Source organism: Vigna umbellata, chromosome 1 (assembly GCF_029865625.1).
Source record: "Vigna umbellata cultivar VRB3 chromosome 1, Vumbellata_1.0, whole genome shotgun sequence".
Classification (NCBI taxonomy): domain Eukaryota; kingdom Viridiplantae; phylum Streptophyta; class Magnoliopsida; order Fabales; family Fabaceae; genus Vigna; species Vigna umbellata.
In genome coordinates, this window is record NC_142165.1 from 101703700 (window position 1) to 101828512 (window position 124813).

A 124813-nucleotide genomic window follows, 5' to 3' on the forward strand; every position below is an offset into this window, starting at 1 on the left:
AAAATTTGTTCAAATTGAACTAATACAGTATAATCGAAACTCAATTAAATTTGACAACTCAACTTAAAAAAAATGAAAAAAAAATGAATTGGTACAAATTGGTACTAATTAATTAGTCTAATTTATATATGTGAGACCCTAGATAATTAAACTCTGAAATACATGTCAAATCAGAATTTAATTTCTTTTATCCACTCTGCCGTGCCTTGAGAGACACGCCCATCATTCATCTGAAACATTAAAAACGCACCAAACTTTGCATGCACGCATGCCACTTGTCACGTTGGAAGTTTCTGAAATCAGAGTGAGGGTGCAGGTGTCTGGAAATGAGACGCTCGTTCGTCTGGAAATGGAAGGAACAAAAGAGATTTTTTTCGAAAACCCTCCCACTCACCTGCACCATTCATCTTCTACCTCTGAATCCAAACCTCCATTTTCTCCATCTTCTCTCTAAAGCTTCCAACTTCTCTCTACGGTAAATCTCACGTTTCTTCTCCAATCACATTTTCAGAACCATAGGAGCGCTCCTGAGACGTGGGTGTTATTTTGGACCGAATAGAAGTAGGATCTAAGCTGGTAAGTCCTCTCCTCCCGTCATTCGTCCCTTAGGTTCATGCGAACCAGTTTCTGGGTTCATGCATGAGTAAGATCTGAGTTATTTTGATTTTTGGTGTATAGATTAAGTGGAGTTAGTAAGTGAACTTGGAGTAGAAAGCTATTAGAGGAAGCAACCTAACCTTGCATTAGGGCGAACACTGCTATCCAGGTAAGGGAAGCTTAGTAATTTAATTTATACTTGTATGTTGTATGTAAACATAATATGAACTGAATGTATGAGATGTATGCTGGTTGAGTATGCATGATCGAACGTTGCTGTACTGAATGAATATGATATATGTTGGTTGAAATGTATGATATGGGTGATACGTGTGAATATGAAATATACATGCTTAGAAGCGAGTGAATGTAAGCGAAACTTGAATATCAACTTCCCTATGATAACGTATGTCCGACATTAAACGGTTCTCGACCGTTTGGTGTTCTAGTAAACTTCTTTGAATTGGAATACTTTCATTTGGGAAGGATTCTGGTCGAGCATGAGCTATGTAGGTCTTTTACTTAGAGCTCATAATGAGCAGTGTCGATCTTACACATAGTAATCGTATTGGGTAGTGCTCGGTCTTACACCAAGCGCTCTTACTCTTTTCTTGAAAAATCTTTGAAATACAGATCTTTGAAAAATGAGTTCAAATAAACTACACTGAATTGCAATGAACCAAAAACTAGTTTGTCTGAAATGAGTTGAAAATTAGTTTAGATGAATTGAACTATTTTTTGTTTTATCAAACTGCATTAAATTGCAATTTGAATTGACTTGATATGTATCTTAACCTGTTTCTAAAGTGTGTTAATTTTTAACTAAACTACATTAATTTTTAATTGAACTACACAAAATTTGAACCAAATTACACTAATTTTGAATTGAATTGCAATATTTTTTGAATTAGTAATTTATAAAAAATAGTATTTACCCACTTCATTCATGATCTATGTTATGCCATAGATAACAAAATTAAAAATTTTATACGAATTAGGTTTAGTAGGATAAACCAAGTCGAATAAAATGTTAAAATAAGTCAAAATCAAAATTTGTTCAAATTGAACTAATACAGTATAATCGAAACTCAATTAAATTTGACAACTCAACTTAAAAAAAAATGAAAAAAAAATGAATTGGTACTAATTAATTAGTCTAATTTATATATTAAAACTAAACTGTAATTTTAAAAACTTTCAAACAAGTAAAAAATTTCAAATGAATTAGTTTTAAATTAATGAATAATAAACTCTTTTTGATATTCAGCTTTTCAAAATTAAATTATAAAATAACATAATTCAGTGTGAAAAATTCAAATTTGTTAGTTCAGTTAATTAATAATCAGTATAGTCAATTAATTTTTTCCAAACTAATTATGATAAACTTTAAATGAAAAAACTATACGTTAACTTCGTAACTGCTAAAACTCGACAAGACATAACATAATCTTGAAACGCAGATTTACATCTACTAAATTTGAAACATAATATCATTTCTTCAAAAGAAAGAAAAGTAAAATAAAATAAAACGGCGGCGACCGACTCATTTACCTTAGGACAAGTCGATACCAAAAGGTTGGTCACAATCCAGTGCTTCGGGTTGCAGAATACAACTCCATGCACTCTACATTGATTCATGTGAAAGATCCTTTGTGGAGTGCGAAACAGAGCGGTGAAAGCGCCAAGGCTGCAACACCCACTCCCTCCCTTCAATCCCTAATTTCCCAACTCCATCACTCACTCCTCAACCTTCTGCTCTCAGGTAGATTCATTCTTTATTCACTCTCCTTTCTTCGCTCATCAACTCTCTCTTTCGTTTCCTTTTCTTCTCCGATTTCGGGTTTCGATGACAGTCACCGTTTTCTGTTTCTTCCGTTTCCGATTCCCTCAGTGACCATCTCATCCTAGGGTTACAGCTTTTTCTTGTCCAATTCTTGGTAACTGTTTATGTCCAATTATTTGCGATTCGCAACTAGGTTTTCAGTTACACCCCGAACGCCTCCTCACACAACGTTATATCTGTCTAAGAGAGTGAAATTAGGTTCATGCATTTGTTTTGTTCGTGATAGGATTGTTTGGGCGATCCGCGTTTTGTTACAGTGTCTCTGTTTGCTTAATTATTTTGATATCGTCGTGTGTGAAGTTTTGATATACTCTAGAACCAATCAATATCTATGAAGTAGTTCCTGTTTTGCCCTATCTTAAGGCAATCTGCAAACTGAATACCTGATATGAAATCGGTGTTTTCTTACTTTTTCAATTTTTGGATATACATTTTTATTTGCGAGATGGGAATGTGCCTGGTGTCTTTCGTTTGGCGTGTGTGACATTGTGGCTCGTAAGTTTACTGATGTGTGCTGATAAGAAACGAGTTGAACTGTCTGACCTAGGAAGGTATTGTTACGTAAAGGGGATTTTTTTGGTTTGCATTTCTTTTTTGTGGCTGGTTTCATTGCTGTGGTTCTGCTTGTTGTTTTATCGATTATTTTTTATTGCTTCAAAACATTTAGATGGGTTGCATGCCGTGTTTTTATTAATCCTGTGAATATAGGTAATGGTAAAGGTGTAACTAAGCCAGAATTACATATCTCTTAGAGAGTGCCGAATCATACAAAGTGAAATTTGAGCTGCTTGGTTCTGTATAACAATAGGCTTCCTGCACAGGTTTTATTTATCCATGTCATCTATATTTTCTGAAATCAATATATTCTGAAAATAGGCTATACATTCTTCTGGGTCAAGAGCTCTTCTATCATTGTGACAACCATTCTGTTCTTTATTACAAATAGGCTTCTTTTATGATTGCTCTGCTGCACTGCAGTCAATACCTTCCATTTCTTCATGCAATCTTACATGTTTGAAGCTAGCTGTTCAAACATATTTAGTGTATTAATATACATCATAACTACATAAAATGATCTTTTAATGTTGTCAAATAACCGTTATAATGAGGCTATTTTTACCCTCCGCCATCATTATTTTGTCAATGGAGGCCCGCTTGCAATGCCGTGTTTATATGCTAGAAGTTTTGACCTCCAGCTATATTCCACCATCTGCAATTGATAACCTTTCGTTGTTACATAATGCCAATGGCATTTGTCTGTTTGATACAAGAGAACAACGAGGAAATGATTTATGAAAATAATTCAAATTTCTTTGTTTTAACTAACAATGTAGTTTTTGCTTTGGATGTATTTACTTTAGCAAAGTTAAGAAAGCTCATCTCTGAATGAGTTGTTTTTTAGATCTGTATTTTTGAATTACACTGCCCATGCTCTAGAGTGAAGATAAAGTGTTCCTACTTAACTCTTCTTCAGCTTGAGTTTGAAGTTGTGCTTTAAGCTCAGTTTACTGGGATTTTCCATCTTTCATCTGCTATGCTGTTGTGTTGATGCAAGGACTGGACCATATGGGCTGGGTTGTAGATGCAGAATAGTGTTGGCTCTTATTCACTCCTATCAGCATGGATTTTAGGCATAGTAGTCAGTCACACACAGTAGTTGGCAGAATTGTGCTGGTGTTGCACCCTGCCGCTCCTCTAAGGGCCATCACATTTTTCCTGGTCAAGGGAGTGTGTTTCTTAGCCAAAATCACAGTTGGAGCAGGTGTTACATTGCAATGATGTTTGTTACACGGCTGCTATGATATGGCAGATTTTTGCGAACTGCCATAGGCAATTCGTGAAGAGAGGCATGCTATTGTGTGGCCATAGGCTTCAATGGAGTGTTTATCTACTTCAATTTTGGCCTTCTGTTATTGATAACATTGTTACACAGAAGATGTGTAGAAGCTCAACTTTGCCCCTGAAACCAGTATTGTTTTGTGGCTGCAGCCCCTTGCACCTTCTTCTCTGTCTGTGATCTTTGTCTTCTGTCTCCTTAGAAGGCAATTGAATCTTTTACGGGGGGAGATGCATACATGCCAGGGTCTTCGGGTTACACTGGTACAGTAAACAGAAGGGTTAGTGCTAAGGCAATTGGGTCAATGGGCCCACATGTATTGTTCTTTTTTAATTTTTTGGTTTTGGTTTGCTGTTATTAGATGAGTTCCATTTGACTTCTCTTATTTATTTATTATTTAAAGGATAAAAGTATTATGATAAGCTGAATAGTAGTATTGATAAACTAATAATAGTAATGAGTACATACGACAACAACAATAATAGCCCTCATATCCATGACTTTTGTTGGTATTTACTTGTATTCGTGTCTCTTACTAGTTCTTCGTCTTAAATTGACACTGATTATTCAAATAGGTGGGGGTAAATTGATGAGCTCAGATATTAATGAATTAACCATACATGCTTTGTTCAAGACACTTTGAAATTATTTTTTGTTAATTATGAATGTGGTGAATTTAGAGTAATTTTTATCATTATTGAGAATGTATATGTATGTTGATATACAAAAGTCAGTAGTGGTCAGCTGTTATACCATGTTATTCAGGATTAATAGTTATACTTATAAAAGTGCTTCTGTTATAAGTTTGCTTCAATTGGTTAGGGCCTTAAGGGCACTTTCCAGTAGTTCTGATATGAATTTCTTATAGTTCTCAAGATTCTTTGTTATCGATTATCTAATAAATTACTTAATGAATATAGACTCTCTTTCTATATATTTCAAAATGTTTATGATTTCTCATTGAACAAACACAATCCAATCTTATTTGTCAATGTATCGTATCTTGGTTTGTCTAACCTTTCTTCTGGATGGTCTTCTCTTCCCAACCTAATGGGGTTGATGGAGTAGTCTCAGCTCCGCATTTACTGGGTTGCAATACAACTCGCATTTATTTATAAATAGTCTTCCCCCTCTTATCTGATTACCTTTTGGACTGGTTCTCCATATCATTGGTGTCTTGTGATAAGATTTTTACCCAGGCAGTTAGCAAGCCAGCTTTAGTGTTAATGGTGTTTTTTCTTTTCCAAATACGGCAGTGTACACATCTTTCCACTTTGTATTTTTTATTGGTTTGTCTAATTTTTCTTATGCGTCAATGTATCATAGTCTGGTTTGTCTATTCTTTCCTCTGGGTGGTCTTCTCTTTCCAACCTAGTGGGGTTGATGTAGTCCCATTTTTTCTGGGTTACAACACAACTCCCATTTATAGTTGTGGGAGCCAGCTGGAGTATTGAATGTGTTTTTGTTTTTCCCACTATGACAGTGTACATTTCTTTCTATTTTGTATTGTTTTATAGGTTTCACATGATTTTCTCGATAATCATATATCTTGGACGAAGAAAGAAATATTGGCAGACCTTTTTATGGCTTTTATTATATTTTCATTTTATAGAGTATTACGTGGTACGCAGAGAATGGGAAGTAATAGCACTGAAAAGATTCCAATCAATACCAGTACTGAAAGTTCAGAAACCACTATCGAAATAAAGATTAAAACATTGGATTCTCAAACGTACACCCTCAGAGTGGATAAACAGGTGTTTCTTTGACTGTATAATCTTTCTTGACTTGTTTTTTGAATTTCTTGTGAAGACATTCTGTTTCTGTTTGTAAATCTTGCTTTGTGCACTGCCTTGCTGTAGAAACATGATAATTGATAAAAAGAATCAAGGCTGTTTGTTTTATTACAAGAAAAAAATCTTTTATGAAAAAATTTAATAAATTATAATAGTTTAATAGGCTTTTCAAAACAGGAAAAAAAAACTATAAATATTCTCCAAAGCGGAAGGAGTAGCTTCTGAAAAAGTTCCTGAATGAATTGTCAATAAAACCACTTTTTTTCTAATATGTTTGGTTTTTAACGCAACACTGTTTAAGATATATAATCATAAGGCTGCCTCTTTGAATTACCTGACAACTTGCTTGAAGATCTGTTTCTAATTGTCCTTTTCCTACAACAATATTCCCTGTCCTGCAGATGCCAGTCCCTGCCCTGAAAGAACAGATTGCTTCTGTAACTGGAGTATTATCTGAAAGGCAACGCCTAATTTGCCAAGGAAAAGTTCTGAAGGATGATCAGCTCCTGTCTGCGTATCGTATCCTGTTTCTTTGTCTTTCCACTGTGTTGAAAGACTCACAAAGGAAGCCAATGTAGCATTTAAAGAGATGCTATCTTGCCCTTAAGTAGTTGTTAGTTATGGAGAGAAGACTTGGATTTCAGAAATACAAAATGATATAATATAATATGGTGTTTCCTTTATTTTTGTGTTAAGCTTGTGTTCCTTTTACTTGTCCAGAAAAGGGGCTGTGTCCTTAGCTTCTGTAGTAATTTTTTAATCCTCAGTGATAAAATTTTTTGTGTGTTTGTAAAACATATGATCCGTACTGTTTAAGTGTAGTAGTCAGTATTGTGATCAATAATTTCGTCAAGAGTTTAGATTTTGAGGCAAAAAGGCTGCAGCACATAAAAGTCAGATTGCTAAGAGGAGACACTGCCATCACAATAAAATTTTCCATTGAGTGGTGACTTTTGGCTTTTGTGCCAAATTACTCGAACCTTTACAGAAAAGTCTGAAGTTGAAATATAGGCCCATCCACCCATGTTATAATTTGTTTGTTGTCCAAATATATTAATATTATCTCAGTAATTAATGTTATGAACAAAAACAAAGAAGCACTCTTGTGGATGATTTTTTTAGACACAAAAGCCATGCTGTCGTGTCAAAGAAGTTTTGGTGCTGTAACTGCATCACTATTTTTTCATTCAAAATGGGTTTCCTCCTTAACACAAGTAGATGTTGAAGATGGTCACACCTTGCATCTGGTTGCGAGGCAACCTGACCTACCACCACCAGGAAGTCTGCCCAATCATTCAGGTTTGACGTGATTATGTACAGTATTATCATTTGCTGTTGTAATTGATGTGAAAGTTATGTGCTCTAGTTTAGTAGGATTTATAGTGAAGGTTTCGTATTTCTTGTTGTAGCAAATCTTCTCTTTAAGTAGAAAATTGGTGAAATAAAATATACTCGGTCTTTCTTGCAAAGAAGATATTGTTATAGCTTGAAACTTGTTTGTTTGTTTCCATTTTACACCTAATTAAAAGCTTGTCTGGGAGAAACATGAATTGTAATTAATTCAACCAGTAGACAAAGTAGGTTTTCGACTTTTTAATTTCTTTTTGCCCGGAGAATCAGGTAAGATGATCAAAACACACCATAATAGTGCCATTTATCTGGTGCACCTGCAAGAATTAAACTAGGTAATTAGTTTAGTTTTACAAAATTTTTACCTAATTGCGTTGGAAAATATTTTCCAAGAGCATGCCTCATTTGTGTAAGAAGAAATTCAAGAAGTGGTCATCTTGTTTGATAATTTTCCATTTGGGCACTGGCAAATTGTCACTATTATTTTTTTTTCTTGAAAGGTTGTTTCTTAAAGGGGTGGGGAACTGGGTGAGGAGTTTTCTAGTTGATCTTGTCTTCTGGGTTACCTTCATTCTCACCTTTAATAAAAGGAGATAAGGTATACTGACTTCCATACTTACCTCCATTTTGTAGTGACTGAACCGAATTCAAGCTCAAGCCTGACAGGCCTCAGTCACAGTAGTCAAGTAGCCCCTGGTGTTTTTATTGAGACTTTCAATGTGCCTTTTCAGGGAGACGGAGTTCCACCTGAAATCAATAGGGTATAATTAAAATTTGAACAATAGGGGACACATTTAGGGTTTTCTCTTTTGGTTGAAAATTTAATTTTGATCTCATTCCTGTGCAGATCGTTTCTGCAGTTCTAGGATCCATTGGACTTCAAAATTTTGCGAATGGTGAAGGGATTGACGTCAGGGTAAATTCAACTTTCCGTATATTAATTCTCTTTCCATTGGGTATTGGAGTGGTATAATGAACTTATGACGTGTGACCAATAAAAAATGGTATTTGCTTGTCTTTTTATGTGAATATTCATCTGAAACACTTTCCTTGACAACTGGACATATTGGATTGAATGAAGGAGCATGATTCCCAAGGCTCTGGGAGAATTTCAGGCTCTAGTGGGATATTTGATTCATCTCATCCTCAACCCGAACAATCGGGTTTTCGGGTTTTGTCTGATAGATCACGTAATGCCTTTGGAGCTCCAGCTACAGTATCTCTAGGGTCTTTGCAGCCTCCTGTATGTGCTAAATATTTATTTAATTTCTTTCAGGTGTACATATTCTTTTATATTTGACATTTTGAGTATTTTCCTCTCTCGTTGACAAGATATCAAACAATTTATTTCTTAAATGACTTTGTAGGTCATTCCTGATTCTTTAACAACTTTGTCCCAATATTTAAGTCACATAAGCAATGAATTTGATGCAATTGGTAAGCATGCCATGTTGAATCTAATAGTTATCCTTCACTGGCTTCTGCTGCATAATTGTTCTTTGAGAATGACACATTTTACTTGCAGTGAGAGAAGGGGGGAATATTGCCCAAGCAGACGAGGCTCAAAGGAATATAGAAACTAGACCTGTTTCTTCACGTTCGGGTTCAGTTCTAGAAGGGTTTTCATCTCCGACATTGTTGGCAGAGGTTCTGCTTTCTACCAGACGAATGATTGTTGAACAAGCAGGCGAATGCCTACTTGTGAGTTTTAAAACATCCTATTAGATTTTTCTTCTATGTTTGCGATGACTTTCTTCCTGCACTGTTAACAAATAGGCATGTGGTGTTATATAACTATTTTCTTTATTCTGCTAAAGATAAAATTGCCATGTTCATTATATACTTCCACAGCAAATATCAAGGCAGATGGAGAATCAAGCGGATGTAACTGATCCATTGTTGCGGTCAAGCATTCAGTCTAGGGCTTTGAGGACTGGAGTTTTGTTTTATAACCTTGGTGCATTTTTACTCGAGCTTGGTCGCACAACCATGACACTGCGTTTGGGTCAAACATCGGTAGGCATGGTTTCCCACCGTTGGTATCTTGTTAGTCAATTGTTAGGTTTGTGGTTCTAAGTACTAATTAACTTTGTCTGCAGTCTGAAGCTGTAGTTAATGGAGGGCCTGCAGTCTTTATATCCCCAAATGGTCCTAACCATATCATGGTTCAGGTACTTTTGTCTTTCTATCTATCGTTCTTGTCATGACAACTGTACTGCTTTTGCTTATTGACTTGCATGGTTCCAGCCCCTTCCTTTTCAACCTGGAACAAGCTTTGGCGCTGTTCCTGTTGGAGCTGCACAGTCTAGCTCAAGTTTAGGTAGTGGACTTGGTTCAAGCTTTTTCCCTAGGCGTATAGATATACAGATACGACGAGGTACAGTATATATATATATATTTTTTAGTTTACTACGTTCTGTTGCTTTGCATTATGTTTTTAACTTACATGTAGCATCATTTCTATTATTAGGTACCTCATCAACATCATCCAATACCACCAATCAAGAAGAACGCAATGATACACAACCTGCCTCAGTACAAAGAAATCCAGGTGAAAATCCTGTTAATCAGGCAACCTCCAGGCGTCCAGATGCTTCTTTTTCTGGGGAACCAGGAGTAAGGTTAGTGCCTATTAGAACCATGGTTGCAGCAGCAGTACCGGGTCCCGTGGTCCGTCCGCCTTCAGAATCATCTGGTAATTCTCTAGGTCTTTACTATCCAATTCTTGGGAGATTTCAACATGTGTCGTCTTCTGGACATGTAAATAGTGAACAGAGATCTCAACATTCAAGTCAGCATCATGCTGCAGTGCCATCAACTACTGATTCCATGTTGGAAAGGCAAAGCACAGATGATTCTACAAGGAATGGTAATTTAACAATTATCTTTCAATATCTGAAACCGCTGATTGCTTCATGTTACAAGATGATTTCAGATTATATTTGATTGCAGAGTACGTGATCCAAAACTACTTTTTTATAGTTTGTTAAAATAATCAATGCTTACTTATTTTGATTGAAGACGTAGTGCTCGATAGAGGTACTACCCAACCCTCCCATCCCTTATTGTTGACTTTGGATTGTCATTTCATAAGAGAAAACTGGAGTTTGCAGACATCACTGCAATATTGTTACCTCTAATGAATAGTTGACTAACATTTTCATCAAGACTCTGGGAAGACCAAAGATTGATGACTTTTGTAGCAAGCTGGGCACATACTACCTATATGCTCAGCTTGAGGGAAAGTGTTATAATTATAAAAATAAGAAATTGATACTATATAATGAGAAATATCGTTGTAATTATAGAAATAGGGGTTCATTCTAAATAAGTGTATCTAGATTATTTATGTATTATTAGGAACCTTTTTATTTATTTATTCCCATTATTAGAGGATATCAAATCTTTTCTATTCATTATATTGATTCGTTTTTGTCAATATTTATAAAGCATCCCTGCTGAAACATACAATTTCAGCTCAATATTTCTCTCTTACCTAGAGTTTCTATAATTGTTAACAAAATAAGTTGGAAAGAAATAATATAAGTAAAATAGTAATAAGCAAAACCAGACTACTTTATATTTCCTATAAAGTTTAAAGACTTTAATATCCTCATCGGCACTATGATATCTAGGAATATCATGAGATAGAAAGCATTTCAAGTGCTAATTTATTCTTTCCTAAACACTTGATGACAATGTTCCTTTCGTTTCCCCTAAGAGAGATGACTGATATTTTCAGTAATTTAGTGGGTTTAACTAATTAATTGTCTAAATTTACCGTATCCCGGATATGACATTCTTCCTAATAGCTATGAACTAAAGATATCTTCCATATTATTCTTACGATTGAATGATTGATTAAACTTGCTTTCTAAGCATTTTATTGAATTCAATAGGCTTGATTCATTTTGGCGAGGAAGATGTATTGCTACTTCCTTCTTTTACTTCTACAAACCTTCTAAAGTCACTACCTTTGTTTATATAACTCATGGTTTACCTATTTTGCCGGTTATAAAATTATCTGATATATACTTTAAGGATCTGAGGGATAAATTTGATTTTAGTTAATTTGCCATTGAACTTTGTTGTAGTAGGATCCTTATCAACTCAAAGCACAAGACCGGAGCCATCTAATTCTCGTGTTGTAAATATCAATATTCTGGCTGCCAGTGGACCCCAAAACAACCAAGAACCTGAGCGACAAATACCAAGCAGTGTACTTCAGTTATTAAGGTCACTCTTTCCTGGTGGAGAAATTCATGTGGAAGATTCAAGTGTACAAGGAATAACTCCAGGTTCTGACTCAGATCATGCTGCAACATCAAGGGGGGCTGCCCAAGTCCCCGAAGCACAACCTAATGCCAGTGAAGAAGGAATATTTTTGTCAAATATGCTCCGTGAAATCATGCCAGTCATATCTCAACAAGTAGGGTCAGAGGGAAATCCTTCAGAAGATCATATGGCTCAAGCTTCTTCAACCCAGGTGTGCAGACTTAATTGTTTGCTTTCCTTATTCTATTTTTTATTTGCTTGATTACATTTGTTATTTGGTCAACATCAACTACCAAAACCTCTCTCGCACATTGTGAGTGCTTCTTGACTTTTGACACACGTAGGGAATATCATATTTGAAAGATTCCAACTTTTTTATCCTTTACTCAAACCCCTCTGGGTGTCACTTTCTCCAAGGTTGCTGAACAGATGTAATATAGCAAAAAATTCAGGAGACTTTTCTTAATATTTTTTCTTGCCTTGTTCAACCAGATTATGTCAAGTGAAAATTGAGTATTGTAACTGCGTCTTCTATGAAAAAAGAGAAAATAAACTGATCAGCCTATGTGCATGCAGGTTGAAACTGATGTCGGGACATCACGCAGACCGAGTGATTCTGACTCAAGCCCCCCAAATCCAAAACGTCAAAAGGTCTCTGTTTTACTTTTGAGTTTTTAAAGTGTTCCTGTGCACTATTTATTTAAAACCTCAGTTTGGATTAGCATCCCAGTTCTAGGATGGACTGCATGTGCGTAGAATTAGATCTGTTAATAAATGACAATAATACTACCAAAAGCCTATTCATTGGGTCAGGTACATGAGTCTAAGGATACCCGTTTGTTTTTGTTGTAAAGAATTCTTTAAAGAGGCCATTTAATTATATATACTTTCTAATGGTTTCAATTGAAGAGTCATTACTGATCTACCCCTGCCTCTAATTATTTGGCTATCATGTCATTTGATGAGCTCTTCTAATGAAGATTTCTATTGGTTTTGTTTTCACATGCCTATATCATCCTAGGTGTGATTCTACTGCCACCTTTTTGTTAGTAAATATCACTCTTACTTCCTCTCCTACGTATTCCTTTTAGGTATGTTAACTTATAATTATGCCTATGAAATTTTCTAGTTATCAGAACATTCTATGTATTTGTATTGCGTTATGAAATTGATAGGTTTAGTGATAGAGTTTATACTAGGAGAAACAAATAAGGAGGTAGTTATAACCTCCTTTTGTTGTAACAGGCCTAACAGACTATTATATATGTAGTCTGTGATTAGGTTGTTTAGTTTTTTGGAGAGTTTTGATTGTTAGGAGGGAATGAGTTAGGAGAGAAAGGTCCTCTTGAAAGACTTTGGTTCTTTGTACATTGTTGTTACCTGTTTCTACTACACTGGTAGGGAAAATTGATTCATAATAAACATACAAGAACTGTTTTGTACTTCTGTAATTCTGAGGGGTTTATCAACGGGTATTCAGAGCTACTTTCTTGGTCCTTAGGGTAGTGGTGTACGAGGCTTATGGTTAGCACCAAAATGGAAGCAAGACCAGAGGCGTTGGAACACATGTTTCAAGAATCCATGTGCGACAGAGATAGAGAGGAGAATGAACATGAGCGTATGCAACAAGTTTGGTCTGACATCTCGATGATTTCATAGGCAGACTCCCCAAAGCAAAAGGAAAAGACACCACTTTTGTAGAAGTAGACAGATTTACCAAGTATGCTCACTTTTTTGCTTTATCACATCCCTACTCAGCACAAGAGGTGGCTCAGCTTTTATTGAATGAGGTGGTAAGATTACATGGGTTTCCCTCTTCAATAGTTTCAGATAGAGACCAGTTATTTCTCAGCCAATTTTGGAAAGAACTTTTTAAACAAGAAGGGACTAAGTTGAAGTATAGCAGTGCATATCACCCACAATCAGATGGTCTGACCGAAGTTGGGAATTGCTATCTTGAAACATATTTAAGATGCATGACAGGAACTCAACCTAAACAATGGCCCACTTGGCTACCTTGGGCTGAGTTTTGGTTCAACACCAACTATAGTGCCTCTTCTAAGATGACACCATTCAAGGCTCTATATGGATGTGATCCACCGCTCATTTTGAAAGGCACAACCATTCCAGCTAAGGTGGAAAGTGTAAATCAGGTGCACGAAGCAAGGGATGCAATTTCAAAATCGTTGAAAGATAATTTGTGCAAGGCACAAGAGCAGAATAGGCTTCAAGCTAATAAACACAGGAGAAATGTGGTTTATCAAGAAGGAGATTGGGTGTTTCTCAAGATTCAACAATATCGGTTCAAATCTTTAGCGAGAAATTTAATGAAAAATTAAGTCCTTGCTATTATGAACCTTATCAGGTTGTAGAACGTATTGGCCAAGTTGCTTATAAGTTGCTTCTACCAGAACTCAGCCGCATTCATCTAGTTTTTCATGTTTCCTTGCTTAAATCAGCAGTGAAAGCAGTGCTTGACACTCGTGTGAATGCATAAGGTGAATTGGAAGTTTTGCTCAAATGGAAACAACTTCCTGAGATGGAGAATAGTGGGGAGTCTGCTGCGGCTATCAACTAAGACTTCCAAGACTTTCACCTTGAGGACAAGGTGAAACTCCTAGGGTGGGGTATTGATAGGTTCAGTGGTAGAATTTATACTAGGAGAAATAAATAAGGAGGTAGTTATAATCTCCTGTTGTTGTAACAGGCCTAACAGAGACTATTATATATGTAGTCTGTGATTAGGTTGTTTTTAGTTTTCTGGAGAGTTTTGATTGTTAGGAGGGAAGGGAGTTAGGAGAGAAAGGTCCTCTCGAAAGACCTTGGTGCTTTGTACATTGTTATTACCTGTTTCTACTACATTGGTAGGGCAGATTGATTCATAATAAACATACAAGAACTGTCTTGTACTTCTTAATTCTGGGGGTCTATCAGAAATGAACATGTTTAAATGCATACAGAGTGGATTTGTACAAGAGATTTTCTAAACCACAATGATTAAGCTTATTGGGTTTGATAATCTTTCATAGCGTTACAAAATTCAAAGGCATTCCAACCCTTAAGTGGGTGAAAGCTTCAGTATTAGAGGTTGTATAATAGGGAGTGTGAGTGCAAACCTGATATCTGAATCTCTTTCTTTCTAAGGATGTCCCAGGGAGTCTGCCATTCTCAGTCCATGTGGGATCCTGTTGGATCATCCCCAGTATGGTTTTCAGGGGAGGAAAAAGTTTTTGATTGTCTTGTCAGGCCCAACCTGATATGATCTAGAATAAGTGTTACTGAGCCCAATAAATGTAAGGCCCAAGTACCTAAATTATTCAAAGACTGTTTTTAATTAATTAGATACTGGCCTAGAGAGGCTCATTATGCCATATGTACGATAGTTCCTACAGTTTGAAGGAAATGAAATATCTACCCTTTACATTTTTTGTCTTCTTTACTTTTCTTATGCGTATTCCTTTCATAGGTTAATTTGTAGTGCTGCTTAACATTTTTGTTGCTTCCGTCCCATCCACCAAGGAGATCAATCCCTAAAAAGCATCCATGACCTTTTGTAAGCCATGCAGTCCCCCACATGGAAGCTCAAGGCAGCTGTCATCAACTACTCCAACTATCTTTCCACACCATTGCCAACTCTCATGAAACTTTTCTATCAACTTAAGAATCTCCTACACTAGGTTTTACTGCTTGTATCCATACTTTAACCAGCCAATCACCTCCAAACATGACACCCTCACCTCAACCACAACAACTTTACCTCCCTCTCTATATGTTCTTACGGTCACCACTAATCCACCTTTGTCATGCATTACTTCTTCAGGCTTTCCAAAACTTTGCTCCCTTCCATCCCCCAAACAACACACACACACACACACACATCTCCACTTGACCACAACAGCTATTCCCCTTACACACTCCCCTACTTCATCTATATCCTCAACACCCTCAACAACCACCGATTGTTGTTCCTACAACCCTTCCCTTTTCTTCCTTTCCTCAACCTCCATGTTTCTTCTACCGTCCCAAATTTCAACTAGCCTACTCTGATGGTCTAGAACCCCTTGATCAACTTGTTCAAACATAATAGTTTTTTTTTTCCTTCTATCTGATCTCCCTAGACCAGAGCCTTAACATGGCCTATTCATATGGAAAGGTGATGTCTTTAGTTGGTATAAATGGATGCACCATAACTCTCAATTCACTACTTGGTCATCCTTCACTCAACCATACACTGTGACTTCACTTTGTCCCCTCCTCTTTGAAAAGATATGCAATAGAGTACTAGGTCTACCCATAGAGGTCATTCTAAATTGTTTCATTTCTGGTTTAATCCCCGAAATGCGCCATGAACTTGCTATCCAAAAGCCATTAGATTAGCAAAACTAATTGAGGCCAAAATTAAAGATTCTAAGCCTGCCCACAACACTAACTCCCACACCCCTACCATTAGCATTCTAATAGCAAGAATGTTGAGCACTACTTATGCTACAATTGTCATGAAAAATTTACCCAACTCACAAGTGCACCCACTCCCGATTTTTTATTTTAATTGACGATGAATCTTTTGACATCGATGACATTGATGATGTGTCTTCCCCTTTGGTCCCTAAACCCCAAACTCCCCCAACCTCTATTACACTTACAACACTCCTCGGGAGAACTTGCTGGCCAACATTCTCTACAAATACTACCCAGATAGGGCCCATTGACAACCTTCTTGTCACTTGCAAATGCCATTTTACTTAATACCCATTGAGGGTGTTGATGTCGTATTGCTTATTGATTGGCTACACAATCACTCCACTTTACTGCCAGTTTTGCTATACCCAACATCTCCCTCACCCATTCCAATACTATTTTTACCCTCCAAGATGACTCACCTTCCAAACATCCACCAATCTCTTTCCGTCGGTTGTGCCACCTCCTTCGTAACAAATTTATTTCCTCACTTCACGTCCTCACGATTCAATCTCTACACATTACTCCCATAACACCCTCACCCTCCAATATTCCACTCCCTCCCATACATCACGAACCAAACTTCATATAATTCCCATCTCAAGTTCAATCTCTCATAACCACTCACGATTTAGTTTTTTTCCTGCTACAAGGCCTTACACCAAAGCATCCCCATTATCACCCACACTTCCAGAGAGATATCATCTCCTACATCATCCGCGATATGTTAATGAAGACATTGTTACAGGTAGCACCAACTCTTTCTCTTATACTATTGATGAACTCCTGGTTGAGTTATATGCTGTTACAATTTTTTCTGAGTTTGATTTACACTCGGGACTTCACCAAATCCAAGTATTTCCTGAAGACAGACATAACAACCTTTCACACATCGGGTGACCATTACAAATTTTTGGTAATGCCATTTGGCCTCAGAAATAGCCTTTCTCTTTTCAATCAGCCATGAGTGATTTACTCAGGCCACATTTATACCAATTACTCCTGTTTTTATACACACACACACTACATTACAGTCCTGATTATCTCTTTCATGTCATACACTTACACTTAGTTTTAAAGTTATTATCCTGTAATCAATTTTTTTGTGAGGTTCTTCAAGTACAATTTTGCATCAATTCAGTGCACTAAGCACACATCATTGCATCTGCAAGTGTATCCTCGGATCAAGACAAAGTTCAAGCTATATACTCCAATGGTTGGAGCCACACACTTATGGCATTCAGAGACTTCCCTTGCCTCACTGATTTATACTGTCTTTTTGTTTCCCATTACGCCTCTCCCTTCACCAATCGCCTTTGTTCAAGCTAAATTATATGGACCATCCACAAGCATTTGAAGAGTTATAGAATCAAATGGCCAAATTACCTTCACTAACACTACCTAATTTTTCTAAACCATTGTGTTTGAAACTGATGCCTTGAGTTTTGCCATCAGTTCAGTTCTAGATCAACATGGACTTCCCTTGGCCTTCTTTCGTCAAAAAATGTGTCCACGTATTCGATTAGCCTTTGTATATTCTAGGGAGGTTGATGCCGTAACCAAATTTGTCAAAAAAATGGAGACTATTTTTTAAGGCACCCTTTCCAAGTACAAATCCGAAAGAGTCGTAATTCTCTTTTAACTAAAGCAGTTCAAACTCAATATAAAAATTGAACTTCTTAAGTATGGGGATTTCAGTTTTAGATTTTCTATGAACTTGGAAAAACAAATCTTGTGCTGGATGCACTCTCCAGAAAATTTTCTAGACCCATCTTCACCTCCATCTCCTCATCGGTTCCCCAACACTTTACCAAGCTCCATCAATTTTACACTACCACTATACAAGGCAAAATGTTAATGGGCAAATACACCTCCACTATCCTCAAGTACTTCAACTGTGCCAACTCATACTGTTACCAACTTTTACGACAAATACTCCCCAATGGCAGAAGATATTGTTACCGAACCCAGTAAACACAAGATCCAAACACCTAAATGGTTCAAAGATATGTTTTGATTAATGAAATGTCTTCCTTTTTGAAGCATATAGAGACCCATTAAATGCAATCCTGTCCCCAATGTTATACGAAATAGTATTCCTAGTATTGGAGGGAAATGAAAAATTTACTCTTTTCTATTTTGTCTAATTAGTTTCTTTTACATATTCTTTTCCTGGGTTAATTTGTAGCGCAGCCTGACAATAAGCTATCAAAGATGCTTTATCTGAACATCAGAATAGATTGTGTTTATCTTTTAATGAAGACCCCATTGCAAATTGTTAAAGGTTCCACATTGACTAAAAATATAGTCAAATTATATATAAAAGAGAGAGTAAACATCATTTTATAAACTAATTCTGTGAAGTTTCATAAAACATGAAGTCGACATTGTAAGACATTATTGTCATGGTGAGTCTCTACAAGTTTTGAAGTGTGATATTGAAGTATAAGCTGCAGTGAATTTTATCTACTGGTAATTATGATCTCTGGATTAATTTCTGAACAAAATCTTGTCGACAGTTTTTCTCTTGTTTTATACAGATTAATGATTGATGAAGGTTGATGTTTTTATTTGCCCACACTGTAAGTTGTATGGACGTTAAATGAAAACATGGGCGTTAAGTATCTAATAACATTTCTGCAAAATGATCCTAATGCAAGTTTTGAATTAATTTTCGTTACAATTTCAACTACAACTGCAATTTTTAATAATGTCATGGTTTCTTAATGCAGATGGAGTGAAATAGAGGGTAATGTTCAGTGTGCGGTCGTGGAAGATTTCCATCACGAGAAACAGAATCTGGGGTGAAACTCAAGATGTCAATATGGTATTAAGTTCATTCCTAGTTTTTTATATGAAGCGTGATTTCATTTTCTCATGCTGTAGACAAATTTTAAGAAGACTGCTCTCCGAATTATGTGACAACTTGTACGTTACTGGCATTGGAATTGAACTTCCCCTAAGTTCGGTTTATTATGCTTGGAATTGGTAATAGAATTCAACATTAGAATTGAGATTAGTCATCTTATAAATTAAATTTGGCGTCCTAGAGGTCTTTATTGAAGAACTGAATCAAACATTTCTCCATTTTTAGGAATAATTTTCATTTCAAGAAAGCAATAATTGAGATGCAGGTATACTATCGCCGTTCTAGTTACCTTTTTCCAATTGTTGCTATTGGTCTGTATGTCTTAATATGTCTTAATATTGCAGTATTCCTTTTATTTAATTTAGTAGTTGCCTGAAGTAGGACATTTCTTTTATTAAACCATCAATTTATAGTTATAATGTTATTCTTTCTTTAATCTGGTTGTTAAAGTAAAAAAATAATAATAGAAGAATTAGAAATAATGTGAAGTTATTTTCTAATTATTAATAGTTCTTTAAATTAGGATTTACATTTGTTTGACACAAGTCAATAGGGATTAAGTTTATGGATATTCATTATTTGTAAAATTACTTGTATAATTTTTTTACTTTAAGAATTTTAGAGAAAATTTGTATGTTTTGTTATTTTAATTTAATTATTTTTCCTTTTGCAATACTGCGATGAATGTTAGCGATTTGGGGTCATCTTCCAAACTCAAATTTGTCAAATCTGGATTTATTGTAACGAAACGCCCTTCATAATAACACGATTTTGCATAATAATTCTGAATATATGTTTCGTACATGTAATAAACGTTTTGATTTTAAAAATGCAAATATCGTAAATCTTTAATGTCACGTCATATAAAAGAACATAATTCAAAATTTTTATAATTTTAAAAACACAATACACCACAATTTTTATAATGATTCAATAAAATTCTTAAATTTATCAAAAACTCAAAGCATAATTAAACCTAAAAATAAAAAGAAAAAAAAGCATAATTTAAGAATTATTTGTTATTTATATTTTTTTTAAGATTTAACAAGTTTTTAAGAATTATGACATTATATTTAAGAAAAAAAATATAAAATGATTATGCTCGTAACGTAATATGATTGTGGCTGGATGGCTTAATAATTGATTTTCAATTAAGTGATTTTTTTAAATAATATTTTTATTATTTATACACTATAAACATCTTACTCATTACAATTTGTATACCACCGTCATGATATAACATTCATTTTCAAAATTATTACTAGTGGAAACATTTATATGTATGTATATTTATTTATTTTTATCATAAACAAAGTTAAATTATTATTATAATTATAAAAGTACATATAAATAATTTTTATGATAAATAGTTTTTATTTATTTTGTAGATACTTTTGTTTACAAATAAGTATTTTAATTTCAAAAATATTAAAATTTTAAAAAAAAGTGAAATAAAAATAAATAATTAAATTTAAAAATCACTTGAAAGGTAAATTTGATAAAGTAGTTATTTTAGTTTAAAATTAATTTATTTTACAGAGTAAAATTAAAAAAATATATATGTATATAAAAAATGACAACCTTTTTATATAATAATATAGATAATTATTTAAACAAAATTAATAAATTCTAGTTTCAAATAATAGTTACCAGCCGTGAAAAAATATGTAGTGATATGAATAAAAGCCATTTTCATGAAACCAAACTCACTTATTTTATGTTCTTGTTCTTGTTAGGGTTTAGAGTTTATTTTTATGTGATTATATTATCGTCCTAACTAGCAAAACCTAACTAATTAAGTTATGTGTATACAGAAATACAAAAATACTAGTAGTAACTCATAATTTACGGATTTGAATTTTTATACCTAAGTTTACACATATAAAAACTAATTTCACCATTGATTTAAAATTTAGAACGCAGTAAGTTTAATTTATTAACTTTTTAATTAGTGTTTAAAATGAAACTAAATATTATTATTTTTTTCAATCTCAAGCAAATTCACAGCCCACTTTAAAAAGCCCAGAGATCCCAACAAACAAAAGCAGCCTTTTCTATCTTACACCAGTGAGAGAAGTGATTAGGGTTTTTGCGTGGGCTACTCCAACCCTTTCGCCTGCCGCATTCTCCGTGCAATCCCTCTACCATGGCTGAACAAGTACGATTGTCATTCATTTTTCAATTTTTTGCTTTGTCAATTGTTCTTAGTCCTTCTGTGGATCTTCCGTTGATTTTTGTTTTTTATTTTGTATTGCAGACCGAGAAAGCGTTTTTGAAGCAACCAAAAGTGTTCCTCTGGTAAGCCATATATACTTGGAAGAACGATTAACTTTGTTTTCCACATTGTGGTTTTTGATGCTGAATAGTTTTCTTATTTTCCTCGCTTTCCCAGCTCGAAGAAAACTGGGAAGGGGAAGAGACCCGGGAAAGGTGGAAATCGCTTTTGGAAATCCATTGGACTTGGATTTAAGACTCCCAGAGATGCCATCGAAGGTATCTTTCCTCCTCTCTCTTTCACGCTTCTCTATTGTATAATGTTTGTTCTTTAAGATGTAAATCTATGCGTTATTGTTTTATTTGTTATTTTTCTTATTATTGTAGAAGGGAAATTTTCGGATGCGAAATATTTTTGAATTAGGTTAAAATTCCCCATCCTTTACGAAGCCCTCTAGTCGATGATATGCTTTATATTATAGAAGTTCATTCCTAAGTAGGCTGTTGGTTCCACTGTGATGATTCTTGAACAAGCATTTCATGTCCAAGTCGTCGGAATAATATGCATTTGCCTGGAATTGATAATTGAAATTTTTGATGAGAATGATAAATAAAACTCTTGACTTTTGGCATGTCATATCATTGTCTAGATGTGCTTCTGTTAGTTATGGTTAATTCTATTGTCTAAATCGGTCATTTACACATCTCCGACTCCTTTGATTTATTACAGGGGCCTACATCGACAAGAAGTGCCCCTTCACAGGCAATGTCTCTATTCGTGGCCGTATCCTTGCCGGAACATGTCATAGTGCTAAGATGAATAGGACTATTATTGTTAGGAGAAATTATCTCCATTTTATTAAGAAATATCAGAGGTATTATCGTGCCATGTTTTTTAATTTGTTTGTTTATGATTGGAGAAATTTAATTATAATTTTCTTTTATTTAAAGGTATGAGAAGAGGCACTCCAATATTCCTGCTCATATATCACCTTGCTTCCGTGTGAAGGAAGGTGATCATGTCATTATTGGTCAATGCAGGTGAGATTTTATGAAAGTAATTATTTTCTGGTATTGTATTGGGATTTTGTATCTGTCTGGTGATTATTTTTACCACTTACGCAGGCCACTCTCCAAGACCGTGAGGTTCAATGTGTTGAAGGTGATTCCTGCAGGGTCTTCTAGCGGTGCAAAGAAGGCATTTACTGGAATGTGAGCTTTGATTTCCAGTCTAGGATTTTGTTATACGCTGTAGTCTTTGAATACTATCATTGTATTTTTTGAACAATGTCTCTTTCCTGTTTTCGGTATATTTATTTTAGTGTTATTTTGTGTTTAAAGTTGGAGAATTGTTTAGACTGAGATTGAAAGTTTTGCCCAAATTAATTTGAAACAAATATTTTCGCCAGAATGCGTTTGTCATGGAAGTGAGATTATTAGTTTAGACAAGATATTTATATTAGAATTCAGTAGTACTTTAGTGTGTATATTAGTTTTGAAGTTTTGAATCTCAAACAATATTTGTTGTTTTATTAGCCAAAATTTTTTCATCCACTTATGTGAACGGTGGCCACCAAAACTAGTAAATATTTCTTTGGATGGTGATATAAGGGAAACATATGCTAAATATTTAGTTACCTTAATTCGCCCAATGATTTTTGAAAGAAAAAAGATATTTTTGCCCAGATTTTTTAACAATATTTTGATTTAGCATGTGTTATTTTCTTATTAGTTTATTATTTATTTGTTATTTTGTTGATATACTTAAACCCGATGAAACAATAATGTGATTGTGTTAAAATATAGTAAAATATTGTGAACATATCATTGTTGCAGCTTCGTTTTGCATTTCATCACATTTCAATGGAGTTGGAAAATGATTTATTTGTCCTTGGTTTTTTCTTTCTATTTTAAAGTTATTGAGACGAAGAGACACTATCAGTTTTTTTTATTTTAAAGTTATTGAGATTATATGTAGAGAATTTACTTCAACTGATATGAAAATTTTAATATCACGTAACTTAAATAATAGTTTTTCATCTGAAGTTTTTTCTGAAAATTTTAATATGAAAAGCGTATTTCATTATACATTTAATATGATTCAAAAGAAATATTTCAAAATTATGGAAAGCATGTTTTAAAATTGTCATTTTCAAAATTAAAGTGTACAGTTAAAAATTATGTTGAGTGTAAGAAGAAAAAAGGACTGGACTAGTTAGTGAATTTTTAGGGATAATTAATTGCTGAAAGGACCAAAGTCTAAGATGACAAGAACTACTATTTTTATTGTTTTTGTTTTTTTATTATTATAAAATGCAATTTTTATTATTATTAAAAGAAAAAACACAATCAACATGTCACGTATGACAATGAGAAAATAAATAAGAATTCTATTTGAGATTCTGATAAAAATAAAATTTATAGAATCATTAAACTTTTATACTATTTAACAAAAGAAACTCAGACAAAAAAAATTCTAATGTGAGTGAAAGATAAAACGCAGCTCTACTTAAATCAGTTATATACATAATCAAATTCAATTTTATTTCGTTATTCACTGTTTGATTGGATGAGCTCTTTGATTTTAATATATTTGTATAAACAAATAGAAATAAATAAGCACAGAAAAAAAGAACATGAAGAGTTATAAAGGAACTGTAAACTGTAGATTATAAAAGAAGTTAATAAATACTCGTCAACATTAACTAAACTTTGTTATTTCTCTATGATAATACATGGATATACTTATATTAACTAAAAACCATACTCACGTAACATGGAATATATATATATATATATATATATATATATATATATATATATATATATATATATCAATGGTACGTAGACCGATTAAACTTCATAAACCATGTAAGTGTGAAGAAAATCGATTGTTAATAATTAAAATTAATTAATTATTGAGTTGAGTTAAAAAAATTAATAATCAAATTTAATAAAATTGGGTTGTAATTAGATTGAATCTATAGATAAATATATAAATACATATTAAAGATATAATAGTTATGACTTTTTGTCACATATTTATTACAACATTAATTTTTAAATTGATTGAACATTAAATTGACTTAAGCGTTAATATATCAAAAATAAAATATATTATAAATAATGGAGATAAAAAAAAGTTGTAAAAACATATAATATTCCATGAATTATAAAAGAGGTTAGTGGTTTAGTTTGAGATATGCAAATAAAATAAAAATAGATGAAAAGATGTGAGTTAATAAATTTCTTTTGAAAGTGATTTGGATATATTAAGTAGAAATGTTTGACTTGAGCCTGAATGGTTGCATGCGTGATACATTGGAAACAGAGGCAATAACATTATTGATATAGCAGAAAGAAACAGAAGCTAATGAAGTTGTGGGAGCTGTCTGTCACAACAACAAATCACTATGTGTGTCGGTGCAAGGTTGGATCCGATTATGTTATCTTCACATAGCTTTTTCTAGTTTTTTACATCATATTCTAAATTATTCAAGTGCTTAACAGTGTAGTTGGTCATTACCTTTTCTATGTGATGATATATGACTATTTAACCATTGAAATTTTTAATATTCAAAGGCTAATTAAGTAACTATAATTAATTTAACATTCACAGGCTAAATTTGTATAAATGTTTAAATAAAATATCAACATATAATTTAACATAATAATTACAATAGTTATTATTTTTTTTTTAATTTTATAATATCTCATTTGAATAGTATATTATTACTAGAAAAAACCTCAAACATCCTATAAGAATAAATAATTTACATATATATATATATATATATATATATATATATATAATGTTATTATCCTAATATAACTATAATACCATAAATATATATATATAAGAGTCTTATACAACTAAAAGATAGTACTACACTTATTTAAACATAATAAGATTTTTCAAAAGTGAAGGACTATATCATCCAAAACCTATACTACATCAATGCAATCTTCTTTATTTGGATCAACTGTTACATCATCATATTTAAAAGAAGAGAAAATTATAAAATAATTTAGACTCGACAATTTAGATATGTGTATTGATATTAAACTCTAATAAATTATACACTTGTGATGGTGAAACAATTTGTCCATCCCAGCTACAATACATAAGGTTAGCCCATTAACCATCTTGACCAAGGTAAAGCTCCTAGACTAAAATCTCATGCACCTCTCATTACATATTTCACCATTCTCTACTTAAATTGGATGATTATTAGAGTGACAAGATAATTTTCAATATTGAATCATTATATTAATCACCACAAATCCTCCTTGGATTAATGTCAACCATTCTCAGATTACATTGTAAACCAACCATTATTTTTAATATTCACAAAACCACACATATTAAACATACCATAAAAGACATATAAAAGCTTAGATAACTTACCCAACGAGAGTTCCACTGAAATTTACAAAATTAATTTCCCACAAAAGTTGTCTAGATAGACTTATCTCTCCTAATAATTATCAAGTTAGTGAATTCTCTGACTTTGGTCTCGTCCAACAAGGGTAATCTCACCCAGTGAATATATTCTCGCTCAGCGATTGTCTAGTTAGTGAGTTCTCTGACTATGGTCTCGCCCAACGAGTTTTTCTCGCCTAGCAACTACCAAGTTAGTAGCTCGCTCATTTTAACTTTGCACAATGAGTTTATGTTCACCCAACTAGTCTGTATAATTCTGCAAAACAAAATTATGCAAATTTGTGTCATTCCAACTTTGCAAACTCAGTCAAACAAAAAACATAAATACCACAACATTCCAACCATCAAATTATACACCACTTAAATGAATCAATTCAACTCAAAGGCAATATCAACCATACATTATACCAAATTTCAACATAAATCGCTAAGGACAATCAAAATCCTAAAATTAATTCCACAGATCATATTTCATCAAATAATTACTCAAACCAACTATCATACAAACATACCATTAGCAATCACAAGTTATCTATAAATTATAAACACCTCTTGATGTACATAATACTCAATTTTCTCCTTTGAACAACAGAAATACGATTAGGACACATCATTAGGACCAATGGTAATTAAAGACTCTTATAGAAGACTCAAACACCACATGCAAACCGAGATGGTTTACATGCATAAGAGAAACACCGACTCAGAAAAATGATAAAAAAAATAACTTACTCTATTAGAAAAACTGATCAGATAAGAGTGGAGAGTTCACATCAAGAATCACCTTAACGGTACAGATATTCAAACGGACAAATATACGATTAGAAAACATAGAGAAAAAAAACAAGAATTATAGAAAAAATGTATTTAAAGATATGATGTGACTTTAACATAATAAAAGTCGTTTATAAAAAATATATTTATATTTTAAACTTTTATTATCAAAATAATCAAGTTTTAGTATTTTAAATATACTATCCATTTTAAAACACGATTTATGAGTTGTTATCACTTGTCAAATAATTGAAAGATAATGAAAAGTTAAGTAAAAAAATAAAATAAAATAAAATTAAGAATAATAAAAAGAAAAAAGGCTTTTGGATTTATGTAATGTAATACTTAATGTTCAAAGTCAGACATTTTCATTTACAAAAAAAAAATAGAAATAAATAAAAAAATAAAGTGAAAATGATGTAATTTGATCGAGTAAATGCTTATAATAAATTATTTGAACGAAATTGAAAAAGAAAAAGAGTATAATAGTAAAAGATTGTATGATAAATAAAATTCTTCAAACAAAAAATAATCAAGTAAAATAATAACAATAAAAACTAAATTTTTGGATTATAATTTAAAACAACATCAAAAATAAGAAAATGAATATCTAACGCATGTCCTTAAATTTAAATATTTATACTTATATATCTATATCCTATCAATACAACTGAAAATATATTTAGAGAATACTAATATATATGCAAATTTATTCATCACACTACTGATAATTCTTTTTTATATCTCTTGGTCCAATTAAAATACTTTAACGCTTTAGTTTTTTCTTTTTTTCTTTTGATGTTGGCCATTAGAAATGAAAATATCTCATATCAAAATAAACCCTAAGAAAGGAAAAAAAAAAAAAAAAAAACTATTTATGGTATTCCAAAGAAGTTGAGTGAACAGCATTTTGTCAAAAACATCTTTGTTTTCCATCAAAAAACATGAGAAAGATTCTTATGCATAGTTAGTGCCATCACAACTTTTTCCTTCCTTTTCCTATAATTGACTTCACCATAAGATAGCCACTAAATTTTAAAACCTCATTCTCATATTAAAAAAAGTGATTCCTCTCTCTCTCTCTCTCTCTTTTATTAACTTATCATAAAACTTTCTGCTAACTTTTTCCCCACAATTAGGACATTTTCCTACAAACTTCATTGATAACCATAATGTCATTAATTATTACCTATCATTTTTCCATTCAATAACTTCTTTATTGGTGCTAACCAATAAATTTTTTATAGCTTTGCTTTTCGATTATTATTATTTTTTTTTTAATTATAATTCCGTGCCATGGTCAACTTTTGTTTTAACGTATGTTAGGTATTTCAATAATTTTTCATTTCTTCAAAACTAGTCATATTTTTCTATCATATCAAAAAATTTATATTACTATATATATTTGTAATATTAATTTGTTTTTTTATATTTTGTACCTAACATAATTTTTCTTCTATGAGGTGAATATCCATCACTTTCAAAAGTATGTTGTTTTAAAAGTCTAAGGGGCATGTTGTATTTGATAACAAAATTATAAAAAAAATATATATTTTATCTTATGTAATAAACAATTTGTGGAATAACACTGCGTGGACTTCGTCTCTATCCATATAAAAGGAAAAGTTTCTAAAGTTGGTTCTGACTAATCCCTCTCCCAAAAAGTATAGTCACACTAGTGCAATAGTTTTCTTCAAAAAAAAAATGTCACCCATAATGAAACTAATACAGAATAATACAATTTTTAGAATAATTTATTTAATGTTTCAATAAATTTTGTCCCAATTTTTTTTTAATACCTGGTAATGTTTTTTAAATAAATATTTAATAAATGAAATATCTTTATTTATTTTTTTCTAAAAATACATGTCATATGAAATAAAAGTATGCATTAACATCTCTGTCTTTAACTGCGGTCAGAACTAGAGAATCTACATAATTAATATACTTGGTGTGTTTTGAGTTTTCATTTCCATCCTCCTATCTCATTTTTTTAAATTAATTATAAAAATGTTATAATAACTTAAATTTACATGGTTAACGTGACAAAGTATATCACCATATAATATAAAATTTATCTATTATTATGATAAAAAAAAGAAGTTTAAAAATATTTCTAAAGATAATTCATTTAAGCTATGTTAATTTGCTTTTATTAATATGAAAATTAATGGATCAAATTTATTTGTTTTCACTTATTTGTGCATAAATACGAGGATAAAAATATGAGAAAAATGGTTTCGGAACATTTTTACCTGTTCCTGAACCATAAATGAATTATATATGTGAATGTTTTATAGTGTCAAATCGATCACCATTATAAACTTTTTTTTTAACTATGACTTTTTAGTCAAATATGGATAAGAAAATAATATTAATTAAGAGTATAATTTTAAATAATTTATCATTCACTTTAAATTAATTTTAAACATAAGGACAAAATATTAATATTATAAATTTATTAATTAAATATTTATCATAATAATTAAATTATTCGTGAACTTTTACTCTCTTTTTCACTATTAAAAATAGCTTTACTTTTTATTGTTCATTTTCTCATTTTTACTATTTTTTATTTTTTCAAATTTACTCTTTAATATAAACAAAGTTGAGAACAATAACAAAATGCAACTTTGTTATAATTCATTGATTAGTTTATTATAAAAAAAATCGTATTAAAAATAGGTAAAATATCAGAATTTAAAATTTATGTAAGTTATTTATTTTTTAAAGCTGCATTTTGGTGAAAGCCTGTTTTGAAGATTTAAGCCTAGTACACACGTGAACATCCGTGCGATATAACAATGTTTCCCTTTTTTTTAGAAATTCAACTTTAATATATCTTTGGGATGTAATATACATTATAGGGAAAAAAATTATTAGACCGTCCGTGAAGTTTAATATGATATTAAATTGTTTGACTTCTCTAATATTTGAGATATATTTATATGGTTTTAATTAAAAATAATTACGACTGATTATTTTAATTAAATGCATAGGGAAATTATTCATGGCATTGACTTTGTAAAATAAAATAAACTAAAAAAGTTTACGTCTAAAACTAAAACATAACCTGTTTATGATTTATATGTAAATTACGTACATAATAAATTCTTAAACAGTAAAAAGTAAAACGTAAAGTGATATCATAAATTAATAAATAACTAATTACAATTTAGGTGTTGTTCCTTCCACCACCACATCTTTCTCCTTTCACCTCCTATTTATTATTTTGCCGTAAAATTTTATTTGTAGAGTTATTATTTTTTAATTTGACCCATTCACAACCTATTCCACTAATAACCTATTTTAGTCCCCCGTACATGAGTAAAATACTTTTCTTTTTTAACATTGTATTTCTTCCTCTTTTTCTTTCGTCGTTGTGAGATACTACAAGTTACAAAGATTGATGGTGGTGGAAAGAATTATCAAGTCTCCCTCTCGTGGTGCAGTGTCGCTCTCGTGCAGTGCGTGTATTGCTTCCTCTAGGTGCGTATTCGAATAAACCTTCAAATAAAACCCTGAAATAAAAAACGTAACCTTTAAACGGAGGTGACATCCTTCAACGGATGTCAACATCCGTTTAAGGTAAAACGGATGTCGACATCCGTTTTTCCTTAAACGGATGTTGACATCTGTTTTTTCCTTAAACGGATGTTGACATCGGTTGAAGGATGTGACCTCCGTTTTAAAGGTTACGTTTTTTATTTTAGAGTTTGTTTTATTAGTTTATTTTTATTTTGGAAATACTTTAATAATTTAATTTAAATGTTTTGATTTATTATTTTTGAATATATTTTTAATGTATTTTAATAATGTAAGGAAAATGAAGAAGAAAGAAACAGAGGAGGAGAAGTGAAACAGAGAAGACAAATGAGATTGCAGAGTAAAACGGAAGACAAATTGTTAAACAGAAATGAGAGATGGAAAGATTGGGTGCACGGAGTAAAGTAGGAGAACAAACTAGGTTTGAAATATTTCATCTGAGAATATAATTGGAATTAAAAAAAATTGGGGAGGTGGAGGGAGAAAAATGTAGTGGTGAAAGTAACAACACCCTTACATTTTTTTAAAATAATCACTCCAGGTAAAATATTGCAACAGATACGACAAAAAAAAAGCCTTGTTTTAATCCATCTTCACAAGTACCTCATGCATAAACGTTTCCAAAATAAATATTTAAGTATTCAATAATAAAATTCAAAAAATAAAATGTAAAATATTTATATGATTTTTCGTGCGAATGAAATCTTTAACCATACTTGAAGAATTTGTATTATTCTGAATTTCAATTGATAAATTTAAATTTAAAGTTATTAAAATCTTAATTCATATGTTTTATTTTAATAATTCATTTTTAATTCTAAAAGTCTTATCTCTTCAAATTGATCCCATAAATAATCTCGTTAATATATATTTTTTTAACTTTACTTGTTAAAAATTACCCGTACAACTCAGAAAAAACTTGATAATTAATTATGAGATGTTGATGAATTTCCTTGACATTTTCCAAAATATAAGTTTGTAATAATAAGAGGGAGAAAAAACAAAATGAAAATAGCCTTTTCCTAACACAGTACTTTAACTATTCCCAATAATAGGGTTGGCGGAAGGTGAATATTATCAAAAGATTCTACTCATCATAATTAATAATTGTCAAAGGATAAAAAAAGTATTTAATTTCATCTTTTTATATAATAAATAATTAAATATGTTTGACATGTTTATTTCTTGAGAAACCATGACCATGTCATAAAATTGTTCTTTAAGACATTAATGTTACATATTAAAGATTTGGCTTAAAGAAGTTATAAGTCAAAAATATGTATGGTACTTGATTCATGCATCCAGTGGTATGTTTTTGCGTAATTATTTGTTTACACTTAAGTTTCAGTTTTATTATTTGACCAATAAACCTTTTTTCCCATAATATCAGTTACTTTATATCAAATTTCTCCCGTATCTGTTTACATGGTCTATATGTTATTACATAAAAAAATATTGATTATTGTTTAGAATGAAATAGTAAATGTGACATTAATAAAAGAAATAGCTAAATAAAAGAATTATCAATTTATTAAGTATGAAATTTGGAGAAACACTTAATTATTCAAAATAGAAAAAATCCATCCTTGAGGCTAATTAACTTAATAGAACTCAACCATAATATTAAAAAGTTGGAAACTTTTGTAAAAATATCTACGGTCAATTTGATTGAATAATGTAGTCATACTTTCCAACCCAGTTCCCTTATCTTCATGGAAATTATCCCTACCAAGTTTGAACCCTAACAAGGTCCTGCACTACAACTTCTGATGATTAAATAAAAGCCACAAAATGAATAGAATGAGTTAGAAGAAGAGAAAAACAAGAAAATGGGGTATAAATATCGCAGAAGATTTTTGACATGGGATATTATTACGGGAGTGTTGCAATAAAGAGAGAAAAGATAGGAAAATGAATATAAAAAAGAAAACTAGGTGGGATGACAATATGATAGGTAAGCATAGAAAAGGACATCATCGAAGCTTATTATTTTCGTGCAAAACATTATAATATAAACAATCAACCTAATAAACTCAACCAACAATTTTGGACCACGCTTTCTTAGAAAAATCTGGTGCTTAACTGCTACCCTTTCTCTCCTTTCACACTGCTTTCCACTGACACTAATATATATAAACACAAAACGCCATCATTGTCCCAACATATTCCAAGAATCTTCTCTCTCTTTCTTTCTCTTTGTGGTGTAAGCAACAAAATTCCATAATCAAGGGTTCTCTTCTAAATGTGTGGAGTTGTGTATGCGTGAGTGTTACTGAGTTTCTATGCCTGCAAGTGCAAGTTCCAGTTGCTGAGTTGAACGTGCAACTTGGCCACCAGTGCTGTGTTGGCACCATGTGTGTGCAAGAGGGTGAACAAGTTGGTGAGGATATAGAGAAAAACGTTGATAACAGAAGGGTGTCATGGCCTTTGCATTGTGATCTCTTGCATGCCCAGATGGACAACAGGGAAAAAGACTCTTCCTTTAGAACCCCCACTGACCAGATCAGTGTTGCAAATTCATTTCCTGTGAGCATTGACTTCCTTTATCTTCTCTTTCTTCTGTTTCTTTATGGGAGGTCTCATTTTTATGTTTTTTTTTTCTCTGTACTATAAGGTAGTTTTAATTTAATTTGTTGCCACTGTTTCGGTTCTGCTTCGGAGATTTCAATAGTATTTACTTGTTATTATTCTTGAATCTTGTTCACTGTTTTTTTCCCCTTTTGTGAAGTGGTGGATTCTTCTGTAGTTGTCCTTTTCTGAATTAGATTTTGGTTTTTGTCTGCCAATATTGCTGTTAATCGTTTGTTTGAATTCTTCTTGTGCATCGGTGAATGAAAAAACCTGCTGCTGAAATATGACCACCAAAGTTTACATGATCTTGAAATTCTCTCAGATGTGATTATCGGAGAGTGGCTGTTGTCAGAATTTGTTATTGCAGAAATTAGTTAGTCTCAGGGAATAGAGATTAACTTCGGTACTTGGTCACATCAATGTGGAGATTGATTGTGCTGTCAATTGTATTGAATTGCATCCTTGCGTGTAAATCGCGATTAGATTTTCCACATGATTCTATTTGTTAGCACAAACTGTAGGTTCATGATTGTCTGTGACTTTCAAGATATGACAGTTAAAAACAACTGAAATTGACACTGAACAGAGTTCCTATCATCTTAGCCTATTTTAGGAATACTCATCTGTTTCTTACCTTTCATGTCTTTATTGAGTTTGCATAACATCTGCTATTTGTGAACTTTATTTCACTGAACAGAGTTCCCATCCTCTTAGCCTATTTTCATTTCTTTGCTATGGTGCTTTTTAGCTGGAAAGCATATGTGAGGATACAGAAACTGTGGACAAAAAGCAGAACCTGATGAACTTTGTTCCTACTCTTCGGTCTGGTGAATGGAGTGATATTGGAGAACGCCCTTCCATGGAGGATACACACATATGCATTGGAGATTTGGCCAAAAAATTTGGCAATAACGAACTTTCTGAGGAAGCTATTTCCTTTTATGGTGTAAGCTATCTGACCAATTATACTATTTCCTTGTCATAAATTTCATTATATACCATCTTCAGTCAAATTGTATGTGTCACAATAAACATAAAAAAAAAATAGCATGCACAGTTCAGTCCTGAATAGGCCCCAGCATGAAGGAAGAAAGTAGTCCATGATAGTGATAGACAACTTGAAAAAAAGGACAAGTATATTGTTGTGTTCAAGTTGTCCAACGATAAAGTGTCTTATAGTTAGATATGTTTTTTCTTCTGAAGAAGTGATCTCATTTCACAATGTTAACTCAAGCCCCAAAGTTTCATCTCCCAAAACTTTAGGAAGCAAATCAACTTACAAATGGATCTTTTTTGAAGTAGACAATGGCCGTATAATTTTAGATGATGTTATTAGCCAAAATTAGGGATTTACCATTAAATACTTCAATCTGATTCACAAGGAAGTGTTGAGAAGGCTTCCTTGCTTGAACTTTCTTAAAGGTGAGATCATGGATGGATTCTTTCATCATTTTCACCCTCTTCCTCCCCTTTAGAAATTGTAATTATGTAACCATTCTGAAGTCTGACTTAAGACTTTTGATTAGAGCAAATCATAGGGATTTGACATGTAGAGAAAATTATATCTGTGCAGGTATTTGATGGACACGGAGGGAAGAGTGCTGCACAGTTTGTTCGTGATCATCTACCACAGGTGATTGTTGAGGATGCTGACTTTCCTTTGGAACTTGAGAAGGTTGTCACAAGGTCATTTTTGGAGACTGATGCAGAGTTTGCAAGATCATGTTCTATTGAGTCTTCCCTATCTTCTGGCACAACTGCACTGACTGCAATTATATTTGGAAGGTGAGCAAACATTCGATTAGGCTGTTCTTTGGTGTTCTTTGGCTTCAAACCAAAGTATAATTTTCTCAACTCAGTGGCAAAGTTGCACACTGAATTTGAAGGCAAATTGAATGATAACAATTAGCTGATATGTGTTGAATGGATATTCAATGAAGCTATTTCTATGTTCTAAACAAAAGCCGATGTATTGTATAGGTCTTTACTTGTAGCCAATGCCGGAGACTGTCGTGCCGTGTTATCCCGTGGTGGCCGAGCTGTAGAAATGTCCAAAGATCACAGACCATTGTGCATGAAAGAAAGGATGAGGATTGAGTCTGTAGGTGGATACATAGATGATGGTTACCTGAATGGCCAGTTAGGTGTGACTCGTGCTCTAGGGGACTGGCATCTTGAAGGAATGAAGGAGATGAATGGAAAACATGGACCATTGAGTGCTGAGCCTGAACTTAGATTGATGACATTGACCAAAGAAGATGAGTTTTTGATAATTGGGAGTGATGGAATATGGGATGTTTTTCGCAGCCAGAATGCAGTGGACTTTGCTCGAAGGAGGCTTCAAGAACACAATGATGTCAAGCAGTGTTGCAGGGAGATAATAGGAGAAGCAATAAAGAGAGAAGCAACAGACAATTTGACAGTGGTGATGGTGTGTTTTCACTCAGAACCACCACCTTCTGTGGTAGTAGAAAGGCCTAGAGTCAGAAGAAGCATATCTGCTGAGGGACTTCAAAACCTTAAATGCTTGCTAGAAGGATAAAACACTCTTGTCTGCAAGGAAAATGATTTTTTTGAGCTGAGATTATGTGTACATAAATTCATCCACAACATTGAAAATGCCCTCTGGAGATAGAGTAAGGAACACTCCAAGATGCAAATTCTAATAAAATCAATACCATCGTCTATTTGTTTTTCCCATTATTAATGGGAAAGTGAGAAACTTGAATATCTATATCTTGCAAAATGTAATTTATACGCATAACATTGTAGAATTGTGCACATCACACTTTTTTCTTAATTTGTTCTAGGGTGAAGCACCTCAATGATTTATTGATGGAGTATCAGAGGTACTCGATGAGAAATAAACATTTAAACTGTATAAACTTAAACGAAAAACACACACGTCTAAATACATTAACAGCAGCCTAAATTAAATTTTAATCACAAACTTACCATGAATATGGCTTGCAGAAATCTTACCATAATTATTAGCTGCTGCTACTTACTCGTATACATTATGCCGCAAAGGAAAGAAATGAAAGCCAAACTCTGAATTTATGAAAAGTATACGCCCCTGTTGTGTAACTATCAGTTCACCATTTAGGCCACTTACATTAAAACCAGTTTGAATTGCAGTAGGAAAAGATTAGGAAAAGGTCCTCGGTTTTAAACCCTATACTCTACAAATAATCTTGTTATGAGAGATACTATCCAAATTATTGACTAAATTAAATATATGTAATATCTATTTTTAAAAAAAATTATTATGAAAATTGAATAAGTTATATTTTAAATTATTAAAATATCTTTAATATTTAGGTAATTTAAAAATCTTATATTGATCTTTTCTATTTTTTATTTTACAAATTTTTAAAAAAGACACATAATTATTTTTTATAATTATTTAATTATATTTGACATAAGAGCAAAAAATGTGTACATGAAACATCATACTTTTTTATCTTTTTTTTATATAAATCATTTCATATTTTAAATTGTAAGAAATTATATCACTAAGCATTAGTAGCATATATTACCAACAAAAAACAGCAAAAAAAGCATTAAAAATACTACTGAAATTGTTTTACTCTAATCATGGAAAGTTTCCAAAATGCTTACGCATGACAGGCCTAACAAGATGCGAAGATACACTGAAATCAATAATGTCATGTGAGAAAACTGTATTTTATTTGATGAGAAAGCAATAACGAACAGTATAACATAAAAAAGCGGTTCCCCGTCAGCTAATAGTGAGAAAATAATATAAACATCAATTGAACACCTGTCAACCATGTATAAATCGATCCCTGAAAAAATTATAGTTTTTCCTCTGCATTATCTGTCTATGTGCTTTGACTAAAGTCCATAACTACTACAGCAGCTAAGTTGCAAATAGGATTTTGTTGAACCTATACTACGAAGATGTTAGAAATACAACCACTCGGATAATTACGATCTATGGAGGAAACAAGAGAATATTACATAAAAAAAGCTGCAGCTTTTTCACACTAAAGAGAGAAGGTAGTAGACTGATATTTCATCTGCATCCGAGCTTGTATCAGTACGTTAAAATAGCTGAACCATATTCTGATAACTCGCAATGCCACCCACTTGAAATTTTGCTTGCATCACATATAACAGGAACTGCTTAAGGCTCAAAGTTCTGAAGAAAACCCCTGAATAATAGGCAGAAGCATCATTTATACAGAATCACATCATTTGTTGATGAAGGTCTGCTGCCTGCTGAGCCAGTTCCACCATCATAGCCTCATCAAAGAACTTATTTATGCTTACGTCCTCACTCATCCCCTGCGAGATTTAATGTAAGAGCAACATGTATTAAATGCTTTGCTAGCTAGTTATTTCACAAAAAAGGATAAAAGCAAATCATGAACTACAAAGTCAATAAATGCTTTGTTTTGTTATCACCAAGAGCTCTAAAGAAAAAACATTAAAATAAAAGGGCCAAAATTCTATAATCCTTAATAAGTGCCTAGAATGAGGCATAGACTTTACCTTTCTCCGCCTGGTCTTCACCATAAACTCCCGAGCAAGATGCTGGATAGGTGCCGGTTCAAGTGGGCGCAAAACAATGTTTTTGTCCAGAGGATCTCCAGGAACAATAGCCCAATGATCAAAGACTGACAGACAAAACGCTTGACCCTGAGTATGGTATCTCAAGTCTGTCTCAAATCCAAAAGATTCTATCACGGGTAAAAATGCCTGAGATAAAATTGAGAATAAAGTCAGCAAAACAATTTTTTTATCTACTCAAACTAACATCAAGACCATAGTAGTCTAAAAAAACTACATCCATTATAACTGTTTATACGTAAGAATAGTTAACCACCAACCTTAACGATATAGGCCGGGGTGCCTGGCTGAGGAACATCAGCAGTAACATGTCCACGCCTTCTAGATAATACAGTGTAGATTGCAGATACACAATCAATTGGTGTTTGAATCTGATGCAAAGGCCAAAAGAATAATATTATTAGTGCAAATAAAAAATATATTCGCTTCAGTGAAATCACACTATTCCAGAGATATTTTATTTGTCCATTATTAGCTGGTACGAGGGTCCTTACATGTTCATCAATAGATCAAAATATAAAAAACAAAAAATAATTACAATCAAACTTGACATGCAACCATCATTGAAGCATGATAAGAGTATATACCTCCACATAATACACAGGTTCCATAAGCCTAGGAGTAGCCATGAGGAAGGCTGAATAGGCCACTCGTCTGGCTGTGGGAATGATCTGGCCAGATCCCCGATGAAGTGGTTCAGGGGCAATCCTTGCGTCAACAATCTTGAACTTAACGTTTCTGATGGGTTCATCACACAGAGGTCCTTCTCGTGCACCCCACTGAAATCTGTCAAATGACATAACAGCTCACAAATCATAATTATTGTATGATCAATTAAACAAATGAAAATAGCTGAATGTAAGGAATGGTTACCCCTGAACAATGGAATCCTTCACAGCATTCAGCAGATTCTTGTCAACTTCAGTTGGTAGAGTATCGTCTAACAGAATATTGGGTCCCTGCATTGCATTTGCACGTGTTACAGAGTTTAAAGGACAATGACAGACTGATAAATAGATCCATAGAGAAAATCTACCTGCTTATCAGGGCCAAATGCCCATATTGACCGTGCAGCAAGAAGATCCCAGTCATATTTTGTCTGGAAAAATTCACCTAGTTTTTTTCTATTCCAGTCAGTGCTAACAACACCATTCTCTATGTCCTCTGCAAGGCCTCTTTCTAATGGCTCGGTAATCTAAAGAATAATCAAGGTCACTGTGAGGGTGATGACACAAGCAATAAACCAGCCTGAGATAAAACGGTTCAATTCAAGAACTAAGCCATATACCTACCATAGTTATTTTATTCTTCTTGTTTGGTGTTTCAGCAAAGCATTTCATTGATGAAGATTCAACAACAGTTTCACAAAATGAGACAACAGGATCTGCTACCTACAACAGCAAATGAACAGTTTAACAAATTACAAAAGAACAGTTTCACATAAAAGCCCATGTCTAATAAAATAGAGAACAAATACTTAATGACAGAATAATTGAGTAGGGAAAATTAATAGATCACCTTGACTTCTACTTCAGAATAGAGCTCTCTCAGGTCCTTCATAATTGAATCCAAGTACAGCTCACCAGTCCCTAATATAGTGTGCTCACCAGATTCCTCTACTTTAGTAACTGCAAGAGGATAACTTTTGCTTATTTTTCGCAGGCCCTCCACCATTTTTGGCAATTCACTTGGATTTAATGGTTCAGTAGCTGTTTTTACCACTGACAGTGTATTGAACTGAAGAGGCCGGAATATATACACATCTTCGTCATAATCCACATTACAAAGAGTGGCAGTTTTCATGATTGAAGCATCCACACCTTCAATTAGGACCCAAGAACCAGGAGGAGCCTCAGCTACTGGCATCCTGTCTCGAGCTTGATACACCCACAACTTAGTTACTTCTTTAACAGTCATATCCTCCTCATCATCCGGTGAGTATCCTTCTCCTAGAACACGTACAGCCTGTCCTGTCTGTATCTTGCCACTATAAACTCTACCAAAGGCATCAAACACACTGCAATCAGATTTTGGATACAGTTTGGTTACATTAACCATTAGGGGGCCATAAGCATCACACTGAGCCATAGCTTTGTAAATGGACGAGTCTTTAGGACCAGTATATATGTGGTCAACTTTCTTAGTTGCAGCATCCCTCGGGGAAGGTATATGCTGAACAAGCATATCAGTGAAGCCTGAAGCTGGACCAAAAACTGAGCTACATGCCAACCTTAGCAAGGGTCTGACATTTAGTCTGTAGGCCGCATTACTTAGTGTGACTCCTAGTTCAGCAAGTGTAGTCTCTACACTCTTTTTATGCTCCCCGATCACTTGGCTGTATATCTTGTAAAGAGGCTCCAGCACAAACTCTACAAAAGATCGCTCGCCTCCACTGGCAGGGGGCTTCTTTTTGAAGGCTCTCGTATCTGGATGAAAATAATAGTCTCCCCACAGTCGAGAAGCAAATTTATTAGCTTCCAAAGGAATTCCATGCAGCTTCCCATACAACTTAGCAAACGACTGCAACGTAAAGGACCATCCAGCAGTACCACTAGCAAAACAAACATTTCCAGCAACTGGATCCACAACTTGAACATCACCCGCAATCGAGGAGGCAGCAGATATGTGAGTATTAATAACCTCCAATGTATGCCTTATTTTATGATAAGCATCCTTAGGCGGCAACTTAAGTTCAGTTATAAGCCTGTCAACCTAGAGTCAAAACATGAAAAATAAGACCAGAACTTAAACTCTCCCTTAACATCAATCAAGAAATAGTTTACCTTATTGATTACAACCACAATCGGCAACCGGTCCTGAATAGCATGACGTATGGCCCTTTCCGTGTTTACCTACAGACCACAAGACACTAAAAAGCTCAGTGTTTAGCAATTTGCAACCATACCACAATAACTAACTACAAAACAACAACATTCTTTTTTGGTTTTTCATATAAATACCCCTTTTTTGATTGGACACTAAATGAAAACACCCCTTTTAACAGAGTTTCAAATCGTGGTTATGGGAGGACAAATCACAAGAAAATAACAACTCAATGTTCTTTAGCTTCTCCTATATAGGCAACCCCTTTCGGAGCGTTGAAATGAAACACTAAACCAAAGCACCTCTCCTGTGAGATTCCAACCTCAGTTCATCACTCCAACTCCAATGCCTAAATGTCTAAACACAAAAAAGTATAATAAGTCATACCATGACTCCTTCAGCAGCATCTACAATCAAGACAGCGCCATCAGCAAGCCTCAAAGCCGCGGTCATTTCATCGGAGAAATTAACATGGCCAGGGGTGTCCATGATGTTACACAGATACGACTTGGAGTTGCTATCCTCCAGCACAAGCGACATGGGAATAGCCTTGATCGAAATTTTCCTCTCCTGCTCATCAATCCGAGTGTCCGTATACCGCGTGTGCTTCTCGCTCTGAGGATCGAAAGTGGACATGTGATGCGTCTGTTCCACGAGCATGTCCATGAACACGGTCTTCCCGTGCTGCAAGTGCCCCACCAGCGCCACGTTGCGCACAAGCGTAGGGTTCGACATGAGGCCCAGGAGGAACTGAGAGGAGACATAGGTGGAGGAGTCCTTCACTCCAACCTCGAACTTGATGTTCCTCACGGGCTTGATGATAGGTTGCTCCAGGGGCTGCTCATCCTCGTCCATGACTAGGGTTTCAACGTCATCGCCGTACACCTCTTCCGCGGTGGGGTAGTACTTCTTGTCCTCCGCCAGAACCACCTGGTTCTCCACGTCCTCCGAGATCGTCGTCATCCATCCGTTGTTCGGATCCTCGCCGTCGGAAGGGGCTCCACCGTCGGACTGACCATCGGCTTTGTCGTCGGCTTCGGCGTCGGAGTCGCGGTCAGAGTCCTGGTCGGACTCCATTTCCGGGCCGATGTAGTTGCCGAACTCGTCGTACAAGCTATCGTCCATGGCGGAATGTGAAGCGTGGATAGTACAAGAGTGAGTGTTCGCGGGCAATGCTCTCACCGTCGTTTCAAACAGACGTAGACGAGGTTTTCGGGCTTTAGGGTAATAACCACTCGATAGGACGGTAGGGGAGATAGAATTTCAACTGGACCAGGCCCGGTAGAAATAAATACGTACGGCCCACTATAATTTTGACTAGTATAAGAGGGTTACTCCCTACACCACCCCACGTTACTTTCTATACTATTACATTTTTTGAAATTTTCAGAACTATCATTTATATTTTAAAATATTTTACACCTCCACATCTTTTCTTCAACGGATATTGACATCCGTTAAAGAAAAAATACTTCAACAGATATGTCACATCCCTTAAAGGATATGCTACATCTGTGTTTTTTTTAGTTTTTTGTTTATTAATTTAATATTTTTTATATTACTAAGTAAACAGATGTGCCACCTCTGTAAGTTTTTTTTATATTTTTTTAGTTTATTAATTTATTATATTTTAAATTAATATATAAATATTATTTAATTTAATTCATATATAAATATTATTTAATTTTAAATTAATATATAAATATTATTTAATTTTAAATTAATATATGCATTTTTATGTTATTAAGTAAAATTTTTTATGTTATAAATTAATTAAAATATCATATTTAAAAAACTAAAAAAAATACTTAAACAGATGTGGTCACATTTTGAATATAATTAATTAAAAAATTGAGTATGGGATGGTGAAACGGATGTTAACATCTGTTTTATATCAAGGGTAAATTAAGTATGAGATGGTGCATGAAACAATTGATGGTGGAGGGAGCAACAATCTTAGTATAATAATGGTTATTGCGTTCTGCACCTCATAATTACTAAATGCACGTCTACACTAAAAAAGAAGGGGGAAATACTTTAGAAGAAAAAAAGAAGTTCGTTCTATCAAACCATTTCATGTGAAGTGTTTCGGAACAAAAGCTCCAAAAAAATTGTTATGAAAATTTTCAAAACATATAATTGGGAAGTCACTGTTATCAAAGTAAATTTGTCATTTTGAAAATTTTGAAGGTGAGCGAAAATATTTTGAGAGTGGAGGAAGTGAAAACCTACGATTATATATATATATATATATATATATATATATATATATATATATATATATATATATATATATACACTACTCGTATTTTATGATTAAAAATTTAACAAACCAAATACAAAGATGTCTGAAAAATTAAATTTGAATGTAAAGTATTATGTGGTTGTTAAGTATGATTTACCAAAAGATAAGATATAAATTTTAAAAATGTTGTGGTCTTCTAGTAAAAAATATTTCCTACAATATCTTAAGATTTAATTGTCCGTCCATTGTATTTTAAAGTTCTTTGTGAGAAAATGGAATATAAAATAATACATATCATGTTATTATTTTGTTGGTGTTATCTTTTTTTTTATACATATTATTCATTTTTAAGTGTTATTTCTTTTTCATGTATAAAAATAGGTCTTTCAATTTATTTAACAAGAAGAAGAACAACACGTGAGTCACTGTAATTTAAGTATATTGAAGTCTAAGTTTTATGAACAATTCTACTAATTTTTGTCTTCCATTTTTTAAAATAAAATTACAAATTGTATATTTACTTGTCTCATTATATTTTTTCTTTAGTTAATAGGTTATGGGAGACAGTCTCTCGTTTTATCTTTATCTCTAAACTAATGTTGTGTTTTTCAAACATGCTTGGCTGTTCATTCTCCCAAGGGAAACTATTTACAAAAGCTTTTGTATCTCTTTTGCGTGCCTCCTTTCTCCTACACTCTAACTTTCTCTCGAGCTTTTTCTGGAGTCTAATTTTTTTTTTCTTAATTTTTGGTTGTTTTATATAATATATTTGAAAATATTAAAATTAGTGTTTTTGAAGATAATAGATAAATAATATTAAAAAAATAACAAAAAAAAAATCCATTATGCCTTGGGCATCCTTCACTCCATCTCATGTTTATCTTCTTGCTTAAAAAATATCTACAAAATTACATTTTTGTTTGAAGTTTGACGTTGTTGATCTATCTTTCTAATGTAAAAAAAAATAGAAATAAATTATTCATAAATAATTTAAGTTTGCTTCTAAATTCTAGATCCGTATTTCACCTTATCAGATACGATGGAAAATACCAAAACAGCAAAAATACGATGGATCCAAATAGCTAAAAAAACGTAGACACTGATGTGTAAATACGATGGAAAATACCAACAAGCACTTTCAATAATACATCATACATATGTAGGATAAGCATATTTATTCATAAGCTCCATATCCATATGCATTACATCAGAAGCGATGGTCGTGGCGTGGAGGGGCCGGAGGGTGGTGGCCATGTGGTCCAGGAGCAGCTTGTGGCGGCGGAGCAGGTCCATGATTGGGTGGCCCGGGCTGGTGGTGAGGACCTGGACCGAACGGGCCACGGTGAGGTGATGGGCCGGGAGGGCCATGGTGAGGTGGTGGGCCGGGTGGGCCTGGAGGGCCTGGCGGGGGAGGGTTTTGCATGTTTCTTCTCTTTGTTGGTGAATTGATTAAGCACACACTGAAGCTGAACAAAACCTTATATATTGAAAGCAGTGATTTTTATTTCTACAAACTACAATTTTGGAGCAAAGTAAATAATTTGCTCCTTATCTTCTAAGAATCTACTAGTCAATGTGTCGGTTTTGTTGTTAGTAGTTGAATAACTAACATTCACCTTATAGCACGCGAAGAATTTAAGCTCCACTTGCAGGTTTATATAGCTATAATAACAATTCTTACAAGTTTAAAATATAAAAGAATTTATTCAGATAAAAATTAATAAATAGGAATTTGATAATATTTTACCTAAATTTACATTTCAATAATAATTTCTTGTCACCTACACGCTGCCGTAGTTTAGGACAAAAAAAGGAGTACATTTTTTTTAAATTTAAATATATTGAATTTGAATTGGGTGTATTTTAAAATATCTCTAATTAGAAAAATAATTTAAATTTATTGAATTATTTAATTTTATTGTTTGAGTATAGTATTTCAATTTCCGTCAAATGCTAAAATTCTAAACACGACATAGCAGTGGAGTAGTTTAACCATTGTATATTTCAATAAGAAAAAATATAGCTTGCATCCACTAAAATGTAATCTCATCGTATTGAGAAAACTTTGTAAATTAGCAAATAACCTTGACCTTCATCCATACATAAATAATACCAATCGAAAAATATTTTTTATAAGTGTCAGTTAAAATAAATTAACATACGTGATGGAAATAATTTCATTGACATTGATAAAAAAAATAATTCAAGAAATTGTTTAATAGTGAACAACGATATTATAATTGAAATAATAATATATTTATTGTTTTATAATGTGTCATTTTCTTTCTAGAATAAATAACTAGATGCAAAGAAAAGATTAAGTGAATTTACAGACCAATAGAGTTGAGATCCTAGGTTGTCTTAGTTTTGCCTAATTTAAATTTTTAGGAGACGAACAAAATTGAAAAAATAAACGTAAAAGAAAAAACATTAAACCCGTTAGCCTTATTTGAATATTTAGCACATACTTCCATTATTTCAAGTGCTCCAACTTTTTTTATTACTTTGACAATTATTTTCAAACCATGTGTTGGATAGTAAACAGTTGACACAAAAGCAAAGGTAGATCAATTTCGTTTCAAAAACATCACATGTACGGATTTTAACGGCAAAAAGAATTAAAGTAAAAAAAATTAAACATTTATCGGTTTTTTTTTCTGTCTTTTAAAAGATTTACCCAAACCCACAACCAAATAACAACTATTTATTTATTAATTAATTAACAAGTTTTAAACACAATTTTTTTATGACATAACTTGACCCTCCACGTACGAATTGAGTCAAGAAAGAACCGTAGAAAAGAAAAAGAATCTGAAAAAAGAAAAAGAAAAAAAAAGATAGTTTAGACGACACGGTTGTAGAGTGAAAGAACATGTGACGTTGTACCCAATTTAAATTCAAACAGAGTAAGGAACAAACGGTTGGTTTGTTTATTCATCATTTATGGTAGAGAGAAGAAACGGGCAACTATGTTTTGCAGACAAAGTCAATAGTGTACCGTATACAACATTGTTACAAAGCATTGTTTTTTTTGTTGTTTTTCTCTAAATTACTTAGATTTGATTGAAGTAACAATTTTTGTTTTGTTGACTTGGCAAATTATTATGCTCTATTATCACGCATCTCTCTTTATTGCAACCACATCTATGACCAATTACACAACAAAACAAAAAACAGACCACATTTTTACTTGCTATGAGCTGTTTTGGCTTTTTGTTCTCCAATCTGTCTTCTGCTATTATCATTTGCCTCTTTTCCTTTTCATTTTATTTTCAAACTTAACATAATTTTAACACCATCTCATTCATTACTTTTACTACTGTTGCGTACATAATAATGATAATATGTAATTCAACAATTCACATCTCTATTAACCTTTCAGAGCCTCTAAATGAATCATCTTCTTAAAATTTTATGTATTATTTGTTTGGATGCTTTTCTTGTACTGTTAATAATAAACATCGTTAACCATTATTTTATATATAGTTATTTTGAAAATATAAGTTATATTTTGAATATGAAAATTTGTAGCTTGTGGATGTTTTTCAACATCTTCAAGGGCACCTTTTTTTCGTGTAAGGATTGATTTTTTTTTTTTACATTTGATGAAACTGATTATTGGTTCGAGGGTCGGTCGTCCTTCTTTGTTATGCTTTCTTTTGATCTTCAATCCTCTCCAAGAACGCGATCCACTCCAATGGGTTGTTGACCTGCAGAAAACACTCCGACGCTCAAGTCAGTCCGACGCTCAAGTCAGATATGTTTCATAAAGAGGTCTATATTTTATCAGGATAGAAAAGCATGATTGTACCTGGACATCAATTGTATATTTATAGGACTTTTTAGGCAATCAAACCCAATAATAGGGTATATTTGTAAAGCGTAAGGCAATCTAACCTATTAATACATGTTAATTGTCCATAAATGACAATTAATTTTGATCGATATATTTCATATAGTACAAAGAGATGGCAACGGGACGGGTAGTGTCTACCCGCTACCCGACCCGCCGAATAAAATTGTACCCGCTACCCGACCCGTTACCCACACGGGTACCCATTTAAAAAATATCTGCTGGTATTTTAAAATTCGCGGATACCTAAAATAATAAAAAAAATATTTAATACATTTTTAAAATAAAATTATAAAAAAATATAGAATATAATATAAATTAAATTTTAATTTTAATTAAATTTAACCTAATAAATTATTATTTTATTTTATTTTTAATTAAATTTAATTAAAAGATATATAAATTATTAAACTTTTTAAATTTTTTGTGGGTAACGGGTGCCCGCGGGACGGGTAGTATACTATCCGTACCCAACCCGTTTAGAAGCGGGTATTAAAATACCCGCTACCCGTTATCCGCGGGTAGTAAATACTCGCGGATAGTAACTACTCGCCGTGGATTTTACTCGCAGATACCCGTGCCCGCGGGTAAAATTGTCATCCTAAATACAACCATCATAAAATATATTATCTGCAAACTGATTTAAGACACAAAATTATTTTGAATATAACCAATAATTGATATAATGGATTATACCTATAATTGATTATTAAACAAGTCTAAATTTTGCAGTTATTAAAAAAACATCATAATAAACATTAGATTATTTCAGTTTATCCAATGTTTTTTAATTCAAGTTTTGATACCCAACTATGTTAAATAACACCCAAAAAGGCAAGAGAAACTTCTCATTTCTAAATAATTTCATTCTACTTAAACAATATTTTATGTAAGGGTGTTTTCTGGTTGAAAGTTTAATAGTGCAAACTCCAATGTATTTTAAAGAAGCGACAAAGAAGTTATACTTATAGTCTTCTTTGAGTCAAACTTGAGTTTTTTTTTTCTCACTTAAAAATACTAATAAATATTATTTATCATATTTCAAAACAAATTTAGAAAAAAAAAGTGATAAAATAAAGTGATAATATTAAAAAGACAAGAAGGAAAACACTCTATGAGTGTTTGAATTGAGAGCCCCCAAAGTAGGGAAATAATTGAAAATGAAGAAAAGCTCCAAGTTGGTATGCTTTCCATTGTGATGAAGCAATAAGCATCCACATCTTACATCTAGCTAGCAAGCAAGCTACTTGGTTGTGGTGTGTTCTATCTGTGTCTCTAATCTTCTCTCCTCTTCTCCTCTTTTCTCTCTCTTCAAGATCATGGGTTCCTCCTCTAGTAGACCCGCCACTCGCCCTTCTGCTTCTTCTACTCACAGGGTCAACCGCTTCAGATTATCGTCTCTTCTATGTGGCACCTCCACCTCTCGCTCCATTCATCAGGTACCCTTCTCCATCTTCCCCCAAAATCCCTTCTTCCACCCTCGTTCCTTAATACCCGTTTCCTTTTTCACGTTCTCCAACGCTTTTAAAATTCAAAAATTTGATTTTTCACATCTGGGATTCATCCGTCTGATCCCCTTCCTTGATCACAGGGCTAAATAAAAGTAAAGCATATGTGATGTGTGTCTGTTTTTTTTAAAATCCGTGGCCTTCTCTTTTTTCTGTGTAGTTGTAGAATGCAAATTTAGTTTTTCAAAGGGCAAAGCCAATCGATTGAGCTTGACTTAGGGATAGAATTTTTGTAAAAGTATTGATTTTTTTTTAGGTAGTTGTTTTCCTTTTCCGGAATTGCTTGTGTGAGATCATCTTTCATACATGAACTTGTTCTCTATCTGGTAATTTATCAATTGAATTATACTGGTTGCTGGTTGACGTATTTGAGCTTAATCAATGGGACTATCGGCTGTTGACGCCTAATTGCCCGTTGTATCATTCTTTGTCAGATTATCGGGTTTGGCTTAATGTTATTGTTTTCGCCGGGTGGTTTTAATGATTCAGTAAATGGTGCAAATCTCTAGCATCTCTAAGATTTTGAATTCGCCATTCACTGGCTAGCAGTGACGCTCATTTACTTTGTGTGATTCGTCTGAATTTTGGAAACGAGTTGGTCAATATTATTTTTTGCGCGTTTGAATCTATACAAGGATGCATTCCAAAGATCATTTATGTTCTTGACTCATTGAATACTTTCGAGAGGAAAACATAACTTGTTAGTATTGTTTGAAATTCAGTGCACTAGCTATGTGAAATAGATGGTACAATTGGCGAAGACTGTTTAAATAGTTGAATTGATGCAGGAAGTGATATTCTTATATTGTGTTTTTAGATGGAAGAACATTCATCTGAACTTCAGGTTCATTTAGCAAGAAATTTTGATGGTGAAATTCATAAAGTCACTGAGGAATCATCTTTATCATGTACAGAAGCTAGAATTAGCTGCAGTCCCCCTGCTGAAACTTCAACTTCATCTGATATGAGAACGGAATTCCATGGGAATACTAGTGCTGGAAGTTCTTATCGAAACGTTGCAACACAGAGTCAGAGGAACTGCTTGTCTGAACACGAGGAGCAAGCCCCTCCTTGTCAGGTAAGTGCTGGTCATAGTGGTCGTGAATCATATAGTGATAGTAGCAACACAGCTAGTACTTCATTTGTAGCACAGCAGTCTTCAGATCCAGTCTCTGTAACTGTTTCTGCTAACAAGGATGTAGTTAATGACGTTAATAATCCAGTTGTTAGAGGTGGTGTCTCTCAAGTCTCTCAGGAGACAGTGCATCAAAGAAGTTCATCCCCTCAGGAGCGTGTGAATTTCAGTTCTGGGGAAATTTCTGTTGAGAATCACACTAGTGCATTCATATCTATCCAAAATTCTTCCAACTTTGTTTCTCAAGGTTCCAACTCAGCAGCAACTTCTCAAGGACCAGAAGAAGAACCATGCCGTGAGACAATACCTTCAGGTTTAGGTATTCTTGTATCCAATCGGGAAAGAGGAACAGGAAATGATAGTGTGCTTCAAGTTGACGTGGTTACAATATCTTCCAACATTTTGTCTGGAAGCAATGCCGATGCCAATGATCATGACGCCAGAAGGAACGGTAGAAGATTATTTTGGGATGCTTTTTCACGGCGTAGTTCTAGAAGGCTTGGTGATTCTCCAACCATTGTCTTCTCTACCGGAGGTGCCGATGATCCTGGATCTCAAGATCGATGGCTAGTTGATTTCGGTGGTGATTTGTCAAATGATGGAGTTGGAGGAGCTTCTGCATATATGGGCAGCAGAATTCACAGATTGAATGAACGAAGAATGCGGCACTCAAGATCTGAGGTGATTTTAAAAATTTGGAGCACAGAATGCCTCAAACTGCTTATATCACCTACTTGGATTTGTTATCTGGGTTCATGACCCCTTTCATGTTGCTTAAGCTGTTTGATTACTTTTATAGATCTGGGATAGGCTTCGTGGCGGCTTTGACGAGATTGGGCGATGGAATTCATGTCCACTAGGACTCCATGCAGATGGCATGTGCTCATGTGAGTCTTCCCCAATGGCTGAGGAATCAAGCACTCGAGCAAGTATTTCAAGAATAGTCATGCTGGCTGAGGCTTTGTTTGAGGTTTCAATCTTCTCTCGTATTTACTGTTTGCTGCTAGTTTTTCTTGCACTGTTTAAACTCTACACATCTTAAATTTTAGTTTTGGTAGTGCTGAGATGTCATCTGGTGTTTTGAATTGCAGGTTTTAGATGAAATCCATCGGCAACCGGGATCACTGTCTCTATCCATGGTCTCACTCCCTGCCCCTGAATCAATTGTTGATTCCTTTCCCCTGAAATCTCACAAAAAGGTTGAAATGGCTGAAGGAGGCAATGATGTTGAACAGTAAGCGTCATCATAACATAATCCTAGTTGTGTCAATCAAATATATGTTTTTTTTTTTTTTTAATTTCTTAAACATTAATTTGGAATATGATAGATGTTACATATGTCTGGCGGAGTACGAAGAAGGGGACCAAATACGAGTTCTTCCTTGTCTCCACGAGTATCACATGTCATGTGTGGATAAGTGGCTTACAGAAATACACGGGTACTGTCATTATAACCAAAACTAGTATTCTTTTATCATTCTTTTTTAGATAATAACTTCTCTAGCATTCCTCTTATGCAGTGTATGTCCTCTGTGCCGTGGGAATGTCTGTGGAGGGTTCACAGAGTCTTCTGCCAACTCAGAAGTGCAATCTCACTGAAATTGTACATAAAATGTAAATATTTAAATTTAGACCAAGCTTCCATTTGGGTCCTCTTAAAGATACACACTTCACATCAACATTGTTCAAGCTATTGTCATACATAAACTTCACCAAGAGACTGTTTTGGTGTCACCGAAAATCTTCAAAGGACTAACTTGGCATCACAGATCTTTAAGAGACTAAATTGATACGAAGAATAGCTAAAAATAATGGCTTAAAGCATATTCGGCCACTGCCAATGATATGCATAAAACATTTTTAGAGTCTGGAGTACAAAGTAAGATTTTGTATCAGAATTTTATGATCATTCCGTAGTCTTATTTTTCTAGCGCATATCCTTATGACACAGCTGATTTATACTGTGTGTGGAACTTTATTTTTTTTTCTTCCGTTCATGGAACCTAAGGAACAAAAGGGAACGGAGTTTGTCACTACAATAGAAAACTAAAGAATGGAAAAATAATGAGAGAAATGATTTCAGTTTTGTTCTTCATTTATGAGAAAACATCAACACAGTTCTGGTCCAAATTTTAATTAATCAAAAAATATTTTCTGATAATAAAAAAATAGTCTTATTTTAATTATGAATTGTTCACCCGAAAAGGAAAATATGACTTAAATATTCAAAGATATTCATTTATTTAAAATATCAATTATATATAATACATCATCTGTCTTGTACAGTACATGTATTAGAATATGTTACAAAACCTTAAACTTTAAACTGTTTATTGCAAATAAAAATTATATAATTTTTACGTTCGAAGATATTTGTTATAAAAAATATATATATAATGCATAAATTTTAATATGCTGCATTTTTGTATGTGTATTAGAAGTTTGAATGGTACAAGTTTTACAATGATGAAATAATTTTATCCTAAATTAACATAGTAATCTTTGGGTTTTCGGCCAGGATTTAGAGTAAAAGATTTTGACTTTTTGTGTCCACATTATTCGTGAACCTTTCTTTTTAATACGGGAAACATCAAATAATAACTGTATGTTCGAGCGAACACCATTACAAAGTACGAATTTGAAGGCAAAACATAACTTTCAGAACAAATTTTGACTTGTCACCAGAAATGCAGGATTATAGAGAGTAGAAACATTGATAGCCTTGGCTGAAAGTAGGTTATCGATAATAGAGACAGTAGTTACAAATTATAGGTTTTTTTGTCTGAAATACAACGGATACTGTACGGACGAGCTTCGTAGAAAGGAAGCATGATCCAGACCCTAAACTAAGCAAAACCATGAGAAAATGGATTGATGTTACTGCTGCGAACTGAGTTTTCACGGTTCCCAAAAGGGTTTGGGTGAATGTTTTCGTCATTGTCAAATGTTGTTGTTGTCCAGCGCCTAGAGTTGCTATGTCGTTCTCTAGCAACGTTCCGCATGTTCTCCATTTCCGCAACATGGTCTTTGAATTCTTTCTTAACAACGTCCAGCACAACATCACCATATCGGTCACACCAAGATCTTCAATTTCAAAATTACATAAAAACAAGTTATCCAGTGCTGAAAATTCAACGTTTTCAACGTATACGAAGAGGGGTTTGTGTTGTTGACTCACTTGGGAAAGTAGTTTTTCAACTCAGCCTTGTCCACTGGAATTCTGGTGGAAATTGCTTCAATCTGATCATTCCTGTTTGTACAAGTAACTTGTCAAGTTTCATATTAACAAAAAGCTAAGAAAAATGAAATACATATGAGATTGTACTAACGAAAATTTAAGATGTGGGTTTGTGCTGCTGAGTTCTGTTTGAATTCTAGACAACTCCTTTTTTATCTTGTCTCCCAAAACCTGTTTATGGTGTACAAAAGATTTTGCATTACATGCGTCAAATCAACTGAGTAAGGAAATGAGATTCATGGATTGAAAGGATGGGAGGAGGATTGTGAAACCTTATCTATGAAAAAATCAGATGGAGAACCATCAGAATGCAACTTCTTCTTCATTAACTTGGTGTCAGGTCCCTCCCCAAATCCCTTTGCAAAGGGACCTGAAAAGGCCTCATTATCTGACCTTTCATTATGTGACAAAGAACATGTCTCATCTTCTGACTCATTTCTCTTCCATTTCTTGAATCCTTCAAACCCCCATTGCTTTTTGACTGATTTCCCTGATCTTTGATCTTGCTCAGCAGCACCACCACCATGTGTCTCTTTTTGCTCCTTATGAAACAAAGACCTAAACGGTTTCCTCTTTAACTTCTCCAAACCACTACTCTCCTTAACTGCTTCTGGAGGCTCACTTTCCTCCATAAGAATTGAACCTCCTTCACTCTGTGCTCCCTTTGTTTGACCATCCCAGAAAGGGTTTTCATTTTTTGCAGACAAAGAAGGTGAATCAAATATGCTCTTTTCTGTCCCATTTTTCCCAGCTCTGCCAAAGCCAAAAACCGAGGCAGCTCCTTTAATCTGCTTCATCGATGATCCCTGATTAGATCTGCTCTTACAACCCAAATTCTCTTTGTTCACAGAGCATTTCTCATCCTTCAAGTCAATCACCGACCACTCTTCTTCCAAATTCTCTTTTGACTCCTTAGTCTTTGTCACTATCACGTCCCTGGCTTCAATCTGAGCTCCTTGAGCCGCCAGCCTCTGAAGCAATGGCCTCTTAGAAGAATGGTATTCCTCTTCAGAAATGCACTTCGCATACAGAAGTTCCTTGTGACAAAGAAAAATCCAAGTTTCAACAAACATTTTGCAATATTGATAGTGAATTTTAACTTTGTAAAAATGCATGTTTTAGTGTTTCATATGAACCAAATAATTACCTAAACTATTTCATTCAAAATCAATTCTAGATCTATATAATCAACGGTTCAACACAAAATCAAATATGCGAACATTTACTTAAAACCACACTAAACCTGATACTAAATCATCTATCATGAATCCAAGCTAAAAAAGATCCAAAGATTTGCTTTCTTTCATCGAAAAATTACTCTGATTCAAACTGACCTGGAGAAAGAGAAGCTTGTCTCTTAGTATAACAGGATGTTCTTGTTCTGGAGGAGAAACAATGAGGGTGTCTAGCAAGTGAATTCTGAAGGCAGAGACCTCAGATTCAGGCACGATGCCTTCTTTGTGGAGACCCATCAAGTTTAAGACCTGGTGGAAAGAGTCTTGCTGCCATTTAAGGTTGTCTGATTGCAGCTTGGACAATTTGTGTTCTGCCGCAGGTAATGGTCGTTTCTTGAAGCTGAAAGGGAGAATGGTCTTACAGAGCGAGGTGATGGAGTCATGGAGGGTTGAGTAGTAGGTGGGCGTGTAATAGGAGTACACCATTATGGATTGATGAAGTTAGAAGAAAGTCTCTGAACAGAGAATGTGACTTTTGTGGCAAAAGAGTGATGATGTTTTTAGTTTTGTAGAAGTTGAAGAAGGTGTCTGAAATTATGAATTCGTCAGATTTTGAATTTTCGAAGAATACTATAAACAGCCACTTCATGCTACAATTACAAACTAGCCGTTGGAACGAGGAAGAAACTCCTTATGCATGTGACTAGTCCCAAGCTGTTTTCATTAATTATTATTCATAATGGAATGGAAAACAAGTTATTTTTTACATTACTGTTTCTATCTTTTCCTTTTTGTTGACATTTTTTTTATGCAAAATTTATGAAATGTAACACAACTTTTGTTGACTGCTTCATGAAAATATATATGTGCATTCTTTATACATGTAAGAAACATAATATAATTATAAATGAATATGAGAAATTATTTGTGTAGGGTGTCTTTTAATAAAACTTTTGTTTTGGTTATTAATAAATATATTGATTTGGTCTTGAAAATAACTCCACTATTTTTAAAATATTACACATCAGTAAAACTTTTGTATTACTTATGGAAAATTCATTTAAAAAATAACAAAGTTATGATTAAATTAATATATCTTTTAAATATTAAAATAAAATATGATAAATTTATTTTGAAAGTACTAATCTGAATAGAATTCAAATTTATAAATACCAAAATCTTATGTAACTCTTATAATTCATCTTTAAATGTTCCATTATTTGAATAAAGGAATGGATAAAAACGAGGATAAGTATAATCTCATAATTATATCTATTAATTATATAATCTCATAATTTTAATTATTAAGGATTGTGAATAATTGTATTTTATAATTGTTCTAATTTGAACAAAATTATCATTGATCCCCCTAATTTTTTAAAATATTTTACATCTTTCATTTATCCTTTTTTTTTCATTGTTCTCTATAAAAACATTACACTTTTACTCATAAAAATTTATGTAATAGAAGTATTTTTTTTTTTCTGGAACAATGATAAATAAATTGAATAGTGAGTTCCATCTGATAAAAAACCTATATAGAAACTATCAAACCCATATTTTTCAACCATGTGAAGCAGCATCTCGAACATAAAAACAAATAACACAGCATAAATTTGATGCAATCAACTTCCTTGCTGATCCAATCTAAGAAGTGGTACAACATCTTAACATATTGTTGGATAATCTGTTTTTTTTCTTAATTACTTAGACTAATAACAATCTCAGAAACTAAAAAAAATAAATTTCATCTTAATTTGCTTTGAGTTGCTCGGACAAAGTATCCAAAAAGGCTTTTGCTTTGTGATGCGTTTTCTGTTGTGGGATATGCTGCAAACCTCTGATCTAATCTGCGCTTGGCTTCCAGTGCTGCTACTCCCAGATTTTCGTCTGGGTCTGCCTGATTAACAGTGTTTCTTTCCTGATTCAATTCAAACATCACATCACATTAAACACAGACAGAGAGGGGAAAAAAATATGAAAATTAAGAAATAAAAGTGATACGAACCAATAGAGAGGAAGAAGAAGGAGATCGGAGTTTCCTGTTAGCATACAAACACAGAGAGGAACCACTGATGAAATCACGAGAAGAACCGTTGCTATGCAATCGTCTTCTTCGAGCACTTTCAACTCCTGGAAGCATGCCAGACATGATTTCGATTGCAACAATGCTGTCAAACAACTTCTCTCTTTCTTCACATCTCGTCAAATCTTATTAATAATAATAAATACAAAATGGGGGTTTCGTAAGTTTCTAGGAAACCACGACCCTCTGTCCTCGAACTTTCCTTGTAGCTTCAATATATGTGCTGTTCACCTAACTGGTCAGACTACGATAATGCAATATATTATATTTATAAATGGTTACTATTTGATAAATAAGTTGTGTGATTTCTTTTAAGAAAAAAAATTCTAAAAAGTTGTGCTTTTACAAGATTTTAATTAATGTAAATTGAAAACCTAAACAGAAGTTGAAACAATTTTAGGTGAAGTTAAAATAATAATACATTAAAAGAAATATTTATTGAAGAGACTTTCAATATGGAATGGCTAGAAGGAGGTAGCTAGACATATATTTTAGTCAGTAAAACTGCATTGTTGATAGCATGAATTGGATTAGAGTATGTTTAACAATGAAATGAGATTTAATTACAAAAAAAATGTTAAAAGAGATCCAATAACTAGAGAGAAGAATCTAAAATATGATAGGTTTACTATAACTCTTTGTAATAGTGATAATAAATATAACTAAATTAGTTGTATAAAAAAAGAATACAAAAGTGACATCATATAGAAAATTGATTAAAAAAAATTCTATTTTAACTTTTATTATTTCTCAATCCAGAATCTAAATTGAAGATAAAAGAAGTTTCTTCTAACCACTAGAATGCACTGGTAATTTGGTAAAAGTAAATTAACTTTTTCTCACCTAACATTTTATCACCCCTGATTTATAATAACTATATTGCGTTTGTCCAAATATTTTTATCTTGAATGAGAAAAAAAAATAAGAGAAAGTCTATGAATTGCATTTGGGCTAAATAATTTGGTTCAGTCTTAAATCAAAGGGTGTTGCTCCCTCCACCACCACACCTTTCTCCCTCCACCTCCCATTTACTATTTTACCCCTAAGTAAAATTTTATTTTTAAGGTTATTTTTTAATTTTACCCATTCACAACCTATTCCACTAATAACCTATTCTAGTGTCCGGTACATGAGTAAAATATTTTTCTTTCATTTTAACATTATATTTCTTCCTCTCTTTCTTTTACAAGTTGCAAAGGTTGGTGGTGGTGCAAAGAATTATCAAGCAGTCTTCCTCTCGTGATGCAGTGTCGCTCTCGTAGTGCAGTGTGTGGAGTGGTGGAGTGTGTGTTGCTTCCTCAAGGTGCGTATTCAAATAAACCTTCAAATAAAACCCTAAAATAAAAAACGTAACCTTTAAGACATCCTTCAACGGATGTCAAAATCCTTCAACGGATGTCAAAATCCTTCAACGGATGTCAAAATCCTTCAACGGATGTCAACATCCTTCAACGGATGTCAACATCCTTCAACGGATGTCAACATCCGTTTAAGGTAAAACGAATGTCGACATCCGTTTTTCCTTAAACGGATGTTGACATCCGTTGAAGGATGTCACCTCCGTTTAAAAGTAACGTTTTTTATTTTAGGATTTCTTTTATTAGTTTATTCTTTATTTTGAAAATATTTTAATAATTTAATTTAAATGTTTTCATTTATTATTTTTTAATATATTTTTAATGTATTTTAATAATGTAAGGAAAATGAAGAAGAAAGAAACGGAGGAGGATAAGTGAAACGGAAAAGACAGATTGGGTTGCAGAGTAAAACGAAAGACAAATTATTAAACGAAAATGAGAGATGAAAAGATTGAGTGCAGGAGTAAAGTAGGAGAACTAAGTTTGAAATAAATTAAAATAGTAAAAGTAAAAAATTTTAATCTGAGGATATAATTGAAATTAAAATAAATTGGGGAGGTGGAGGGAGAAAGGCGTGGTGGTGGAGGGAGCAACACCCTAAATCAAATTATTCTCGAAAATTAGGCCCATTAGGCCCACTATTAACTGAGTACTTTTGAGTTAGATTTCATTTCCTTACGAATCAGGTTTAAATTTCTACATTTCAAAACCTCTTGTCAATGAAAATATAGAGAAAATTTCATGTTCATTACTGATCTTCTGGGTTATAAGATAAATCACCTAAACAATATTAATGATAGATTAGTTCGTATTAAGTCTAATTTTCAAAGAATCCTAATATTATATAAAAATATATTAATAATGGAATTTCTCTTGAATTATTTTTTCTCCAACATTTTAAAGATCTAACATGTGGAAAATATATTTAAAATAAATTTATCATTTAAATAATACAATTTTATATCATCCTCTAATTTATAATTTATATTTTTTTTTAATTTTACATAATTTTATTAATTAATATATTTCTATGTAGTTGCAAACTAATAATAGATTAATATATTTTAAATTTTTGTAAATGATAATATTGTTTTAAATCATATAAATAGTTTATTTTATATAACCTTGTAATTTTATAATTTTCTTATTTTATATAATCTTAGAAAAATTTATAATTTTATACCATTTTGTAACATATATACGTGTAGTTTTATACAATTTTATATAATGTTAAATATTTTTTATAATTTCATTTAAGATGTACATTAATTATATATTTTACATTGTATAGAATTTGATAATTTTATTCAATTTTAATGATTTATAATTTATGTAACGTACATATATTTATATAATTATATAAATTTATTATTTAAATAATGTTTCCATGGTTTGACATAATTTTATGAATTTATTAGAATCTTTATTCATAAATTTAGTATGAGTTATCTAATATATATTTTTTATTTAAACTATTATATTTGTAGACATTTAATTATTTATTTAAAATTTTATTTTATTTTTTGTATTTTTCATAATTTAAAATATTCTAAGTGTTATTCATTTACTGTTTAATAAAATATATGGAGATATAAGGTAAACAAACTTGCATGAAAACATTTTGTATATTATTATTATTATTATTTTATATATTTTGTTATTATTAATTATATTTATTGAATATAGAAAGTCAATTGTTACTATAAAAAATATTATATTTACAAACGAAATTTTTAAATAAAAAAAGTTATATGGTAAAATAATATTTATTAATGAAAACAAAATTAATTGCTAAATAGATTTTATAAATAAATTTTAAAATTTCAATACACATTAAATATTTCGATCAATAATAAATTTTTTGAATAAAATTGGTTAATAATATAGAATTTTTATTATCAGCGGATATTTTTATTCGTAAAAGTTTTTAGTAAAATAGATTTAAAGTTATTTGTTGGCTTTAATTATAATTCGTAAATCAATTGATAATGAATTATTTTAAAATTAGTCAGAAGTTGAAAAATATCCATAAAATAATGTCATTTTTTCTGTAAAATCTAAAATGAAATGTGTTATAAATAAAATAAAAATAAGGGAGGATGAGCCAAAGATAGTAAACGTACAGTGGTAACAGCAACTATAAACAATAGTGATGATCACGAACAATCATGAAAGAATTGAAGGAAAATAAAGAATGAGAATAAAAATAACAAAAAAAAAAAAGAAAATGAAAAAAAAAATCATAATATCTGTACACCATTTCTATTCAAGGATTTAGGTTATCAGTAATTAATAATGATTTTTTTTATTATTGATAATTATCGATGAATGTCTCGTACTATAATAAAATTTAATAATGAATATTTTATTAACTAATTTTTAGTATGATAAACGGTTAATAATTTTGTTTTATAAAGGAGATTTCTTTTTATCATTTTTTGTTTAAAGCATTCCATTGCATCTTATTTTATCATTCAAAATACAAATCATCATTCAAAATAACAAATCATCAAGTTTGGGGAGGACTAAATACAAATCTTATATTGCTAACAAATTATAACTTTTATTTTTCATTAAAAAGATAGGTTAGAGTTTCTATACATTCCATGACATTATTTTAATCTTCTTTTCAGAATATAAAACATGAATTTCGAAGCACAAAAGTTTTTGAGTCAGTATCTCAAAATCTACCATATCCCTTTCAATGTTTCATATTGAGAATAAAAAGTTATAATATATTAAATAATATTATTCATTTTTAAATAGTTATGTATGTTTAAGTAGATATTTTAATCATTTATTAAAAGTAAACAATATTAAATCTTTTCTCCATTTTCATTTATAAAAAAATATTAAGATTTAAATTTACAAAGACGAAACGGATGAATAAGATTTGTTCCAAGATTTTTGACGATAAAGGTACACATTTTTTATTTATTTATGTATGTTCAAATTTCACTCTCTGGTGTAATTGATTCTTAACATTTTTATTGGTTATTAACACATTTAATACTATATGAATTTATCATTTTAACAATGAAACCAATAAAGTTAGCTTGTTCGAATAAGACATTAAGAAACTATTAAGGATTAAAGATTAGGAAATCCGCATTACATAAAAATAATTAAAAATGAATAAGATGTGAGTATACAAGTTTATAAAGTATAAACTTTTGGGTTGAATGTGATATCATGACAAGTTTTTTTTTTTTATGATTTATTGGTATTGAATTTTTCTTATGTTTGTCAAAATACTCAATAAGTGATATCAAAATTAATAATTCATCTTACTAACCGATTTATATGAATAAGATATAAAATACGTAAAAAGTTCTAAATTTATGAATTCTGTATAATTTTTTTTTTTAAATTATGAAATCTCACACTGAATATAAAAAATATAATCATAAAACTCATGAACTCATTGTGTTTAATTAAAATGAAATTGGAGTGATATATTTTTAAATGAGTTTGTTCATAAATCTTTATTAACAATCTCCCTAATTTTTTCTTCTAAAAAAATCCAACATAAACAAGTCTATATACGAATCAATAATTTCTAATATAATTTTTTAAAATTATACTTCAAACAAGTTTAAATTTTAGTATTTGATGTACGGGTTGGAAAAATAAACATTCCTAAATTGAAGAAACTCCTTGATGTTTTGATTGATCCAAATAGAAGAATATTGATAAAAGTCGATACTCTTCTAAAAATATGAGAGCTTTTAAATAAGTGTTTTTTCTTACTTCAATGTTGAAAAATTAATTATGTGATAAATAATGGAATAACTTTCTAATTTTCCTTTTGGTAGTATGGTTTTTAAAGCGTGTTGTATTGTTTAATTACTTCAATGATGAACTTATTATTTTCAAGTTGCAAATCTTACAAGAATGTCACTTATTATTTGTTAAAGACAATGATGAATAAATGTTACTCAAAAAACAGTTTTCGCTCTATCTCGGGTTAAATATCTTTTTTTATAATTTAAAAAGTTTTAAACAAAATATTATGTATTGAGTAATGATTTTTTTATATATCATATTACAAAAGGTTTGCCACTTATTAAAAAAACAAAAAGAGGTTTAATAACAAATTGTGTGATACATCTATAATTTTTTTAATAATTATAATTAATGACGGATCTTAACCACAAATTATTACTACGGTAAAGAACCTATAAATTAGAGTATTAGAGTTGATAAGTGTATTAAAATAATTTCATAATATAAATAAAATTTTATAAAATTGTCTCATTACTTAAAACACACTCTATCTCTCTAGAACCTTTTCTCCTTGTTTCCTCTCACATCTCTCTTAGCGTTCTAACTCCTTGATCATCCGTTTGACGATCAAGAGGTGCCTAGATGATCACGGCGTCAAGGTTTACCTATCTACCCAATCAATTTATTGTTTAGAGCAAGTAAGTTTGTACTCCTTTCTTTGGTATTTTTAGGGTTCATGATCATGCAAAGTAATTCTATTTTGCATGTGTCAAGAAATTATTTTCCTTGATTCTTGGTTCAATTAAGGTTCTAAGGTCTTATTCAATCATCATTCGGTGATTAAGTTCCTTGCGGTGGAAGCAACGGTCGAAGATTTATAGAATGGTATAAGTTTTCTAGAGATAAGGGAAACTAGATTTTTCTTTACTTGATGTTTGTGGTGCAAGTTTGAAGATTTTATGAGTATTAAACTGATTTAGGTGGAAATTTTGTTTTGTGCTAGTTGGAACTTAATTAATAGAGCATTTTGAGTACGTGGTGATGAAATGCTGCTTTGAATTGTATTGAATGATGATTTGGATTAAAATTGATGTTAATGTGTTAAAATTCTGTTTGGAACATGTGTTGTGAATTTTAAGGGATAAAGAGTTGAAAACTTAGGAGTTTTGGTGGTGTTTTAAAGGAAAAATGAGGTTTTAGGTAGTGAAGCTGTAAGAGATGGATGAAAAATTGGTTTGAGGTATTTGAGGTTTGTTATGGGATGTTTTATGACTTGTTTGAATATTGAAATGGAGGAAATTTGATCTAGGAATGTTTAGTAGATGATAAATAGAGTTAAGCTGGGTTTAGAACTAGTTTAAAGGGGGTTTGAACTAGTGAACAGTTGAATTTTGGGTTATGTGTATAAATGGTCAGTTTGGTTGGTGTTAGTAAGTCATTTAGGACTTGTTGGAGTCCCTAAGTTGTTTAAAAACAAGCTATAACTGGTAGAATTCAACTTGGGTTTATAAAATGAGTTTTTGGTTAATTTTAGCTTGGAATTTTGTGAGCAATCACTTTAAAATGAGTTTAGGTCGGTTTAGATACAATAGTTTAAGTCTATTCTAGTGTATAATATGATCTGGGAGCATTAGAAGTTGGGAAAGATGTGTAAAATAGGTTCAAAGTGGTTAAGAGGTGCAAATTATGCAGTTTGGTACTGCAGAATTATGCAGTCTCACTGAGCGAGAGTGATTGCTGAGCGAGAGGTGAGGGAGCTTGGCTCACTGTCTTTGTGTTTGCATAACGAGAGTGGTCGTTGAGCGAGAGGCGAAAGAGTTTGGTTCATTGTCTTTGTGTTCGCACAACGAGAGTGGTTGTTGAGCAAGAGGTAAGGGAGCTTGGACCACTGTTTCTATTGTCGCATAATGAAAGTGGTCGCTGAGCGAGAGGTGAGAGAGATTAAACCAATGTTTTTGTTGTCGAACAACGAGAGTGGTCGCTGAGCGAGAGGTGAGGGAGCTTGACTCACTATCTCTGTGTTCGCACAACGAGAATGGTCGTTGAGCGAGAAGTGAAAGAGTTTGGCTCATTGTTTTTGTGGTCACCTAGCGAGTTTGGTGCGCTGAGAGACTAATCCAAGATATGTTTTTATTCAATTTAGCTTAGTTCTATGATAATCTTAAGGCATGTTTTGATTCTTTTAATGGTGTAAAAGTTTATCTGTTATTATATAGTCAGTAATAATTTTATTTGGGATTCAATGTGAAAGTATATGGTTTTTAGTATGGTTTCAAAGTTATGAAAGTAAGTTCCAAGGTGAAACTTCTTGATGAGATTCAAGTATGTTTAGAATGAATGTAGGGAGCTCAGTCTTGTGGGTTATCTTAAAACTCTAATGGTCTTTCATTCTCAAGTAGAGAAGATTGACACTTGTGGTGAAGAGTAGCAGGAGGTCTTAGTCTTGGGTGCTTCCAGTATGATCCAAGGCGTGGAACAGACTAACCTTGTGATTGTGGTAGGGTGAACCCCATTGGCAATGACTTTGCAAAGCATTAGAGACCACCGTAAATGCACAACCCGACATAGCTCGACAATGTCCGGACAGTCCAATCCAAGTCTTAACATGTTTAGGATGTTTGGAGTTGTTTGTTATATGTGATTTACTTATGGCGTTTAATATATTATAATATTGTATGAATTTTTTATATCTAGCTTATCCTTTTGTTTGTGATTTCGTTGTATGTTCTTTGTTTCTCTTATTGGCGATGATGATCCGTGGATGTGAGTAGAGGGTAATGAGGTCTCCATTGAGCAGTTATTAAATGGAGGAACAACTGACGTGTAACATCTTTAATTAGTTATCTTGTGTATAATTTATGTTATCACCATTTTGTTAATAAGGTAGTCTTTAGATAATAGTTACTCTTTTATATAGTACACGTGTAACATCTTTAATTAGTTATCTTGTGTATAATTTATGTTATCACCATTTTGTTAATAAGGTAGTCTTTAGAGAATAGTTACTCTTTTATATAGTACACTTTTAGTACATGGCTATATTTTTGGATCTTACAACTACAATGAAATAATATATTCAAAATTTATATATTTAATTATTAATATAACAAATGTATATATATAATTTAATATTGTTGTCTCATCCTTAGAAAAATGATAGTTTTGAAATTGTATTTAATATTAATTATATTTTAAATCAGTGTTTTTTTAATTTGATCTGTTCTCATATTTAATTGTCATATTATAATAATATTTTATTCTCAAAATCCAAATTGTTAGTATACTTACAATAATTAAGTATTAAATTTTATAGTTTTGGCGAACAGCCCATTGGAAATGGTGTCAGAGTAGAGAGACATCAACCTTTTCAATAAGAAAAAGGTTGTTCTGACAGAAAAAGAATCTTAAAAGGAAAATGGGTATAAAAGAGTATAAAGGCGAAAAGAAAAAAGCTTTTCCGCTATAGACAAGTGTTGGATAAACGTTATGATTATGCAAATGCAATCTCATACCAATTTCTGATAGTCAAGAATACGATGTTTCCATATACTAATTGACGTAAATAGCCTCCTCAAAAACGCGTCAGTGCGTCTCTCTTCCCAAGATGCACACTTCTTTCCCGTGACCACCCTCTGCAACCTCCCTGTCCTTTCTCGTCATTTTCTCTCTACGCTCTTTCCCTCACTCTCACCTATTTAGTTATCTTTCGTATTCTCTCTTCGTTGTGTTACACAAGTTTCATCGCTCGCTCGCTCGTCTTCATGGCGGAAGAAGAATCCACACCTGGATCGCCTCACTCTTTCAAGAACAGGCTCAGATTCTCCCTCTGTTTCTCCTGCTGCTTCCCTCACACGCGTGTCAGGCCCAAAATCGTTCGAAGCGCATCTCTCCACAACAAGCCGCGCACCTCCGATTTCCCCTTCCCGCACCTGAAGGAAAAGTGCTGCAACTTCATCAACCGCATCGGTGGCCGCCACCGCCGCCGCCACTCCGCTGACTTCCAATACGACGCGCTCAGCTACGCACTCAACTTCGAAGACGATGCCTCCGACGAGAGGTCCATCGACGAACTCAAGCGCTTCTCCGCCAGATTGCCGGCGTCTCCGCCGCCGAAGACCTCACCGTAACCATCTCAACGTGAATCGGCGGTTGCAGCGGTAGATCTGGAAATGCGACGACAGGAAGCGAAGCGGCGGTTGCGGCGTCGTTTTGGAATAGTTTTTGTCCTGTTGTTTTAATTCGCTTTTTTGTAGATAACGTCATCGTGAGATCCACCAACGGAAAAGTGCAATACGCTAAGAAGAGGAACATGAAAAAGGCAAAAAATAAAAATAAAAAAAAGGTTAAGAGTGCGAAAGTGATGATGATGGCGTGTTTTTTTCACTCCCACCCTCACTGGTTTGTTTGTTAGTGTTGGATATTTTGTGTGCATTGAAATTTGAGAAAACAATGTGAACTCTGAAGCAGAGATATGCTGGATTCCTAACTGAATCTCTGACAGATGACGACACTATTCTCTTTTGTCTTCTTCTTGTTGCAAACGGTTTTCGGGACTTTGCCAGACTGGGGTTTCCAAGATTTTTTTCCTTCATTTTTTTTTCCTGAAAAATGCTTTCCCCACCAATCCACAATATTTTGTAGTTATTAAAAAAACTGAGATTATTTTTTAGGGAAATAGTAATTCTTTCGACACAATCTAAGAATATAACCACGATAGTATTCTTCAAAGAAAATGTTCAACGTACACTTCTTAACTTGTTCCAAATAATAAAAAGATGGAACAAAAATGTATACAATTTAGAAAATACTTTTTTTTTTCAATCAAATTATCAATTGTTAACACCTGAGTTGATAAACTAGTTAATTTTCATAAACTTATATGTTTCGGTTATAACTCACATGGTCCCTAATAGTGGATACACAATTATCCCATAATTATAAACTATATAAAAATACAAGCGGTTGTAGAGACTTTGATGGTTTTTATAAAGTAAATAAATAAATATTAAATTATAAAAAAAATAATTTTATTTAGACTAAATATATTATTATTGTTATTATCTTAACTAAAATTATTTATATAGATTAATTTTATAAAATAAATAACATCATCTTCTCTTCATTAAATTTTTGGTGAACCAGCCTCATTAATCCATCTATAAGAACAGTGATATTTTCCAGTTCATCATTCGAATGCTTTCTCTCCCTCTCTTTCTCTCATTGCATTGTAAGAAGCTTCATATTTTGAGAGGCTTGTGGTTTCTGGATTATCAGCTTGATGCTCATTGGGCCCAGAAGAAATTCATTTCATTACTCGATTGCTTCCTTTTGCACCCCGGTAACTTTTATATGATAACGCATCCATATAAAACTAATAACTGCACTGGCAAAGAAAACATAAAGCTAATAATTATAGCCATGTCTGGTCTCAAATATTTTAGATATGTTTTTAAAACTAAGGATTATAATTTTAAATCTCAAAAAGAAAAAAAAAAACGAAAACAAAAACTCAACGTGATTGCAAACGTGATAATATATAATCAATTGCAGTTTTCAGGTATAAGTGTCTTTCTTAGACATGGGTTATGAAGATATCTAACACAGCAATGATAAATATCTGCACTTCCGAAAGCCACTGGGGTATTTAAAATATAACTTGTTTATAGGCAATATTTCATCATTTTTTTAATTTTTGTTCTTAAATTTTGTATAAAATTAAAATTTGTTATTAATGCAAATTCTGATATAATTTAGTTTTTAAAATTTAAAAATAAATAAATATAATCTATATTACACTTTAGAAATCACAAATATATTTAATAATTTTCTATTAAATAATAACATGAAATTAGTGTTCATTGTTACGTTTAATATATTTTTTTGCTGGTGCTCATATCGCAATGTTCCAAATAAATAAAGTAAAATTAGGATAATTGTTAAGATGAACAAAAATATTTTCACTATTTTTAGTAATGAATTAAAACAATAATATTACACATCTTGTCCTAATATATTGTAGAGATTTTTCTCACAATAGAAATTGATGTTGGACTCCCATTATAAAAACTTAAACTAAATTAGCTTTTAACCCAACAAGTTGAGAAAAATCAAAGACTAACTTAGTACACTTAAATGTATGTGGAAACATCACATCACAATGTATATTCATTATGATTCCCACAAAATCTAATAAGATGCTTCTTGTTAGTCTCTTCTTCATTTTGGTATAAAGAAGCAGCATGAGTTGTGACTCAATTGAGTGTACAACTTTTATGAATTTGAACCTAAGATTGCCTTTGAGATAAGTCATTACCCATAAGAGTAATAGAAAAAGATTGATTTGTCATATTTTATTTGAAAATAAAGATTATTTATTAACGTTTGTGTGGAGCCCTTTATCCACTTTCTTTTTTACCTAAACACTTTAATCTCTATTCAATATTAACTCTAATTAAACTTTATTAAAAAATTTAAGGTGTCATTATCTTAACCACTAACACTATTTCAAATATTCTTTTAATGGGACTTTCTTGTTGGGTTACCTTTTTACCTTCTTTAAAGCAATCAGTTGCAGTTTGCCACTTCATTTTCTTCACCAAGAAAACAAATCTTATAAAATAAACATGATAATACAATATTCTTAATTATAACATAAATCATCACACTTTCTATTTTTAATTCATTTCCTATACGTTAACATCCAACTCCACCTATTACATTAATACGTAACTTTTTTTAATATCAAATTAGTTTTTATAGATAAGTCTCTCTCTTTATATATATTTAATTTTTTTTTCATATACTAGTAAGTAACCGTTTTTTATTTTATTTAAAGTATATTCAATTAAATATAATTTAAATCATTTTTAACGGATGGAATTGGATTTATTTTATTAAAGGCCCGGTTTAGCTCTGTATTTAATTTGGAAATAATAATCTCTCTTCCAAACTGGTTCATTCATTTGAGCAAAATAAATAAAAATCTTTCTTGAAAATAAAAATAAAAAAAGAAAAAAATTGGAAGAAAGTTTGGTTTGGTAGTGAAAAAGAGATGAGAGTTGCTCCCTCCACCACCACCAACCGCTCCCTGCACCTCCTCATACCTTATTTGCCCTTCTATAAAACGAATGTCAACATCCGTTTCACCTTCAACGGATGTTGACATCCGTAACATCCATTTACATATTTCATATTTTAGTTTATTACTTTTATTTAAAAGAAAAAACTTCAACGGATGTGGCCACATCCGTTAACGGATGTGCCACATCCGTTTAATAGATTTTTAAAAAGTTTTTAATTTATTATTTAAATAATAATATATAAATTAAAATAATAATTATTATTTTATTAAATAAAATAAAATTAATTTATAAATAATTAAGTAATAATCTTAAAATAATTAAATAATATTTATATATTAATTTAAAACAAAAAAAATAAAAAAACTAAAAACTAAAAAACAAAAAAAGGCAACGGATGTCGCCAGATCCGTTAACGGATGTAGCATGTCCGTGGAAGAATTTTTTCTTCAACGGATGTTGACATCCGTTGAAGAAAAGGGGTGGGGTGTGGGATATTTTAAAATATAAAGGATAGTTTTGGCATTTTAAAAAAATGTGGTGGTGCAGGAAGTAAAGTGGGGTGGTGTAGGGAGTAAAACCCAAAAGAGATTTGGTGGGCCCATTCCTTTATTGCTCAAACCAAAGGGTCCAAGTAATTAGCCATGGGTTGGCTCACAGAATAAAATAACCCTCAAAACTCGCAATTAAAAATTGATAATTAGTTATTATTAAAAATGATAATAATTAATTTTTATTTGGTTTCGTAATAAACTACGTGAATTAAATAAAAGAAAGCGATTATTTAATGAAATATCGGGTCTCCTTCCTCCTCTGACTGTGACGTTGTCGTTTTGCCGGGAAAATATGCAAATTTCCCCATTTTTTCCGATGGTGTAGCAGCAGCGGGATAGAAGAAGAAGAAAAGAAAAAAGAAAAAAAATAAAAAATAAAAATAAAAATTCGCAAAATAGAAGGCTGATTTGTGGGGCGAGTGAGACTGAGAAGGGATTAATGGGCTTACGCTTGTGACCGTTCCTCTTATTTTTTTCCTTTTTGGGGACTTCACCGTTTTTTCTCTTTCTCTCTCTTATTCTCTATCTATCATCACTCTTACTACAACCTTCAATTTATTTTTTTTGCTCTCATTTCCCCCCAATTTTACTAGGGTTTTAATTCCACTTCAAATTCACTAATCATTAATTGTTAATCGTTAATCCTTAATCAATCTCCCACGACAACATTCATTCCTCATTCATTACTTTCCTTGCGATCACGACTCGGACTTTTTTTATATTTTTTTTCCAGCCATGGCGTTTGATCAGAATTCGGTTCCATTGGATCTTCGTCCGTTGAATGTGGCCGCCGCGATAGCGGAGGAGCCGATGATTTCGCCGGCCGCACTCACGCCGCCGACTCCTAATTCTGTCGGCGAGCTTTTTTACCAGCCGGCGGCCTCCGCCGGCACAACGTGGTGCGTCCGCCCCATTGCGCATGCCAACGTGAGCCCTGCCGCGGCGTATGGGTTTAACTACGGCGCTTCCAGCTTTGGCAGTCGCGTCGTGGCCGGGAATGCTTTGAGTTTGGGGAAGCTTGTGGGGTGTAATGGATTGGACAAGGCCTGCAATGATGCGAGTGGTTTTAGTTATGGTGTTGGCGGGGTCCGGGGCGGCAGAGTGGTCTGTAGTGGAAGCGATCACGGTGGCGGGGATGAGGGTGGTGGCGGCGGTGATGAGTCGGTGTCCGGGAAGAAGGTGAAGTTTCTCTGCAGTTTTGGTGGGAAGATTTTGCCTAGGCCTAGTGATGGAATGTTGAGATATGTTGGGGGCCAAACACGGATCATCAGTGTTAGGAAGGATGTGAGTTTCAATGATTTGGTACAGAAGATGGTTGACACTTATGGGCAGGCTGTGGTTATCAAGTATCAGCTTCCCGAGGAGGATCTTGATGCCTTGGTGTCCGTGTCATGTCACGATGATATTGAGAATATGATGGAAGAGTATGATAAGTTGGTTGATAGATCTTCTGACGGTTCTGCAAAACTAAGAGTTTTTCTGTTTTCTGTTTCGGAGACGGAAGTTTCTAGTGGGATGCAGTTGGGGGACTTTCAGGATACCGGGCAGAAATATTTTGATGCTGTGAATGGGATTGGTACGACAGATGCGATTGGTTTTGGTGGTGGGATCAATAGGAAGGAGAGTGTTACAAGTGCTGCTTCAACCCAGAATTCGGATTTGAGCGGGGCTGAGACTTTTGAAAGTTCAATTACTGGTCAAGGGGATGCCACTGGGGTGCCCTTGTCATCACCTAAAGATTATGTGACAGCAGCTTCCTCCGACTCAAGTGCTAATATAGTGAGTTCAGAGGCCAGTACACCGGTTTCGATACCAATGCCTGTGGCTAGGGCTGGTCCAACCCCATCCCACAACCCTTATTTTCAGAATGAGGTTGAGTTAGAAAGGTCTGTCCCTGTTGTTTTGCCCCAGCAGCCATTTGGATTGCAGCAAGCTGGAATAGAAGTTCCATCCCCTGCACCTTATTATCAGACTTGTGTTGATCCTAGCCAGGAGGTTATGAACCATGCGGACTATGTGCAGGTTACTTCACAGATGAGGTTCACAAACCCTCAGCTTGTAGGAAAGACCGGGACTGTCTTGAGGCAACAGCAGTTTCATGATAATACTCCCGGCTTAGCATTGCATCATCAGGTCATCCCCGGGGTACAAATGACTGTGGCTCCACAATCTTCTCACGCTGGTGTGAGACCGAATGTTATTCAACCACAACCGTTGGTGCAATCACAGCAACATCTTTTGGATCAATACCATGATGAAAATACATCAGGGGTAAGGATTATCCAGCTTCCTGCTGAACCTAGCTACAACGCTTACCAGGTTTCAGCGAGTCAAGTATCACCTGTCATAGTTGGAGGCAATTATAGCTGGGTTCAGGTTCCTTCACAAGAGCGCGTTGTTATCTCGGATGGAGTATCACCCCAACAACAGGTAACGAGTCATGAGAAATTCCGAAGAATCGAGGACTGTTCTATGTGTCAGACAACACTACCGCATGCACATTCTGATCCAGTAGTTCCGGATGAGCGTGGTAGTGGTGCAGGTCCTGTTCCTGATTCAACCCCAAGTCACTATAGTTTCCCAATGGAGGACAACATAAAAGCTCAAGCACCAAATATGATTATGCCAGTGGCGATGGCGCCGTTGAAGGAAGGCATTGCTGAACAAGGGGCTGGGATCAGACCCAGGGTCGTTGGCAAACTGGAACCTCCTGATGGAGTGCATCATACTGAGACCACTGGGCTTTCTCATAATATTGAGCCACAGCCGGAAGAATTTAATCATGCCGGGAACTCATTTTTCCAGGAAAAAATTGAATTGAAAGGTAGAAAACAATCTCCAAATGATGAGCTCATGGGAACAGCAGCACTGTCTTATCTAGATGATGTTGGTCACCAACACATGGTACCAGTTGAAAACTGGGTTAAACAGGATGTGCTTATTAACAAACCTATGAATAATGATATGTCTATGGTCGATGGAAGATCTATGCGAACTTCAGAGTGTATGGTTCAAGGATCTCCAAATGAATATACTAATGAACGTACTGGGGTTGTTTCTAAATCAGATGAGATACATAATTGGATTAGACAAGACCATCTAAAACCAATTGATGGAAGGATGGACACCTTCAAGATACACAATTCTGATGCTTTTGTAAGTAATGACTACTCTTTTCTGCCAGCTGATAAACCCAGTGGGAATGATAATTTAGGTTACAGCACTCATAAATCTGTAGAGGGAGAGGTGATTCTGGATAACTTTGGCAGGTCAAAGTTGATAGCTGATGCGAATCAAAATAATATTGCAGCTGTGCTGCCTTGTTCTTCTTCATACAGGCAAAATTCCAGGTCAGGGGAACACAATGAGGCTACACAACCCCCTATTTGGGGCATTCCCGGCTCAAATGCTCAACCGAATATTGGAAACCCCCACACAGAAGATGCTGCACTATCTTCATCATCTCCATCTGTCAGATTTGGAGATGTGCAGGATACTCCGAACTCACTGTTCAGTAATCAGGATCCATGGAACATACAGCATGGTACCTTCTTTCCACCTGCTAGACAAAGCAAAGCTGCATTGAAGAAAGAAACCTTTTCTTGCCAGGATCCCTTTGCTGAGGATACTGGTAGCTTTGGGGAACAAAGTTTAGAAGCACAGTTGGAAGATAGCCTCTATCAGTCTTTCAAACAAAATTTAACTTTCGAACATAGTCGGTCAGCCAAAGGTCCGTAAATTGTTGAAGTCCTAAAATAAGTTATTTTGTTGCTGATAGAATGTAATGCATCTCATATCATATACTCTTTATGTCTTGGCTTCTTCATTGAAGGTTCAGCAGAAGACCAACAACTTCAAGCTGTTGCGGAGAATGTAGCTGCCTCTGTTTTGCACTCGAGAAATCCTTCAAATTCTGACTTGCATTCCAGAGATGTTTCCTGCTGTGATAACATTGAGGATGGCAGTGTTCAAAATAATCTTATGGATGTAAAGTGTGGACATACAACTCAGGTGATTTTGTCCACTTATTCCTCAGTTCTTGTAGTATATTTTGCCTTGTAATTACAGAAAAAGATCAAACAATTCTGTATGCCACCCTCCTCTACGATGAATTATTTTGATATTATTTTGTTTTCTTCTTTTAGGAGGTCTGGAGCAGGCAACTAGAAAAAACAAATTGTGGCATTCTAGCATCAGGTTTTGGAAAATTACAGGTTCGATGTCTTTCGCATGTTTCCCTTTATGCTTTTATGTTGTCAGCGCTGCAGAGCTAACACCTTGTTGGGAAACTTTACTAGGTTATAAAGAACTGTGATCTTGAAGAACAGACAGAACTTGGTTCTGGTACGTTTGGGACCGTATATCATGGAAAATGGAGGGGCACTGATGTTGCAATCAAGCGCATTACTGATAGATGTTTTGCTGGAAAGCCTTCAGAGCAAGAGCGCATGGTTTGTGTCTCTTTAATTGTTCTGTTCTCCATTTTCTCCAACTCTCTTCCATGACCTAAGAATTAACTTCAGAATGATTCTCGGTTGATGCATCAAACAGAGAAGTGACTTCTGGAATGAGGCAATCAAGCTTGCTGACTTGCACCATCCAAATGTGGTAGCTTTCTATGGTGTTGTGCTTGATGGCCCTGGGGGTTCTGTGGCAACAGTCACTGAATATATGGTTAATGGTTCCTTAAGAAATGCCTTGCAGAAGAGTGACAGGTAATTTCTGCATATATTCATGGCCACGTTCCTTTTTTTACTATTAGTTATTAGTTTGCATTGCCCTGATTTAATATGTTTCCTTATTGATAAATGCTTGATGCTAATGTTATCATATTAGGAATCTTGAAAAGCGCAAGCGACTTTTGATTGCAATGGACGTGGCCTTTGGCATGGAGTACCTACATGGAAAAAACATAGTACACTTTGACTTGAAAAGTGACAACTTGCTTGTTAATCTCCGAGATTCACACCGACCAATATGCAAGGTTTAAATGGTTTATACTGATGTTGACATATCAAGAGTCGTGTTCCGTTGCATCTTATTGTGGGGCAGATATGCATTCAGTATTTTGTATGAGATATGCTAGATTATGCACATTTTTTAGATGTTCAGGATTTAGGTTCGTATTAATATCTGTCCATGATTAAAGTCTTTGGAATATACTTAAGTGGCTTACCTTGATGGATCCAGATAGACTGACCAGTTTGCTGCCTTAGTCCGATTTAAGGAATTTGACCCATGAAAAGTACTAAAATATTGTTTGTGATATTTTTAGATTGACTTTGTCTATGATCTAGATATATATATGTTAACCAGACATAGGTAATAATTGACTGTGCTGAAAGTTTATTCTGGCATCATGTTGTGATTTCTATGAAACATTGATACTTTAATTTGCGATGGGTATTTGTATTTGATGGCAATACTCTTGGATAGTTCAACTATAAATGTTAGTCAAGTATCCAAGCCTTTAAATTAAGTTATGAATATCCATACCCATATGAGATATAGAAGTGTGCAACATATGGAAACAAGTAATAATGGTTGCTTGATGAACTACGGATAGAAATCATTCCTCTTTATGAATGAGGTTGATAATTATTTCTATTTGTAGACAATAAGAAGTGATTTACGAAGCCGATTACTTTATTTTGTTTGTACTAATGTCCAGAAGTATGTTTATAATTTGGATTTCAGAATTACCATTATATATTATGATTTAATTTTTACAATATATGGATATGTACCTTACACATGTCATATCTTATATATTGTTTGAATAATTATATTTGTTGTATAGACCATGTTTTAAATGAGTGCATCGCAGATGACATAGGTGAAACTTAATATGCAAAAGTAGAAAGTAATAAATTAGTTAGAAATCTATAGCATTATTTTTGGAGGGAAATTAGTGATTGCAGATTTGCACTCCAATATTTGGGATGGGTATCGTGAACACAAAACAGAGAATAATGGGTATTCCTTTGAAGACGGGTCATCAACTTGCAGATGCCGATGCACCTCACTTAAAACTAAGGATATAACTTTCACCTATGAATTTGTAGGACTGGCTTTTCACCCAAGATTATCCATTGCGTACTAGTTGGCATCACTTTGCCTCTCGTCGGAAAAATGATGTTTACCATTGAAAGTCATGGCTCCTTGGCTCTGCTGTAATTTCTCTGATTGATATTTTCGATGCTCTTATGTCTGCTGATTCTGTTCTCTTGGTAGTTTCCGTGCATGGATAATTTTACCTTCTTGGGGTTTGATGAATAAATTATCTTTATATCATAAGCCATTAGCATATTCGTGTGTTGCATTAGCGTTTAAAATGCGTACAGTTTGTGTTTTTTTTTTTAAAACAACCTAACTTGCTCATCTTCATACTCATGGCTGACGTTTTGGTTGGAAATGTCCATATTGCTTTAATGTTTAAAACCTTACTCTGAAAATTGCAGTTACTTCTAGCCTACCTTAGTTACGATCTCTTTGGGGACTATCTTAAATGCAGTTTCAAGAGTGATGATTTAGTTCCATACTGATTAGAAATATGACTTAAATAGATCTTATAAAACTTGAGTAGTCTTCACCTTTTAAATAGGTTTTGTGTGCGGAATTAGGTCTGAAAACCAAATTTTAAGAATTTTATTGTGTTTTTCCCGAAAAAGCAAGAGGGTTCTTGTTCTCTTCAGTTGTTAAGTTTTGAAACTCAGCCCCTATTCTGTCAGGATTTAATCATGGGATGGTCAAATGAATCTTTCCTCTCAATGTGAGGAACAATCTATAAAACCTAGATTTTATCTGAGAGCCAAAGCTACAAAACATGACTACTGTGTCAAACTACCGATCCATCAACAAAATAATACCGGAAGATCTTGTACTGGCTGTGGCATCAATTTGCATTGGATCAGTAACCCCAGCACTTAATGATTTAGAATTTCCTCCTAGCTCCTTTTTTGCAAGATCTTCACACTTCCTTTTTTGCGTCAAAAAACAGCTCTACTTGTAGCATGGTGCAATTGATTGATTGATCCTTCATTAGTCAGTTTGTTTTTTACACTTTTCATATGATATCAGGTTGGAGACTTGGGTCTGTCCAAAGTAAAATGTCAGACACTGATCTCTGGTGGGGTGAGAGGAACTCTGCCGTGGATGGCTCCAGAACTGCTTAACGGAAGCAGCAGCCTTGTTTCAGAGAAGGTTTATGCTTTAACTCAATCAATTCTAATGGTTGATTTGTTTTGATAACTTCATAGTTTCTCACCCTCTAAGTGCAAGTTCTGTGTTTTTATATTTGTCGTGTTAGGTTGACGTATTTTCATTTGGCATCGTGATGTGGGAACTCTTGACCGGATTGGAGCCCTACGCTGACTTGCACTATGGTGCTATTATTGGTAACTTTCCTGCTGAATCCAATCGTGATTTAATTATATAGGTTCAAGTTAAATTGATCGTTTGCATATGGGGTTGCTAAAAAAAATTCAGGTGGTATAGTGAGCAACACTTTACGCCCTCCTATTCCAGACCATTGTGATCCAGAATGGACATTGTTGATGGAGAGGTGTTGGTCATCAGAGCCATCAGAGAGACCAAACTTCACTGAGATTGCCAGTGAATTGCGATCTATAGCGGCCAAGATCTCTCCCAAAGCACAGAACTCTCCCAAAGGACAAAACCAACAGCTGCAACAATCTCCAGTGCAAACTCAACTCAACAAATGATTTTTTCATTAATTTGTGTTTTTAATCCATATTATAGGGGATGAAATGATTCCTTAATTGGTTCAGACAGATAGTTACCTCCGAGGGTTTCAATAAGTGTAGTTTTTTACTTTTACTACATATTTTCTATCACTTCCAACCCTCAACACGAAACGTGTCATTTGAGTGTGAAAAAGAAAGGAAAGAGAACAATTTGTCAATATTTTGAAATTGCTTGTTAACATTGTAAAAAGTTGTACCTTTATTTTTTAAATCGCGTGCATTCATTGTGAATATCGCGTGGAAGGTTTTTGTTTTGGTCAAAGGTGTGTTTACTCTTGCCATGATTGATCATAGCGCCGTGTTGATAAGTCATTTAAAATATTAATTACAATAATAACTTCACTTCGAGGCTAGTAATAAATTATGATTGTTTACTCTTTCCTTATTATTTAGTTTTGCTTTGTTTTAACTCAACTTCATCATGTCATTTCTTTTTTAAAATTTTGTTTTGATGATGAAGTTCTACAAAACTCAATTGTTTATAATTTTCCATTTCTATTTTAATATTTTACTACTTAAATTATGTAATTAAATAGCTTTCACATTTAATGTTTTCATCAAATCACATCGGTATATATTTTAATCACTTTTTCCACCTTTCATAAAACCCAACTCTTAATTATAACACTTAATAAACACACACAATATCATGATAAATCAATCTCTGTATGAAAAATAGAAAGTCGATATTTGCTGGGAAACTTCCACAGTCAAAGTTCAAACGTGTCTCCTAACATTCTTTGACTTTTCCTCCTCAATCTCTCTCGTCCTATAAATATTTTCTCAATTCTAAAAGCCGCCACAACCAGAAAACATGGCTTCTCACGAGGCAAGGCCATTGGAGATGGAAGATTTCGATGAAGCCAGCAGCAGTGGATGTGGGTGTGGCTGCTTCAGAGGTTTTGACTTGAAGAAATGGTGGGGAGAAGGTGATGAAGAGGGTAAAGGGCTACTTGATGAACAAAGTGGGGAGGGAGAGTCATGGGTGGTGGAGAAGCTAAGGAAGGCAAAGGAGGCTTCAGAAGTGATTGCCGGTCCCAAGTGGAAGACTTTCATAAGAAAGATAAGTGGGTATGGGAAGAAGATGAAGCAGCAAAGAAACAGGTTCCAGTATGATGAACACAGCTACAATCTCAACTTCAATAGTGGCGCTCAGAGTGAAGATGAAGCCATGCCTTACAGCTTCTCAGCAAGGTTTGCTGCTCCAGGACGTCGCCAAAATGAATCATGACATACTTGCATGCATCTTCTGCTTTTCTTAAACATCTACTGTTGTTGCCTAAACTTGTTTACATGAATATCGATGTGTTCTTAATCTTGTAATTATCATTCATTGTGTGAAGATCGTGTATATCGTTCTTTTCCCACTTAATAAAATTCTGATTTTAGTTTGCTAAACTTTTCTGAATGACAATGAAAAGAAAAGTAGTGGAAGAGGGTACCCACCAAGAAAAATAAAGTTTGGTTTGAACAATGATAGAGATGGAAGAAAAGGATTTGGATTCTTCACGCAAAGTCACACATTCCAGAAGGGATTTCACTGCAAAAGTATACGCGTCCCAAATAATTTATACTTTTCCTTTGGTTTATGTTTGCCAAATCCTTTTCATTCGTCATTCCTATTGTTCAAGGAAAGCAATTGGAAAGTTGTCCCCTCTCCTGCAACTTCCATGCCTTTAATTTTTATTTATGCTAACACAGACCTCTTCAACACGGAACTTACTCTGTGTTAGTATTTTTTAAATTTTATACAAAATCTGATAATTATTTAATATTGTAATTAAAATATTATCAAAAATAAATTCTTTAAAATATTGTTTGATGGAAGATGCATTCAAGAAGAACTGAATGGGATAGTTGTAGAAAAATTAGTTACCTTATATATAGAAGTAATTATATTTAAACTAATTTCAAAAACATAATTATGTACAATGAAGAAAGCTCATTATATTGTTATACATGATTAGGTTCATCAAGTAAAAAGTTGAGCTTCTTAGTAAAGCTCCCATAAAATTTGTTTAATACCTAAGGAACGTATTATATTCATTATTATCGTAACTACTACAGATGGAGGTTCAAAGAAAGAAAGAAAAAACTATCTATATTTAAAATCTCGAATAAAATATGTACTCCTTAAAAAATTACGTAAAAGTTTTGAAGCCACGCGAAAACCACAATGGAATGATCGCGAAATATTATATTATGCATGATTCACACCAATCTATTGGCTGTGTGTAAATAAATTTAATATAGAGAAAAAACCTCCACTATATTTGGCTTATGCTAAAAATAAAAAAATTGTATTATGTCATGAATAAGACCTATTCAATTTTTATACTATAAGTTGACGGTTTACAAACTTGATGTACTCATAATTAACCGTTCTTTTATGTCTTTATCGATATTATAATTCATTTGACAATAAACCTAAAACATGAATCAGAGTTACGATGTCATTAAAACCTAAAGCACAAAGTTTAATTAAATCTTGTTGTCAAGGTCAATCAAATACATACTTGACGAATGTGAACTGTTAAATATAGTAATTGATGAAATATATTGGATTTTTGTACTACATTTAGGTGCTTACTGCTTAAGATTTAGTCCTCCATTTTGTTTAACCACTATAATTAGAATATCCGACTTTTGGCTGAGATTCAAAGTATTACTACACATTTATGTTTTTGGGCTCATTATGAAACTGATTTGCAAATTCTGATTCAGTCATATTCTAATCACAAACTCACGTTGTAAACGGAATCATACTAATTCGTCGATAATTTTTTGAAAGAAGCAGAAAAAGAAAATTATATATATATGTATCAGCATGCTGCCCATTAAATGGAAAAGATTAATTGTGCCTCCCTCAATATCAGAAATGAAGTGGCAGCAGCCTCATATACAACAATACCAGGAAGGGCTAATTTTCTGTAAACAGTGATTAATTTTATCATGAATTTACCTTTAGATCCAGAGTTCATCATTTCAGGTTCATGCTAACTGTAAAGATCTAAGAATCCCACGACCACGCATAAAAGAAGAATAATTACCAATAACTTTTGTTCAAAATATGCGACCATTCACATGAAGCTCTGATTACTGCTTTCTCCTGCACTGCTACCAACCAAAAATAGCAATCAGATGTAGGCATAAAAGATATAACAATATTTTCAAACACGATTTACTTTTTAAATTTTTATTAATGCAATTATTCCTATCCACATAAAATGCTACTCATTAATCACTTCTCCCCATGATATATTTTTAATATTGTTGCTGATATTAATAGAGGTGTAAATTTAAGTGAAATTACTTGCTCAACTTGAACATGACAGGTTGAGAAAAAGAATTAGTAAAATAAGTTGGTTCTTTTGGTGGGCTAGAAAAAACATAACCTGGCTTGACTCACCGTGAATCGATAAGTCTTATTTTCTGGAAAAAATTAGTATAAATAAATAAATCAACTAAAAGTGAATCCTTATGTTTTGAATATAATCGATCGATGAGCAATTTGGTTTATGCATGGATCACGCCTCATTTTTAAATTGTAGAGATGTCTCTTACATAATTCTGCGTTAAATAAATAAATTAATCGACATGTATACATATAAAAATAAAGCTACAAGACAGATTAAGTTAAATAAAAAATATTAAAAAAAATGTTTGTTATTTAATGATGTGATACGTTAGCGACATCCAAAATATAAAAATTAAACTAGCAATTGATATATTGCATTGGAATAAATTAGATGAATTAAAAGATGAGTACATAAAACTCAAACATAAGATAATTAATATTGAGAATTAAGGTACCTCTTGCGCTTGGTTTTGGTGTTACTCGAAGATGAAGGGTTATTAGTATGCCAGTTCCTTTTCCTTTGATTTATGAACCAATTATTTATCTGCTTTAATTGCAACCCTGTTTCCTGCACCAGTCTAGCCTTGTCTTCCTCCTGAAAATACCGTCATGCTCACAAAAATATATCTATCTTCTTATTTTATCATAATATATATATATTATTTAAAATATAAAAATGGAAACAAGTATAATATATTATGATTGAGATGTATGTCCAAACTTACAGTGGGGTATGGCCATTTAGAATGTGCTTGCCACCAAGCTTTCAAAAGGGATGTGGTGTCCCCTGGAAGCTTCCCTGCTCGTCTCTTTCGTAGAATTTCTTCTCTTATGTCCACGATCTTCTCCTTGTAACCCTTGATGATACACAAACAAATTTAACACTATTTTCTGCTCTTCAGACAAAAATAAACTGATGATACTTTTAACAATTACCTGTTTCAATTCATGCTTCAGTTCATGCCTCACTCGCTCCATCAAGGATCTTTCAGTCTCAGTGGGGACAAGAGGACCAAACCCAAGGCTTTCGCCGCCGTCGAAGCTCCCTTCGTACAGGTTGCCGTTGCTCTCTGCCTGATCATCTTCATCGTCTGACATTGTTGCACCCGTACCTTCTCCGGGAGAGACACCTGCATCCTCATCCATTATATTTCAATATTCATCCTCATCACCTTCATTTTATAACTAATCAAAGACGCAAATATAAATACACAATAACCTTTACACCAGAATCTAAGCTCATCATTCAACTATTTATATGTAATCTCGCTCTATCATTGCTTTCTGAGAAGAATACTTTTAAGGATATATGCTTATTACTATTAACTCTTCCAAACTCTTTTCAAACGGATGGAGTGCTTCCTTTAAGAATAAAAGTTGGATGTACAATTTATGTAGTCAATCACATTATTAATTACAAAAATTACTGAACTGTGATAATTAAACTATTACTAATAATTAGTAATGTGTCGACAATTCATTTAATATAACTTGGATGCACCGTTTTGATAATTAAACTATTACTAATAATTGGTAATATGTTGTATCTCTTCTCTCCTTCCTTCTATCTCTTAATTATTAAAAATTAACATGCCGTAAAAAAAATTATCTTTCCTTCTCACTCTTATTTATTAGTTATTTCCACCCATATTTCTTTTGAGTGACAAAGAAAATACACGACGAAGAGGACAAGTAATTTAATTCGTGGGAAGAAGCTGTGGGGTTATTAATAGGGTCTATTTTAGAGCATCCAGTTATGGTAAAAGTTGGACATATCGTTTGAAAGAGCAAGAAACGGGCTTTTATCGATTTTCACTCAATGCTTTGCATGTTAAGTTTGACGTGGGGATGTTAAGGGAACATAAATTCGACAATATTCACATGCTTGTACATTAAAGGAGTAACAGTATTTAATCTCTTTTTTTATCTCATTATTTTTTATATGATTTATTTCACATAACATTTGTATTACAGTTTTTACTATTTTCTTTTCTCATTCTAAAGGATTATTATGTCTTGACATACTTAAAATAAAACCAATCTCAAATAAAGCAATCATGGGAATAATATTTTGAAATCAGAATACATCAACAAAAGATTCAGGTATATTTACCATTTCAGCAATAATATCTGTACATCTCTTACTAAAATTTTATGTGGTATCAATTTCAACACTGGCAAATAAGAACCCTTTTATTCTCTTCTTTCCACTTCATTAATTTAACTTCCATTGACAATACAATCAAAGATTACAATTTTTTATCAAGAAAAAAATATTTGTTTTTCTCACGGTTAATTATAAAAAAAAATTATATTTGACTTGCATTTTTTAAACTATATGACTAAAATATTTTTATATTTAATATTTTTGTATATCGAAATACTTTTTAACATTTTATCTTATGTAAAGACATTTCTAAAGTCTGATATTTCTAAAATTAAAACCTAATTCAATGAAAATTTATGAAAGAAGAAAAAAATGCCACTAGTCCCACTTTCATGAGTGGGAGGAATGAGAACATTTTAATTCGTCAAAAATATTATTCCTTTAGTTTTTCCTTTTGCCATAGATTAATATGCTATTTCTTTATCAAGTTTTGCATTTTTTTTTCTTCTCGGTTCATTTTACCCACTCATTTTTCCTTCACTGTCACCAATTATTCAAAGCCCCTTCACCCTGGGATCTGAGTAAGAACAGCCTTAACTTTTCGTTCTTCGTCGTTTCTCTTTCACCTTTCTATTCTATAATAAAATACTTAACTCCATTTTCCACCGGTGAAACTTAATTTCTTAGCATTTGGACACTTTTATGTGTTCAATGTTTGAGAAGAAATGTGGACATAAGACGAGTTGGATGTGGATATATTTTATACTGCGATAGATAATATATCCTAATAATTAAATGTGATGGGTCATTATTTAAAAAAAAATGATTTTCTTCTTTAATATGATAATATCCTATTATTACTCTAAAAAATCTGAATTAGTTAGTTTACGAGTTTTGATAGAGTTTTCAGCTGCAATGTAGTATGAGATACAATAAGAAAGGTAAACAATAATTCATATTGAATTATTGTTAATGTATGAAATTTTCAATTTTTTATTTCAAAGTTTTAAATTATTTTCTTTTCTTACTGAAATATAAACCCAGTAGGCATACACAGTGTAGTTTTGCTTAATATTAATTTGTATTAAAGATACCTAGTAGGTATACACACTGTAGTTTTGCTTATCTAAGTTTTGTTTTTCTTATCTATCTCCTCCTAGTTTTCTTTTTCCTCTTCTATGGAGAAAGACAGTGAATGCAGTGAAAGTATTGGAGGAGGTGGAGTGTGTGGTCTGTTTTGATCTCCTTTTTCATTAATTAATTAATTAATTTTCTCTCTCCTTGTTTTGTTTACCGAGAGAGTAATAATGAGCAGAAAAAAGACAGGGTAACATCTAGGGAGCCAAAAAAAAGATGCTGAAAATTTACCTGTCAAGCTTTGCAGAGACTGCTCCAGATCCCAACAAGCCATCACTGCCTCCATGGCATGAACACGGACATGCTGTTGCAGTTGTTCTTTAAATGCACAGAGCAACAGGACATAATGGGTCTGCAACAACCAAATACTAGCAAAACTCATAAAGGAGCTTCAGATAATTAAAAACTAAGAAAAGACGACGACAAGTGCAACGGATCATAAATGTTAAATACAGTTTAGATGAACACAAATATGTTATTAATTAGAGTTTCCATCATACAAATGGAGTGTACTATATATTTCGCATCCTCCAATCATTATGTGTAAAGTGAATATCAAGTCAGAATCAAAGTTGAAAATCACCAACTTAATTATAGTTGATTCTACCATACACTACAGGACAAACACTACGTCCAGTTGATACGTACAGAATCACCAAACTCCGTATTCCCTCATTATTGTACTTGGCGAAGTCAGAAACGTACATTAATGAGGAAGTAAAGGTTGAGAAAACTTGACGAGAGCTTCAACTTTGGCTCAGAACATATTCCATAAGAATTAAAGAACTGAACCATCAAAGTTTAGCAAAAAGGGGAAAGGAAAGAAAAAAGAGTAAGTGAACAAGTGGGAAGATCATGACAGCATTAACAGAAAAGATTCCATAAAGCACTCCTAAAGGTTATTGTAGGAAGCAGCAGCATGAGAACACTCAAGGGGAGCCACTCCATGACAAATCAGATTCACCACATAATGCATCGTACCACCATCCATCCAGAATCAAACTTCTAAAACCATCATTCCCATTATTCATTTTCTGATTTCTTCTTAGCTTGTCCATGATAAAAATCTTGACATGAAAATTTATCGTTTAACAAAAGCAGCAAGACCGTAATAAAAAAATGAGTTAATGAATGAGGATAGACACAAAAGCCAAAATGATTCCATAAATCAGAAAGATAAGAAATAATGAAATCCCACGATTGAACCTTTGTTTACAAAAATTGTTAAAGTTAAATACATAGAAATTAATTGAGATTACGGAATCGGAAATTAGGTAATAATTTATTCAGAGTAGCACTTAGAAGCAAAGTGAGGAATTGAATGAAATTAAGATTCTTAGAAGTAGAAGTGCTCCTGAGAAGTGGGTTAAAGTAGTGCGACAAGAAAACACACGGAATTGAAGTACAAAGAAGATAGCAGGTTTGCTAATTTAGTAAGGAGAAAGAAAAGAGATAAACAAATAAACACAAACCATGAACTGATCAAGCTCCTTCTCATCGACGACGCCGTTATTCGCGAGTGCCGAGTACTTTTCCACCACGCGCTGCGACTGCTGAAGCTGCGCGTCGATCCTGGGAAGCTGGTCGACGGGCGTGGCAATCCTGAGGCACGACACGTGCGCCGATAACAGTTGATCGTAGAGAGGGTGTCCAAGAATGTCCGCTTTGTATTCCCTCAAATCCTCCGACTCGCAATTGCTCTCGCCCCGGTTCCGATCCACGCTTTTCTCGGCGGCGCCGTCAAGGAAATTCTGCTGCCGCTGCTGCGCCGCGTTGACGCTGTTGAGCCATGTCGGTGGGAGCCTCTGCTGCATATCTCTTCCCTCGCTCAGCTCTTGCTCCTCCGTGAAACGCTGGAACGCTATTTCGTGCTGGAGATGGTCTTGGAAAGCCATAGTTAACCGATTCTGCGCTTTTGTTTTTGTTCTTGCTCGCTACATTTTAGTGGTTAGGTGGCTTTGTTTCTCGATGGAAGTGAGAGAAGCGTGGATTCGAGGGAGAAAGAGAAACGGCGCGTTTGGAAGGAGAGGGATTGTCCGTTTGTTTGTTGTTGTCGTCGAAGGTGGTGAAGAGTTGCGGTGAAGAAAGGACGAGAGAGAAGAGGAAGAAGGAAGAAGAAGTTCGGAAAAGCACTTTTTATGGAAAGACTTTTGGAAACGTCGACGCAGGGATCGAGGTGTGGATGATATCCAACGGTGGGATTGGCGATAACGTGGAGAGATTTGTGGAGACTACTCATTGGAGCTTTCCCGTAATAATAAAAAAAGACAAAGACGGATAAAAAAATTGATCAATCATCGATGTGGGAGGCACCTATCAAAAATAATCTACTCACTCTTTTTTTTTTTTTTTTTCTTTTACACTGTTTACCAAATAAACCACCTTAAGAGTAAACAATTAGTTTGAGATTAATGAAAGCAAAACATAAACACCACCTTAATCCTAGATTTCAAAGCCCACGTTCCCTTCTACGTTCAAACTGTCACAAAGGACTGAGTTGTAATTGAATTAAACCCTGACAAAGGGATTCTACTTTTGCTGCTGTTATTTCAAGAACAAGTTGAACTGATAGAGTCAACACCAGACTAAACTGTCCTCACCGGTCCAAACAGTTAACACCAATAAATAAACAATGGAAAAACAAAATTAAGATAACTGTTCTGTTCCAAACAATAAAGCCTCTTAAATATCTAAAGGTTAGTTATTTGTTATCCGTTTAAGTTGTATTATACATGTTTCTATTTTGTGCATGGACAAAAAAAAAATATTACCCCTATTATAGGAGTGATTTTGTGACGTGGAATTATGGTTTTGAATGAAGTGTGAAGTTTGTAATTGAATTTGACGTGAATCGGTGAGGTGCAGCATAGCATATTTTAATTTGAGTAATTATTGCTATACTTAAAATAGGCATGAAGTTGAGGGTTAACGTATTTCCATGAATGAGTCTGTTTTGCTACTAAGCTGAAGACATCTGGGAAAGATGAAAAATGAATTTGGGAAAAGTTTTGATGATGTTGGTTTGGGGAAAGTTTTTTGATGGGTTGAAGTGACAAGTTGCTTTTCCAGTTTCCATCTCTTGAATCGAAAAGCACTGAGGCGTTGTAAAAATGAAACAGAGTCTTTTATTTGTGGTGGAATGGGTCGGTGTCAGAGGTCCCAGAAACCCAAAACGACGTATGAGAGGGTGCGGTAGTGGCAGTGAAGGTGAGGCCCACACCGAGCAGAGTGGACGTTGGCGTTCCTGAACTTGGGCTAGCCACTACCCAACCCGACAGCGACCTCAGCACCCACGACTGACACGCGTCACTCCCAGGATTCATGGACCACTTCACCAGTAACTGTGTGTTCCAAGATTTGGGAGTGCGAAATAAAGTAGGAGTGAATCAGGTTCGTACACATGGCTTATCTTAACCATGCACTCCGCTGGACCCCGCTGGACCCCTCAACCATCTTCATCTCCATCCATCCATGCTATCATTACTTCATCACCCATTCAAACCATTTCATATTTTTCCTTCATATGTATATTATAAATAATTATAAATATACTTTTACATCCATTTTATAAAATTAAATTAAACTTCAATTTTTAACATCAAGTTATCATTACAACATATAGCAGCGAAATCTCCACTCATCTACCGGTCCACCATCACTCGTAGCTGATAACGATTTTAATTTTTTATTTAAATAAAACCCTTTGTATATATACGAAGAGGAAATAATTATTACATATATCGATAAAAATATATAGTTTATGTCCATAAAAAATAAGTCTAAATTATATTATTGTTTTATTAAATAAATCCCAACTATAAATTAAGTGTTGATGAAAAAGATCCTAAATAACATCAACTCAAAGCTAAGTATGTGTTAACAGAAAAAGTTTTACCTGTCATAATCTGAAAACTACTACTTATATGAAAAAAAAAAACTCTAACTATAGTTAATTGAAAAATAACACTACCTATATATAAAAAAAGTTATAAACATAAGTTCAGAAATGTAATGTCTAGTTGAGAATGGACCCGAATCGAACCCAAGTGCATTCAATTGAGGTTGAGCTAAAAAACGGTTCATGAATTTGAAAGATGAAATCATAATACAATTAAAGTTTTACTTTTTTTTAAAGGGGAAAATTAAAATTATTTAGCTTTAAAGAATCGAATTATTTTCATCAATGTTTAGAATTTCAATTTTTTTAAGAATTTCGTTTAAACAATATTAACTTGCTATAAATCATTTCAAATTACTTATGAAAATAAATTGTCCTTTTAAAATATTCATCCAAACACAATCACAATCAACAAATCCAATAAATAAAAATGGTAGTGTGAATTAGTTTGTTCAATTTTGACTTAATGTTTGGCCTACGGGTCTTCAGGTCAGTCACATAAACAAAATCTAAAAGAAAAAGTAATAATAATCTTATTTCAACATTTCATAATAAAATTAAATAAACCAAACAAATACAATATTGAGATTTGCATTAAATAAATATGTTAAAGTTAAAATTTTCATGAATAAAGAAACATAATAATAAATTTTTTCAAAGCTACCAAAATTCTATAACAATTAAAAAAATACTAAGTGCATGCAAGAAAATCCACTTAGAGAAAGAAATTTAAGTACAAAGTAAAAGAATAAGAAGATAAAGAGTTCTGAAGGGCTATATAACTCGCACCCTTTCATCAGTCTACACGGACTGTAGATTAAGTAGGATAACTTAAACAATTTATTAATAAATTAAAATACAATTTATTCCATACTTTTTTTTAAGAACTAGTGAACCTATTTATGATATTTTGTTATATTTTGTTTAAATTGGAGAGTGTAGTATAAAGTTAGGAAATAAAAAAAACTGAAAAATAAAATAATTTAAATTACATGAAAGAATATAAAAAGTAAACAATTTTAATGATAATTAATAATTTTATTTGTCATTAATAAAGAAACCCGTAATAATTTGTGGGATTACTTTAGATTCTTCATATGTTTTTCATTTTTGAACAAGTTCTTTTTAAATTTGTATAATGAATGAATTATATTATATGTCAAATCAATTTTTACACCCTTACTATGATCTTTCTCTTTATTTTTACAGGAAAACAAAAATATAACTTTCTCAAAATTTCCATACTTTCTCCCCTCTGGTAACCAGAGATAAATAAAACATTGCCTCTTAATTATTTATTTTATTATACTACATAAAAATAAAGATATTAATAAAAAATAACAACATAATCATCTTTGAAAAATGAAGATAATTGATTATATTACAAATATACATTTAATTGTGTTTATAACATAATTATTGTTATAGTTTTTTTCCAGTTTGAAAAGTTAAATAGGAGAATATCACCTTGTTTTTTTGTATTTTTATTTTATTTTTTGTTTTATGTGTTTTTGAAAACAAATGTAGAACAATTAGAGATTTAAAGAACTAAACTTTCTGGGTGGAGTTGTTTCCTATGCAGATTTTGGAAGTAGATATGAAGAAGAATTTGAGGTGGAAGAAAACCAAAGCAACTCACCTAGAAATTACTTTCTATAGTCAATAATTCATTAGAAGAGAGTTGAGATATAATGAAAAAGAACATAATAAAAAGATTAATTTAATAAATTAGAGTTTTATGTATTCATCATCAACCACCTATTAATATAGTCTAACATTAATAGATATAAAACATATATAAATATTAAACTTAAATCTACTAATTTTAGAGTTACTCTTTTCTTTTATACAAGCATTTCACACACTATTTTTAAATCCTAAAAAAAATAAAAATCTACCAATGATAAATTTACTAAGTGGAAGCATCCATGAAAATTTTAGTAGGTGCCAAAAGTAGTTGTGAGAAAACTAAGAATATTCATTGTTTGTTTCTAAATATTTTTAGGAGTTTAGTTTCTCACAACTTTGTTACTTCAATGGCTTCTTCGTACTAATTTTATTTTGGTTTTTCGAAATAGACATGTTTTAACATAGGTTATTTCAAAAGCCACTCTTGTTGCCTAAATATTAGACAAAATGTTAATCACATCAGTAGAAAGTATTTGGTAATTAAACCTGTTTTAATAACTTGAAATATGTTGGTTTTATGTCATTTTAAATAGTGTTTTAATTTCTATTTTTTAATATTTTATTTATTTTCATTGCTCATACATTTATTAAAATTTGTTTTTTTTATCTTTTTTTACACAATGAAAATTATATATTATTTTAAAAAATACATAAATAATTTAACTGAAAACGTAATTGAAATATCTTATCTTTAAATTGTAAATACAAATATCCAAATATATGTATATATCGATAACACAAAATTAAATTCTATATAAAAAACATGTAATATAATTTTATATTTATCATCTACTTTCCAATTCGATTAAATATTTATAATTCAGTAGTTGTTAATAACTTTGAAAAAAAAAATATTATTGGTTAATTTTTCAGTTTTCACGCATATTATATATTCAATGGGAGGAAATGTTCCGCATGATAATATTTGTCATCGGCGAGATTTGTAAGAATATTTTTGGATAAATTTTCTCACAATTATTTGTAAAATTAAAAAATTAAAAATTAAAATGAATTTATATGTAAGGTAAGTAATATTTATGAGAGAAAAAAATATGAAAAATAAAAGTTTTTTTAAACTAAAATTAACGTATACACATGTTAATTTGTTAATAACACTTTTTAAATTTAACTTTAATTAATCTATAAAATAATTTAAACTATTATAATAATATTATTTATTATTTTTAATATTTTGTATCATGATAATAAAAAGTAAAAAAACAATAAAATAAAAATACTTTTATATTTGAGTGTTATGTAATCAATTGTGTATTAAAAATATTAATACAAATCAATTTTATTCTTGCAGCATAATTGATCATGATATATATATTATCATGCACACAATCAATGTGCCATTCATTTCATAAATGTTTTGGTGATTTCAATAACACTTATCTCTTTTTTTTTTCATTTAATCATGTTCAAGCTACCACATTTTTTCTTTCTTTTTTATTTTCTCTTTTTCATTATCTCAGTCTTTGCATACGTAAAGACCTAAAAAATAGAGTATTAGAGCAGATATGTGTATTAAAATAATGAGACAAATTATTTTACTTTAAAATAATATTATAATATAAATATAATTTTTATAAAAACGTCTCATTATTCTAAGAACACTTCATCTCTTTAGAACACTATTTCTCAAAGTTCTTTGACTTTTCTCTACCATCTCTCACTATTGAGTTGTTTATTGACGATCAGGAGGTGCCCAAACGTCCACGGCATAGAGGGCTTCGATCTTAACCGATTAATTTCGTGATTCTAGCTGGTAAGTTGTTTGTCCTCTTTCTCTTCTTGTTCTTGTTTCTGGGTCATGCAAGTAGTGTTGTTGCATGTGTCTCGCAGTTTCCTTCTTCACTTTTCAGCTCAATTTAGGTTCTAAGAGCTGTTTTCTATCACCAATTGGTGAGTTGTAGGTTTCGGTTGAGTTATCTTGCAATGCAAGGTACGGTTGGAGCGATTTTATGTGTTGAGCAGTTTGTCTCTAAGGTAAGGGGAGCTAGCTACTGTTTTAATTTATTGTATGATTAGTATATATGTTGAATGTTGTGGTATTTTACTGATTAAGACACAAATTTGAGTTTTTAGGCTGATGTGAATTGAATGTATTGAAATGGTTGATCTGTGAAACTGCAGTGTGATGATGATGAACTGTTTTGGATGAATTAACTGTTGTGATTGAACATGTTGGAGCTACTTTTTGTGAGTAATCTGTTATGGTAGAGATTAGATAGAAAGTGAAGTGAATTGTGCTTGTTTAGAGTCTTTTTAGAGGAAGTGAGGTAGTGAATTTGAGAATTTGAGTTCTAGTACTGGTATGGTTTGTTTGGGCAGTTTAGGTAAGTTGTATGTGACTTGTTTGAGTCATTAAAATGGTCAAAAAAAGGTTCAAAGTGGTAAATTGGAATTTGAGTCTCTAAGTTGATGAAATTGATGTTTTAGAGTAGGAATTGGTGCATAAACACTTTAGATTGATGTTAGGAAGGTTTAGAATCAGTTAGTCAGGTCTAATTAAGTATATACAACAATCTAGGGGTGTTAGAAGTTGGAAAAAATGTTTAGAACTGGTAAGTTGTGGTTGAGTTGCATAATTCTACAGAATTTTGTTCTGCAGAATTTTGTTCTACAGATTATGCAGACTCGCTGTGCTAATGGATTCGCATAGCGAGTCACCTTAGCGAGATGCTCTCTGCCAAGACATTCGCACATCGAATGGGTGCGTTGTGCAAATGGATTGAGAGAGTTGCTCTCTGTTTGATGATTCGCATAGCGAATCAAGTCGATATGCTACTGTTTGGGGACTAGGGTTATTATTCTTTTTATTCGAACAACGAATGGATTTTGTTCTACGAGTGCTTAAGGAGCATGAGCCACTGCCTGAGGTTCTCGCATAACGAGCTGGGACGCTATGCGAGGGGTCTGGGGTCTGATTCAAGTCACGGTTTATTCGCATAGCGAGTCTAACCGCTATGCGAATGGTTTAGAGGTTTGGGTCTCTGTCTGAGGATTCACACATCAAGCTATGTCGCTGTGCGAGAAGCCTCTAGTTTCGCTATGCGAATGTGTGCGCTATGCGAGGGGTTCAGTTCTAGTTCACTTTTCTTTTGATCTTAAGTTGTTTTAAATGAAACATTGAGTACTTTATGAAGTAAGTTGAAGTTGTATTATGTAATATCATTGGTTATTGATGTATGTTGTTGTCAATACCAAATTTCGTCCGGATCGTTTTTGGCTTAACTATAATCTATTATTTATTTCTTTGTATCTTTATTTGTTTGTTATTTTTATTTATTATTATTTGTTTTTTTTTTTTTTTTTTTTTTTTTTGTTTTTATTTATTATTATCGTCATTTTTGTTTTATCTATTTTTATATGTTATCTTATTTTTCTCCATATATATGTATATATATTTTTCTTACGTTATTTTTATTTTAAAATTTTACTATTTAGTTATTGCTTTTATTTTTATTCTATTTTCATTTTAGTATTAAGTAAAGGAAAAATATAAGAAAAAGATTTGAAAAAGAAAGGGGGTTTTGGCTGGAACGTGGGGAACAGAAAAGCAAGAAACCGTTTCTGCAGGTAAGGACGCGGGGGATGGCAGGGCATACGGAATTGGGTACGGTTGGATTTGGGGTATACAAATCGCACAAAAAGCACAGAAAAGCGGAGAGAAAGGGGGGGGAGCCTTCAGAAAAAAGGATCATTAATTCCTAGTGAGAGCTCCAGGGGACCTTCATCTTCACTGGATCATCATCCATTGCCGAGAAGGAGACATTGGCACCTGCAAAGAGAAACAAGAGACACCATTCAACAAGGAAAGGGAAGAAGAAGCCAGTCAAAAGGGAAAGGAGAGATTCATTGGAGGCGCAAGGTTGGCAGTAGCAATCGGATCTTCAAGAGGTAAGGAACTCCTTCACTGGTTCATATTGTCATATATACTGGGATAAGCACACCTCGCTCACACCCTGTCCATATAAGCTGGTGGCATAGTATGTCATTTTATGCTTGATTTTGCTCTGTTTGAGTATGATATTATGGTGTGAATGTTTTCCTTTCTCTGGTCCAACGCATAAGCACACTTCCACTTTAATCTGAAACATGCTTGATTCATTCCTTGATTCCTATTCCATCTTTGCCGCCAAAATCATCGCCATCTCCATTTTCATCCTTCTTGATACACCTATTCACAGTTCCCCTGCATTAAAAAACAACAACAAAACAATGATCAAAACAATTTCTTATACTTGATCCGAACCTACACATTCACCCACTGCCACAAGCCATACTTATACCACGGGGGCACCTAACATCTTCATCCTTATACCACCTCCAGCATCATCATCTCTAACACTACTACCAACACCCCACGGCCAACCCATCATTTTCATCCCTTACCTTCTTCATTTTCAACACCTCATCTCCATCTTCAACCATAATCCACTCCCAAGGTCCCTTTTCTTCCTCTCACCACTTTCATCTCCAGCACCACTTCCAGCATCATCACTCTCATCTCCCCAACATCTCCGACGCCACCTCCAACAAGCATAACCCAATCAACATACAAGGCAGAACAATTTCTTCATTCACGATTCATACTCATACACACACCAACACATGCCAATGTATATCCTGCACAATGAAGCTATAGAAATCCATTTTCGGTCTCTCCTATTCAAAGACCTGGAGCAGCACGAGCTCTGATTTTCCGCAGTCTTCAACGTTTCTGTTTCTCAACCAAATCCGTGCAAAATCAAGGTTGAACCAGTGAATAACGGTCAATAAGAAAACCAGGACGAGAGAGGAAGAGTGGGAGCGGCGGCAGGCGGTGCCCAAGGTGGAAAAGCTTCAACCCTAGGCTGGTGCGAGAGAAGCGAGGGAGAAGAGGCCGTGGCGCCGCGGTTGGCAGTAGGGCTGGTGGCGTGAGTTGTCGCCGGCGAGGCCAAGGCGTGTGCCGGTTGAGGCGATGGTGGCCGGCGCTGGTGTAGGCGGCGGCGAGCCCGCGAAGAGAGTAAGAGACCTTGGGTCTCTGGAGAGTGTGTGAGTCGTGGGAGTGAGCTTACGGGAGAGTGTTTGAATCTGAGTGGGTGAGGAATGGAAGGGAAGGTGCCAAACCCCTAGGAGATTCTAGGTTAGAAATCACCCGGGTGGGCCAAGCCCATAAATAACGCACGTTAAGCCTTTTTAGAACGTTCGTCCCCTACCTCCTCAACGAACGTCTGTCCGTCCACTTCTTGGACGAACCATTTGGTGACCAACTCCCAACCGAACGCTCGCCAACAACGAACGCTCGCGAACGCTCGTCATTCAACGCCAACAACGAACGCTCGTCCCAGCGAGCGCTCATCATTCAACTCCAAACCGAACGCTCGTCCCCAACGAGCGCTCGTCATTCAACCCTTTCCCAACGAACGTTCAACTCCAAACCGAACGCTCGTCCCCAACGAGCGCTCGTCATTCAACCCTTTCCCAACGAACGTTCAACTCCAAACCGAACGCTCGTCCCCAACGAGCGCTCGTCATTCAACGCCAACAACGAACGCTCGTCCCAGCGAGCGCTCGTCATTCAACTCCAAACCGAACGCTCGTCCCCAACGAGCGCTCGTCATCCGTTCGCCATCTCCCCAACGAACGCTCGTCCCCCAACGAGCGCTCGTCCTTCAGCCTCGTTACCCAGCGTCCGTTCGCCAATTCCCCAACGAACACTCGTCCCCCAACGAGCGCTCGTCCTTCAGCCTCTTTTCCCAGCGTCCGTTCACCAATTCCCCAACGAACGCTCGTCCCCACGAGCGCTCGTCATTCAGCCCATTTCCCAGCATCCGTTCGCCATCTCCCCAACGAACGCTCGTCCCAAACGAACCCTCGTCCTTAAGCCTTTTTTCCCAGCGTCCGTTCGACATTTCCACCAACGAGCGCTCGTCATCCACTCTCCTCTTCTAAACGTCCGCTCGTTATCTCCACCAACGAGCGCTCGTCATCCAGGCTCCTTTTCTCAACGTACGTTCGTCAGCTTCCACCAACGAGCGCTCGTCCTCCACTCTCCTGTTCTAAACGTCCGCTCGTTATCTTCACCCACGAACGCTCGTCGTCCAGGCTATTTTTCTCAACGTCCGTTCATAATTCCCCCCAACGCTCGTTATTTTTATTTGTTTGTTTTTCTTATTTCATTTTATTCTATTTCATTTATTTTGTCTATCTTATTTCATTTGTTTTATTTATTTCTTTTATTTTTATTTTATTTTCTGCTATCTACTTATTCTAGATATTTACTTATCCTAAAAAATATATATTTAATAATGCAATATCTACAATTTAAATAAAGGAATTTACAAAATATGTTTTGAAGGTTTAGGCACATGTGTGATCGCACGCATCGTCCTTGTGCTGAAAACCTTTTCTCTTTCTTAATTGAAATTACAAAAAATATGTTTTAAAGGTTTAGGCACATGTGTGATCGCACGCATCGTCCTTGTGCTGAAAACCTTTTCTCTTTCTTAATTGAAATTACAAAAAATATGTTTTAAAGGTTTAGGCACATGTGTGATCGCACGCATCGTCCTTGTGCTGAAAACCTTTTCTCTTTCTTAATTGAAATTACAAAAAATATGTTTTAAAGGTTTAGGCACATGTGTGATCGCACGCATCGTCCTTGTGCTAAAAACCTTTTCTTTTCCTTAAGTAAAATTAACAAAAAATATGTTTTAAAGGTTTAGGCACATGTGTGATCGCACGCATCGTCCTTGTGCTAACAACCTTTTCTCTTTCTTAAACAAAATACAAAAAAGGTATAGAATCTTCAAAAAACCCGAAAACTTCAACAATTTTAAACAACAAATAGTCTTGCTACCCAGAACTACGTGATCCTTGATTCTCCATCAAAAGTGGAGATACGTAGGAGCAAGGCTAGACCTTGTCAGGTTCACTTTCCCGAAAGTCCAAGTTTATCCATAATCATTTTTCAAACAAATTTTCTAAACAATTTCTCAAACAAGCTTTCCAATTTCCAAAAGAACTACGTAACCCTGATTTCTCATTTTGAATGAGAATACGTAGGAGCAAGGTCAATCCTTGTCGGGCCCAAAAAACTAAAAAATATGTTTTGTTTATTTTAGAATTTTATTTTAGGGGATAGTTAAACATTTTGAAAATCACATCATATTCGTGCATTTAGTTAAAGGTACTGCCTTAGGGCAGGCGTTGTGGGGTGCTAATACCTTCCCCACGCGTAACCGACTCCCGAACCCAATCTTTGGTTTTCGTGGACCGTGCTTTATCGTTTTATGGTTTTTCCGTAGTTTTCCATAATAAACTATGGTGGCGACTCCAAAATCTCTTTTTCAAAACCTGTTTCCTTTTTTGGATCGTCGTCCCGTCGCGATTCCGGTTGCGACAGATGGCGACTCCACTGGGGAGCTCGAGAGTCAGGCCATTTAATTAGATGCGCGAATTTGACATGATTTTTCTTTGTGTTTTTCTTCCCCTGTTGTCTTTTCTTTATCTGTGTCTGATAGTTGGAATAACTGCATGTGAATTGTTGAATATGGAACCCTAGGGTAGAAAACATGTTTATATCTGCCTGGGAATATTTTCTGGTTGTTTTGCAGGTGAGGGTTTGGGTATGCATTGCATTCTCCCTTCACACACACACTTTCAACATATCATGAGTGGGGCCCTATACCCGGGTCTGAGCGTAGCTTAGAATTAGAGGAGTTGTGTAGCGGTGTCATTCTGGGATGTACTTCCTGTCTGGCTATCGTGAGAACTCCAGCTAGAGTTTGTTCTCTTCACTTGTGTCTCCTCATCTAGTTGATTACTCGACTGTTGTGGAGATGCTATGAAGGGAGCCATAGCTCTAGTGACCATTGACCTCTAGGTTCAGGAGACCATCCTTGTGAAATTGCATGTACTTGACATCGAATCCAAGCCATTGAACCTTTATTAGGGCACAAAGGGAGAAACGTGTATTCTTGTAATCCTCACGCTGTTCGTTCTCTTTCGAAAATTATGTTATTGCATTTTCATACCATGCATGCATTTGATTCATCGTGTTGTTTTATTATCATGCATCATATTCATGCATCATTTAGTAACATGTTGGTTTTAGGGGAAATCACAGGTATACACTTGACTTCACACGAGATGGATGTTGACACCAGATCTGATGCTACACTGCATACCAACTCCGCCATTTTAAGAAAGAAGTCTAGCCTAAGGACACATGTTGGAAATTTGACCGGGTTGATAAATTTAGGCCGAAGACTCAAGACCATACAGAGAGAAGCCTTCGGGAGGAAATATGGGAATTTGTTGAGTTTAATGGAGGTGAAAGTACAGTTGCCCGCTATTACAGCTCTAGCTCAGTATTATGATTCTCCCCTGAGATGTTTTACCTTCCAGGACTTCCAGCTGGCACCAACTGTAGAAGAATTTGAGCATATTCTGGGCTTGCCATTAGAGGGTACCAAGCCATATCAGCACTTGGATCATCATGCCTCTGTTTCTACCCTTGCTGTTATAATGAAATTACAGCCCAATGAATTGGAGAACCGGTTGATAACGAGACATCAAATTCGGGGGCTGACACAAGGTTACCTTGAACAATATTTGCACGACCTGGGGGATAGGGAAGAATGGGAGACCTTTATGGATGTACTAGCCCTCACTGTGTTTGGCATTGTCCTGTTTCCCAAGCTGGAAGACTTTGTAGATTACACTTCTATTGATGTCTTCGTGGCGAAAAAGACGAGATCAGAAAACCCCGTAACAGCAGTCCTCGCAGATGTGTATGGGACTATGAGCTTTTGCCAGGAGAGAAAAGGGAAGAGGATTCTTTGTTGTTTGCCGGCGTTATATGCGTGGATGACGGCACGAGTATTTAAGGGGGTAGTCGATGTTAGAAGTTCACCTGAGAATCTGTCGCATCAAGGAGGTAATGGGTGGGCTCTTTTCTTTGCCGGTTTGAGAGAGGGAAACGTAAAGTGGCGCCTTCCTTGGCTTGAGACTAAACCATCTATCCAACATTGTGGCAACTTCCCTAACATACCCCTCATAGGTGCTAGGTATTGTATTAATTACAACCCTGTTTTGGTCCAGAGACAGTTCGGATATCCTATGAAGGGAGCGCCTTCACCAGATTATCTCACAGCCTTCTTCATCTACTATGAGGACGGACATTGTACTGAAATGTTGAGGAGAGTCAGAAGTGCCTGGGAAAATGTGGTGCGAGCAGAGAAGGACTTGAGGAGTGGAGTGATGGATAGCAGGGTTAGTTACCATACCTGGATTCTGGGGAGGGTAAGAGAAGTCAAGTTGCCTTTCAAGCCCATCAATGATCAATCGGCGAGTGAAGGAACATCCCAAGCCCCAGAAAGTGAAGAGGTGAAACAGCTGAAGGCTGAGGTGGAGAAATTGAGGGTGAGGAATGCTAGGTTGGAAAATGAATTACAGAAAGCTCGCAATGATTTTGTGGATATGAGGAATGATAACGAAGAAAAGTCACAGGCTTATGAAAACATTGTCAAAAGCCAGAAGGCAGAGAGAGATTATACATTCCGAGTAAAACAGGATCTTGCGGCCGCAAGTAAGGAGTTATCCATGAGGGTGAATGAGAAGAATGTGGCTCTAGAAGAGGGCAGACAGTGGAAACAACTCTATGAAGAAGCCAAGAGGGATAAGAGGGAAGCCCTAAAAAGACTAAGGGAAGCGCAAGTCCAAGTACAAGAATCGGGGCATCAAATGAAGGAAATGGCTACATCATTTGAAGCGGAGTTGAATCAGGAGCGCTGGAAGCTGGCAGAGGCTGAAGGGGAATATCGAGCCATGTTAAAGCAGATGGAGGATTACATCGAGGAGCAGAAGGAGCGATGGAGGTCGATGGATTTTGAAGAAAGGCATCAGGCCTTGATAAAGCGAATGAAAGAGCACATCGCAGAGCAAGAAACGGCCGTAAAGCATTGGAAGGAAAGCTTCTCTCAGTTGGCTGCTTTGGCAAATGGGGCAATTGAAGACATCCCCAGAATGGTGTCGGAAGCTGAAGCGAGTACCCACTTCTATAGCCCACCAGTAGAGATAGAGCTTTTTATTAATCACTGTAAACGGTTGATAGACGAGATGAAATCCCTCATCACTCGGGATAGGAATTGATGTATTTTGAGATCTTTATGATTTGTTTCCTGTAAGAAATGTAATGAACTTGTTTCCTTTTAAATGAAAAGGTGTGGGATGCTGTTTAGCATCTGCTTGTGTTAATTTCCATCAGTGATGTCATTACAATCTTGTGATTTCCCCCCTATTACTAGCATGCATCATCTTTTCTTTTGTTCAGCATGTTTCATTTCCATCTAATTAATTAAAATAATAAAGCAGTACGCGTGAGAAAAAACGACGACCAAATTTCCACGACACCCCTACCGGACCCGGGCAAACTCAAAAGCCATGGCAAGCTGGGAGGAGTCACAAGAGTCTCTCAAAACGGATGTTGGCCAGTTGAAGGACCAGATCGGCCAGATCTTGGCGACGCTTGAATCCATGAAGACTGCTGGAGAGTCTTCATCTACGCATGTTGGGGGGAATGCTCACCCTTATCCTCCAATGTTCAACGCTGCGAGCCACTCTGTTCCTTTCCCACTGTATGGTTTACCTCCGGGTTACACCCCTCCTGTAGGAGAGTACTCAAAAGCTGAGCACGCTTCATTCTCGTTTCCCGCGACTGTCAATGTACCACCAATCGGCACTCAGGGACCTGTCTTAGTGTCAGCTCCCATGGTGGGCACGGGAATGAATGAGACCAACACCACTGATGGAATTCGGGTGACCCCAGTACCGCCTGTGGTTGCTAGGGAGGATTTTTCAGCCGAAGTTGCACCACACGCCACGGTGGTTGGGGGATTCGGTAGCCTCGTTGGAGCTACAGGTAGGTTGGAAAGTCTGGAGGCGAGGTTGAGAGCTGTTGAGGGGGTTGAGAGCTACGGGTTTGGAGATGCGGCCCGATTGAGTTTGGTTCCGGGCTTGAAAATCCCGCCTAAGTTCAAGGCGCCGGAGTTTGAAAAATATAGGGGTAACACTTGCCCTAAAAGCCATGTGACCATGTACTGCAGAAAGATGGCTGCGTATGCTCATGATGAGCAGCTACTCATCCACGTTTTCCAGGAAAGTTTGGCTGGGGTGGCATTGAACTGGTACACCCACCTGGAGCCATACCGAATTCGTTGTTGGGCGGATCTAGCTGATGCCTTCGTAAAGCAATATGTATATAATACTCATGTTGCTCCAGACCGTCTGCAGCTGCAGAATATGACAAAAAAGGACAATGAAACTTTCAAAGAGTATGCCCAACGATGGAGAGAGTTGGCTGCGCAAGTTGAGCCGCCGTTGTTTGACAAAGAGATGGTGTCGATGTTCGTAAACACACTCCAACCGCCGTTTTATGAGCATATGGTTGGAAATGTATCTGTCAATTTTGCTGACACCATCATCATTGGTGAGAGGATAGAAATTGGATTGAAAAACGGGAAGATAGCATATGGCCCACCTGCAGCTACAAACTACAAAAAGCCCAGTTTCAATCAGGGGAAGAAAAAAGAGGGGGAGGTACATGCTGCGTCGGTAATGCCTGCGTGGAGAGGACGAGCTCCCAATCCTAATTATCGACCATACTTAAACCCACCTCCTTATGCTGCTAACACCACGTTTGTTCACCAAGCTAGGCCTCAACAACAACAAGCGTATTATCCACCGCAGCGTATCCCAACCGAAGCTGCAAGACCGGTCGCAAACATGGGCCCAAATCTGAATGTGGGTCACAACAACAACCCAAGGGGAAATCAATTTGTTAGGTTCACCCCAATCCCTATGACCTACACTGAATTGTTACCTAACCTAGTCAAAAAGGGTCTGGTCGCCATTTGTCCGATGAAGCCTGTACAGCCGCCGTATCCTAGGGGTTATGACGCGAATGCCAGGTGTAGTTATCATGCAGGAGGCGTTGGCCACTCGACCGAAGGATGTATGGCTCTCAAATACAAAGTTCAGGCTCTGATAGATTCGGGTTGGTTAAAGTTTCAAGAGGACCAGCCCAACGTCAATACTAATCCATTGTCCGGGCACGGGAGTTCCTCGACGAACGCCGTCGAGGTTGGAAACCAGGATCTGATAAGAGATGTGGGCGAAATCCGAAGTTCTAGGAGGTTTATCTTTGAAGCTTTGTTGAAGAAGGGCCTAGTGAAGGGCGATTATGATCTGGGTATAGCGTGCGCACTCCATCCGGAGGCCGGGCACTCTATTGAGGAATGTATGGAATTCGAGATTTTTCTACAAGACTTACTTGATAGAAATCTGATGCAAGTGTGCCGCAAGGTCAGAGAGGAAGAAGTATTTGCACAAATTGGTGGAGAATCTGATGTGACTCTACCCGAACCTTTGGTGATCCATTTTACTAGGACCACCCCTGCACTGGTAACTGAAGGAAATCCGTCTGTGGTCATCCGAGTGCCAACTCCTTTCCCTTATAAGAACGAGAAAGCCGTCCCATGGAGATATGGGGCAACTGCATTAGATGAGGGAGAATATGCAAATCCAACTGTGGAAAACATATCAGGCATTGGTGGGATGACCAGAAGTGGTCGAATCTTTACACCACCAGAATTGGCGAGAGAAAGAACCAATGATAGGGAAGCATCAATGGCTGCAAAAGCAAAGGAGTTCTTGAGGGGGAAGAACGTGGAGGCCGAGGAAACCCCCAACACAGAGGAGAAGAGGGAAATATCTGAAGAAGAAGTTGGTGAATTCCTAAAGTTCATACAACAGAGTGAGTACAAAGTGGTGGAACAGTTGAATCGCATGCCTGCCCGGATCTCCTTGCTAGAATTACTCATGCACTCTGCCTCGCACCGAAAGTTGTTGATGAAGATACTCAGTGAGGCTCATGTAGAACAAGGTATTTCTCTGAACAAGTTCGAGGGCATTGTTGGCAACATCGTCGCTAATAATTACCTCACCTTTACTGATGAGGAGATACCCACTGAGGGGAGAGGGCATAACAAGGCTCTTCATGTCTCTGTGAAATGCCTGGATCACGTTATAGCGCGTGTCTTGGTGGACAATGGCTCCTCTCTGAACGTCATGCCAAAATCGACATTGGAGAAGCTCCCCTGTGATGGAATGCATATGAAGCCGAGCTCTATGATTGTGAGGGCATTTGACGGCAGTAAAAGGGTAGTGATGGGAGAGATTGAATTGCCCGTTCAAGTCGGTCCTTGTGTCTTTCAAGTGACCTTTCAAGTTATGGATATCCTCCCGGCTTATAGCTGTTTGTTGGGTCGCCCGTGGATCCATTCTGCAGGAGTTGTGCCTTCCACACTACACCAAAAGCTGAAATATGTTATGGGAGATAAGCTGGTGATAGTATCAGGAGAGGAGGACCTCCTTGTGAGCGGACCATCATCCTCCCGTTATATTGAAGTAGCCGAGGAAGCTCTCGAGGCAACTTTCCAATCTCTGGAGATCGTGGGAAACACCTACGTGGAGCCATTCGCGATCAGTCCACATCTGTCACGTGCTTCTATCATGATGGCCAAAGTCATGTTAAAAGAAGGTTACATGCATGGGAAAGGTTTGGGTAGGTATGGACAGGGGCGAGCATTCCCTCTGGAGGTCGTCGAGAACAAGAATAGGTATGGCCTGGGATACAAGCCCACCAAGGAGGATAGGAGAAGGTTGATAGAAGAAAGGAGGGAGCGCAGTCTGGCTCGGATGGAAAGACGGGAGCCCAAAGTGGGAAGAATTCGTATCTGTGACCTCAAGGAGAGCTTTCGCAGTGCTGGTTGGGTTAACACTGGCCACATAGCAGCTGTGGGAGATGAAGATGGATCGGAAGGTTCCAGTTTCGTGTGGGCCTGCTCCCCGGATGCGCGACTCGACAACTGGGAGATGCTGGATTTGCCCGTGATGCTTAATTTGAATAAGATGTAATAACTTTAATTAATCCTATAGCTTTACCCGGGGCTTTAGGATTCATGACTTACGGGTTGACGCTTTTAGTTTATTATGCTCAGCGCGATAATCAAAGTGTGTTTGTTTGTGTTTTATCATCATTTTGCATTCCTCGTCGTTTTTCGTTTATTTATTTCCTTTTCATAAACTCAAATAATGCAGATATGACAATGAATGTTTTGAAAGTAATTATGTTGATATTCCTGATTTTGGGCGCCCTGTCAATAATACGGAAGATGATTGTGATGATGACCCGGAACCCCCTCCTGAACTGTTGAGACTAGTGGAACAAGAGTGTAAGGAGATGAAACCTCACCAGGAAGATGTTGAAGTACTCAATTTAGGGAATGGGGATGAGGTAAAGGAGGTGAAGATCGGTACAGCCATGAAAGCAGAAGTGAAAGAAAAATTGTGTGACTTATTGAGGGAGTTCAGGGATGTGTTTGCTTGGTCTTACAATGACATGCCAGGCCTCGATACAGATATTGTACAACACAAGCTCCCGCTCAAGCCGGAATGCCCACCGGTAAAGCAAAAGCTAAGAAGGATGAAACCGGAAATGTCCTTGAAGATCAAGGAGGAGGTACAGAAGCAATTCGATGCAGGGTTTCTAGCTGTGGCGAGATACCCAGAATGGGTAGCAAACATTGTACCGGTGCCTAAGAAGGATGGTAAAGTTCGGATGTGTGTCGATTATCGAGATTTGAATCGCGCAAGCCCAAAGGACAATTTCCCATTACCACACATCGACACCCTGGTTGATAATACAGCCAAGTATTCACTGTTTTCGTTCATGGATGGTTTTTCGGGGTATAACCAGATCAAGATGGCGCCAGAAGACATGGAAAAGACTACTTTTATTACATTGTGGGGCACATTTTGTTATAAAGTGATGTCTTTTGGACTCAAGAATGCTGGGGCAACATATCAAAGGGCGATGGTGGCACTTTTCCATGATATGATGCACAAGGAGATTGAAGTTTATGTGGACGACATGATCGCGAAGTCCGAATCAGAAGAAGAACACGTCCTCAACTTGAGAAAGTTATTCGAGAGATTGAGGAAGTATAAGCTTAGGCTGAATCCCGCCAAATGTACATTTGGAGTGAAATCCGGGAAATTGTTGGGCTTTATTGTCAGCCAGAGGGGGATAGAGGTGGATCCAGACAAAGTGCGAGCGATAATGGAAATGCCCGCGCCTAAAACGGAAAAAGAAGTTCGAGGGTTTTTGGGTAGATTGAATTACATTGCTAGATTCATCTCCCACTTAACTGCTACTTGTGAACCACTGTTCAAGTTGTTACGAAAGAATCAGGCTGTGGTGTGGAATGAGGATTGTCAGGCCGCTTTTGAGAGAGTCAAACAATACTTACAAAACCCTCCTGTATTACGTCCACCAGAACCAGGAAGGCCACTCATTTTGTATTTGACTGTATTGGACAAGTCAATGGGTTGTGTGTTGGGTCAGCATGATGAGGATGGCAAAAGAGAGCACGCTATATATTACTTGAGCAAGAAGTTCACAGACTGCGAACAACGATATTCATCGTTAGAGCGGACTTGCTGCGCATTGGCGTGGGCCGCTCATCGTTTAAGGCAATACATGTTGAGTCATTCCACATGGTTGATATCCAAGATGGATCCTATCAAGTATATTTTTGAAAAGCCTGCTCTTACTGGAAGGATAGCTCGATGGCAGATGCTATTGTCAGAGTACGACATCGTATATGTCACTCAGAAATCTGTCAAGGGTAGCGCACTAGCAGAATACCTGGCTCATCAACCTCTTTGTGATTATCAACCAATGCAACCTGAATTTCCTGATGAGGATATCATGGCTCTATTCGAAGAGAACAAAGAAGACCGAAACGAAAAAGCGTGGACAGTGTTATTCGACGGAGCCTCGAATGTGATGGGACATGGAATAGGGGCAGTGCTTATCTCCCCAGAGCGTCAGTATATACCAATGACGGCAAGGTTGTGTTTTAGCTGCACAAATAACATCGCTGAATATGAAGCCTGTGCTATGGGTATTCGAGCAGCAATTGAGTCTAAGGCAAAAATTCTGGATGTGTATGGAGATTCGGCTTTGGTCATCCATCAACTGAAAGGAGAATGGGAAACTAGGGATACAAAATTAATTCCCTACCAAGCTTACATCAGGGGATTAATGGAGTATTTCGATTCCATCACATTTAACCATATACCTCGAGAAGATAATCAATTAGCAGACTCACTGGCCACCTTGTCGTCAATGTTTGAGGTTGATCAAGATGCAGAATTACCAAAAATCAAAATGAAAAGCCATGCAGAGCCAGCATATTGCCACTTCATCGAGGAGGAGTTAGACGGTAAGCCTTGGTACTTTGATATCAAGCGTTATCTTAAAACTCGAGAATACCCTGAGGATGCGTCTGAAAACGATAAAAGAGCACTAAGAAGGTTGGCCGGCAGTTTCATCTTAAGTGGGGATGTTTTATACAAGAGAAACCATGACATGGTTCTCCTCAGATGTGTGGATGCAAAGGAAGCCGAGTTGATATTGAAAGAAGTGCACGAAGGTACATTTGGTACACACATGAATGGACATTCGATGGCTAGGAAGATCTTAAGAGCTGGTTACTTCTGGTTGACCATGGAAAACGATTGTTGCATACACGTGAGGAAGTGTGAGAAATGTCAGATATATGCAGATAATATCAATGTGCCACCCACTGCTCTGAACGTGTTGTCTGCACCATGGCCGTTTTCGATGTGGGGAATAGATGTCATCGGAGCTATAGAACCAAAAGCATCAAATGGACATCGCTTCATACTAGTCGCAATCGACTATTTCACCAAGTGGGTTGAGGCTGCTTCGTATGCCAACGTGACTAGAAAGGTTGTGGTTAGATTCATAAGGAAGGAGTTGATCTGTAGGTATGGGCTACCTAACAAGATCATCACTGATAACGCTACCAACCTGAACAATCAGATGATGGCGGAGTTATGTGAGGAATTCAAAATTCACCACCATAATTCCTCTCCTTATCGTCCAAAGATGAATGGAGCAGTAGAGGCTGCTAACAAGAACATCAAGAAGATTGTGCAGAAGATGGTGGTCACCTACAAGGACTGGCACGAAATGCTTCCTTTCGCTCTGCACGGATACCGCACATCAGTACGAACGTCAACTGGGGCCACGCCGTTCTCGCTAGTGTATGGGATGGAAGCGGTACTTCCATTTGAGGTCGAAATTCCCTCCTTACGCGTGTTAATGGAAACTAAGTTAGAGGAAGCTGAGTGGGTTCAAACCCGATTCGACCAACTCAACCTTATCGAAGAGAAAAGATTAACAGCACTGTGTCATGGACAGCTGTATCAAAGGAGAATGAAAAAGGCGTTTGACAAAAGGGTGCACCCAAGAGAGTTTCATGAAGGCGAACTGGTGTTGAAGAGGATTTTGCCCATCCAAAAAGATCATCGAGGCAAGTGGACCCCAAACTATGAAGGGCCATTTGTGGTGAAGAGAGCATTCTCTGGTGGGGCACTAATTCTCACAAGGATGGATGGGGAGGAATTACCGTTACCGGTTAATTCTGATGCGGTCAAAAAGTTCTATGTATGATGATTCTGTGATAGGGGTTGTCGTTAGCGAATATTAACATTGTCTTTTAAATTCTTGTAATCTGTGTTATTTCGTGCAATAAATACCGCATATTGAATTTTTGTTCATACTTTCTGAAATTATTGCATGTCGCGTTGAGCTGTTTAGGTAAATAAAGAGGATTGAAAACGAAAATAATCGAACGAATGTCAATAAAAGCATCACGGGTATTCAGTCGGCTTAGCCCGGTCCTGGTGGGTGTCGTAAAAATTAAAAAAAAATAATAATAATAATAAAAAAAAATAAAAATAAAAAAGGAAAGCAAAAGAAAAGACACATGTTGAATTCGTTGTCAATGAGGTCGTCAAGGGCGTAGTGTTTTCGAAAAGCAAAAGCAAAATAAATTCTGAAAATACCAAAGTTGGGTCTTCTGATGCAAGGTTTCGGGGGTAACCATCGTTCTTTTCCAGCTAGAGCATCTGCATTCATACTACTTGAACCCTCAACCTTTTCATTTCCCATTAAAACAAAGGGTTGTCATGAATACAATACTGGGGGCAGTGTTCATCATGGTACACATCCCCAACGATCTGTTGATTGGGAGATAAAAAAAATAAAAAAAAAAAATAAAAAAAAAAAATAATAAAAAAAAAATGAAGTCAATGTGTCAACCACTACCGAGTTTTATTCCAGGGCTAAGGTCGCGAGAAAGTAAGGTAAGCAAAGATTCAGAGTGACGTGTGGCCATTTTTTCTTTATCCAAACGTTAAAAGAAGTTTATCCAATTGCACCCCTTTTGAGCCATAAATTATATTTGTTTTCATCACCCCCGACAAGAATCATTAGCACATCGATGTCAACCTAAAGGGTACATCAAGGGCATCCGAAATCAAGGAGGGGATTTCTGAAAAAAAAAGAAGAAGGAAAAAGAAATAAAAAAATATATAAAGTCTCAAAGAAGTACACAACAGAGACCACGAAGCAAGCGACCCAAAAGGGGAAGAAAAGAAAGAAAAAAAAACAGCAATGAAAATAAAAGGATGCCCGAAGTTTCAGATCTTTAAGGATAGTTGACTCGATACCTTGCAAATGATTCTTGTTGAAACAATTTAACCGCCAAACACTTATTTGAGCCTTCATTATCCATTTCTTTCAAAACCCTTTGACCTTTGGCCACGGTACAAGCCAATAAAAGTCCACGCTGACTGAAGACTGTTTGTCCTAATCTTTCTCACGATTTTAACCCTGAAACGAAACGATGTGGTGAATGACACAATCACTCAAAAGAACAAAAAAAAAAAGAAGAAAAAAAAGAAAAAGAAAAAAGAGACAAAAAAATGTGAAGTCTCCCCGTCAATCAAGAATCGCCCAATTGGGGCAATCCTTCCTACCCGAACCTTTCCACCTCTCCAAATCAAGTTTACTATACGCAACAAAGTTGGGGCAGCCCTTGCGGGCCATGCATGTGTAGATACTAACAACACCTCCCAATGTAAGAAAAATTCAAATGCTAACGTTACCCACAGGTAATCATTCAACCATCCACCTTTCATACTCATCTCCCGCACCTTTTCAGGTTCAAGCTAGTGCTAGAGGGAATTTGAACCCCTAGTTACGTTCTCTTCCTTTCATCAAAGAACCCACTGCTTCTTGACATTATTTTGATTGAATGCATTTCGAACGTACATCGCGTTTGACGTCAACATCGACAACGGATTCCAAGCATAGAATTTTCACAAAAAAAAAAAAAAAAAAAAAAAAAAAAAAAAAAAAAAAAAAAAAAAAAAGAAGAAAAAGGTGCAAGATAGAGAAAGCGAGAGCAAAAGAAGGGAACGAAACCACTGGCTCATATGCATTCATGCACCATCATAACATAACATCATTTCATAGAAAGCAAAGAAAATTGTTCAAAAATCCGTAAAGGGAAAATGAAGTGGTGAAAAAGGTTAGCAGACCTTTATATCTAAATCTCTCTAATGTTTTGCTCAGTATTTACCAATGTTTCTTCAAAAAAAATCTGAATCCCAGAGTTGTTTCTACGATAGCTCACCTCACACACAGTCATCCATAGGGTTTGTACACCCTCCACGAGGTTAGTACACCTCATAGCATTCATCCATAGGGTTTGTACACCCTCCAAGAGGTTAGTACACCTCACATCATCCATAGGGTTTGTACACCCTCCACGAGGTTAGTACACCTCATAGCATTCATCCATAGGGTTTGTACACCCTCCAAGAGGTTAGTACACCTCACATCATTTGTTCAGGGTTTGTACACCCTCCACGAGGTTAGTACACCTCATATCAGTCATCCATAGGGTTTGTACACCCTCCACGAGGTTAGTACACCTCACACCATTCATCCACAGGGTTTGTACACCCTCCACGAGGTTAGTACACCTCATAGCATTCATCCATAGGGTTTGTACACCCTCCAAGAGGTTAGTACACCTCACATCATTTGTTCAGGGTTTGTACACCCTCCACGAGGTTAGTACACCTCATATCAGTCATCCATAGGGTTTGTACACCCTCCACGAGGTTAGTACACCTCACACCATTCATCCACAGGGTTTGTACACCCTCCACGAGGTTAGTACACCTCACACCATTCATCCACAGGGTTTGTACACCCTCCACGAGGTTAGTACACCTCATATCATTCACCCATAGGGTTTGTACACCCTCCAAGAGGTTAGTACACCTCACATCATTCATCCACAGGGTTTGTACACCCTCCACGAGGTTAGTACACCTCATATCATTCGTTCAGGGTTTGTACACCCTCCACGAGGTTAGTACACCTCATATCATTCGTTCAGGGTTTGTACACCTCGTTCCCCTCAAGCACGGTTTTGGTTCAGCGTTTCAAGCCCAGTCTTGCCTGACGCCTCTAGTTTTTCTTTGATTTTGGGCCCCTCTGCTCGGCAATGATCGTTTATGTTGCAATCTCACATTCTTCATCGATTTGTTTAACTTATGTTTCGTATTCATTTTGCTTCCTTAGAAATCCAGACGAAATTAGTATTTCTATCTTTACTTATCTTTTACTAAATAATGTGAAGACATTACATTGTCATATTATGTAGTAAAATCTAAGTAAAGAGGGGCAGCTGTCAATACCCAATTTCGTCCGGATTATTTTTATAGTTTCATTTACCCATTTCTTTTTTAGTTCTATTTATTTTAACTTATTGTTTTTATTACCCTTTTTCTTTATTGCTTATTTTGTTTTGATTCTATTTCTTTTATTTATTTTACATTTTTTTCCTTTAATTTATTTATTTATTTATTATTTATTCTTATTTTTATTTTTTTATTTTCTTTTAATTCTTCATTTTAATTTTAATTCTTATTTTTCTTAAAACTTTTTATCTTTTCATAATTATTAAAAAAAAAAAAATGAAAAGAATCAAAAATGAGAAAAGGGACAAATTGGCAAAAAGGAGTTAGGCAAACGGTTCCTGCTGTGAGGAGACAAACTGGTTTTGGGGCAGGCAAGGACAAGGCACGTTTTGGGATGGCAGAGACGTTTTGGAGCCTGCATGGCACATACACGATTTGATATACGGAATGGCAGGGCGGCACAGAAAGCAGAGAAAAGCATAGAGAAAGTGGGATTTTGGGAGGAGCTACAGGGGCCTTCATCAAAGGAGAGAAATCCATTGCTGGAGATAAAAAAAGAAGGGGAGGAGGATTGGACACTGCGTCTTCGAACCTTCATCTTCGATCATCATCCAGAGCATCCAGCATTTTTACAGCAAAGAGAAAGGAGAGGTCAGCCACTCAAGGGAGAAGGGGGTTTTCCTGGAGATCTTCACTACCAGCACCAACTTCACTCGCAGTTGCAGCAGCCACCAGAGACGCCAAGCAATAGCATAGGAGCTCCAAGAGGTAAGCAACTACTTCACTCGTTCATATTGTCCTGTATGATGGAATGAACACTGGAGCTTTTATGGTTGCTATTGCCTTTTTATACTCGTTATTGCGTTTTTTTACGCTTGATATTGCTCTGTTTAAGATTGGTGTATTTGAACCTTCACCATCGTTTCCGGCTACTATAGTAACCAACACCCTTTCAGCCACCCTTTTCTTCCACTCCCAATTTTCACCCTTCAAGTTTCCCTTCATTTCCAATCAACAACACCTTAACCCACAACCTTCACGCTCCCACTTCAAACTTCCGCCATCTTCATATTCATCTTCATCACCTTCAACTCCGCCATCCACTATACCTCCAACGTCTGCCCATCACCCCGTGAACCCGTCATCCTCCTTCACGCAATCACCGCCGCTCCCCACTTCATCATCTTCATCCCCGAATCAGCCTTCACCTTCATCACCACCAAAACAGACTCACCACCCCAGCCTCATCCTACCCTTAACCATCTTCATCCATTTCCCTACTCCAACCTTTGTCTCCCTCCCTCGCAAGCTTCCATCAACCCCTCTGATTCTCCACTCTTCTCCATCATCTCCAGCACCCGTGAACACCTCCATCGAGGAACATAACCCATCATCCACTACACCTATCATCGCACAAAAACACCCTTAAGGCCTCCACTTCACTCTGCAGATACCTCCTTCATCCATTCCCAACAACCCAAACACGCCCCACGACCTTCAACAAGAGACCAATGCTCTCTTTGCAGAATCCAAACCTGTAAACTGATATCCTTCATACACAACCCCATACCAATGCCATTTTCCTGTGTGAAAAATAATTAATCCAAGCACCCACCGAGGCTGTCGCCGTTATCACTGGCGCCGAATCTGGAGCTCCCCCGGCAACCGCGTGTGTTGGCGATTGAGTCTGGGTCTTGCGTGAAGAAGAAAGGGAGAGGAAGCAGAAACCCGTCTTCGAGCCGCGCGAGAAGAGAAAGAGCTTGCGGACTCGGCTTGGGCTAACGAGGGCTCCGGTGGCACAAGCGGTGGTCGGCGCTGGCATAGGCGACGGTGGGCCTGCGGAGAGAGCAAGAGACCTTGGATCTCTGGGAGAGTGTTGGGTCTGAGTGGGTGAGGAATGGGGATGGGAAGGCGGAACCCCTAGGGGAATTCTAGGTTAGCAGCCACCCGGGTGGGCCAAGCCCAGAACGAGCGCACGTTATCTGGCCTTTTTCGAGCGTGCGTCACCAATTTCCCTCACCTTCACAACGAACGCTCGCCCGTAGCGAGCGTTCGTCATCAATTTCCCACACCTTCACAACGAACGCTCGTCCGTAACGAGCGTTCGTCATCAATTCCCCACATCTTCCCAACGAACGCTCGCCAATAACGAGCGTTCGTCATCCAACCTGAACTTCCCAACGAACGCTCGTCCATAACGAGCGTTCGTCATCAACTTGCCACGTCTTCCCAACGAACGCTCGTCCATAACGAGCGTTAGTCATTAATTTCCCTCATCTTCCCAACGAACGCTCGTCCATAACGAGCGTTCGTCATCAACTTGCCACGTCTTCCCAATGAACGCTCGTCCATAACGAGCGTTCGTCATCCAGCCTCATGTTCTCTACGTCCGTTCGTCATCCAGCCTCATGTTCTCAACGTCCGTTCGTCATCTTCAAAATGAGCGCTCGTCATTCTGCCTCCCTTTCCAAGCGGTCGTTCGTCAATTCCCCAACGAACGCTCGTTACCCAACGAGCGCTCGTCCTTCAGCCTCGTTTCCCAGCGTCCGCTCGTCCCCCAACGAGCGCTCGTCCTTCAGCCTCGTTTCTCAACGCGTTCACCATCTCCCTAACGAACGCTCGTCCACAACGAGCGCTCGTCTTTCAGCCACGTTTCCCAGCGTCCTTCAGCCCAATTCCCCAACGAACGCTCGTCCCCCAACGAGCGCTCGTACTTCAGCCTCGTTTCCCAGCGTACGTTCACCATCTCCCCAACGAACGCTCGTCCACCGCGAGCGCTCATCCTTCAGCCTCGTTTCCCAGCGTCCGCTTGGCCCCCAACGAGCGCTCGTCCTTCAGCCTTTTCTCAACGTACGTTCGTCAACTTTCCCCAACGAGCGCTCGTGACACTGATTCCCCCCAACGCTCGTTCTTCCCCATTCTCAACGAACGTTCGTTAATCCACCCAACGAACGCTCGTTCTTTCTCCCCACTTTCAGCGAACGTTCATTAATTCCCCCAACGCTCGTTATTTCTCCTCATTCTCAACGTCCGTTTATGATCCACCCAACGCTCGTTATTTTTATTTGTTTGTTTTTCTTATTTTTATTTTATTCTATTTCATTTATTTTTGTCTATCTTATTTCATTTGTCTTATTTATTATTTTTATTTTTATTTTTTATTTTTATTTATTATTTCATTTTGTGCTATCTACTTATTCTAGATATTTACTTATCCTAAAAAATATATATTTAATAATGCAATATTTACAATTTAAATAAAGGAATTTACAAAATATGTTTTGAAGGTTTAGGCACATGTGTGATCGCACGCATCGTCCTTGTGCTGAAAACCTTTTCTCTTTCTTAATTGAAATTACAAAAAAATATGTTTTAAAGGTTTAGGCACATGTGTGATCGCACGCATCGTCCTTGTGCTGAAAACCTTTTCTCTTTCTTAATTGAAATTACAAAAAATATGTTTTAAAGGTTTAGGCACATGTGTGATCGCACGCATCGTCCTTGTGCTGAAAACCTTTTCTCTTTCTTAATTGAAATTACAAAAAATATGTTTTAAAGGTTTAGGCACATGTGTGATCGCACGCATCGTCCTTGTGCTGAAAACCTTTTCTCTTTCTTAATTGAAATTACAAAAAATATGTTTTAAAGGTTTAGGCACATGTGTGATCGCACGCATCGTCCTTGTGCTAAAAACCTTTTCTTTTCCTTAAGTAAAATTAACAAAAAATATGTTTTAAAGGTTTAGGCACATGTGTGATCGCACGCATCGTCCTTGTGCTAACAACCTTTTCTCTTTCTTAAACAAAATACAAAAAAAGGTATAGAATCTTCAAAAAACCCGAAAACTTCAACAATTTTAAACAACAAATAGTCTTGCTACCCAGAACTACGTGATCCTTGATTCTCCATCGAAAGTGGAGATACGTAGGAGCAAGGCTAGCCCTTGTCAGGTTCACTTTCCCAAAAATCCAAATTTATCCATAATCATTTTCCAAACAAAATTTTCTAAACAATTTTCAAACAAATTTTCAAGCAGTTTTCTAAAAGAACTACGTAACCCTGATTTCTCATTTTGAATGAGAATACGTAGGAGCAAGGTCAATCCTTGTCGGGCCCAAAAAACTAAAAAATATGTTTTGTTTATTTAGAACTTTATTTTAGGGGATAGTTAAACATTTTGAAAATCACATCATATTCGTGCATTTAGTTAAAGGTACTGCCTTAGGGCAGGCGTTGTGGGGTGCTAATACCTTCCCCACGCGTAACCGACTCCCGAACCCAATCTTTGGTTTTCGTGGACCGTGCTTTATCGTTTTATGGTTTTTCCGTAGTTTTCCATAATAAACTATGGTGGCGACTCCAAAATCTCTTTGCGAAACCCGTTTTCCTTTTTTGGATCGTCGTCCCGTCGCGATTCCGGTTGCGACAGTTGTGTTTCAAAGTGTAAGTTGGTTAATTCAAAGTGTAAAGTTCAAAGTATGGTTAATGGACGTAATTTCATGATCCTCAAGGAGAGGATACATGGTGGTGCTCTATGTTGTGATTCAAAGTGCAATCTCTTGTTGAGATTCAAGTAAGTTTAGAATGAATGCAGGAGCTTAGTCTTGGGGGTTATCCTGAAACTCCAATGGTCTTTCATTCTCAAGTAGAGAGTATTGATCCATGTCGTGAGGAGTAGTAGGAGGTCTTAGTCTTGGGTGCTTCTAGTATGGTCCAAGGTGAGTGATAACAGACTAACCTCGTGAGTGTGGTAGGGTGAAACCCATTGACAATGACTTTGCAAAGCAGTGGAAGCCACCACGAGTGCATGACCCCCCACAGCTCGACAATCATTCTAAGTCCGGACAGTCAAAGTCAGTGTGGTGTTATGTGTGAAGAGTTTATATGATGTGAATGAATAGTATGATTGTATGAAGTTAAATAAATTAGTGTTTGATAAATCTTTGTTTAAACTAGCTTATCCTGTCGTGTGCTTGTATTTTGTATGTTCTGGTGTTCTTCTTCTGCAATGACCATCCTTTGGGTGTGAGCAGCGGAAGAAGAGATGTCTCTGGAGCAGGCATTGAATGGAGGTGATGCTGCCGAGTAATTAGTATAATAGACGCTTGTGTATAGTTTTGGAGTATCCTATAGTATGTATATAAAGTTTTAAATTTATAGTTATTTTTGAATGACTGTAAAGGTAATACTTTATATTTTAGATGAATAATTACAATACTTTATCATGCATATAGTTTCTCTTTAATATAGTTTCTCTTTAATATAGTTCACACTATATTGGATATTACAAGATACAAATGATGCCTTAAAATTAATTACTTTCCTCTCTCTTCTCTATAGAAAAAAACTATATTATACAAATAATATGTTTAAATGCTGATTTAATAAAAGAATATTTCATTTTTTTATTACAAGCTTAATTGTAATTAAAACCTATTTAAATAAGTTAAAATATCATTTTTACTAATTTTATAAAAAATCATTAAATTAAATTAAGAGTATTATATAAGAAATAAATGTTACGTCACCGTTACCTGTATTAATCATCTCACACTAACATGCTTTTAATGAAGATCAATGATCTATGGATCTCTATGTGTAAATATATTATTGCATACAAAATTAAACTTGTAATTTTATTAAAATTTATTGTGTAAATATACTCTTTCTTTAAAAAATAAATAAATATTGTCCTGTCTTTTTTTTTTTGAAAATGAAAATATATCATCCTTTGTTGATAAATTCAAAATTTTAAGCTATATTAAAAAAATGATTTAATTAAGTTGTAATTACATCATAAATTTTGATAATTTTGAATGTAATTTTTATTATAAAGTTTTGAGTGTTTAATTGTTTTTTTAAGTATATTACGGATTTGATATCATCATCAATAATGTGATTATTATTTTTATCTTTTTTATTTTTAATTTATTGGTCAACTATATTTATTTTAATTTTTTTTAACTCATCAACCAAGTAACTCGTTCATAGAAAAAGAATGAATGAGTAAGAAAAAGTTTATATGTGAATTGGAGACAAGAAGGTAAAAGTAATGATAATGTCATTTTATTCATGACAAAAGTTAAAAACAGTATAAATGAAAAAAAAATGTTTTTAAGTTGTCAATATAATAAAAAATAATCAAAATTCAATTGAAAATACCCATATATTTCCAACTTAATTAAACCAAAACATTATTATCAAATTAAATAAAAATATGATACAAGGTTACTAAATCTATAATATATATTAACTTTACATGATAAAATATATATTGTTATACAAAAAATGCAATTTCATTTTTTTATACAAAATACACATCTTTTTGTGCTTTCTCCCTCATGCCTAGGTAACAAAACTACTCACTAATAACATACAGGTTTGGTAGAAGAAGTTAAAATAGAATATAAAGGTGTTTCTTTGGGTTTGTTTGTGTACATTGTTGCACCAATGAAATCATGAGCATTGATTTATACTCATTGCACGTTGCATGTGATTTAAGAAGACAGAGAAAAAACAAAGCTGATACATAACCTCTGCATGAAATTGAAGACATTAAGAAAACAAAAAATGTTGCATGAAATAACTCTTGCACACACTCCTTCTTTGGTGTCTTATTACCACTGCAAGTATCAATGGCTTGGAAACAGAACAAACAAACAAAACAGCTTGTCCCTTGAAGCCGTTTCCTTCAGACCACATTGGACGGCTTCACTTCACTGACCCACATAGGCACTTCCCTCTCTGTCATTGTCTTGTTTTAGAAAGAAAAAAGTGTGAAGAAAACTTAGAAGTTGTTGTGTGCATGGAACAATCAGACCATGATGTTTTCTTGACAAATGAAACACATCTTTGCTGAGGACACGCATTGGAACAAACACCATTCAAGTTGTGTAATGCACAGCCACAGTTTTTATGGTATGGCCTTCGCTCAATCTCCATGTCATGCAATGAAATGCTTCCCTCAAAAACACACCGAAGCATTATTCGCCATGCTCCAGTGGCCATTCTGTTGGTGATGTGGCTAACATTTCTCAAACTTATATATACTAAATGCATCATCATATAGTGTGTTGGATTGGATGAAGAAATCAAGAGTAGGAAACTAAATTTGTATTTATTATTCCCGTAAAATTCGAAGCTAAAGTAGACAGTTACACAAGACATGCATCGCTAAGGAAAATAGAGACAAGTTAGTGGTTTGGCCTTTCTTTCATGTGTGCTTCAAACCCACCTACCTCTCCTTGTCTTGTAGTATGGTTCACTTTTGCTATAGAATTCTCCAAAAGTTTTGGTTAACTTTAATATAATTCTTAGGTAGGCGATATTTCCTATGCAGAAAGTTGTAACTTTTGCGTCACTTCAATTACTAAGTCAAAATGTGCAGTGCGACTTTATGTTCTGCTTACAGATACTATTGTTTGAGTCCATGTGATAATGGTTGTGGTAACTTACAAGATAATGCTTATTGTTGACCCCTTCCTTCTATGCATCCAAATGAATGGCTAGTCATAAAAGAAAATGTTAGTGTGAGTTGTAACTCTCCAAGGGTATTCCAGAAATCAGGATCTTTTGCTACATGATTATATAAGCTTCAGATTGGAAAGAGTTTATGATGAAACTGTAGAAACTCAATGCTTAACTGTTCGAATCTTCATATTTTCTTTACACGACAGAGATATTAGTATCATACCAGGTTTCATCTTAAAAACATTTGATCTAAGTGAAGCTGTTCAACATGTACATAATTGGCTTTTTGACCAAATCTGACAAAGATGTAATCCATATCTAGTATTCACTTCCTTATTGCAGATTGAGAATCAGATTCTGGAAGGTCTAGCTGGTGTCCGCTGGCATTCTGTTACAGAACATTCTTTCAATTTTAATGTTTCCGACCAAATTAAATTTAGTGACAGAAAATTCTTAATCATGTGTTTTATGCAGGACATCTCAGTTGAAAGGAAAATTCTTAATTATTGGTTTGAATGATTTACTATACTAACCTAAGCAACTCATGTTTCTATGATTAACAAATCAAGATTTAGCCAAGTTAATGCATATATTTCTCTGAACAAGAATTGAGTAAAAAATTTATACTCTCATTGGAATGTCGATGTCGAAAATTAAATCATCTGATCTTAGAAAAGGACATTTGATTTTCATATCCGATTTGTAGAACAAATTCCATAGAACTACATTCTCAATCCAGCTGCCGTATAGTATGTTCTTTTCTGATTGTTTTCACAGTTCACGTGTGTAGGCCCTCTTCACTTTTTCCCTTTGTTTTCTCTGTCATTTGCAGATGAGGTCTTAATCTGAGTTCACCCAAATGATACCTCACAGGACCAATAGATATTTAATTATGAATATTATAATATCATATTTTTTTACTTAATCAAGATCAAATTCATTGTTCCATTTGAAACTGCAAACCAGCATCTGACCATCCCATGTGCATTGATCTGGTCTGACAGTTTGAAGATTCTTCAAAAACTGTTCAAAGACAGATTTCATTCATCATCCTTATTTAGGATAAACTTGATCTTCGATAATTAACTACTGATAAACTCCTCGGCAATTACAAGGGTAGCTTCTGTTATTTGTGCTCACCTCAAAAAATTTACTGCTATTATTCATCTGGTTGAATGCAGTGTTATGGATAATGATAGTTATATGATAAGATCCCAAAACTGTGTCAAGATTCTTTCTTTAATCACGATTACAAACGCAGATCGGTGAAATTAAACCAAAACCAAAACCAAATTGAGATATCACCGTCCATCAACAAACATCCACAGGAATCAATTGCTCCAACTTCTTTGTTAAAACCAATATTCAATATACAATCATATTTCCAAAGAAAATATAGTTACCTGCCACATTTAACTCCCAAATTTTTACCAAATCCACTCAAGAACAATAAATATTCCTAATATTTACACCAAAAGATTAATTAACAAAACGCATATTAGTATTGATAAGTTGCAAATACATATAAAGATCCAATTTTGATGACCATAATAACAAGTTATGAAAACCCGAAATAATTGTAAACCGTCCATACAAACACTTCACAACCATTCCTGAAATCATCTTGGTAACTAAGAAGGAAAGAAGAAGAAACAAACCCTAAACCAGACTCAAACAAATGAAACAGATTGAATATTCTTGTCGTCAAGTCTTAACTAAAGGAAATCTTATCTTCTCCATTAGCAACCTGAGAAGAAGGAGAAGAAGAAGTAGTAGTAGCCAACGCCAAGCTTCCTTCACTCCACGCCCTCCTCATAGGGTATGACACATTGTTAGACCTTGGAATCTTGTGTGTGCAATGAAGAGACTTGTTATGGAGTTCACAGCCACAATTACGGTGGTAGGGTCGCCGTTCAACGCAGTTATCGTAACCAGAAATGCACCCTTCGTACACCGACCAGAATAATCCATCTGGGGCGGCACCGGTGGCAGCCATGTTTTGCTGTTTCCAATAAGAAGAAGATTTTGCTATGTGTGTTTAACTATGCATAAACTTCTTCTCTTGTTCTCTTGTAGCTTGTTGACGATGCACACGCGTATATAAAGTGCTTATTTAGGCGTTGAGCACAAAATTATGGGCATTTATATAATACCATACGCTGGTAGTTGATCGAATATACCTTGGAAGTTAGTTTTGGGTAAATTAAGAACGGCACGTTCAAGAAGTGTGGGAGTCCTGTCCTGTCTCGTACACATGTTCTATTTAATAAAAAAAAAAATTACTTATACGTATTATTTTTTACTCTTTATACGGATTATGTGTGAAAAAGATTGTACATGCTGTCGTGGCTCTATATTTTAGATGACAATAAAAAAATAAGTAAAATTAAAAGAAGTATCTATTATCGCCATAAAAAAACTTATTTTTATTAATTGTTATAGTTATACTTATGGGTAGTTTATTGCAGATGATGAAAATTATAAAGTTCTTCAAGGAAAAGAAAGGTATCAAAAATAGAAGAGATAAAAGAGTGTGTATAAAGGAATAATTAAGAAATAACCAACCTATATTATTAATTGCTGTAGATTTTTCAACTTAAATATCTTAAATGAACTTTTCTAAATGATTTAGAGGTGTTTGATTTGGTTCAAATTTTAATTTAAAAAAAAATCTGAATCAAAGTAAAGAAATGTTTCACCGTCTGAATTAGATATTTTTATCCTTGTTTCTATAAATGTTTACCCATTTATAATAAGAATTTGAAAACTAAAGTGATTGACAATCATTACAAATTGTCGTCATATTAGTATTTTTAACCTATCATCGTATTTATAAATAAATTATATAATTTGATGTTTTGCTATAAAAGAAATTACTTGTGTATGCTAACTAATTAATAATTTGGTTGATATTTAGAAAATAATTTGACCAAGTACACACGTGAAGTTAGGAGGTGTTACTAGAAGGTATTAGCAAGTAGCCAACAAGTTAAACAAAAGAAAGTGGTAACATCAGCCCCATGGCACTTATTTAGGTAACCAATTCTATGCTTGTTTGTCTTTGTTTTTGCCTTCCCCAAATAAAACAATCTTTGATTTTGGACACTTTTGGTATTTGATTGACCAAAAGCAAGTGGGTCTCTTTGTTGGATGGTAAAAAAAAATTGGACTATGAAATTTTAATAATTTTTTTAAGACTTTTTAATAATAAATTATTTATTATTATTTTATTTATTCGTATTTTTGAAACGTAACGTAAACTGTTATAAAAAAGTTATCGAAAAAAATTGTTAATAAAAAATTTAAAAAGAAACTAGGTTTGTTTTTTTTTTTTTATCGTGGTTGAAGTGTTTGAGTTGTACACGCTGGGGCTTTGGTTGCAGTTTTCTATGGGTTTGGTTTTGGAGTGGCTCAGGTGCGGTCACTGTTGCTTTGTCATGTGCCAATTTATAGTCTTTGGTTTTATCGAATGGTTTTGTTTGGAAGTTTACGAGGGAGCTGTGATATGGTACGGTGGAACTCAGATTCATCTTCGCTTTTTATTTTCTTCTGTCTGTTACTTTTTTGGATTAGCAGGTTAAGTTCAATCCAATTACCAAAATAAAATCATATAAAATAGATTCGTCCAGGACTTTGACTTTTAGTTGAAATAATAATAAAAAAAACTATATGGAAAAGTATAATAAGAAAAATAACACAACTTTCATTTTATATTTTAAATTACACTCACATAAAAGTAATTCACCTCTAATAACAAAATAACTCACATAAAAAAATAAAGTTCAAAAATATAAATTAAGTTAAAATTAAAATTAAAATACAAAATTGTTAAAAAATTATGAAAATAAAAAACTGTATTTCACAATGAAAATATATTAAATGAACGTTCAAATTTTAAATAAATGTATACATTTTATTTATTAATTTAATATTTTTTAATTCGTTCTTTATTTTATAAAGTATTTTAATATTTTTATTTTCATTATGCATTTTGTCATAATAGTAAAATATTTATAAATATTTAAGTATTATGTTTTACATATTAATTTAAAAAATACAATAAAGTTAATTAATTAAATATATTTTTTCTAATTTATTATTAAATACTAAATCAATTATTTGTTTATTTTATTATATTATAGATTTAAAATAAATATTTTATTATATTTTCTAACATAAAATCAGTTATAAAAAATGTTTGATTAAATACAAAGTTAACAAAAATATATATATTCTGTAGTTTTCTCATTTCTTTGTTGAGCAGTTCTCTCTTCATCTCCATCTTTTGGTTAAGTTCAAAAATTTATATTACCCTTTTTAATAAGAAAAACGTTCGATAACATTTTAACATTACGATATTTTGTGATTGGGTTCATGTTAGTATTTATGATTATTATTATTTATTGTAAAATAATTTTGACAATTGATATTATGATTATTACAACAAACGTGGATAATATTAAAATATTGTAAAAAAGTATTCTAAAAGTATTATTACCCTGTTAATAATTATTGACTTTGGACTGCTTAGCACTCCGGTTAATATTTCTTTTGTATTTCTTATTAAGCTTCCTTTTTGGATGCAGGTGAATTGAAAAACTAAGTACGGTAATCTTTTTTTGTTTTCCATTTCCTTATTAAGCTTGACAGACTTTGCGATGTTGTTAAGTTGTTCAACTTCTTCTGATAAGCAACAATCACCTTTACAAAATGAATTACCCTTAAATCAAACAAACAGGTGCAAAGGCCATTGGAACAAAATGTTGTGCTAATCTATTCACCTCTTATGGTGACTATTAACCCAAATATCCATTTTTCCATCTTCTAAGAGAATCCTTAAACCAATGATGCAAAGATGTCTCCTCAACCACTTCTAACCACTTCTACATCGTGCCTATGTCCATCGTAATTGTCAAAGTAAAACGTCCTTGATGAAATCTCACTCGACATTCGAAAATAAGTCATTGTTAATAAAAAGAAATATAGAAATTTTGCAGATACAAAACCAAAAAAATGGACGTATACGAAGAATTTCTTTTCCATGTTTGGGTTTTGTGGTTACTTCATGAATGACAACCTTGTCTTTTCATTGTTGAAAAGAAACATGTTATAAATTTAAAAAACTCAGGAAACAAACAAAAATCAAGATATTAAAATGAAGAATAAAAAAATGACAAAAACTATTTTTCACAATTTTGGTAATTACAAGAATTAAAATAATTCTTGACAATTTACTTTAATAAAAAGATTTTTAGGTACTTTGAGAAATTTTGTACATCCAAAAAATGTATTGATTATCTTTTAAAATATACAATGTAAACTTAACTTATGAGTTATCTTATTAAATATATATATATATATATATATATATATATATATATATATATATATATATATATCAATTCTAGTGGACACATATGTTGTATTTACTTTTATTTTATGACAATAAAAAATAAAAAATAATTAGTTTATCTATTATTAAAAAATAATTAATTTTATAAAAAAAATATACCATTATAAAAACAGTTAAAAATTTAAAGAATAAAATTATAAATAAAATAATTTAGATAAATAAGATAAATAAATGTTAATATGAAAAGATGCTATAGAATTCTTTTTATTAATAGTTATTAGTGAAAACATGTCTGCATGTGTGTTTATGTTTTATAATAAAAAATTAAAATTATTATAATTAAAAAGTGAATATGAATAATTTTTAAAATTTATAAATAGTTATTTTTATTTAGAAAAATTGCTAAAAAAATTAACAAATTTAATAAATATAAAATCGGTAATTAATTTTTATAATTTAAAAAAATGATAGTTAAGAGGTAAAAGTGAAAAAATGTACACAGCATAAAAGTGGATCTCTTTGAATAATAATATAGAAGTATAAATTATTTAAATATTGATTTAAAATAATGAAATGGTTATTTTAATTTAAATATAATTAAATTTATATTAAAGGTAATTTAAACGATAAAAATAAAAAATAAATTATTTTAATTTAAAACATGAATTATTTAAAGGGTATAACTGAAAATAAATGTGTATATGAAAAAAAATTCCATATATATATATAAGGAAAAATACATGTGTATATGTATTTGTAATATCCAATTTTAATAGTATATAATTATTGTTAGAGAGACATCACACATAAACTATTGAAAGTAAGTATAACCAAAAAAGAATATGTATATAAAGCTATTGCAATTATCTTTATAACCATAACATCAAATATTGAAAGTACATATAACCAAAAAAGAATATGGATATAAAGCTATTGCAATTATCTTTATAACCATAACATCAAATATACATAAATATTATACTTATGAGAGTTATATTACATTGAAAACAAAAATGTAATATAATTTCTAAGACTAATCAAACAAAAAATGAAAATTATCTACTTCTAAGCTTCAACAACACTTTTGCTCTACACTGAATCAACTATAGCATCTTCATTTGTTCACACCATTAAAGTGATCATTGTAAATAAGAAAGAACACACAAAAAAAAAGGGTAAGCTAATATACAAAAAACAATCATATTTCACTTTTACATAAGTCGCATGCAAACCTCGTGGGGCCCTAATAATAACCTGGGATGACTGGAGGTTCAACTTACCCCCTTCATTCAAAAAATCGATATCGATTATGGTAGTCGAATCCTCCTCGTCAACAACATCGAGAGCTTCATTGTTATTTTCCTCAATATTTAGACTTGCACTGTCGACTGAATCCAAACATCGCTTGGTTGATCCTTGGCTATCGTGCGAAGACTCAGACGATGACACTGAAGGCGATGATGCATCATTAACATATACCCGATCGTCCCTACCATAAGACTCCTCAAATGAAGAAAAACAAACAATTGACATTATTACCTTTTAACAAGAAAATGAATCGTAAAGCATACGCAACAAAAGAAAAAGGTGATAATGACATACCAACCCCACCTCTATTTATAGAAGCACGTATCTCAATTGTCTTGAAGCCTCAAATGTTAAATCTCTTTGTATATAATGGTTCAAAACAACACTAGTGTAGAAATGGCCTTTAACTCCACGCGTATAATGTCTGACCAACGAAAATCCAACGTAAAAAATAAACGGTGACATTTTTGTAAATAAAACGTTATTATAGAAGTTGGTTCCTCCAGGGTCAGACGTCAAATCCTCCTTTAGACGTCGGCCCCCAAAATCAGACGTCAAATCCTTCTTTAGACGTCGGGCCCCAGATCAGACGTCAAAAAGGTTCAAAAATATCTTATTTTAAGCGCCAATATTAATTTTTTTTATGACATAAATGTTGGGCCCCCAAATCAGACTCGGCAATCCAATCGATTGACCCTACTACATTCTTGGCATAAAGGAAAGACACTCTTAACGAGACCTCAGGTCAAGCGGGGCTACCCGTTAAGTTTAAGCATATCAATAAGCGGAGAAAAAGAAACTAACAAGGATTCCCTTAGTAACGGCGAGCAAACCGGGAACAACCCACCATGAGAATCGGTCGCCCCTAGCGTTCGAATTGTAGTATGGAGAAGCGTCCTCAGTGGCGGACCGGGCCCAAGTCCCTGGAAGGGGCCACTAGAGAGGGTGAGTGCCCTGTTGTGTCGAGACACTTTTGCAAACATTAGACGTCGAACATAGCAGGGGTCGACGTCTAATACACATTAGACGTCAGATCTCTTTCCCCAAACGTCAATAAGCAACGAAAATATCCCAAAAGTAGCGTCAAAATTGATTTTTTTACCAATTAGACATCGGATCTAGAGGGGGGTCGACGTCAAATGCCTTTTTATACCCTAAACACTCAGAATGCGAGCCTCACTTTCTTTTGCGTTTTCGTTTGAGTTTTAGCTTCGTTCACGTTCGTTAGTTACGCGTTTTCACTCTCGCTGCGTTCATCTTCTTCCGCTGCTTTCTCTCGTATTAAGGTAAGTTTTCTTCCACTTTGCACCGTTTAAAATCATTTTGCACCGATTATATTACGTTTGGAACCATTATCTTTCATTTGCACCGATTAAAATTCATTTTCATTAGCTTTTGGTGCAGTTCTTGGGCGCATTCTAGGACAACTGCGGCGATAATTTTCGAATCGTTATTTTGCTCGTTTTTCTCCTCACCCTCACAGCGACACCTGTCTACTCCCTCACCTTTCCAAAAATTGATGTGTGTTGTTCTTACAACAGACGTCAAATTACGTCTCCCACTATGACGTCAGACATTTAACAGACTTCAAAAGCCTAAAATAAGAGACGTTAAAAGCTATTTTTGTGTTAGTGCGATCCAACACTTCACATTCTAACATGTGCAAAGTTTAAAGCATCCCACTTGTCATCCTCAACGGTCATAATTCAACACGAACAGCCAAGAGGGAATATGACACATAATTTTGAGCGACAAAATTATAAACCCTTTTGCAACTTAAATGATGTTTGGGCTTAGGAAGCTTCTGTACAATATGTCTGTCTGGTCAAACTATCAACTGAACAATCAAATCCTTATTCAACAAAATAGTTGAAATTTCTCACATTGAATCGAACGATCAAGAGTACATAATGATTGAACTATCAAGATAAAGAATATTAACTCAAAAACCATTTTGATTAAACAACTTAATCGCAGTTAGCTATGTTTAGACTATAATTATGCCAATGTTATTGAAAAACCCATTATAAAACTTATAAATTCAGATCCACATTTTACATATTAATTACAT

The 124813-nt window shown here is 34.6% G+C and overlaps 13 protein-coding genes across 16 annotated transcripts; 8 read left to right on the top strand and 5 right to left on the bottom strand.

Annotated features, from left to right (window-relative positions):
* Positions 1-2152: 2152 nt before the first annotated feature.
* LOC124822698 (Ubiquitin-like superfamily protein) lies at positions 2153-19132 on the top strand. 2 transcript variants are annotated; one of them, XM_088105227.1, is made up of 17 exons: positions 2153-2359; positions 5890-6034; positions 6475-6592; positions 7292-7372; positions 8057-8184; positions 8271-8339; positions 8505-8666; positions 8791-8860; positions 8949-9124; positions 9275-9439; positions 9523-9594; positions 9671-9800; positions 9894-10292; positions 11521-11909; positions 12275-12349; positions 18676-18738; positions 18889-19132. In XM_088105227.1, the coding sequence occupies exons 2-16, from the start codon at positions 5912-5914 to the stop codon at positions 18706-18708; spliced, it is 2190 nt and encodes a 729-aa protein (XP_087961353.1). In that variant the 5' UTR covers positions 2153-2359; positions 5890-5911; the 3' UTR covers positions 18709-18738; positions 18889-19132. The 2 variants fall into 2 exon arrangements, with proteins under 2 accessions (XP_087961353.1, XP_087961352.1); XM_088105226.1 differs by having other exon boundaries at positions 2154-2359; positions 11518-11909.
* Positions 19133-21041: 1909 nt separating this feature from the next.
* LOC124822700 (small ribosomal subunit protein uS17-like) lies at positions 21042-22650 on the top strand. The gene is made up of 6 exons (XM_047294739.2): positions 21042-21183; positions 21283-21323; positions 21418-21518; positions 21970-22114; positions 22191-22280; positions 22365-22650. The coding sequence occupies exons 1-6, from the start codon at positions 21172-21174 to the stop codon at positions 22453-22455; spliced, it is 480 nt and encodes a 159-aa protein (XP_047150695.1). The 5' UTR covers positions 21042-21171; the 3' UTR covers positions 22456-22650.
* Positions 22651-32156: 9506 nt separating this feature from the next.
* LOC124848633 (putative protein phosphatase 2C 27) lies at positions 32157-35374 on the top strand. The gene is made up of 4 exons (XM_088105228.1): positions 32157-32529; positions 33323-33520; positions 34148-34359; positions 34555-35374. The coding sequence occupies exons 1-4, from the start codon at positions 32356-32358 to the stop codon at positions 35114-35116; spliced, it is 1146 nt and encodes a 381-aa protein (XP_087961354.1). The 5' UTR covers positions 32157-32355; the 3' UTR covers positions 35117-35374.
* A 966-nt stretch (positions 35375-36340) lies between these two features.
* LOC124848641 (110 kDa U5 small nuclear ribonucleoprotein component CLO) lies at positions 36341-41214 on the bottom strand. The gene is made up of 10 exons (XM_047326374.2): positions 40381-41214; positions 39954-40022; positions 38689-39882; positions 38463-38561; positions 38207-38365; positions 38044-38129; positions 37758-37956; positions 37431-37541; positions 37093-37299; positions 36341-36885 (listed from the first exon to the last, which is right to left on the bottom strand). Exons 1-10 carry the CDS (start codon positions 41116-41118, stop codon positions 36787-36789), a joined length of 2961 nt encoding a protein of 986 aa, XP_047182330.1. The 5' UTR covers positions 41119-41214; the 3' UTR covers positions 36341-36786.
* Positions 41215-47217: 6003 nt separating this feature from the next.
* LOC124848647 (uncharacterized) lies at positions 47218-50669 on the top strand. Of its 2 annotated transcripts, none has more exons than XM_047326387.2 (6): positions 47218-47530; positions 48417-49415; positions 49534-49704; positions 49826-49968; positions 50063-50173; positions 50255-50669. In XM_047326387.2, the coding sequence occupies exons 1-6, from the start codon at positions 47411-47413 to the stop codon at positions 50331-50333; spliced, it is 1623 nt and encodes a 540-aa protein (XP_047182343.1). In that variant the 5' UTR covers positions 47218-47410; the 3' UTR covers positions 50334-50669. The 2 variants fall into 2 exon arrangements, with proteins under 2 accessions (XP_047182343.1, XP_047182352.1); XM_047326396.2 differs by having other exon boundaries at positions 47219-47530; positions 48514-49415.
* A 691-nt stretch (positions 50670-51360) lies between these two features.
* Positions 51361-53784, bottom strand: LOC124848659 (uncharacterized). The gene is made up of 5 exons (XM_047326409.2): positions 53307-53784; positions 52245-53009; positions 52064-52143; positions 51913-51984; positions 51361-51818 (listed from the first exon to the last, which is right to left on the bottom strand). Exons 1-5 carry the CDS (start codon positions 53631-53633, stop codon positions 51581-51583), a joined length of 1482 nt encoding a protein of 493 aa, XP_047182365.1. The 5' UTR covers positions 53634-53784; the 3' UTR covers positions 51361-51580.
* Positions 53785-54686: 902 nt separating this feature from the next.
* Positions 54687-55456, bottom strand: LOC124848615 (uncharacterized). The gene is made up of 2 exons (XM_047326339.2): positions 55156-55456; positions 54687-55068 (listed from the first exon to the last, which is right to left on the bottom strand). Exons 1-2 carry the CDS (start codon positions 55297-55299, stop codon positions 54895-54897), a joined length of 318 nt encoding a protein of 105 aa, XP_047182295.1. The 5' UTR covers positions 55300-55456; the 3' UTR covers positions 54687-54894.
* Positions 55457-63786: 8330 nt separating this feature from the next.
* On the top strand, positions 63787-64878 carry LOC148206991 (uncharacterized). Its single transcript, XM_088115579.1, has one exon. The coding sequence runs from the start codon at positions 64079-64081 to the stop codon at positions 64442-64444; it is 366 nt and encodes a 121-aa protein (XP_087971705.1). The 5' UTR covers positions 63787-64078; the 3' UTR covers positions 64445-64878.
* Positions 64879-68158: 3280 nt separating this feature from the next.
* Positions 68159-75876, top strand: LOC124848665 (RAF-like serine/threonine-protein kinase 24). Its single transcript, XM_047326422.2, has 9 exons — positions 68159-71680; positions 71783-71961; positions 72096-72164; positions 72249-72401; positions 72502-72665; positions 72787-72934; positions 75031-75153; positions 75260-75347; positions 75439-75876. The coding sequence occupies exons 1-9, from the start codon at positions 68686-68688 to the stop codon at positions 75672-75674; spliced, it is 4155 nt and encodes a 1384-aa protein (XP_047182378.2). The 5' UTR covers positions 68159-68685; the 3' UTR covers positions 75675-75876.
* Positions 75877-76374: 498 nt separating this feature from the next.
* On the top strand, positions 76375-77114 carry LOC124848624 (uncharacterized). The gene has a single exon (XM_047326351.2). It carries the CDS (start codon positions 76531-76533, stop codon positions 76945-76947), a length of 417 nt encoding a protein of 138 aa, XP_047182307.2. The 5' UTR covers positions 76375-76530; the 3' UTR covers positions 76948-77114.
* A 1472-nt stretch (positions 77115-78586) lies between these two features.
* On the bottom strand, positions 78587-84489 carry LOC124848675 (homeobox protein knotted-1-like 4). Of its 2 annotated transcripts, none has more exons than XM_047326434.2 (6): positions 83791-84489; positions 82550-82670; positions 80011-80204; positions 79800-79931; positions 79530-79669; positions 78587-78833 (listed from the first exon to the last, which is right to left on the bottom strand). In XM_047326434.2, the coding sequence occupies exons 1-6, from the start codon at positions 84211-84213 to the stop codon at positions 78797-78799; spliced, it is 1047 nt and encodes a 348-aa protein (XP_047182390.1). In that variant the 5' UTR covers positions 84214-84489; the 3' UTR covers positions 78587-78796. The 2 variants fall into 2 exon arrangements, with proteins under 2 accessions (XP_047182390.1, XP_047182398.1); XM_047326442.2 differs by having other exon boundaries at positions 78587-78830; positions 83791-84484.
* Positions 84490-92874: 8385 nt separating this feature from the next.
* Positions 92875-105504, top strand: LOC148206992 (uncharacterized). Its single transcript, XM_088109323.1, has 4 exons — positions 92875-92948; positions 98747-100625; positions 100659-101732; positions 102109-105504. The coding sequence occupies exons 1-4, from the start codon at positions 92875-92877 to the stop codon at positions 105502-105504; spliced, it is 6423 nt and encodes a 2140-aa protein (XP_087965449.1).
* Positions 105505-117560: 12056 nt separating this feature from the next.
* On the bottom strand, positions 117561-118242 carry LOC148206993 (uncharacterized). Its single transcript, XM_088115581.1, has one exon. The coding sequence runs from the start codon at positions 118075-118077 to the stop codon at positions 117793-117795; it is 285 nt and encodes a 94-aa protein (XP_087971707.1). The 5' UTR covers positions 118078-118242; the 3' UTR covers positions 117561-117792.
* Between the last annotated feature and the right edge of the window lie 6571 nt (positions 118243-124813).

Coding starts and splice junctions, on each gene's coding strand:
- LOC124822698 (XM_088105226.1), top strand. CDS start 5,912: ATGGGAAGTAATAGCACTGAAAAGATTCCAATCAATACCAGTACTGAA. Junction 8,340..8,504: donor GTGAAGGGATTGACGTCAGG/GTAAATTCAACT, acceptor GATTGAATGAAG/GAGCATGATTCCCAAGGCTC. Junction 12,350..18,675: donor CAAATCCAAAACGTCAAAAG/GTCTCTGTTTTA, acceptor TCTTGTCGACAG/TTTTTCTCTTGTTTTATACA.
- LOC124822700 (XM_047294739.2), top strand. Junction 21,519..21,969: donor TCCCAGAGATGCCATCGAAG/GTATCTTTCCTC, acceptor GATTTATTACAG/GGGCCTACATCGACAAGAAG. Junction 22,115..22,190: donor TTTATTAAGAAATATCAGAG/GTATTATCGTGC, acceptor TTTTATTTAAAG/GTATGAGAAGAGGCACTCCA.
- LOC124848633 (XM_088105228.1), top strand. CDS start 32,356: ATGTGTGTGCAAGAGGGTGAACAAGTTGGTGAGGATATAGAGAAAAAC. Junction 32,530..33,322: donor GTGTTGCAAATTCATTTCCT/GTGAGCATTGAC, acceptor GGTGCTTTTTAG/CTGGAAAGCATATGTGAGGA. Junction 34,360..34,554: donor ACTGCAATTATATTTGGAAG/GTGAGCAAACAT, acceptor TGTATTGTATAG/GTCTTTACTTGTAGCCAATG.
- LOC124848641 (XM_047326374.2), bottom strand. CDS start 41,118: ATGGACGATAGCTTGTACGACGAGTTCGGCAACTACATCGGCCCGGAA. Junction 38,366..38,462: donor AGAAGAATAAAATAACTATG/GTAGGTATATGG, acceptor ATTATTCTTTAG/ATTACCGAGCCATTAGAAAG. Junction 36,886..37,092: donor TGAAGACCAGGCGGAGAAAG/GTAAAGTCTATG, acceptor TAAATCTCGCAG/GGGATGAGTGAGGACGTAAG.
- LOC124848647 (XM_047326387.2), top strand. CDS start 47,411: ATGGGTTCCTCCTCTAGTAGACCCGCCACTCGCCCTTCTGCTTCTTCT. Junction 49,705..49,825: donor TGGCTGAGGCTTTGTTTGAG/GTTTCAATCTTC, acceptor TTTGAATTGCAG/GTTTTAGATGAAATCCATCG. Junction 49,969..50,062: donor GGAGGCAATGATGTTGAACA/GTAAGCGTCATC, acceptor GGAATATGATAG/ATGTTACATATGTCTGGCGG.
- LOC124848659 (XM_047326409.2), bottom strand. CDS start 53,633: ATGGTGTACTCCTATTACACGCCCACCTACTACTCAACCCTCCATGAC. Junction 53,010..53,306: donor ACAAGCTTCTCTTTCTCCAG/GTCAGTTTGAAT, acceptor CTTTGTCACAAG/GAACTTCTGTATGCGAAGTG. Junction 52,144..52,244: donor CTGATTTTTTCATAGATAAG/GTTTCACAATCC, acceptor CACCATAAACAG/GTTTTGGGAGACAAGATAAA.
- LOC124848615 (XM_047326339.2), bottom strand. CDS start 55,299: ATGTCTGGCATGCTTCCAGGAGTTGAAAGTGCTCGAAGAAGACGATTG. Junction 55,069..55,155: donor CTTCTTCTTCCTCTCTATTG/GTTCGTATCACT, acceptor GAATTGAATCAG/GAAAGAAACACTGTTAATCA.
- LOC148206991 (XM_088115579.1), top strand. CDS start 64,079: ATGGCGGAAGAAGAATCCACACCTGGATCGCCTCACTCTTTCAAGAAC.
- LOC124848665 (XM_047326422.2), top strand. CDS start 68,686: ATGGCGTTTGATCAGAATTCGGTTCCATTGGATCTTCGTCCGTTGAAT. Junction 72,165..72,248: donor CAGGTTTTGGAAAATTACAG/GTTCGATGTCTT, acceptor AAACTTTACTAG/GTTATAAAGAACTGTGATCT. Junction 72,402..72,501: donor CTTCAGAGCAAGAGCGCATG/GTTTGTGTCTCT, acceptor TGCATCAAACAG/AGAAGTGACTTCTGGAATGA.
- LOC124848624 (XM_047326351.2), top strand. CDS start 76,531: ATGGCTTCTCACGAGGCAAGGCCATTGGAGATGGAAGATTTCGATGAA.
- LOC124848675 (XM_047326434.2), bottom strand. CDS start 84,213: ATGGCTTTCCAAGACCATCTCCAGCACGAAATAGCGTTCCAGCGTTTC. Junction 80,205..82,549: donor GTCTCTGCAAAGCTTGACAG/GTAAATTTTCAG, acceptor ATGAGGATGCAG/GTGTCTCTCCCGGAGAAGGT. Junction 78,834..79,529: donor ACCAAAACCAAGCGCAAGAG/GTACCTTAATTC, acceptor TTTGGTTGGTAG/CAGTGCAGGAGAAAGCAGTA.
- LOC148206992 (XM_088109323.1), top strand. CDS start 92,875: ATGGTGGCCGGCGCTGGTGTAGGCGGCGGCGAGCCCGCGAAGAGAGTA. Junction 92,949..98,746: donor CTTGGGTCTCTGGAGAGTGT/GTGAGTCGTGGG, acceptor TGTGGTTGCTAG/GGAGGATTTTTCAGCCGAAG. Junction 101,733..102,108: donor GCTTTCGCAGTGCTGGTTGG/GTTAACACTGGC, acceptor ATTCCTGATTTT/GGGCGCCCTGTCAATAATAC.
- LOC148206993 (XM_088115581.1), bottom strand. CDS start 118,077: ATGGCTGCCACCGGTGCCGCCCCAGATGGATTATTCTGGTCGGTGTAC.